Genomic DNA, 116,341 nt, shown 5'->3' with positions numbered 1-116,341 from the left:
ATTTCCAGAGGGCAAGGAGGCAGTGGAATTCCTTTACAATTATTAATGGTTTGATTAGATTTAGTGAAACAGAACTTACAATAATGTGATTTATTTTAGAGGACTTCTGGAATACAGCAGATTCTGGGTTCTCCTTCAAGTGAGTTGTTTAAATGCCAGCAGTAGAATACCACAGGAGGCTGAAGAAAAAATCGACAAGAGAAATGTAGACAAAGATAAAGGTATTTCTTGAGTAATGTTATATTTTGTTTGTTTTTAAAAGTAGCTAAGGATTAGCTTGTAGAGAATACGTTCTTTTAAGGGACAAATACTGTTGTTTTTTTTTTTTCCCACTGATGTAGCCAAAATGGTTGCAATTTGAATTTATTGTCATGGCAGCCTCTTACACAGTTGTACATATTTACTTATAATAGTTACAATATAACTGTAGTGATGGAGGAAGAAGTATTAGAAAAGCATAGTAAGGGTCCCAAATTCCTATTGTAATTCAAATCTCATTTTTAAAACAGAAAAGTTGACTATACCATGAAGATGACTCAAGATATTTTTGAACCCAGGAAGAACAGTTTTGAGTCAAATGGGGCAGATTTTATTCTTGGGCAGGACTTTAAGCCATGGGTGACTGAAGTCAACACCAGTCCAACCAAACGTACTTCAGCCCCAGTCACAGCAAAATTATGTATGCAGGTACAAGAAGATACAAACAAGGTTGTTCTCAATAGTAAAAAAATTGAAAAAAAGCAAGGATGCACAAAAATTTTAATTTCTCTAGAAACAGGTATGGAGGATATAGCATTACATTCTGGTCAAGGAGAGCTCATTCTGGAAATTGCTTTAAAGTCTCAGAAATGTTTTATTGCTATAGTAGCTTCAGTTTAAAATGGAGCACTTAAGTCAATTGTATATGTAAGAGAATATTCCTATGACTTCATGTGAAACTTGACATGTTCCTTCCTCTAGTACTATACAGGTCTCTTGACAATGTCTTCAAGTGAATGAGTTATTTGAGAACTCTGTAGTCTGTAGTTGAGCCCAAAAATCTTTGTTACAATGGAAGAAATAAAACATTTTTTCTGTGCTTTTGAATCTTACTGAGAATGTTACTAATTTTATTACATTGTTGGTATTTGTTCTATGTCTGCATTCATTGAATTTAATTAAAAGAAGAATTTAGTTGTATTCAGTTTGTACAACTGAGTGTACTGTATGTAGACAGGAGTTGTTTTTACTATTTTCATTACAGTTGTGTTTGGGAAGCTAAAGAAAAGGTCTAAGTCACACTGTGCTGGACACACTACCAGACCAATACCAAAGGTAACAACCACTTGCTGAAAACTTACCTACTAGGTGTAAGAAAAGACACAACAGACAGACGGGTATGTCCAGAGGGGTTGGTAGAATTAGTTAGCAATAGTCTACCAAGAAAGCTGATACTTTACAGGGTTTTTTGACTTATTTTGTGTTTATTATATACTTATGTTCTTAAGTTTGTAGGTTTTCCATATTGTCTGATATGCAGTTAGAGTTAGTGTAAGACTGTACAGTACTTAATATTTTGAATCTGTCACTGATCTGTCTCTTTGTCTCCAGACTACTTTCAATCCACCTTGAATTAATGTTACAGATCTCAAGACAAAAGGCTGTTCCCACCACTAATGTTAATGTTACAGAATCAAGGATACCTAAGAGTCTTTGAACCAGTCAATGGTACCTTTAGATTATGACAAACAAAATGTCAATAAGGAAAAATTAAAAATGTTCATTGTAACGTGCAAGAGTTCTCAACTAGGGAAAAATGTAAAGTAAAAGATGTGCAGACAAAATCCTGTGGGCACACCAATTTCCCAAGCTGTCCTGTACAATCTACACAGAGTATTCCAGATCCAAAACTTTTCCTACCTATTAATAAAAGCAAAGAGGAAAAAGATGCAAATTGCTGGAAAATAGATCATGCATGTCTTCCCTTTCAAAGAATGCATTCTTTTAACTAGCCTTTACATCAGTTTTCTAAAATACCAGCTAGTATCCATTTAGCAAATATTTAACTGTAAGTGTCATGAACAGCATTTTTATGAGTATAATGCTAATAACACAGTGTAAGTCTTAAGTTGATTTGTCTAGTTTATTGTACGTCTTTATCATATCCACCCTTCTTTGCTTCCTCACTTTTCTAGCTGGCTCGAGTCTTTCTAGCTTTTTCTTTTAAGGCAGTCTCCTAATACCAGCTGAAATTTAGGTTTCCTCAAGAGTCTAGGAAGAACTAGGTGGTGGTCCACCTAAAAGCCTTGTTCTAGGAGCATGTTTAATGCACTGTTTTTATCAGGTCCCATTTAAAAGGTGGCTGTGACTGCTTTAAATAAAGTGCTGATGCCCGTGTTTTATGTACTAGCCCGGGGATCAGAGCACTCACCTGAGAGGATGAGCACTTTGAGCCAGTGTTGTTCTCAGCTTGGAGGCGTTTTAAACTTGTATCTCCTGTCTCTGAACTATCAGTTCATAGATGAATAGGCTGAAATAGATGAATCATGTAAAAGTGGAAGCCACCATGGATTGTATATGTATCTAGTCTTTGCTTTGATATAATTTGTGCATGATTTGGTTTTAATCCAGTCACTATTAATGCAAAATGCCCTGCTTTTTTTTCTTTCCAATGTTTAAGTGCCTTAAGAGAAGATATAATTGCCTTTTAAGAGAAGAACTGTGGCATTTGAAAAGTGAACAAAGGCATATCTCTGCAGTCATGAACTCTTGAGGGGGCAAAGGGTTTAAGCACAGCTTCTTGTTAGCATTTCCCAATAGTCTAGCACTAGGCAGTTCTGCTCAGGATGCTTACAATTCTGGACCCTCTTCTGAACCTCTGCACACTCTCCAAGCACTATATAGAGAGCCCTACTATCTAAGCTGGCTTCAGATTCCTTTCTGAGGAAAAAGTGCCTAATTTGCAGCTTAAGCAGCTACAGCCATTTAAAGTCTAAGAGCACTTGCTTATACTTGGATGATGACAGCCTATATGTACTGTGCATCTCTATAACAAGTATTTTCAAGCTGAATTTCAAGTAGAATCCAACTGAAATGACGTTTCATGACTTCTTTTTTCCTCTCTGAAGGTATACGGAATAATAAGCAGAATAAATGTATCTGGAAATATTTTCAAGTGGGAGAAAATAAGTAAATGCTGCAGCTCGTTTTGCTCAGCTATGTTGCAAATACAAAGATAAATACAAAAAATATTTATCTATGAATGCCTGCCCCAATCCAGAAAAGATGAACAACAAGGTGATGAGTGATAGAACTGTTTTCTGTCCATACATCTGAAGTCATTCAGAGCACTTCGGTCTTTGAAAAAAATGTGGGGTTTGTTTATTTCTCAGTTGTTTGTTTTGTTTTGTTTTTTTAAATAAATAGAACTGTGCAAGACCTGAATAAAATGATGTTGAAGAAGATGATTTGTCATTAACAACTAACTTGCAATATTTTAAACAGAACCCTTAAATATTTAGCAGCATTATTAGTGCAAAAACTGAGCATTGCTGACTGGCTCAGAAGGTGATAGATCTATGAGTCAGTAATTTGTAGCCAGTTTTCTGTGTATGGAAAGCTCAGAATACAGGCAATTGCACTTTTTTGCAGGCTTAAAGAGTTCAATCATCTTACTGAAGTGTCAGACTAGTGCCACTGGAAGTGAGCAGAGGAATAGCAGCACTGCCCCTTCAGCTGCAAGAGTTGCTCAGCTTGTCTTATCCAGCTTATACCTGAGGCTGGTTCTATAAACAGATCTGGATGGAAAAGAATGGTAACAGTTCACAGATTCTGTGGGGATGAAAAAAACCCATCAACTGACGATCCCTTAGTAAGTCAAAAACTTCATGTAGATAATTGTATACATATCACTTCAAACTACTGATTGTGCTAATTGTCTGTTAAGGGGTGTCTTCTAAGGGGCTGCCCCTCCAGCAGCTCTGGGGATGGGGGTACCTCCTTCCTGGCTGCTGGAGCCCAGCCTGGGCTGTCCTGAGGCCTGGATGTCTCTGTCCCAGGCTGATGGACGCAGCTGCTGCTTTTCTGTTTGCAGGTTCAACCAGCAGCAAGGCTGAGCATGCGTCCCAGAGACACACGCACAGAGGACACTGACTGGCCACACACAGTGCCATGAGGAGGCACTGCCTTCAACAGCACCCACATGTAGTACTGCCAGGACTCATGTAAGTGCAGACAGCCAAGTCCCCTCGTCCTCTTCAGCTCATCAGGATTGAAGCTCAATAGTGAAAGCACACCCACCCACCACTCACTCTATTCACATGGACATTCGCAGATCCCTTGAGCATCAGCATGGCTTCCCTGTCCGCTACCCCTGCTCAAATCCCAAGCCCTCTTACCTGCTCCACAGGTCTCCTACTCACCAGCTGGTTCAGCGTGATGTGTGCTAGCAAACACCCCCCCCCTCATCTCACAGGCACCCTGTCTGTCTGATACCTGTGGTGCGTTAACTTTAGCTGAGGGCCAAACTCCAGCTGCTCACTCCCCTCCTCAGTGGGACAGGGGGATAAAATAGGACAAGAAAGCTCTTGGGTCGCAATAAAGTTCGGGAGGTTGCTTACCAGTTACTGTCACAGGAAAAACAGACTAGACTTGGAGAAAATTAATTTATTGCGAATTAAAATAGATTCTCTGGTGCCTGGAGCAGCTCCTCCCCTCCTTCTCTGAACTTGATGGTCACAGGGCTGCTGTTTCTCACACTTTTGTCCTCATTCCTCATTGCTATGCAGCATTTTGCCCTTTTTTAAATACATTTTCCCAGAGGTGCCAGCACTCACTCATGTTCGTCCCCCCAAGTAGCTGTTTTTTGGGACACATGCCGTTCCCACCCCAGTGGCTGCAGCCAAGACCGCCACCCGCTCCAGCTGCTGCTGCCACCAGCCAGGGGTGCCTGCACCCCGGGGCTGACTCCGGTTCCTGGCACCGAGTGCAGTCCTGCCTGCCCCTCCAAGTGATGGCATCTCATCCTCACAGCACTCCCACAAGTGGTGTAGAGTGAGATGACGGAGAGATGGTGAAGAAAGGGTTCAATAAGAAGATAGGATAGACTGGGCTCATCAAGCTCAGAGCCTGGTCACATGCATACTGACTGGACGCTGTTTAGATGCAACTGGCTCCTTTCTGTCTATTCCCCCTTTGTTCCTCCTTGATCCCCTTCCCCTGCACATTCTTTACTGAGTTTTATATATTCCCACAGGCTCCTCTCAAATGTCCAAAATCCTCATGTTCGTCTTGTTTTCCCCTTCTTACCAGCTACTAAGTCCAGGTTTGCCCTCTCCAAAGCTATGTCTACCTATCAAGCAGATACTCTCACCTTCAGCATACCCTTGCATTATCCTTTCCTCAGAAAGGGAAGATTCATAAAAAATGTAAAGGAAAAGCATAAACTAAGTGCAGTTTTGATATTAAAACAAGTATCCAAAAAGAAGCAGAGCAACTGGGACAGAAGAAACTAAAGTAATCAGACACAGGAAAAAAACCTATGCCAATTAGAGGTCATCATCTTTGAGAATGATCCTGATTGTACTGACTAAAAAACTATTTTCACAGAGTGTATTAGTGAATATAATACTGCTGATACCAGTCCAGAGGAGCAGCAATGAGTCTGCTCAGGTCAGTGCACTCCACTGAGAGTACTCGGCAGGAAAGTGTGTTAATGTGGGTATTTGTATTGGAGGGAGAAGGGGGAGGGCAGGGACAAGCTTCCAGCAGTGCTTCATCCTTTCCTGCCTTTTTCCTGGCACCGTGGGTGGTGAGAGGAGAAGTAGATACAAGGAGGAACTCTTGATTACTCACAGGAGAAACTGGCTTGCTTTGGCAGGGAATCAATATCACTGGACACAATACCATGGCTAGTAGTTCTACTTGGAAGTAAATCACTTCTTAACTAGACATTGCTGCCTGGATACAGTATACATGATTTTAACAGTAGTTGCATACATAGGACTTAATCCCTAGGTGTCTGGTGCACCTGACCTGCCTCTGCTTAAGGCCATATTTTGAAAGTTGCATTTTCCAAAGGGCCCCAAATGCAGGATAATTTCAAAAACTGTAATCTCATCAACATTGGGTCTAGCTATAAGTGCCTGCTTATGATACAGCATGAGCCAGGTGAAATAGCAGCCTTCTCGCATCCCACTGAGCATTTCATTCACCCCTTGTACTGCAGGCTTGTGCATGAATGATGTTTCCAGCCTCTACCTGCAGTTCTGGGTGTGTTTTGACTGCTTCTACAGGTTGTAGGCAATGCTCCTCAGGTGCTACCTATTGTAATGTTTGCCATTGTTGCTGAATACTTGTCACCCTTGTAGGAAAGGCACGGGGTGGGGGAAGAGAGCGAGGGTCCCCTTGGATCATGTAGATGAAATAAGGAGTGATTGTTTTTGGACAATGAGGCAGTAACATGCTGGATACAGGAGCACTTGGGCAGCTCCTGTTTCACCAGGGGCTTTGTGGGACTTACGTGCCCTGCTGGTACCCTCTGCTGAGTACCTGCCCCGGCCACGCAGGCTCACTCTGGACAGGAGGTGTAGGCACACTCCTGGAAAAGTGCAGCTCCCAAGTAGTTCTGAATCATTGTGAATATTTTGTTGTGATGACAGTAGTACCCCACACGGCTCTGCTCCAGAGCTTGCCCAATATAACGAGAAGCTGTTAAGTTATAAACACTCAGCTGTCCTGTGGTTGATGTGAGTGGCCCTGAGGCAAGATGTCTGTTGCCTGGTGCAGGCAGTACGACTGCACACTACGTTAAAAGAGGAGCCATGGGACTGTGCTGGCCATGGCCCTTCATCTCGAGACAGCTGGAATAATAATAGTAAGATATGTGTGCCTGTGTTGGTGAGATGTGAAAGTATGTAGTGGATACTCTTGCAAAATGTAGTGTGAATGTGGCTATTGTGCTCCAAAGAAGGCTGGGATTTCTCCAGTATGGATGTGACAGGGACATGCCTTCCAGCCTAGGCATTGACATGTTCATCTCAACAAAGTCAGTAAATATGTAGCCTAGGTAGAAATCTATGCCTAAACTCCTACACAACAAGTCACAAAATCCATGTCTGGCTGCTTAGGTATGTCTGGTGATACATCTGTCCTAACTTTTATTTCCATGTAATGCTCCTTGAACACACTTGAGCAACGGTGGAGTTATATTAGTGGTCTCTCTTGAAATGGGACAAGTGTGTAGCCAAGCATGCAAAATTTGTGAAGCCAGAGAGCAATTAAGAAGAAGGGACCTGGGATGGTCCAGAGATCAGGCTTGACCCAAGAGAAAATGGAGAATGGGAAATACTGGATTTTGCTCTGTACTCTAGGGTCTACCTCTGCATTTTATTAAGAAAACCTGACCAGCCAGGCTGCCATCCTGAAATGTGCAAGATTTGGACTCAAACCTTCTTGGACTGAGAAATGTTTAGAATTTCTATATCCTTGACCAGTGCTCTAATAAAGCTTTAGGGCACAAAACATCTATATTACCAAAGTGCAAAAGGAGGCACTTCCTATTAAGATTTTTTTTAAGAGTCTTTGTTCTTAAGATGGAGGGAACGTTGGTAGAAGCAGGATAGTATGTAATTTGCTATCGTCTGTTCTTCAGGGATGAAGTAATAAAAATGTCAAACATGAGACGTTGATTAAAATACAGGTAAGGTGTAGTGAGGAACAAGGAATAAAATAAATCTGTTATCAAGAAATTATTCTCAAGAATTATTATCACGAATTAGAGTCCCATTTGAGCAAGGAGCTTAAGAGCTAGTGCCCATATAAATTTCACATGCATAGATGCTTCTACATAAATGATAGTTTTCAAAAAACGTGGCATGGGTCTATTACACTGCCCAGCTTTTAGTGGGAATGTTAGCCTAATGGGGGTGCTGTAACCTGATATAATAAAAACAATGGATGAATGCTGCAACTCCAGGATACAAATTATGTAGGAACGGTAAAGTAGATTGTGCTAGTTTAGACATGATTTTAAAAAAGTTTACTGTCAAATAAAGTAAATAACAATAAGGTTGTTGCCTGCTGAACTTAATAACAGGTATTACAAAAACTGTCTGGACTGAAACACTGTTCCTGCATAGAAAGAGTACACTGTTAGAGCAGTGCTACTGACCACTTTATTCGGAAGGTGACAGAGGTGTGCTAAGAAATACCAGAAACAGTAAGAGAGAAGAAAACTTAATAAGTGAGCGACATCAGTCATTTCTATAGAAACTGGAGGAGTGTTACCTCAGGGCTTGACACAGAAACTAAATTTGTAAACACTACAAATGACTGTTGCTTAGAGCAAGTAATCACAGACCCCATAGGAAGAGAAAGAACTGTTGGTCCCCTTCCAAGCAGCCACTCAAAAAGCCACTCTTCAATAGTGGCACAAGTTCAATGTCCAAAAGAATGTGCTATGCTAATGTATAAGTAAAAAAGGAACTATATAAAATGAATAAGTCTCCAAAAGGAAATTAAAAGGAGCAATTGAAAGGGTAGAAGCTTTCCAGGCACAAGGAGCTTCTTTAAAATCAATGTAGGGAAAACTCAGAACAGTACATATATAAGATATCCCCCAAAATGCCACCTGTAAGAAAACATCTTTTTGCAGCTCCCAACGCAATATTTTTAAGAAAGGCCAGTACCATCCTTTTTTAACCAAAGATGAGAAGGAAGCCTCCTAAAAAGTCTATGGAGCTGACTAGTAATGGAGATATGAAAGGACACCTTTTGCTCAAGGAATCTAATGACAGTAAAAAAATGAAGTGCTTGCTTGCAGTGGGGTTCATTACAGGGGAACCTACTGAAGGGTGAGTTGGAGGAATTGTCTCAGATCTAAGTTTAAAACAAATAATCCAAAAGAATAAGACTCATATCTGAAACAGCATTCAAACAGTATTCTACAGGGTCTCATAAATTGCAGTTGAAATTGAAGTTGCAAAACTAACTGTGGTGTGTGCTGAACTAGCTTGCTTGCAGTAGACATACTGGTAAATGATACACTAAGGAGAGTCAGAATGGCTTTTTGGTAGAGGGACATCATGCTTCTGATGATTCAGTCAACATCACTATGCTATTGTGTAAAAGATCCTTGATCTGCTCACTCCTGAATATTGTGTGCGGGACCCCCTATCTTACAAAAGAGTATAGTAAAAATGAAGAGGTATGTTCTTAATCTTAGAAAAAATAGGGGAGGTATGCTAGAAATCAATAAAATTGTGACTATTTTGGCAAAGGTGAGATGACAATGGATATTCTCTATTTTTTCTAAAGTAAGAACAAGGGGGGAACCCATCTGAACTATTTGGAAGCAGTTTATAAATCAAAACAAAGCAAATAAACATAGTTTAATTGTGTAACTCATTGCCACAAGAAGTTTTGAAAACCAAAAGGATAAATAGATGCAAATAGTTGTTGTACAAATTCATGTAAGAAATGTCCAGAAACAGCTATTAAAGACAGTGATGTGCACATGGCTTTCAGTTCAGGAAATCCATAAGAACCAGGTCATTGGAACTTGGCAGCATATAGGGTAAAATAATCCATGGAAGTAGAATATTTAACTTCTTTCTTATTTTTCCTAAGCATCTGCTACTGATCCTATTAGGCACAGGAGAGTGGACTGGGCAGATCTTTGATCTGGTGTATTTTTATGTATAGATGACAAAATTTAATTGTTATTTTTTAGCCAAAATAATTAAATAACAATTTGTTCAGTACTGTGATTGATACTGCTCTTTATCTTCCAAAAATAGTGTCTTATTGGAAAATTGACAAACTGGACTCACATGAAAGTATCTAAAATACAAGTATAGTAGATACATTGGCAGAGTAGACATTGTCTTTTACCTGTTTATTAAAAAAAATATAGATGCAAAGCCAGATCCTAGCACATGGTGTTAATTGTGTATTCCCTACTTTAACTGATGTAAAAGGTTTTGCAAGACAACTCTATGAGGGAATAACTCCCTGTTCCACCTATGGGCATAACACACCACATAGAGCCTCCATATGAACCAGAGATTGTGGTTTTTGGAATGCTTGTTCCTTGTGATGGGTAGTGGGACTATGCAAGGTAGCACCCAGAAAGGCATTCCTGGGCATTTTGTTATGCTAACAGGTATTGAGGTGTTGTGACTCACTTGTGCACCGCTTTCAGAGCTTTTCAGAGCTGCTGGTGTTGAGCTTCTTTAGCAAAGCATGCATACTTCCGAGTGTGTTGAAAATCCAAAAACTGGAGACAGGCTGTAGAACAAGAGGCTTCTGTTGATACAATTAAATAATAAGTGAAATAAGTTCAAGGCACAGATTTCTAGGGTAAAAGAATCTGTTTTTCCTGCTGATGAAAACCAAGAAACCAGTCTTCCAAGACTACCCACCTCAGCAAAGCTGTTTTTCTTTTTATTCAATGCATTAGAAAACCAGGAAAATAAGTAGACATAAGAATGCATTTGGATTCCAGTGAACCTGCCTGGTACATCACTCTAGAAGCAAAATTCCCATTTATACATAGAATTTACAGAAAAGAAATTTGCTAAAACTGATCTAAAGCTGACATCATGAAATCCAAAAGGAAAAGGCTTTTACTGTGATTGTCAGAAATTCACGTTTCCCATTTTTCACTACGGAACATAAGAAATGAGTTGAACATGCTTTATATTTCCCACAACTAGCAATTTTCTGTCTTTGGAAAGTTTTAGAGGGAGGAGCTCAGAGGTGCTGTGGGAGGGACTAAAATTCATATTAAAGTTTTGGCATGAGAGGGAGAATTGTCAGAGTAGAAGGTTTCTTCTGAGGTTTTGCTTTTTTTTTTTCAATTTAGGATGATAAGTATTCATGTTCAAATTCTTCTAATAATTCTTTTTTGGAATTCTGATTGTCAGATTATTCCCAGGATTGAAGAATGTGGACTTTCATGTTCTCAGGTAATCTCTTACTTGTTCCTATTTGCTGTTTATTAATATAGTAGTTGTATGCTGCCAAAATAATTCTAAGAAAAGAAAGAAAGCAAAAATGGAAAGATATTTCAGCTGTCCTGAACATTCACTTTATATTTCTGTCATTCTGAATTAAGTATCCAAAATGGCAAAGATGACTGTTAGGAAGGGAGTAAGAAAATGCATCTTACACTATTTCCAAGTGCTGTTGTTAGTACCTTTTTTAATCTGTCTTTTGTATTTGAAAAAAATGATTTCGTTCATATTCATTACTTTGGAGAGTCAGTTTTTACAACAGCAGTGGTGCCAAAGAGATGAGGGACAGAGGAACGGGAGGTTTCAGAAATTGCTAATTATGTTAGGAATATACGAAACACTGACTTTCCTGTGAATAAATGAATTACGTTTGAGAAAGAGTAAAACCTGTTTTTCATTCTGTGGGATGAATGTAACTGCAGTATTAAATTTAATGACTTGTGTATGTGCATAAAAGTGGAGTGTGAACCATACCATCTCTATAATAGCTTTGAATTTTTTATATTTCCAAATATCCCCACAAAGGGGCGGTATGGAGATATTCTGCTTCTGTTGGCATTCTGAAACTGTAAGAATAGAGTAAATTGAAAGATAAATAAAAAAAGGATAAAATAATAGGGAATCTGACTTTCAGTCTTGATAGAGGATGATAACTATGTACTTGCTACAGAGAAGTGGAATTGATAGCATGAAAGAATTTGGCTGGTGGTACAGACTCCTGCTTGAAGATGTCAGTGTTTAGGACAGGCAATGAGACATACTAATGATTGTCTAAATGTGGTGGTACTATCCAGATATTAAGTTAGTACATGTTACAGCAATTTATTCTATATTTTATACGTGTATCCTAGAAAATATCAGGACTAAAGATGCTTATAAAATACTAGATTGAGGGGAACCCCCCCCCTATATTTAAAGTTGTTTAATATTCCCGCATTCAAATTCTGTAGTCTCTATCCACTTAGATAATGTTTTTAGAATGATAAAATATAGTCATAAGAGATTAATCTTTAGATGTACCTGAGCACTTTTCAAGAATTTTTATGTATTTATGTTTATGAATGCAAACACACATGTATTTTAAATAATTTATGCTCCTTGGTCTGCTGCAACAAAAGTTTAAAATAGAAATGATTTACCGTTCGAATTTATCCCTCCAAAGACTGTATGACTATCAGACTCAGCATGTAAAAAACACTAGCAGCCTTTTTCGGTGGGATTCAGTCTAGGGGATAGGATTTACCTCTGGGGACCTTAAAGGGCATTTTTCTCTGTCATATCTTAGGTACGTTAAGAAGACTGATTCACTAGATGCCTAAGATACAGACACAACCCTGAGGCTTGGTAGACTGGATCCCTTTCTTTGCCACTGTCGTGGTTTAACCCCAGCCAGCAACTAAGCACCACACAGCTGCTTGCTCACTAGCCCCCGGTGGGATGGGGAAGAGAATCGGAAGAGTAAAAGTGGGAAAACTTGTGGGTTGAGATAAAGACAGTTTAATAGGTAAAGCAAAAGCCGCCACACAAGCAAAGCAAAACAAGGAATTCATTCACTCCTTCCCATCGGCAGGCAGGTGTTCAGCCATCGCCAGGAAAGCAGGGCTCCATCACACGTAACAGTTACTTGGGAAGACAAACGCCATCACTCTGAACGTCCCCCCCTTCCTTCTTCTTCCCCCAGCTTTATATGCTGAGCATGACGTCATATGGTATAGAATATCCCTTTGGTCAGTTGGGGTCAGCTGTCCCGGCTGTGTCCCCTCCCAACTTCTTGTGCACCCCCAGCCTACTGGCTGGTGGGGTGGTGTGAGGAGCAGAAAAGGCCTTGACTGTGTGTAAGCACTGCTCAGCAGTAACTAAAACATCTTTCTATTATCAACACTGTTTTCAGCACAAATCCAAAACATAGCCCCATACTAGCTACTATGAAGAAAACTAACTCTGTCCCAGCCAAAACCAGCACAGCCTTCAAGAGTTTGTCTTACAACTTTTCCAATACTGAAGGTTGGATAACTGAGAAAGGTGTATTTTTTTTAATTTACAGGGGAAATACATTGTTTCCAGTATAATGGACTCAATCAATCATTTGTGATGTTAAAGATAGGACTCAGTTCATGTTCTCTATGTAATGTTTCTGCTAGTTATATTCACTAGAATCTTGAATGCATTAATGACTTTTTAAGACAAAAATGTTTTCTCACTGGGAACAATCATGATCTCAACAGGACAAATTACTGCCAGCGTAGCATTTTCAATCTAGTGCAAAGCATTTTAGCTACATGAACTTTAGAGTCTCATGACTAGCTTATTAGAGAAAACTCCTTCCTCCTTTCCCTTTGGAAGTAACTTCAATTTCCCTACATAACTGACCACAATTTGTGGCCTCAATCCCATTCCTACCTGAGTTACTTTAAAAGGGAGCAGTTTTTCTTCTCCATATTTTAAAACTCAATTGTCTTTATAGGGGCACTAACCAGGGGTTATAATTTGTCTATGTGCAATATATGTGTGCTGCCTTCTGCTACAGCATATCGGATCACAAAGTAGAGAATCAATGCCATTTTTTCTAGCAATTTGCTTAATGTGATAATGAGATACTGTAATTTTAAAATTATCAGAAGTTTTCTGTGGCTGCTATTGCTACAAGTGAGTATTACAGAAAATTGGTTTTTTCTTTATGAAGTTTTCCCATAAGTTTGTATAGCAGATTTCTCTTCTGCAGAGTCAACCCAGAGGTTGTGTGGTTCTTCATAAAGCAGTAGGGGAATGAAAAGCATTAAGTTGCATTTTTCTGCATTTTTCAAACTGTGGGTATTGTCAGAAGGTTTTGAGCAGGTTTAATAACTGAAACTGTTGAGTTTAACCAGCAAACTAGATTTTAAGATGGCTGTGTCCCTTGAATATTTGTAAGCAGTTTTGACCTCCTTAGGTACTCCTTATCAGAGTAAAGCATTGGTTGTACTTAAGAGGGAAATAGTGACATAACTGTTTTGAGGTATGTGACTTAAAACCCCTTCACATTAAACTGTTTAGATTTTGGATCTTATTACAACTTTATGAATCGTTCTTAGTTTACCATGAGAATTCAGCAAGACATCCTTGCATTGCCTTGTATAAGGCAATATCCAGGTTTCATTACTATACCACAAACTGTACTTCTGTTCCATACAGGAAAGGAAAAAAACAAAAGAACATTGGATGTTTATGCAAGTATTACGTGAAAATTTAAACAGCATGAAAATATACAATTGTGAGTTGAGTGATGGCAAAGGAACAACCAAGCTTTTATTATGTATTATGATTTATTTCTCCTTCCTTATTTTAGTGGCTTGGCTTTAGAGCTCGCGTGATATTGTGGTATTCAAAGGTTAAATACAATGGGCTTGGTCTCCATGCCTCACCCAATAGCAAACACAGTTATCAACCAAGTTTCCCTGTAAAAGCATAGGGGAATCCCAGCCTGCAATTGAAATTGGGTTTGTGCCCTACTCATTTTACAATCCACATTGTTTGCAGGCTGTACACAAAGAAACAGGCTTACGCCAAATTTGACTCAACAGCTGGTAAAGATCAAGAGCACTACATTTAAAAAAAGCTCTTCAGAAAACTATGAAATAGTATTTGTATTGTCTGCCATTAAATGTAGTAACACTTCCAAAGTCCATGGATAAAGAAGGAAACCCTAAACTGAATCTGGGATTTCCCTGAAATTATAAAGGTTATTGGCAGCAAATTCTTGATATAGCTGCTGCCTGTTCATGCTATTCATAGTCCAAGTATGTGGTGTTTCTTTACTGGATATTTATGCCATGGATCAGCCCATTCTTGCTGAATACTACACACTGCAAAACCAGTGAAATAATACAGCCCTTAGGCCACTAACTCAGCTGACATAAATTGGCATTCTTTCTTCATTATTAAGGTAAGAAATTCATATTTTAAAAGTGATCCCAAGCCTCTAAAAAATGGACATGATAATCTAGGTGACATAATTCAGTTGTTCTCTAAAATCTGTTTGAAAAACTAGTTTTAGATATGGAAGATGTCTAAAGACTCTGATCAGAGACCTGGCTTCCTCAGAGTGAGTGAGAGAGAGAGAAGTACAGTGTGAAGTCCCAACATAGGAAGATGATTCACCACAGACGTTTTTGTGTATGCATTGATATACCTGATGACTGGAGGAGATGCATAAAAATATAAAACATATCCTCTGCTAATATTTGCTGAGATGCATTACAATCCACGAGAGCATGCCCTAGATAGAAAGCCTGGGTTTTGCATCCCTGTCTGTCATTGATTCACTTGTGTGGCCCTATTCAAGTAATTTCCTTTCTCCAGTTTTCACAAGTACAAAGTAGTGCTGACCTTCCTGTGTGATGTGTCTTAATTATGTGTTTTAATTAAGTGCTTTGAATACTATAATTAAGTGTTAAGTACTCATTAGTCAAAGCAGTCATACTTAAGGGGCTCAATCATGTTGAGTCACTGTATTAGAGTGATATTAACCCATTTGCTTAGATATCCCTGCTTGCCTCCTCTGCTGGTAGTCAGAAGAGCTGCAGTTTAGCAAGTTTAGATGACTTACCTCTTGGACTGTGTTTTAGATTTGCTCTTAGGGTCAAAAATAGCTTCCAATGACATGAGACACTTAGCTTCCACTTTTCCTGCTGTGTCTTATGCCACTGGTTGGGTGCCATCCCGTTTCCTCACCTCCTGAGAAGAAGACAGCCAGTGACACGTACAAGCAGGGACTTACAAAACTCTCCAGTGTTCCTCATTATTAGAGCATCTACCACCACTTCTTTCAGGAGAGATAGAGATGGAGAAAGCTTTGCAATTCAGAACTTACAAAAAATGCAATGGTAGCTCTTGGGTTTTTTTCTTTCTCGCTTCTGCCTTCCTCAAGAACTCTGGAAAAAGGTTACAAGGTCTGGAAAGAGATAAGCCACTGGAGTAGCAAGAGCAGAGGCACTACAGACAGTAATGAAAGATGGGGGCACAAAATTAACAGATGTTGGAACTGGACCTGACGAGGTGTCCTGAAACTGAAACACAAGGCAGTGCTAGAAGCTTCACCACCATGAGACGTCAACATAAGTGTGCAATCAGTACCCGTAGCAAGAAGTAGATATTAAAAAAAAAAAAAGGGATATATAAGCAAGCTCAGCAGGAGATGGGAGCAGCTGACCTTTATTGTCAGCAGTGAACTTTAGCTCACAAATCTCTCTCAGCCCTGATCTTAGGGAGGGAAGATATCCTTCAGCTCCATTTGGACCCAAAGTTCAGTGGTGGATATTGAGATTTGGGAGTAGGTGCTTTCCACAGCTGCAGAATATCGCTGTCTGACTGACTGCTTTGCAGTTGGAAATCTACTTCTAATTTGATCAAATCTAGGCAGGACAAATTTTTTAGGAGCGGTAATAACTTTAACGAGACCATGTGGTGTGGCCTAGCTGGAATTCTTGCAGTAAAGTCTAGGATTAGCTTAATTTGTACCTGTTACTTTGTCATGTTTGCTTATACTGTCCCATTCTTCCTCTCTTGCCAGAATGCCTGTGCATGGGAGAGAACCAGGGATGATAAAAAATGAGAAGGACCGAAAAGAGGTTTTAAAAGACTTCTTTCTAAGGATAGCTTTGGATACTCTACTGGCTTTTTGGCTCAGCATTGAGAAGCTAGACCTCACTCCCAGATAGGTAGGTAATTTGGACCCAAGAAAGGAGTTTCCTCCTATCTCCAACTGAAAATCATTTGATTTCTGGGAGCCATGAATTCCCGTGCACTGTGCTGTGGCTATCAGGCTGCTCAAACCAGGAACCCACATTTGAAGTTCTATGCGTTGCATTACCATCATCCCCACAAGGGATCCTTAGGTTTTATATATCAACTCTGGCACAGATATTTTCATAGTAGTTTTCATACTCTCAGGAGAATATTTTTCCTTATAAAACTTCTTTTCTGATTTTGTTAACATTTATTGGCTGTTTTTTGAAAACCGGGAAATTATTTGCCATCTTAAAAACACAAAACAGAAAATATGCCCCGAACAGCAGTGTGTTGCTGAGGAAGTTCCAGACCACCTCTGAACTACTTGGCTAGGAATGATCGCAGAACCGGTAAATTCATGTATATTCAGATGTGATACGGACACATCACAGTCCTGACCCTGCCTTCACAACTGTAGGAATTCACTGGGCCAGAATTTTCTGAGGTCATGAATAAGCTGGAAAGTCACAGTAACTAACGATGCTAAGCACTGGAATAGATTGCCTGTGGAGCTTACAGAGATCTCCGCACATGCTAAGCAAATCTCTCTCACATATGTCTCAGATAAAGGTCATTCTTCCTAAGGCAGAAATGTAGAGTACATGGCATCTTGAGTTCTTTTCTAACCCTAATATCTTTGCTTTTATTCATAAAGTTCTCTTTTGTGGGATCTAAAGATCATCAAGTCATATTTAACTTATTCCTTTGGAACAGTCAACAGAGCCAAAGACCTGTCTTGCTGTATTGCATATCCTGCCCTTTCAGCATGCAAAATATGGGACTCACCATGAAAACTGTATGGGACATACAATCTCATTCAGGAAGTGTCTGTGCAAAAATGAAGAGAGTTTTAGTTTTACTTTGCAAATTATCTGTGGCTCTTTCTCTTGCAAGAAAATGTTTCAACTTAGGTGCTTTGAATATGTGTGGTAAATTTCAATCATTTCTGGAAAACTGATTGTCTTGGAGTTGCCTCTACTTGCCTGCATATTTTCAGAACATATGAATCATATAAACAACATTGTACAGTACTAGATGTGCATTCATTGTCTTTTCTTGGAAAAACTTTAAGGAAATAGAATTTATTGCAGTTAATACATTTCACTGTCTCCAGTTTTGTTTTTCCCTTTCATCCCTACATATGCAAAATTCCTTGATCTTTTTTCCACTTCCTCATCTCCCTGACCTGCTGTTCTTCCTTCCATGACTGCAATGACAGTTTTCTCCATTACTTTTCAAATTTTGATATCTTTGTATTATAGTTTTTCACCATTTGTGGTTTGGTTTTTTTACATTTATTTTTGCAGTTCTCATTATAGTATCATGCTTCATGCCTAGTTTTGGTCAGTAGTATGTGTTCTTTTAATTTTTCCCCCTCATTTTCAGTACATTATATTTCTATATGATATAATAGAATAATTTTTAGAGCATGGTCACATCTGTGTTACCATTCAGTCTGCCTTTGTAGCTTATTTTCTCTTCCACTTAGGGGGAAAAAACCACATACACTTTTTAGGCGAATGTGTGGCATAGGTGGTTTTCAGTGAGTAAGGGCTATCATTAAAAATGAGACAGAGGGTGAAGCAACATACGAAGGTACTGAATGCTGATGGGTTTATTAAGCTGAGGCCATGCCCAGGAATTATTGCTGCCTTTAGGGACAACAGCATGATCAGGAGCGTCAGGTGAAACAATGCTGCTGTTGTAAAGTTGGTAGAATCCTGCCTCTTTGGAAGCCCTTTTGGATCTCTGCCTCCTTTAATTGGACTGTGCTAACTTTAGCAACTACAGTATGTGGAAGATATACAAGATAGATAAAGCCAAACTATATGATTATTCCATAGTTTGTTTTTTTTTTCCTTCCCCAAGCCCCCACAAAATTACGAGTTAACAATAAAAAGAGAAATAGACTATGTAATGACTTTTCAAGTAATTATTTTTTATTTTGTATTTTATATGATTTATTCTTCCTTAGCATTTCCAAATTGATTCATAACTAGCTTCTATATCAGTTACCTCAAACTGCAAATGTTTCAGCTGGAATGCACAGTATAGATATTTCCAGTAGGGCTTTTCTACGGCAAATTTTGAATGTTTTTTAATTTTTCATGTACTCACACTGCTAGCTCTTTCAAGGAAAGGTGTTTTTGGCTTTTCTTGCTCTTGATAGGGGAGGAAAGGCATGTATGCAGGGATTCTGGTATAAGATTTCTGATATAGGTTTAAGACTTTCAGATGCCATAATAATACAAATATGAATAGTTAGGAAATAATCCTCTCTCAAAAATTTTCAAGTATACAGCTGCAAAAAAAAGTTTTTCACCTACGTGTACTAAGAAGATTTTCGTCAATTTGCTGTGGCTAGAGTGTTTCTGTACCTCAAGCAAGCACAATTAGAGCTAGTCAGGCATCTTTATCATTAAGTCTTTAATGGAAGCAGTTCCTTAACTGATACTGTGGCACCAGGAAGGAATGCAGTGGCCCCTCAGGTTTGCCATCTGAGACTACTCTACCACTGCTTCTAGCATGGCCTGAGGGATCATTTGTATGGCCTTACATCCTTACACAACAACGTAACAAGCTAAGGCTAGAATAAAACCAAAGTCAACCTTTAAAAATATTTCTCAGCAGGAAGAGCTATAATCAGGGGTAGTTCCAAGTTTATTTAGGTTTGAAATTTTTCTCTGTTTAAGAAGAAGAGGGAGAAACACCATTTTTATGGGAGCTACAAAACCCAGAAACGTGCTCCTGTGTTTCTCTCCATGGCTTTGAAGGGTGTCTCAGCCCTGACACGTGGCCTCCAAAGTCTTGAAACTTTTATAAGAAATAATTACCAAGTGTGCTTTGTTGTTCTAAATTTTAGTACGACTTTGTGATCCACACTGGCAGGGTTGGGATTAGCAAGTTCATTTTTGTTTTTAAGCTCCTCTGCCCCCAACATTTCAAGATAGTACCAACATTCACCCATTCTATGACCCTGCTTCTTTCCTATGGTTCCAGGTTATTAAATACAGATTAAATGGAGATCATGAGAAAGCATTAGTGACTTGTCAGGGCAGTATGAGAAACCTGCATGCTCAGCATGGTGCTGCCTCAAGTTAGGCAAAGGGAAAAGTTAAACACCGGGTTAGTCTGAACTCCACTCTCTAGAGCCCAGGCACCTGAGTTATGAGCCAGAGTTTGATGTTCTCTCTTCAGAGTAGCTGCTGAAAGCCATTCTTCCAAAGTTTCAGTTTCTGGATTTTTTTCTGATGACTGCTTAAAATAAAATGTAAGTGGCCTTTGAAGTAGGAAACAGATCTCCCATTTGAATGTTGAAAGCACTCAGCTTTAAAAATTACACTGCATCTTGCCTGTCCTTCTCTCAGATCATCGTTCTTTCATTTCCTCCCTATACAATATCACTACTTTGACAGGAGGCCTGGGAAACCCTCTCATTTACTGGGCAGCATGGCAAACAGACAACTTAGGGTTAGAACTGCTTCAGGTTAAGGAGGATGTTGAACCTGGCTATCCCTTGAGGTAAGGACTTGAAAGCTAGACTATAAAAGCTAGAACATGCCCATATTCTGCTTTCCTCTTCTAACATTTTCAGTTTGAAAGAAGCTAGGCTTGAGCTTTGTTAGTTTGGCCTCTGTTATTATTAAATATCCTCTAGCCACCTGTTACTCTGGGGGACGAGGCTGTCTCACAAGTGAGTGTATGCTATCCCAAAGAGCTTTGGCATGAGCTAGATGTCATTCCAGCTTTGTTCTGGTCATGAACTAAACACCAAACTACATGCATCCAGGGAGCTTTCAGATCAGAAAGGGAGGTGCCTAATAAGCCTCTAGTGTTAGGTGGCAATTAATAGGGTATTATGGATCATGGTGTTCGGCTAAGATTACCACGGTTTGCTTAAATCATGTTTCAGGTACCTAAATCCTCTTTTAGATTTGGCTGACTTAATCTTATTTTGCAAATGACTGCAATCTTTGGCTTCATTTCACTACCAGTAGTAATGCAAAATTCGCACAGAGAAATTGCCTTACTTGGAAATGATGTGATCCTTTTCTCATGGGCAAAGCTGAAGTTTGTATAGGTGTATTGGGTTTGCATGGCAAGGTTTTGGTAGTGGAGGGGCTACAGGGGTGGCTTCTGTCAGAAGCTGCTAGAAGCTTCCTCTATGTCCTATAGAGCCAGTTCCAGCCGACTCCAAGGCCGAGCCAGCCAGCGACGGTGGTAGCACCTCTTGGGATAACATATTTAAGAAGGGGAAAAAACTGTGCAACTGCAGCCGAAGAGAGGAGTGAGAATATGTGAGAGAAACAACTCTGCAGACACCACGGTCAGTGAAGGGAGGAGGTGCTCCAGGTGCCGGAGCCAAGATTCCCCTGCAGCCTGTGGTGAAGACCACGGTGAGGCAGGCTGTCCCCCTGCAGCCCATGGAGGTTAACGGTGGAGCAGATATCCACCTGCAGCCTGTGGAGGACCCCACGCCGGAGCAGATGGATGTCCCTGAAGGAGGCTGTGACCCCGTGGGAAGCCCATGCTGGAGCAGGCTCCTGGCAGGACCTGTGGACCCGTGGAGAGAGGAGCCCACGCTGGAGCAGGTTTGCTGGTGGGACTTGTGACCTCGTGGGGGACCCACGCTGGAGCAGTCTGTTCCTGAAGGACTGCACCCCGTGGAAAGGACCCACGCTGGAGCAGTTCGTGAAGAACTGCAGCCTTTGGGAAGGACTCATGTTGGAGAAGTTTGTGGAGGGCTGTCTCCCGTGGGAGGGACCCCACGCTGGAGCAGGGGAAGAGTGTGAGCAGGAAGGAGCAGCAGAGACAACATGTGGTGAACTGACCACAACCCCCATTCCCTGTCCCCCTGCGCCACCCGGGGGGAGGAGGTAGAGAATCTGGGAGTGACACTGAGCCCGGGAAGAAGGGAGGGATGGGGGGAAGGTGTTTTAAGATTTCATTTTTATTTTCTAATTATCCTACTCTGATTTTGATTGGTAATAAATTGAATTAATTTTCCCCAAGTCGAGTCTGTTTTGCCCATGACAGTAGTTGCTGAGTGATCTCCCTGTCCTTATCTTGACCCACGAGCCTTTCGTTATATTTTCTCTCCCCTGTCCAGCTGAGGAGGGGAGTGATAGAGCGACTTTGGTGGGCACCTGGTGTCCAGCCAGGGTCGACCCACCACAATAGGCAAAAAGTTTTTTTCCCACTTGGATCTGATTCAAAGTTCATTCAAATCAGTGGAAAGAGTTTCACTCTACCATAGTCCTCCACAATCTGTGAATGTGAGCAGGATGGCATTTATCATTTATAAAGTTCACAGTGTACAGCAGAGCGCTGTTCTGCTCCCGGGACTAACTCTAAACATAAGCAAAATGAGTAGTTGCCTAGAGCAAAATGGTGAGGGCTTCACTGTGTATGCCAGAGCACTGGAAAGCCAGGCCTGCAATATATTTCCTCTTTTGCTGAGCAATAGTGTTAGGATGTATGAGAAGACAGTAACTGGAATAGAAAAAGATCTTCAGGCTAAAAGAAAAATAAGTATTTCTAAATGAAATAACCACTGCCTCCAGCAGCAGCAGGAGGAGCAATTCTATCCCAGAGGGTCTCTTCTCATAATCTTCACTTCAATTCTTGCCTTTTTTTTTTTCTTTTTCCTTTTCTGTGGCAATCTCACTGCCCACTGGTTCCAGTCACCTCTGAGGCTGCAAGTCTCAGTGCTGTCAGTGCTGCTGAGGGATCCTGACTAAGTTTTTCTTGTAGCCTCTTCTGAGCTACGGAGATCACTGTACTATCCTAACCTCAAAGCATGGGGTATCCATGGTTGTTTGGAGACCATGTGGAATCTGTGTTCTCCAGTTTTTCAAGAAATGGCCAAAGTAATGGCTGACTTGATCTGGTGTTGGTGACAGTACTGCTTCTAGCAGGAGGCTGGACTTGGCGACCTCCAGAGACCCCTTCCACCCTAAAATTCTTTGATTCCATTTTAGCATCCTCTGTATGAGATCTCTAGTCATTCACTGAAGTATTCCAGTATCCCTGTCTCATTGTTAGACTAGAAGTGCTGATTTGGTAGATTAGTTGTCCTTTCAAGTAGCTGAGTGGTCTGAAATTTTTGACACTGTATGTATGGGATGGTGCTGATTTATACCAGCTGAGGGTATGGCATTCAAAGTGCATTTTAATTTTACTTTGTCTATTGTATGCAATTCTGTTTTGTTGACAACTTGTATTAATATTTTAGGAAACATGACATCGAAATGATTGACAATTTTTTTAAATTTCTTTTTTTTTTTAATTTCTAAAAAAAAAAGAAGCTAGAGCATACTGTTGCTTCAAGCAAATTCTGCTTCTAGTCCTGGAGTTGAAGCATACAATAGAACAGGCAGCTTTTATTTCAGACTGTCATAGCTCCCTTTGGTCCAATAAATTTAAAAGCAAGTGGTTTCTATGTAGGTTCTTTTTGTATCACAGCATTATTTTTACATACAATTCACTTAAAAAAAATACAAGGGGGGAATATTCTTCCAGTTGTGAGACCTCAAAGCAATATTGTTTTGACTGGACATTCACTTATAGGATAAATGCATGTCACTGCAAAGAATTCCCAGAAATAAAATTAGTGTGCTGCCAACTCTTTCACTTGTTCTGCTCTGTAAAAGGGATACAGCCATGCAGCCACAGTAATGGTCAGAAGACGTTATAGGCCACATGCAGTCCAGCTAAAATACGGGACAGTCTGGTTAAAATATGGGAACAGGATTCCTCTGCATCGATGCAGTGCAGGAGGAAATACATACTGACTTGAAGACGGAAATCTCTGTTACACCTGAATAGTAGCAGGTAAACAGAAGGACAAAAATCTAAGGGGCCTGAGGCTCTTGTGTTAGTCATGTGCTCCTGCATTACTGAAGTACTGCTAGACTGTAATGGAAGTGTTGGCCTTGTGGCAAAGAGCAGGTTGTGGAGGACAGGGTCCATACATTTGCATACATGTGAAATGGCAAATGGTGCAGGAAACAAAAATTGGTAAAAGGCTATGCTTTAGACCACTGTGAAGCCTTACTGAAGATTGTCCAATAATTTCAATAAGCCAAATAATCTCTTCCCCGTTTGTTCATTGCCAGTTCACTGTTTAGTTGAGAGCACATCAACATGGTGTTAACACAGGCAGACATTACCTTGCTCTGTTGGACACAAGCCAGCTCTCATCCAGAAAGCGTGTGACCTTGTTAGCACTGTACTGAGCCTGAGCTTAATATCCCACCTCTCAGTAGTACTTATCCTCTCAGGTTCCCCACTGCACTAATGTGATGGGATGGTTTTTGTTCAGCTTAGAACACACACACAGAGACTCAGAGCTGGATAATGCGTAGGCATGACTCAGATGTTTTGTTTTTAACATTCTGTAAAAAAAATCCAGCAACATCCAGGCACACTTGTAGAAGCAGTAGTTCAAAGTAGTCCAAAATAATGCTTTGCCATAAGTTCAGGTGCCTATTTCTTTTCTCATGGATAGCAGTGCAAATGTTTCCTTCTATGATTGCTTAGCTGATCCCATTGCACACTGTTCACATGTATCTGATCACCACATTGTCAGTAAAAGTTGAAGAACAACCTTGTGGTTTGCCAAAAATTAAAAAGGATCATCAGTAAGAGAGTTTTACCTTGGCAATGAAAGTAATTACACATGATGTCAAAACAAATACAGATGCTGCTTTTGAGAAAAGGTCTTTTGGGGACACTGTATTCAGCGGCACTAACTATGAATTTTTGACAGTTCTAAGTGTTCATATTATGTGTATTAATCATTATAATTCCTCTGGTTCTCAGTAAATATAACCACAGTTTTAGTCAATTGCCAAGTGTGTTCTGTAGGCCTATTATTTTTCCTTTTCACCCATTTCCAATAACATGCTTTTTTGTATGAATACTTGACCATGATATATTTAGGACTTTTTTTAGTGGGACAGGAATCATTATGTTATCCCTGTGCTTACTCTTACTGTAAAGAATTCTGTTTCCTTACATTTGGTAAGATAAATACAGTGGTGACCTTTGTAAGAATAGAATGAGAAAAGTCCTGTGAGGTTCCAATCCCCACCCACATCAAGGACATGTAAAGTGCCTTACACATTATCTCCTTCGCCTGTGAAAATAGCTCTGGAAAAAGCTAAAGCATACTCAGTCGTTTCCATTTGTGAAATTCTCCTTAGATAGTTTCTGGGGCTGAATGTCTCTATGAAAGAAATTGCAGTCATTTGTTGATAGTCTGAGGAGCTTATGATACAGCTCTGAATCCTCTCTGTTTCCATCCAAAGTTCATAAATTGTATAGATCCATAACACTTCGACTGTGGCTCTTCACCGCTCAAAGACCTTTTTCTTTGTGGAGGTGATTGAGATCACATTAGCATTGTCAGGTTTTTCACTAGAGGCCATGAAAAATCATTTAGGACTCTTGTGGCCCAGTATCTGTAGGCTCTTCCGTCCGTGAATTGAATGGGGTGAGCAGATGGAGAAAAGAAGGCTGCTGGATTGCTTACATAGAAAGGGGTAAGTAGCTCCCTCTCTGTATTGGAGGATAACTACTGATATGACATGGCTGTGGTGCTCCCAGTTGAGACAAGGAATATTACCACTTTACAAGGCACCAAATAAACCCTAGTGGGAAACTGTCTTCAGAACTGTGTGTGGTTCTGGTCACTCCATTTGGACAGATGCATTAAAGTAGAAATAGCTGCTGAGAAGGGTGACGGTAAGAAGGGAAGCCTGTTTTATTAGGGAGGAATAAAATAGCTTGGCTTTTACAGTCTTGCAAAAAAAGCTGAGAAAAGGTATATTACTGGTTGTAGCTAAATGGAAAGTAAATTCCAGGGTGAAAAGCATCCATTTAAGTGAAAAGATAATGGGCACAATCAGAAGTCAATACAAGCTAACCATTATTGTGTTTATGTTAGAAATTAAAAGATTTGGTGCTGGCAGAGAACAGGGCTTCTGGAATAGTCTTGGCTATTGGAGCAGTGCACATGAAAGCGTGACTGATTTTAAAATGAAGCTTCACCAGTTTTTGAAAGGAATTAGATGATGTGGTACCTGTGGTTATCAGGGGACTAGACCCAGTGATCTGGGAGATCCTCTCAAATTGTGTGCAGAATAAGATGGATTTGTGCAGAGCATCCCCTCTTGACTGAAATCAAAAAGAACATGATTAAATTCATCATCTTTATCAGCCTTTTGGCTACAATTTGAGCATCAGTTATTGCAAGACCATACTTTCCCTCTGTTGTAAGAATACGTACAGTCCCATGCTTACTTTTAATGGTGGTCAAAGAATGGAAATTTCTGGAATAGGGGGAAACATCAGAATATGGTCACGTGCCCTCTCTGACAGTTGAACCTGAAGTAGGTATGTAGGTAATAGCTTTGCCACTGAGGATCTCTCAAAAGGGGGAAAAACTGTTCAACTCTATGTTCACTGATTTTAATGTAGGCACCTTAATGAATGAATGTTAAGTGTCTGACAACCTGGTCCCAATTAAAGAATACATTTTAAGGCATTTTCAGGCATATTAGTATTCCTTATGGAGTTGTGGAAGAGCTGCCACCAACTCCTCTATGAACGAGGTACAACAGAGCTAACAGGTAGACTGTGAAATCAAATTTGCCTCAGACTCTTTCCTGCTTGACAGAACATTCAGGGAAGAATTTCCACAATTCTGTGCTTGATTCAGTGCCTGGAGATACGAGAGGAAATGAGAAGCAGGTCTAATCTTTCTTTTCCTTGGCAATTTTAATTCATGAAAATACTCTCTGTGCCCCCAAATCGAAGTCTTCCTCTGCTGATCTCACTTTCTTCTCTACAGTCTTTAAACAAAACAATGTGATATTGCAATTGGCTTAGATTGAGGAGAAGCTGCTGTGCTAGCTAAAAAGTTGGCACCACACCTTCTATTCAGAATGCTGCACGTTGGTGGTGTATGTTCAGATAACCTCTAGCTACAGTTGAGTAATACCACGAATGGGGAAAACCCTAGAGAAATAGGAAAATCCCTAACTGTTTGTGCATTGTGTAAGTATATTTTACTTAGGCTCTTTGCCAAAGCAGATATGAATCAAAGATGCTCTCCGTATACGAGTAAAATGTACTATCATGTTCAGGATCTTATTTTTGCATAAAAGACACCCACGGCATTTGTGAAAGGGGAAGAAAATTTCCATTCTGGTTTTAGTGTGTTATGTTTTTCTATTGCATTCATCACTGAAAATTCCTGAAAACAAAAGATACAGAAAGTGGGAGAGGAACTTGGTTAATTTATTTGAGTTCTTCTTTGAGACAAATGGTCTCTTTTGACTATTTTGCAAAATGATTGTAAAAGAAAATACTGCCCCCCCCCCCCCCCTTGGTATTGTACAATAAAAAGAAACACGTATTAAAAAAAAAGGAATTGAGCTGTGACCAAATGCTTGCTGTAACTGGCAAGTGTTTGTGCAAATGTTTGATTATTTATGTAAACCTTCCCAACAGCTCCTCACCCAGAACAAAACCAAATGCCCAAGAACGACAAAACATCTCCCTACCAGAACAAAAATCACTGATGGATATGTTTCTTTTTCCTATGGAGAAGATGGGAAAATAAATGCAAGATGGTACTGGAAAGTGCTCAGATGAATCCTACCATCTGAGTGAAAAACAATAATTAATTAGGATAGACTAGAAGGTATAGGAGGATTTCTGCATCATCCCACAGCCCCACAGAAGTGGGTGGGGATTTTTTCATGTTTGTAACTTCATTTATTTACATACGATTTACATTTTTCAGGTGTCATAACAGGGGCTCCAAAGCACTGGCCTTCCTTAAGTAAAGGGCTGAATCCTCTGAATTTTGTGAGATTTTTGTTGTTTACTTCAATGGGATCTTGATTTTTTTCTAATGTATTTTTGCACCATGATTGTAACCAGAAAGGATGGTTAGAGAAGTTAGTTTAAAGATGATGTTCTAAGAAATTTTGACTGGCAGCTGGGAACTCTCTCAGTTTCCCTAACCAAAATATTTTCAATAATCTGGCTGCAAAATGGGAAGTTAAAAATACAGAAGTAAATTGCTAAATTATCAACTTCACGAGAGATTAATTTCTTCCAGTAAGCAGTGGCTCAGCAATTAGATGATCCAACAGTTAGGTTTTCTCACCAAGAAAGCTAGCTCCCTAACTCACTCACTCAATTTTTTGCAGTCATTTTGTATATTTGTCTATTCCACTCCCTAAGGCCATGGAGAACCTCAAGTAAAGAGACTGAATTAAAATTGTCCTTCTGCATATTCTTGCAGGATTTGATTAGAAATAATTCAAAATTAGGGCTTTGAAACAGCAGTTAAAATTCCAGTAGTTTTATGAGCTGGCATGTTCCACTTTTATTGGTTTAGTGTTGCACTGAATTATTCAGAAAGCTATAGTCTTCTTTCTATTGATGAATGTGCATTGGAAGAACCAACGAACTACCAATGAAGCTTTTTTCTGGAGGGCAGAAATAATTCATAAATGACAAATATTTCTATGAACACATTACAGCAGAAATGAGGTCGCATCAGTTACATTTTTCAATCCTTCAGGGGGATTTGAGGAATTTATGAAACCATTGAAGCAGAAGTAGCCCAGTTTTAGAACAGTTATGTAAAGAAGTTTGATTTCCTTTACAGTATCATAGAATCATAGAATGGTTTGGGTTGGAAGGGGCCTTTAAAGGTCATCTAGTCCAACCTCCCTGCAATGAGCAGGGACATCTTCAACTGGATCAGGTTGCTCAGAGCCCTGTCCAACCTGACCTTGAATGTTTTCAGGGATGGGGCATCTACAACCTTTCTGGGCAACCTGTGCCAGTGTTTCACCACCCTCATTGTAAAAAATGTCTTCCTTACGTCCAATCTAAATCTACCCTCTTTTACTTTAAAACCATTACCCCTTGTCCTATTGCCACAGGCCCTACTTCTTTGAGTGTCAGTGTAGTATTGTGTAGAAGCAGCCAAAGTAATATCTTTAACAATGTCACAAGTAATTTTTATAATCTTCAGTCTATGAAAATGTACGACCATCCCTGTCTTATTATAAAAAGTGGTTTAAAATACCACCTTTTATGCATCTGCACTTTTATGAGACATAGTGACAAACTGCCAATTGTTGAAGATGAAACTTACCTCCAGAAGTGATTATTAAAAATAAAAGTGCCGAAAGGACAAAGGAATGAGAACTAATACAGGTTCGATACTGGTCACTGGTTTTCTAAAGGCCTTCTTTAAAAACAAGCTTATCTAGCTAAAAATTGAAAAGCCGTGATGAAGGACAGAAAACACAGTTCTCAGGTACTCTAGGCAGCTGCCACAGGGTAGCTAACATGCTGTCATTTCTCACCTGCAGCAATAATATGATTTTGCTCTACAGCTGTGTTTATGAGGAGGACAGAATTACTTGTGGACGAAAGCCTCATGGAACACCAAGCAATAGTTATTTTATGATGAGCTAATTCTTACCCAGGCTGCAGTCTCTGTCTTTGTCTACAACTTGAAAACTTCCAAATGTCCACTGAGAGACTTTTGCCGGCTCGAAAACTTGCAGATTGTTGGCTTATTGACAAGATCCTAAAATGTTTTAAAAGGACTGAGAGCTGCCAGTCCGTTCGAGAACAGAGGAGACAAGGTGGTGCCTGCTCCTTTTGTGGGTGTGACAAAAATGTCTCTGTGAATGAGACACTGATTTTAAAGGAAAGCAGAGGGGAACATATATGCCGTATACAAAGGAATACTGGTATAAGCGCTATGTCAGAAACTTGAATGCCAGAACAGCAGAAAACAGTATTTGCTGTCTAAGTAATAGCCTTTCTTTAGAATGTCATGCATAGTAGTCAAAATAAGATTTGTTATTTTTATACTCTACAGAATTTTAGTGTGTGGTTAAGTGTTTATTTTACTGGGAAAATGGATGTAGTCTGTCTGAAAGATAGCTGGAAACTTCTTAAAATCTCAGTGTCAGGTTCACTTTGCCTCTTACAAAAACACTTTCCCACTTGAACACGGTAAGTACTGTGCCTGAGTAATTTCATTTGCAGGATTCTGAGCCAGGTAGTTCTCAGAAATAAAAAGGCAAGTCTTATTTCTAAACTTCATTTGCAGTTACTGTAATACTTCCTTCCATTGGCCTAGTGTGATCTTCTAAAAATCATATAATATTCAATAGTGTTCTAGACATCTTCCATTAAAAAATCACTTGGTTTCTTTGCTCTGGTATGAAGCAGTCCATTGTAAAGTTTGACAAAACAATAAATAAGCTCTTGGTCAGCATGAATGGCAGTACCTGATAAAATGATGTCTGTATTTGATGGAACTGTTACACTTGTTATAACAATTACACCATAGTAGAAATACCTGAAAATGAGGATAATGCTGATCGTGTGTCCCCATACGTATCAGGCTGTCATATGCAGTAGTGATGTGCATTTTCACTGTATTTGGAAATCTTTTTTTTATCTTGAAAATGATTTCTGTTGTGAACTGTGAATATGTTTACTTGTTTAAGGTATGCTTATATTTGTGTGTACAATGATTAAGCAATATTAATTTTTATTGTTACCTCAGCTTTTATAATATTTTTGTTTCTGTTTGCAGGGGATTCATTGTAAAAGCAAACCTTCCAGTGAGTATACATAATTCACATTTTTACTACATTTGTTTTTGAAAGATAAAAATAATTTATTGCAGATAATAAAGCCACTTTCCTGGTGACATCAGATCACTGTCATGACAGGGTGTTTACCACCAGTTTCCTCATACTAAACATTGGAAATTGGTAGGGTCTGATAAATAATAGGTTAATAATGACTGTGCATTTTTGCTTTATAATTTTCCTTACCATAGATGGTCATTGGGAGAATTTGCTTAGTCATTTCACATATTTTGATTGCTTCCACTTATTATTATTGCCTACCGTAATAATATAGGCTCTTGAATTACCTGAAATCTGAAGCCTCCATCAATCACTCCTGCAATGCACACAGTCACTTGACAGGGAAGTATGAGGCAGCTGCCTTGCTGGCAGTCCCCTCTGAGAAGACAGTCCTGGCTGGAGGCCCAGGTCTGAGCACTGCTTATCTCCATGGTGCCTTTCCTGGATCTGTGTGGCAGAGAGTCCACAGACAGGGAGAAGCTGCAACGCTGAGCCGCAAGTGTGTGAGATGCTGATGCTATGGTGTGGGGTGTGAGCCGAACGTCAGCTGTCATGAGTCTTACTCTGAAAGCATGGCATTTATGGGACATGTGTTGAGGTGGAGAGGAAGAACACGGCTGTGGAAGGGATGCAGTTAAAAGTCCCACCTGAAAAAGTCTAGTCTTCTGCCAGCGAGCAGAGTGAACCATTGGTGGCTGGTTCAAGGATTGCGAATGAATCTTTTTAGGATTAGGCAGCTGAGCTGCTAGTTACAGAAGAAACAGGGGCGTTGACCTTTGCTCTGCCTAGCTGAAGCATGCCTTCATGCCCTTGGGCAGCACAGGCTGAGGAAACCAAACCCTTCAACCCTGGTCTTAAAGGGAAGGACACCTGCAATGCTGTTGGTTATGAGTTAATATCTGTGCTGGGTATTACACAAATGCAGATGTAGATAGTGGAGACTCACTACAGGTACCACGAGGTGGTGATTCATTCCACCCATCTTAGGACAAGGTGATTTATGCGCTGGGAGGGAGGCGAGAGGGGTTCTCCATATCTGTTGACCACCAGAGGTGCTTAGATGATGCACATAAGCTTAAACTAGATGTTTAGCTCTTAGCTGGATATAGACTTTGGGCATTGAAGAGTTTGTAAACTAAAGATTCTTATCTTTCAAGATGATGTACATGAAGCAGAGCTGCTTGTAGGTTTTCAGTGCCGCCTGAAAATGACTTATCAGCTATCTCTAATACAAGTAACATATAGGATGACTCAGCCTTATAGGGGTGATGAAAAAACATTTTTTTAGTCTTCATCCTAATTCACTTGTGCAACAGTGGGTGTATGCTCATTTCCATACTTCCTTTTCTATAGTCATTCTCTTTATTATTTACTATATGAGGTAAAATTACCTTAAAAGACCTTAACTGTATAATAGAGCACCTTTGCAGTAGTCATTGCTTTTAGCTCTAACAAAGAGATGACTTTATTTCCTAGAATTTGCAGCTCAGTAGTATTTGGCAACGTAGCTTTGACTCTGCCTTCTCCCTCCTGCTCTTCTAGACTATTGGTAGTACATAAGGGCTACTGTAGTATTTGAAATTCACTGTAATATATCCAGACATTGATATCAATATAGCAATGATTTTAAAAAAGCCTTACATTCTCAGAAAATGTATTTGGCACAGTATATCACCATGTTGTCCAATATCCTTGAAAGTTTGAAATATTTTCTGAATGTACAACTGTGAAACCCTCCTAATTTACTGTGCTTTGAAATCTATTGTGAAAGAGAGGCTGTCAGTCTGAAATTTAATCAATTTCATAATTGGTATAAGTATTTTTAAGTAGCAAATTTTGGTCTTTATTAACTGAAGTGCATCGTATGGTTATCTTAGGAGAGCATATCTAGTTTGTTTATGACTTTTGTTGAATCATCCTAATGCATAGATGCAGCAGATACTGTGATAAATCATATGCAAATAGGTTTGAAATGCCACTGTAATTTATATTCATGGAATGATGCTCCAGTGAAGCAATTTTAGTGTGCTTTAGATATGCTCACAGATTTAGTGCTGTCAGTATCCTAAGTAGTACAGATTCTTACAATTCTTGTAAGGAAGAAATATCAGACAAAAAAAGTTAGGATTTTCTATTGGGGGTTGGCCTGGACCTCTTATTAATGGGTTTTCTCGGCAATTTTTTTTGCTGTTCTCCAATTTCATCTTCTTGCCTGAGGCTTCAAATTATCCATCTAATCATTTCTATTGCGTATTCATTGCTCAGCTCTGGCTTCTATTATCTAACTGTACATAAGGTGTGTTTTGCTGTTGTGACAGTTCTGGGTTGATTGCTGCATCATCAGATAAAAAAATAATCTGCTGTGGTTGAGCTGATGGCATAAGTACAAGGAAAGTGTCTACATGCTGAATAATAAGCCTTGGCTTCTTTATGCCTGGGCTTATACGTATCCATAATTAAGGAATCTTTTATTACAGCAACAATCCTTCTCTCATGTAGGGCTAATTACAGTTATAATTCATAAGCATCAAATTTAGGCAAGATTTACTCAGCAGATGGTTTGTGTAGCAAGATGTATCTTTATGTCTTCTGGGGTGTAGATCAAACTACTCATGAGAAAAGGAAAGAGGTGTGTGTTCCAGAGGAAACTATCTGAGGGGGGGATTAAAAGATGGTAAGGTAAGAGTTTACTGAAGAATTAGTCAGAAATAAGTCTCCTACTGTGATGATTTATAGAATGAAAATTATTTTCTGTCAGCTCTTCCTTGTATCATATATTTATTGTGATCCAAAACTAATATCCTCTTGCACGATATGATCCATTTAAATTATTATTAATGAGTTTTGCAGCATCTTTTGCAATTCTCAAAGTGTATCATAAAATTAATGGAAAAAAATCCAAAGTGGAAGAGTAATTTCATTTTATCCAGTGTATTACTTATTTGTTCTCAGTTTGAAGGTAGAAACTGTGATCAAGGAGAACAGTGTACCTGCTTACAGACAGACAGTAGTGCCTAAAACTGTGTTTGTGCATCTGCCTGATACTGATCCAATGTCAGTAATGCATCTAGGTATGACTTAGGAATATCCTGAGATAGTTCCAAGCCTGTGAAATCTGATAATACCATACCTCAGGCAGTAATAACTAAGGACCGAATTAAATTATGACAGTCTCTCCTAAAAATAGGTAGGGTCAAATAATAAGGTCAAATTCACCCAAACAGAACACTTTGTAAAGAACTGTCAGCTTTGACAATGTGTATATATATATATATGTTGCTCTTCCCTTAAATAATTTCTACACAGACATGGAACTGGGCAAGATTATAGGCCTGGATCAAGAAATTTACACCAACAATCAAGGAATTAAGCAGAAACAGTTGCTCCTGGATACCATTTGGTATCCACACCTGCATGTCATATGATGCAGTCAAGAAAATATCTTTTTAAGCAAAGAGACAGAGCTAAAACTAATCATCACTTATCACGTTATTAGTAATAATTATCAGGTAGTTCTGCAATATAATAACCTCCCAATTAACTGTGGGTGGATTGATTTGGTGTTGTACAATAACTCTCCGTCCTGAGATACCTTCAGAATTATTACAACACCCATGCTTGGAACACAGAATGTAGTGTTCACATCTGGCTGCTGTGCACTGTACTTCTTAAGGCTGCCTCATCTCTGTGGAAACATGTTTACAAATTCTTCAAAAGTCAATGTACTCCATTGCTCTTAAAGCCTAGTTTGTATATTTTGAATGATCTGTGTTTTTTCTTTGGTTTGCACAAGTTGTCTTCTCTCGTTGCCAATATTACCTTGGATAATTGAGAGTTGACTCTACTATCAGTTGAGGTAAAGTGTCCTTGTTTTTCCATTCTTTTCCACTTGGTTCATATCAGCATATCCTGTTGCCTCCAAAAGATGCTTAATGGCACAAAACCAGGATAATAGAGTGGAGATTCAGGTGTGAATCTTTTCTGACTTTTGATATGTATCACGCAGGACTTATTTCTCCTGATAGCAAGTGTGAGGGCACCTTAAGGCCTGGCAGATTCAACTGGACACTGTGAAAGTGAGGATCTCATAATATAGAAGGAGGTCCTGTACAGGTTAATACACTTTCAGTCTTTAAATTTAGAGCACTTTCCATCATTGCAGGGGTTGGAGGGGTAAATAAGGATAAGCTTTGCCCTTCCTCCTCCTCCACATCCTACCTTTCCTCTGTGAGAACTGTGGATGTGTCTTCCATGTGAGTCAATGGGCATCCACGCTTGACAACAATTCTTGGCTAGACATTGAGGAATGCGCCCTTTCCTGACAATTTAAGTTAAGACTCTTATCCTGTATTTTATGGCAAGCACAGTATCATGGCACTGCTGTTTCATACTATGCTCTTCGCCATACTAGTTGAACTCCTTCTAGGAGTATGTTAAGCGGTATGACTAGTAAGAGTCAAATGTTTTTTTGTTATTCCAGCCTCTCCCCAGGAGGAGGAGAATGTGCAGTAGAATACTTAGTTTTACTTGGGTGTCTTTTAACTTTCATGCTATGTACCGAAGTGAGAAGGGTAAGAAATATTTCAAAGAAATTGCTATGATGTAGTTACAGCTAAAATGAGGTGTGCTGCATTGTATACCACAAAGCCAAGGACAAAACCCAACTCCCTGGATATTTGTCTGATAGTTTCTTGAACTCTTAGTTTTTGGGACTACAAACAATGTTTGTGAGCTGGAGAAGTCCAAGGAATGCATTGGGGATTACATCCACTGTACCAACATAAATTCATAAATAAATAACTGATTTCTGTGCAGGGCAGTCTGAGAAGTAGAAAGAGATGAAATATGGCTAACTGATGAGATTTGGGGCCTTAAGACTGTTTTTTTCTTTTACGTTAGGCTACAGAAGGAGGCTGTGCAAAGCAAGGTCCTAAGGCTTTGGGATGGCTAAATTTCCATAGGAAAATAAGTTGAGACATAGTAGCTGTGTTCTGTGCCTACTGTTTACACCTTGAAGAAGGCCTGGATAATATTTATTCTGCTCTTGCTGTTCTGGTCTAAAGCAGAAGAAAATCTTGTAGATGTGAGGGATTTTTCCATGACTAGGAATGCAATGGTGCCCTCTTGTGTGAAAGTGATATTTTAACAGCAGTTGAGACCATCAGCCAATCCTAAAATTAAAATACTACCTATGAGAGCGCTCACAATATACAGGTAATGGCTTTGAAAAAAAGTTTAAATAAACTATTAGTCTAGCCACGATCTAGCAGATTGATAATTTAAAAACATTATTAGTCTAGGCATGCTCTGCTAGCCTTAACTGTTAGAAGTGTGTTTCCTTCCTCTTGTGGGTTAACACTTCCCTAAGCCAGGAAATTTATTATCAAACCCCATCTGTAATGTAGTTCTTTCCATGCGCCCCTGCATTGCCTGTGAAGCCAATGAGCTATGTTGGCTGTGTGAAAGTCTTAGGTAAAGTACTGGCTTTGCTGAAGTCAATGGTGACTTTCCTACTGATTTCAGTAGAGCTGGAGCTTCACCTTTGGTGCTTTCTCTCCCCCACATATCCTGTGCACAATGAGGTTTCTCTGTCTTTGTATTTGCATTTGCAGGTAGCATTTTTAACAGCTTCTGCCATGATGCTCCTGCAACTCTATCTTCTATGGTACTGAAAAGCATGAAGATCTCAACAGTGATGAAATGTGTCCAAGGAAGTCCATGCTCTCTTCATTTAAACATTAAAGGAACTCTGAGTCTGGATGGTAGGAAGCAGATTTGCTACTGAATAATTTGTTTACTTTTTGTTTATAGCTACTCAGCCAAATTTTATAGCTACTCAGCCAAATTTTGTTCCATATTGCAATATTTGTGTCCAAGCTGTTTTCATGTAATTATATCATAAAGATAAGTTTGGTGAAACCATTTTACTCCAAACCAAGATAAAGCCGTGGCCCTTCTCAAGGGAATGAGAACCGAGAGAATGAATTCAAGACAACTGAATTTTTACTTCCAACATAATACACTTAACTTGTCCTCTACCAGTGCCCCAAGCATGCTGCTGCCCTTTTCTTTCTTGCTCTGACATGAGTGCACACACACTAATTCTGTCTGCCGTGGTAACTCAGACATGAGTGACTGCCCCAACAGAAGGAGAAACAGTTTATGCGTCTGAAGTTACAATTCTGCACTAAAATAAAATGAAAGCACTCAAAACTTTTTGGGCATAGTCTATTTTTACTAACACCCTGCCATTCATGTGCTTAGTGTGTTACCATTTATATATTTCTTGGTGTGCTTCACTCAGAGTTAATAGGTTTATTTTTTAAATTTGCATAAGAATTTGCATAATTCAAGCTTTAATTTATAGCAATCTGTATTAAATCCTTGCTCCTACCCCTGTGTATTATGTATAATGCCCCTTTTTTAACAGAGTTAAAATACATATGCCTTTCACTTAGAAGGAAAGTTTATGATATGGTATGTTTTAATTTATTTTTTGTTTTTCTTAAAGATGCTGAAATTATATTTTTGAAATCTATTCCTAACTCATTTCAGAAAATATCCGTGGGCTGGAAATATGTTCTCTTTCACTGGACACACAGCAATCTCAGTGCACAAATGTGAGATTTGCTAGGAAAAAAAGCAAGATGCTTAATGGAAAGAAGGTAAGCTCCTTTTTTGGGTTGTTTTTAATTTAAATGTTTATGAGCCTTTGGAAAAAAATGTATTTTGTATCTCTTATTTTCATCTCTTACTGACTTTGTGGAAAACTGCAATGAAATGTATGCTGCAGCATTGTCAAATGAAACTGCATAACAAAATGTCCTTTTATAACCTATAAATTCAATTCTCCACCATTTTCGTACTTCTTCCACTTACCTTTTTGCAAGAGAAGCTGCTTCTGCAAAGCCTAATTTTCATATCAATCTTGCTGGCTTTCTTTTTGTGCCCATATGTGCATACATATGATTTATTTAAGTCCAACCATGTCCATGGAATTTACACATCTAGAAGACAGCCCAGTGCCTAAGCACTTGTGCACATCTGTCCTAAACTCATGGTAATAATTGCAACAGCAGAGTACAATTTTTTACTCAACTAAACCCAGAAGTATTTGTTATTAAAATTTGCAACTGGGAAAAAAAAAAGACTCATCCTCGACCAACTGCTTAAAAGACATGAATTTTTGCTTTCAATTACTGGCGGATAACTGTTATTAATCCCATACAAAATGTGTTACTTCATGTGCTTTGTAAATGTTATATTGATTGCACATGTGAAACAATGTTCTTCTCCCAAACCGCAATTGCAGTTTACGCTCTATATCACTTGATGATCAAACGTCCCTATAGGCAATGCAGGGCCAGCAATGAACAATTGATAGGTTTTAGTGTAAGGTAAGTTTATAGGCAAGACTCAACAAACATATTTAATGAAATTTTCTTAGTTTCAGTTCAGTGACTAGAATGCTGACATAAGACGTCTTTTACCCTCCAAATGCCTTGTACCAAATAGGAGTATAACCAACACGAAAACCTATATAGAATTTAATAGTTACTGCTATCAGTGAGGGAATGACCTGCTATAACTGGCCTTCAACTTTTGTCTCCTAAATTACTTTCTCTCTCACAAACTGTTACTGGAATGAATAAATTTGCTGAAGTTGCCATTAAATGTTTAAACAGACTTTTTTTTCCTATTCTGCAAGTGTTTGTGCTTGTTAAATGCCTACAAACTGGGACTTTTGGTAGTGTGTAAGACCTTTTTGCTTTTGAAGTTCAATAAGCATTGGGTACCTGTATTTCTATGCTTTTAGAATTATTTGATAGCTTGTAGATATTTGGATTTCTGGAAGTGAAGAAGATAGCAACAGCCTGGATTAGAAGTAATGATACTCTCTGAAATTCTTTCATTAAGTGGTATCTGCTTCTTTTACATTCTTAATGCTACAATATCTGAGACTGCTTAATGCTCCTTGTAAATATAAATAAATCTGAACAAAGAATATTGCTTGCTTAACTCTGATAACCAGTGGTTTTCATGTATTCTGGAAGTCACACACAAACTTGATTTTATAAATGTTTTAAACAGGTACAGGTACAATTCAATTGCATTGAAGTCAATGTAGCACAACACATCTATGTGACCATGAAAACAGTACCAAATTACTGTGAAGTCAAGCTGAGTCAGGAATACTATGTTGAAGGTAGGAAAACATCTTAAACCAGATGTTTTTCAAGAAACATCTTTTCAAAGAAAAAAGCCAAACCAAACCAAAAAACCCCAAATGCAAAGCCAAATCACATTCCGGGATACACTGATCTAACTGATGGTAGATCATGTATGCCAGGACCAGTCTTATTCTATGTTTCAATGATTTATTTTGTGCATATAAATGTCTGACTTGCTGTAAAAAACAGAGACCAGAGTTTATATCTAAAAGTACATGGAAAACTGAACTACACTATGCATTTGTCCCAATTGGCCTTCTTGTGATTGGCATGTGCTCTTTCTCTGCCTGCAGGTTCAGTCCTGTGTGCTCTCTGTGCATAAGATGGAGCCTCTGCTTCTCTTCATAGTTAGGCCACAGGTGGTTTGAGAGATTGAGGAAAGCTTAACAAGAAAGTGTAAAGAAATTTCTTTTTACTTTCATTAGCTAGCTGTTCTATCACCTGTTTTCATGTAACTGGATAAGATAAGGTAGTATTTTTCCATGTGTTTGGCATAAAATGCCTACCATATGCATATAAAAATAGATTCAGCACTGTGGTCCAACCAAGATACAGTGTGGCTAGTGAAGACAAGTGCACCAAATGGTGGTGCAAAAAATGAAATGAGACCCCTCGTTCGGTCTGGTGCCTGGGCTTGTCCTGCCTTCCCATCTCCAGGGCCTGTGGGTGGGCAGCTCTTGCCCTTGCCCCTTGGTACAGTATCAACCCTTGCACGCAGTATCAGACACATTATGGCTGTTTCACGCTTTCATAGAAGTAAAACCTTTTTGTACTTAAAAAGCCTTTCATTTTCTTGATAAATGCCGATTCACTATTGAAGTAGATATGTACTTTGTGAATAAAGGGGGGGGGGGAAATAAGGTTTTATAAAGCCCAGTTTTAAAACACTTTACAAGGGTGAGTAAACAAATGAAAGTAGGAAATATTACTCTGGGGAAAAGAACTGTGTGGGGAAATGAGAGCAAAGTGCTGCTCTAATAGTGAGTTAAGCAAGGAGAGGTGAAAACAGTAGGCAGCACATTATGAGCTGATTTAGTGTTCTTAAATCAAGATTTAAGTTTTGGAGATACGAATATTAGATATTAGTTCTGAAAGTGTCGCCTGGCCTCTAATTCTGGTAAGCTCCCTGGGAGCTAAATAGGGTGTTTCTTTGTAAACCTAGAGTAGAGTCAGAATAGCAAAAATACACAGTTGTTTATAACAGAGGAATAAGCCTGGTAAACAACAGGAGTAGCTTTCAAGGAAAGAATAACTGAAATAATAATAATAATTAATACTACTACTAATAATAATTTTGTTAGGTACTAGGTAAAGAAGTGCAGTGTTATATCGTAGATTGCCACCTTAAACTGCTGATGAGGTTTTCCAGTAAAAACCCCACGCTGGTGAGATAGCTCCTTAAGGCAAGTTGTGATATAATCTCTGTGTGTGGAAAGGGTACTTTTCTTTTTTGCTGTTTATCTAGAAGTGGATGTAAATCTGCCTTTAAAAAGGGGTATAAGAGATAGGTTTCCTGTTGGGAAGCTATTGGATAATTTGGCAGTTTGTTTACACAGTTATACAAATAAAGCAGCACTGAAGAAAACTCTGGCTTCTATTTTGCAGATTGCAGAAACAGTGATGTGGGAAAATATATTTCAGCTTGTTCGGGTGAGCTGATCTTCTATACAACTTAAAGCTGTGAGATACTTCTGGTGACCTATACAATGATATGTTTTCATAGCTAAATAAGCAGGGAAAAAAATGATGATTTACAACTACCACTACTTATAATTACCACGTAGTTGATGATAGATAATGTCCTGAAAATGTGTTTCTTTATATTGACTTGGAAATGCTAGATAGCAGATAAAGATATTGACAACCTATTTAATACTTAAACTTTTGGAAATAGGTTTGCGTCCTTTTCACGCACTTCATTGCTGGTTTTATATTTTGTCTATAGACAGACCTCATAAATAGATTGAAATTAATTTACCAAACTGCTATCCTGATTTTGGCATAGCCATGAATATAAAAATAATAAAACGTCCCCCCACATATTGTATTTGTCTAACATAGTCGCACATATTCTCTATGTAATGAAATTGGAACCTTGGGATAATCAGCTTTTGTAGTAGTATTAGTATGTATATTTCAAGTATTTGTACATGAACTACATAACATTTCAAGTACTAAGGTTGAGATACAATCGGTAGGTGTCCTGGCCTCTCAGTATTGCCAGTGCTAATTTAAAACTGAATAATATTGAAATTTATTCTCATGAAAGTTATTATATCTCATAAAATAAGAATACTTTTAGGAATATCAAGATATAAAAAGAATTAATTCAAACATCCTAGGTAAGAATCTATAGATACTGAATTTCATCTCCATCAAGTTATGAAATATATTCTGTACTTTTTATAAAGAAATAACAAAATCAGAAATAACAAAGTAATAAAGAAACAGATGTGATAATTTCATGCTTCAATTTTCTTTTTCAGCTGGAAAGTTTGATTATAATGTAGACAGGGCAAGGAAAATTATATCAGTGAATGTATCCAACTTTCTTCGAGATCAAGATTATTATGTTCGCCTGTGCCACAAATGGTTTACCTGTGAAGATGCAGGGGCATTTGCTGTGGTGAGTTAAAGCTCAAAGCAGTTTGTTGAACTGGTGGGAGGTGACTTCTAGGTGGAAATGTTCATTGAGGTCACAGTTACAGGAAATGCCCTTCTATATCTTTATTTAGCTTTATTAAAAGTCATTTACTGTCCTGGATTAATGACCATCTTTTTCATTTCAGATAAAAGGGAAGGAACCTTTAAAATCAGTTTCTCTGAAATATTCTCAGCTACTCCCTTGTCTTTGCATTGAGGTAATACAGTCTGGAATTTGGTATACGCTTGTGTTTCTGATTAAAGAAATTTTATCTGGGATCTGTGCTAAGAAAGGAGGAAAAATCTGTAGAAAAAGGCTCTAGACCTAAGTTTTTTACTAAGGCTTTTCTGGCCTTATGATTATGTAAATGTAGAAGAGATTTTTTAGGAAACACTAATTAAAACATGAAGATAAGAAGAAAATGGGATACAATTTACATTAATTTATGGAAAGTACTGTGTAAGATTAATTTGACTGATTTTTTATAAGCAATGAAAAGACAGAAAATTTAATCTGACTGAATTTCAGCGTAGCATTTGATATAGTATTGCATGAGAAACTAAAAGAGGAATTGAGGAAGCTGGGAGTGAGAACAAGATTTGTATGGTAGATAATACCTAGCTGGAGGGCTAACTCGACTACTCGGTGTTAAATGGGGCTGTGCTAGTAGGAAGGTTATTTAAGGACCACACTTCCAGCAGTTCTTATCTAAGTGTTTTCATCAATGACATGGGCACAAAAGGTGGGAACGTGTTAATGAGATTTGCTGATAATACAGTTGAGAGGTGTAATAAAAATGGAAGAGGGACAGGGTAATTGGAAGAGACTAGAGATCTTCACACATGAAATAACTAAAGGCAGATGAAGTGCAAGTTCATGCACTTGCTCTAATAAAAAGAATTCTTGCTGTAAGATGCGAGCCCTCATTTAGAAATAACAGTGGAGAAAAAAAGATCTGGGTGTAATAGTTCATCGCAGGATGATTAAACTAACATGCTTACATGATATAAACATGAACAAAGGTCTAGTGGGTTAGATTATTCCAAGCTAACAGGAAAGTATGGGCAAGGCCTTCTTTGAAATACCGTAGGCAATTCTTGTATCCGTATTCAAGAAAGATTAATTCAAATGGAAGGTGTGCATAAAAAATCTAGAATGGTTGGGGAATGGAGAGACTGCCTTATAAAGGAGATTCAGAGAACATGTTTTATTTAGCCTGGTAAAACACATGCAAAGAGAAAATATGTTTGTTGTCTAAATACACATCAGAAGGGTCACTTATAAGGAAAAAAAGCCATTCTTGCTGTAAGAATGAAGGGGGATAAACTTCATTCCATGAATATATTCAGGATAGTTACAGATTTTTTTCTGATAATCTGAGAAGTGAGATTTTGGAATATCTTTTGTAAAAAGGAATAAAAAGTCACTAAACCAATTTAAAATTATCTTGGTAAGATATAAAGATACTATGTGACCTAGTTTCTCAATGAATTTTGGGGTAGGATTTACCTTGCAGAGTAAGATACCTAAATGTAGATGTCCAGATGTAGATATCTACATTTGAATTAGATGTCCAAACTCTTATAGTTAATGGAGATCTAGTTAATGCAGTCAGTTACTCAACTGGCCAAATGTAGATGGCTATTTTGGGATGTGCTGGGTAGCACTGTAGACTCCACTGGCTTCATTGGCTAGATCTTCATATGGCTACTGTAATAGTTATTTGGGCACTTTAGTCACACTCAGAGGTATACATTGTAGGCACCTAAAATCACATACCTTAATATGCAAGTTAAACCACAAGGTCTCTTCCAAGCCTAGGGATTTTTTTTTTATTGCACTCTGAAAGGTATGAGGTCACTGGAAAAATATTATTCCTCTCAGCATATACACAGAGAATTCCACAATACAATTACTGAGCAAACAGATGGGAACTGTGAGTAATAGAAACATTTGCACATGAATCTAAATAATTAGGGTATAGTAACAGCCATGCACATATACTTGCAGATTGGGTTAAGCGTTAGTCCTCAGATTTTAAGGATACATCCTTTACCATAACAAAGGCCAGGAGATCTGATATTATGATTATTGAATGCCTTTTGATATCCCTAGAAAGTAATGACACTGTAAGAAACTTAATGAAAACCAAACTGGAAGAATTTCTAAATGAAATTGGGCTAAATATGTGACTCAGAAATAGTAGGAATATAGTGCTAGAAGGGATCACCTTAGTTCATCAGCTCCAATCCCCCTAATGATGAACAATAAAATAGATATCTCGTGCAAAACATCCTTTAAAAAAACTACTTCCAAAACTTTCTAATAAACATAGCATCTTTATCTTTAGTGGAAAGGTTGTCTGTCACATTCTGTCTGAAATGTTAAAAACTGGTGTATCTGAGAATCTCTAGCTAATGGCCACTTTTTGGGTTGTAGGGTTGGCTGGCAATTCCAGATGCAAGGAGGATACAACTTTGCCCCTTTGAAAATGGCAAGTATTGTGTGATTACTCTTTATATGAGTGATTTTCAGCAGCTCCTGTAGTATGTCACAATTTGAAATTCATCTAAGGTGAAAACCATACATTGCAAGACTTCAAGGACATCATCATATTGGTTTGTTATACTGTGGGTAAATGAAATAACTTACTTTCAGACCAAATTGTTCACCAAGTTTATGCCAATATAAACACTAAGTAACTTTCTAGTAATTTCCCACATTTTCTTAAGTCACACACAAACTGGCCAGAAGGATGAAAAGCCACTGAGGTCAGCTTTGAAATGCTGATGTGAGCAGAGGGCTTCAAGGAGAGATTTGAAGAAGGTGTCCATTCATGTCCGACACCCAACTTAAAGGAGGGAACAGGGAGTTGATAAAGAAGACAGTTAACTGCATATGGGAGTTCCCATACTTAATGGGAAATTTTTCACACAAAGCGTTCCAGCAAAGTCAGAGTTTGGTCTGAGATGACAGCTGAAAAAGAAATTGTCATATTATATAGGTCTTTAGTGAAAGCTTTACCAGGCAGATAGAAAAAAGCGTAGCCTGAAAAAGTTTTTTATTGTGTTCAGTCCAACATAAGTACAACAATATTTTTTCTCCAGACTATGCTAAGAAGCCCATTAAGGGATTTTAGTATTTGATTTAAAAAAAAAAAAGAGAAAGAATAAAAACACCAACCCATAACAGTGCATCCAAACTCCATTAAACTGCATAGACATTCACTGCAATCCCTTCACATTCTTTCAGGGCTGATATGTTTGTGTTAAAATGGAAGCAATTTCTTCTTTAGTTAGCCCAGCCTTCATTTCTGATTTATTTTATTGTGGCAGAATATAGTGTTTGTGACACTACCATTCCTTCGTAGCAATGGAGTGCAGTTTGACTAAATAAAAAGGGTATTTTTTTTTCTCTATTTATGCAATAGAGAGCACTTACAGGAATAGTCACGCTCTGTCTGTAGCTATGTCTATGTCATGTAGTCAGATCTGGCTTTAAGGTCACCAAAGCAAAGCCTGTTTGCCATCTGCAGTATGAAATCCTAGCCTCTATTCTTACTAGCTGTTCAGCCTGAGGCTGGGTCTCATGGGGCACAGGTTGTTTTCTTCCAAATGTTCTCCTATCTCTACCTGTTTCCTGTGCTTGGAATGGTTATGCTTTGCAAGTGCATGAAATTGGGCTCATGAATCCCATGATTCCTTCCTTCCTTCTGTATTCTGCTTCTTTTCCTTCCCCTCCTACTGCAGTCATTCTCCTCTCTGATGCCATTGAATCAGGACTATGGGGATAGCTGAAGCATAGGTTACAAAGCTTTACGTAGTCAGAGGAAAGGCAGTATATGCTTTGGCACATTGAAGGTCTTGAAGCTTATTTCTGTCCATTTAGGAAGTTCCAATGGACAATTACAATTGAAAACTTAACTTATAGCTTTTATAAGGAAGTGAATATGCAAAATACTGTTTTGCAGCTATACTTTTCCTTTACTCAACTATCCTCCTTGCAGGAATCTCAAGCAATTTTTCAGACTCTAGCACCCAGCTATTTAAGTATATAAGGAGTTCCAGCTTTTGAGCCACATTGTTTTCTTTTTAAATCCTTCTTTTTCATAACTGACAGGTCTGTTTGCTGGAATATCTAAAGTAGATGGGTTCTTTTTTTTGCTCATTTATCATTGATGTAATAAAGTTGGGATTATAGATTTAGTTCTGTGGTAGGAGGTAATTAATAGTTGTGTATCAGAAAAAAGCTCCTCTATGTAATAACTCTTTTGGGTTAATGTAACTAAGAGAAGAAAAAAAGGAAAAAAGAATGTCTATTGGTTACTAAACAGTGTTATTATATGAGACTGAAGATGAATGAGCATCTTTATTATGACGTAAATAAGTAGATGCCACAAAGGAATAAAACAGAAGAAAACTCAGGTAATAAGTCAATGAGCAGGCCTGGAAACAAACCTGAGAAGTCTTAATTGTGGTGCTATTCTCTTAATTATTAGGATTACACTTACATTATATCTACATTATTACAGACTCCTATGACATTCAAAACGTAGCTGTGAAAACTGTCAGAACTGTTGGGACTCAGGGCTTTGCAGTCAGGTTAAATATTCTCTAAACATTAGCTTTATAGTCCATGTCCATTTATTAAAACCAGCACTTTTTAAAAAGAATAAAGATGTCCAGCATTTTTTTAAAACAGAATAAAAATTTCCACTTCATAGAAAGTTTCAGTTTTTTGATGTACGCACATTGGGACACAAAGTTAAGACAGGAAGAGGCTTGGCAGAATTAAAGGATCTGGAAGGTTTCTATTAGAAAATATCAAAAGGTTTGATTTCAGGACATTTCTGAGAGAAGCAATGCCAATAGGAATTGTTGTTATGCTTGATGGGAGTTGAATTTGGACACCTGCTGTTTCCACTGTTTTATGTAGACTGTGCTTCTTCACTTTGCTACATTTTCTAGTGATGGGTATTGTTTGTTCACTCCTCTTCAACATCCATCTGGCCACGTTTTCAAGTTTTTGCTTCACAAATAGTTGCAGAAATGTAATTTTTTCCTACTTCTGACTATTAGGCAAATGTAAAACTTTTCAAATTACTTCTTGAAGTATGAACTGAAATATCAGTTTGAATTTCTTGCTGGAAATTCTTTCATCCACATGCAGCTAAATGGAAAAGAAAGTCAGTACGAAGTCACTAATTTGACCAATCAAATAAATAAGAGAGCTTTTATTTTATAATAGTGCCTATTTAAGATATCCCCAAATATATGTTGACTAGCTCTGAAATTATGGTGTGCCCAGTATACATAGAAAGAAGATTTATATAAATGCTGTAGAAAAATTATTTATTGTGAATTACTTGCACAGCTTTGTTTGGGATTGGAGTTCTTGATACTCGGCTAAAGGCTTGAATTTATCTTCTTACATATACATTGTGTGCATGTAAGTCCTACACAAGACACACACAGTCTGAGTCTCCAATACCACGACCTCTAGTCACTAATGTATGGATTCATTCCAATTTATCATACACAGTTAACTGAAGGTCCTTGGTTAGCAATTTACTTGTGTTACACTCCCCTTGTGATTGATGGGCAGAGAATGCTCTTCCAGTGCAGCCTACTTAAGAACCGAGGCGTCATTCCCTGGTGATGCCTATCTATCACCCTAAGTGGGAGACTGGTAAGACTAAGCTCTCAGGTTAGGTACCTCTGGTAAACGCCAACACTTTGGTGGGATGAATTCAAGTTTTACACTGTTACAATGTGAAACACTGCAGTTCTGATTGGTGAAAATGACAAGGAAATGGAAAAGCAATGCTTTTGGTTTTAAGCACAGATTTATGAACAATTTTGATTCATTTTTAGACATCTTGAATAATGTTTCCACTCTTTGTGCACAGATACGAAGGTGCTATGGGATAATATTGTTTACAACCCAGTGACACAAACCCTAGCTTGGGAACCAGCCTGTCCTGTGCTTGTCATGGTTAACCTGTGCAGGTTAATGAAGTCTAACGACCACTGTGAAGATATACAAAACTCTTCCAAAAATTCTCCTGAGAAAGTAAGAGCTATGCAGATTTATTCAAACTGTGAGATTGAAGGCCATGACCAAAGGCATAATGTGAAAAGCTAGGTTTGGGAATAAGAGCACTTGCAAATTCCTCTCTTCTCTGATACTTAAAACTATTCATAATCACAGTCTGTTCTTGTACACTAACCGCATGACTTATTCAAAGAGCTCATGTTGACTGACTCACTATTAAGAAATAAAAAGTGGAGATGACTGTGAAGCTAGTAATGTTTGCTAAATTATTTGGTGTAAATAGGGTCTGCTTTTCATTTATAGTAAAGGCATGATTCATCTGCCCTGACTTTGCTGTCTAAAAGATAGGTGTTTAAGCCTACGCTATTAATCTCAGATGGCCTTTAAAGTAAGTAAATGAAACAGAGATATTGAGAGGACAACTTTTCTCATCTGAAGGTAGGCATGTAAGAAAGGTCGGAAGGATTTCTCCTGAAGGTACCTCTTTCTCTTCACTGACTATGACAAGAGTCTATTGTGATTAGATCACATTTGGATATTTAACATTTAAACACCTAAAATGTAAGTGAGGTGAAGGTAAATCTCTTTCAATCTTACTGGAGACATAACGGTACCTTGGTAGGGTATGATTGTTTTGTACTCTATTCAGATCTCTTTGAAGTGCCTTCCTCAAACTGGTCCAATGTCTTGAAATTGTGGGTGTTGAAATATTGGGTTCCTCAGTTCTTCTAGCCCTTATGTTCTAAAGTTGAAAAGAGTTTTCATTGCATGTATCTTGAACTGCTTAATGCTTCAATCTGAAGTCTTATGGTGCTGAATGCACTGGATTTATGAGGTTGGTTAGAATTCTGGCTTTCATCTTGAAAAGTAGGTTTCAGGCTTTCCTGATTGTGGAGAGAAGCCAGTAAACTTGAGGTAACAACTGAAAAGGCAAATAAAATCAAAAACAAATTCTTAATTTTTGAAACTTTATGAGTATTATTCTGATGACATGACTGGGGGGGACTGACTCAAGACTGTTGAATGCTCTTTTGATTAGGAACTCCTGGCCAAGTGTTTAGTGATTGTTCAGATTCACCATTTCATGGGTTTCAACAAAGCCTTGATCTTGCAAAAACAAATATATTTAATTTTATATATCTGAGTGGTCCCTGCAGGATTCATCATCTGCTGACAACAAGCACAACTCATTGCTTGCAGGAAAGAAAAAGAAAAGAAAAAAAAATAGGAAAGAAAAAAAAAGAAAGAAGCCTAAAATGAGGTTTGGCTGTTAATGGTCATATCTATTACCCAGAACACAATCCAAGATTCGTTTATTACAGATGATGAATGTTTTTCTGTATTTATTAATATTCATGGACAGGATGAATTTTCCCTTTTTTTCTAATTCATCCTAAAAGGTTTGATATTGAATTTGGTTCATTTCTTGTACTGTAAACCTGAAGAACATCTCTATAGTGTGCTGGAGACTGCTGCAGAGATTCCTCGCATAGTGCCAACTCCCCCAGTAAATTCTCACAATGCTGCACACTCTAATACCATGCACATGTACTGACTTAGGCCCAAGAGCTACATAACTCTTCTCTCTAATTAGGGTGGGGCTTTCTCTGTCAGTGGCAATGCTGTCTCTGTATCTGAGTGGACTCTTACAGAACTATCTTCTGTGATCCTATTGTAGACATACCTGAGCGCATCCATTATGTTCTTCTCAAAAAAGTTACAGGAAAGAGGTGTTACTTTGGTCATGATGCCATGTGTTGTGTGTAGGATCCATTGTGCTCAGTCACTTGAGCAATGGTGTTTATTTAAGTAAGATCACTTACATGGGTAGTAATTGATTACATGAAACAAGGCTTTTTATGCTGAAGCCCTTGGGTAAACAGCTGTTAATCAAGAAAGCAACATTTTGTAGGTCACTTAAGTGGATGTCTAAAATTCAGTCTACCTTTAAGTCTTTTCTGGAATAGGGATATGGAAAATTGAAAAAATTCTGAACTGAAGGTGGAATAACACTTTTGGGTATATGTTTAAATGTTCTGCTGAGTTGTTGATGAGTGGTAAATAACGGTCTGAAACCAGAAGACTGTGTAATCAGAATTTTGCACACGAGCCACCATAGAATCAATTAATTTAGCTCTAATGGGTCAGACTGACTGTAAAAAATGCTACATGTTACAGATAAAAAGAAGCAAATTATTCAGTAATCCAAAGTAGTGGTTGTTTCTATTCTTAATATTTTATGTGATTAACTTCCTAGAATGCATATAAAGTAAACAAACCAGTTCCTTTCTCAGTAATCAAACTATGAAAATTTTGGGTAATTGATTTTGTGCAATTAGTTAATGAAACTAGCTAATTCTGAGTGATCTCTTTTCAAGCAGGTTAAATATTCTCGTGTGGACACTCACCCAAGACTTTGCATGAAGGTAAAGGGATTTCTTTGTAAAACACCTATTAACTGCCCTCTTTCTGTCAGCTCTAAAAAAATGAGTTGCTAATGTTCTTTAGGATCAATGTTTTGTTTCATAGCTCTGATGAATGGGAAGTAAGAATGAAAGAAATCTGAGAGGTTAGATTAAAAGGAGGTTCTTTGGAAGTGCAGCAGCAATGATAGGACACAGGTCAAATTGTGTCCTCTGTTTTCTCTGCTTAAGAAAAGCAGGGAAAAAATGTTTTAGGTCAATGCAAACTCTGAAGAATGCACTAAACTTAACGTATAAAGTTTTCCATATTAAATATTTGGTAATAAAAATGATCAATACCCTACATTTACTGGAGTACCTTTTTTTTATTCTAATTGAGAAAAGAATGCCACATAAGGTTAATATAGGCATATTATTGTTTTCTTTTAGATTACTTTTAAGTCAGCGGAACTACATGTTTCTGTAAAATAAGCATGTGCATAAATATCTGAAGAATTGGGGGACCTAATTTAAGTCAAGGGTTGGAAGATACCATAGACCAGGAAAGCTGTGAATTTCACCTTCTGCAACTTTCTGGAATACACTGATCATCTCTAGTTCAATCTGTAGCCACAGATTGAAATTGAAAAATCAGTTTTCCTAACAGATTTCTCTGCTTTCAGTTTACAACAAAGCAAGGCTCTTGGGTTAAATGTCCATTTGCTCGTGGAGACTTTCCAGGTAAATATATTTTTTTAATTACATAATATTAAATTGTGAAAAATATTTAAATCAGTCACTAGATATGAGCCTTCTCCAGTAAGCAAGTGAGATGTGTTCACATCACTGTAGCTTGTAAATTATGGCAAAGAGATTTGTCAGCTTGCTACTTCTATGTATCCCCAATAGATCAAGTGTTTATCAGTATAAAAAGTAACTTGTGGGAATCAAAATAATTACTTGCATATCATTTGACGGCACTTAAGTAATTAAAAAGACATTTATTTTAAATATAACAATTTAGAATATAATATATGGTCCTTGCACATCTAAAAGTAAGTCTTTTCCTCTAATATCAGCTTGGAAAATGAGAACTGCTGCAGTTGCAGAACAAATACAAGTTTTCTTCACATCCCAAACCAAGGCACAGTTCTCAGTGCTTGTGTGTAACAGGACGCAGCTGGCCTCATGTGAATCTGTTGGGATGCACCATTCAGTCTCTGTGGTTTGTATATATTATTTCTTAAACATTGTAAGACTTTTAAACATATCTAACTGCATTCATTTATTATTCCATTTATCGCTCTGCAGCTTGAAAGCATTAATAAACCTATGCATGTACATATTGGAACAATTACTGGAACATTTTTAAAGCATGTAGTTCTAATTCTGATCTCACACTGAAGCAAGAAATAAATAAGGATCCTGAAGTCAAATGAGTCACATCAAAGAAAGTGACTATTGAGTGGAACCTTAATATTCTTTTAACATCATTTTTGTGGTGTAGTATTTCTATTATGTATATAGCAAATGTTAGTGTTAGTATTTCATATATGGGTCACTGATACAGCTGGCCTAGCAAATCTCACATCATGAAATGTAAGACTTGAGGCATAAATCCATGGTAATCTTGAGCCACTCTAAATCTCACAGCTGCCAAAACAAACTCAACACACGAAAAAGGTACGTTTTCAGCCAAATTAGCTTTTTGAGCTGGCTGACTGTGTGAATACACAACTGCTTCTTCCAGCAAAGTGGGGGAGAGAGGGAAAAGATTATGGGAGGGTGAGATTTCTGTCTCAGGCAGCAGCTAGTCATGAAATGGGAGCCTCATTCCTCTCTTGCAATTAAGCCTGTATCTCATACATTTTCAGTGCAGCACTGTGGCTTGCCCTTGCCCTTCAACCCTGCCTACCAGAGTTACCTTGTTGGCCTGACCTGTGATCTACTGAGAGGTACATCTGGAAAGTGGGGTCAAAGAGCAGAAGAGTGGCCATAGCATTATTTTTCAAATAGGAGAATATTAGCAGGATAGGTCCTAGGAGCTACTAGGACCACCATGCTGAAAGGCATTCTGCTGGTTCAGCAGCTAGCTCCTCAGTAGTCTTATGTTCACCCCTAAATGTGTGCTCCTGCTGTCTGCTCTACTGACCAGGTATATGAGATGTCATATGATGGATTTTGAGAAAGCTGAGAAATCCAGATGTTGTAATTTCTACTGTTATTCCTGACTGTGCCCATTGACTTCACTCCACTGTAGGGGGATGTGCTTTAGAAGACACAAGCATGCTGTAGCTCCTACACCTGTCCTCTTTTTTAGGATATGTTTCATCTATACTTCTTTCTTTGCCACTGTATGCAGGTACATGCTGCAACTGTGACTTTTTCAAGTACCTCTGATGCTTTCAGTGTGCAGGGTGCACATACCAGGGGGTAGCTGACAAGCGGGTAGCTATGAATGAGAACTTCTTAAACTCAAAGGGGTGGACACTGAAAGCTGAATTTACTTTCTAATGAATCAGCTTAGGTCTTTATTACATCTCTGGTGCTGAATGCAACTCAGCTTTGCTGCTCAAGCTGAGGACATGCTTAAATGGAACAAGATAACTGCTCCTGCAGGAGATCCCAGAGCTGAATAATCATGGGGAAAGGCCTGGGAAAAAACAGCTATCCTAATCAACACAGACCACAGAGGGCATTGGTGGTGCTATCAAAGGTCTGTCCTAATGGGGCAAGGTATCTGGGGAAATGCTGTATTACCAGCAGAGAGGGACATCAGTACAGTAGAAGAGTTGTCAAACACGATGTTCAGTGAACACTTACAGTAGCACTTCCCTTCAACCAGCTTATTTCACATGAAATCTGTGTAGTTTAGACTTTCTGGTTTTAAAGGTGCCCTGTGTGAATTGCTAAGTGAGAAGGGTAATGGTGGAGCACCAATAAATCACAGCTAGGTATTGAAGTGTGTGTTTCATGAAGGGCACTGATGCATTTAAAAATGCTGTTTTCTTCCCTCTGGTACAAAGCTGTCATGTCCTCTGCTACTGTGACAGAATGGGAGCCCACATAAATTACGTACAGTTCCTGTCTCAACACCATGAACAATATACACAAAGTTTTCATCATGACTTTGCTCTGTGTTCCCAGAAACCAATGCTCATTCCCTACCTAGTAATCCCTGTTCAGTTGTGCTCGAAAAAGAACATATTCACCTAATTTGCCCCAAATTACTTTAGGAGTTTGCCACACTAAAGAGAGTGGTGTAGGTTTCATAGCTATTAGTGGAGTAACTAAAATTATTTTGAGGACAAACCATAAACAACCAAGCATTAAGCATCGGAACAGTAATTTAGGACAATTTTACCCTAAGGCTGAACTTGTTCTTAGCATACAATGTGATGGGAAATCCAGAAGAACTGTGAAGAAAGGGTCATTCCTTCAACTCATGTACACCAGGGAAAAGAAGTGAAGATGCTCATTGGCTAACATGGTGTGAGCAGCCACAGTGGGGAGGGTGTCCTGCCTTATGATGCTTCATAAAATTCAGGAACGTTAGCCCTCTTCCTGTGCTGCCCAAACTGTGCTTGGCAAAACTACACCAGCAGCTTATGGTCACTGAGATCCGGGGATATCTCTGAAAATAAATAACCTTCCATAATGAATACATACTTTATTAATTTTCTGACACAGTAGAACGTGTAGCATTACTGGCAAACAAACCCAAGAGCTGGAGAGATAGAATACATTTTCATTGTTCCAGGGTATGGAAAATAATAGTTTTCAATTTTTTTCTTTTCATTAGGGAGATTCTGTATTAATCACTATGTCACAGGAAATGTGTGGGTCAACAATTTGCATTCAGGTATGTGTCTTGATTTTGCCAGGTACTATATACAAAATCAACAAATCATAAAACCCCCCCCAAAACTAAACCAGCAGGCACTCCCGCTGCTTTCTCTTCCCAGCCAAATCTGATTACTATGCGAATGGAGTTGGCAAAGAGCATTATTTATAGCTTGATGTGCTGCCACTACCTCTTGTTGAGATGACATTAATTAACAGAGAAGTTGCTCTCCATGATCTTGCTCCTTTTTCAGTGGCAGATAAAGGGATATCATCAGGAAATTGCTAATCCTGTCTTTATATGTTCCTTTGTAATAAAAAGTTCCAGGGTATCAAAGGACCCAAGTAAATCATAGATGAATTTTTCAAAAATTGACATTAGCTGGAAAAGGTTAGGCATATAGCAAACAGCACAGTTAAGTGCATAGTATGCTAGAATTAGCACTCCTGAAAGCAGATCTGAGCAAATTATTTCTGACATTTTTGCACACTATTTCCGTAGCTGAACTTTATTAAGACAACATTAATAGAAAATGAGCATGAAGCTGATAGGTTTATTCCTCTCTGGAGTTAATGTTCTCAGCAGGCACCGGGACAAGAGAGACTGACAGCTGGAGCCGCGAGGTTCCAGCAGGTGCCCTGGAAGGTCCTTGTCAGCTTCACTTTCTGCTGCTAGGAAGAAAGGGGCAAGATGAAAGTGAGATTGGCAAGAGCCTTCTGGGTAATGAGAGTTGTTCTTCCTTCCCTAGTGAAAAATCAGATTTGGTGGTAAAATTGATGTTTTCCTGCATAAATCATTTATTTTGTAAATAAGACATTATCTGTCAGAATACAGTTCTCCCCCTCCCCCCAAAAAAATCTGATTAGCTTTATCATTTAGAAACCTAAAAATGATTGCAACTCACTAAATATACACTAGATCAGCAGTCTCCATATGCATTTATTTAAAAACAGATTAAAAAATGCAGTCACTTGAGTAAACTAATAAAGCAATCTCATTTTGTCAACACAAGTGTTTAGTAACAGTTCTGCTGAAAGGGGAATAAGCCTCAATTCTTTCTTTTAAAAGGGCTGGAGGACAGATGTAGATTATTCAGTTCCACTGCAGATCTGTGATATCCACTGTGGTAAGTATGAATGATAACAAAAGAAGAATTAGGTCTTGACTGTATAGAACACAGCATCTCAGGTGAAGTGTGTTTTCATTGGGAAACTGAGGTGGGATTCACCTGACTGAATGTAGATGTCTGCATGTGAGATAGATATGCTCAGCTTCCTTTATAGACAATGGACTCATATACCTCAACTAGCTTTTAATTAGCTACTGCAAGGGCAACTTGTGTGGCTCTCTGTTTTCTCTGCTTCCTGGGTGAATTTTCCATCCTGTGCCAAGTTCTGCATGCCACACCTATATTTACCTTGCTGTCAGTACATGAGGTAACTAGTTAAAAACAATCCTTGGCAAGTAGGCACACAGTGCTGTCATTGTAGTGACTGCAGCATAGCCCTACTGTTAATTCCGCCCCTCTGCAAATGGGACAGTAGTACTTCCCTCCACTGCGGAAGTACGGCGAGGATATTATTATGGTTTGAGGTGTACTCAGATACGCTCATGCAGTCAGAATATTCCGAAATCTCCAAGCCCTGAAAGTAAGGTCTTGTAGAAGTTAGTGAGTTCAGAGTGAACTAAGGCTGTGGGGTTTACGGTGAAGAGCACAGGAGTGGATTGACTAGTTTAGAACTAAAAAGTCTAAAAAGAGTCAAGCTGAGAGAAGGCTCAATCTGAGCATTGCCAAAAACACCTCCCTAAACCCACCCAAACAAACAACCTCCCCTCCCAGTTCATTGTAAACATAGTGATTCCTATGACCGATTTTCTCTGTTGTCTAAAAATACCTGTCAGTTAACTATAGCTTCAGATTTGGAAGCCTGATACTAAAAAGGAGGGGGCTTGAATTTGTAGTCAAAATGTAGTTCTCTGTGCAAGCACTTGCATAAATGCTAGTTCAGGTTTCTTCTCCACTTAAAAACTCATAACAAGCCCACTCAAGGTGAATCAATTAAATCGACTGTTGCGATTCACGTAGTCTGGATGCATTTTCCTTATTCATATTTTCCTTCTAACAAATGTGAAAGTTATGATGAAAGCATGTAAAATAATGAAAGGCTCCAGAGATGGCAGTCTGGGAATTTCCCTCTGCCTTATGGTAGGAGAGAATGGGTCTGTGTATTAAATGAAAGTGGTGGAACACCGAAAACTGAGTAAACAACATTTTGGGCACAGTATCTGATTTAAATGTGGAACTTCTTGTCACAAGTTTTTCTTCTGATCAAGAATTTGTGGAGATTCAGAAAAAAATCTGAGAAACCGTGCGCATATCAAGAATATCAGAACTGTAATACGTGATCACTATGTTTGTTGTATAGAGGATATTAACCTCATGCTTCATGGATTCTGCCATACTTTATATTTTTGGGATAATGTGGTCCACTTTAGCGGATGCGTAAGTCCATCTCTGCCAACTGACCAGGAGGGGGTTCCCAAAACCTCCCTCTGAGACAGATGGTACAGGTCAGTGTCAGAGATGGGACACTGAACTAGGTGGGTTCAACTCATTGCTGTAATTCCTGTGTTCTTAATGACTCATCAGGAGCCATTAACTGCTTGTCAAGTGTAAGATTTTTAATGTAACAATAATAGGATTGCTACTAAGGACTTTCATATTCTTAAATGCTTATTTTCTAGAAGAAAGATATTTTCTCAAGCACTAGCTTTTCAAAATCAGGAGATGATGAAAGTTTCTTAAAGACAATGTCACCGAGGGTGATAATTCTTACACTGGGATGCTATTGTGATCGAACCTAAGATGTTAAGAAAAACAATCCACATAAAGGTGAAAGGAATATTAAACCTCAGATTTGTCCATAATTTGTGACAATATGGATTATACAGAATGTCAAACTAAATGAGAAATAATCTTACAATGGCATAGTGAAAGTAGTGAAAATATTGACTGCATACATCTTTGTAAAATAGAAATTTACATTGTTAACTATCACTGTTAAAGGTACCAAGCAGCGTCAGTGTGTCCAAAAGAGCCATGATGTTATTAACATGCATTTTGTTACTCAAAACCAAGATTCCAGTGGTGACAGTATCTACTATAAAAAAATCAATGTAGCTAACCATCATGAAGGCTACTCTTTTTCCAGCTGCAAGAAGAGTTTTCTGGCATGTGGAATGCATTGCATTGCATTTTTCTATCAGTAGCTATGCTTTGGAATTAGAATGGCTTAGCCTTATTTGCTCTACAGAGGATGGAAATGGGAAAATCCTTTTTTTTTTTTTTTGCATTTAATAGCATTGACTTAGAGACAAAACTTTGTGTTCTTTTTAAATTTTATTTTTTTCTTTGGCCGCTTTTCTGGATTCCATTTAATGAAGCCAAACATTTTGAGACATTATTTCACCTATTAAAAAAGAAACTTATCTATTCTGAATGAAACAATAACCCAAATCAGTTAATTTGAGAATAAATACGTGAACCATAATGAAAACAAAATGGCAACCTACATTTGAATTTGTTTCTTCAGATTTTCGTGGTCAGACATACGGTGATGGAAACCCAGCAAAGGCCATGACACACAGGTATCCATCCAATGTATAGTTTAAAACATCTTTGAGAGTTGATAGAGTTGTTAATCCTGAAAACATATCTTTGGCCTCTCTAAAGAACAGAAGCAATGTCTGAGTGAATTCTGTACTAGCCAGCAGGAATATCAGGTTCCTCTCTCCCCTTTCCTTGTCCCCACCGAAGACATCGCTTGCTCCTGTGCTCTCTCTCCTCTTGCTCTCTCTCTGTTGCACCACAGTGCAGTTTGGCATCAGAGGTAGCTGCCTTGCTGCCAAAGAGAGAGGACGAAGGGAGACAAATAACCACTGGAAGTGAGAAGTTTGTAAAGTAACAAGACAGCCTTCAAGAGCTCTGGAACAATCTCAGATTTGCTGAGCGTGACATTCACATTATTAGCACCTGCCCCCTGCTTTCTCCCTGACATTGGCAGGCAGATCAGTCCCCTCTGTGCTCTCAGTCACCAGATGTGTCTGCTCAGCTGTTCCAGTGCTTCTTTTCATTCCCACAGCCCTTTGCAAAACACCTATTCCTAGGTTGTAAACAAATCAGTAATTAATGCAGCCCGTGAATGTATGATTTGATAGATGCTGAGCTCTTAAAAAGCTCTTCCTTTAAGGATACGCTTTCAGAGGCAACCTAGGATAGTGGGAGCAACCTAGAACTCCAGAGAGAGTAGAGACGCTCTGAAAAGCCCTTGTTCAAAGATGAGAAAAATATGCAGCCTTGCAGAAGTTATGCAAGTCATGTGGTTGAGAAGGGGCTGCCATCTTTGCTTTGAGGCAGTCTTTGGCTTTTCCCTTGTCAGAAGATACCATTCAGAATAAAGTATCTTGGTTTTGTTCATTTGTTCATATGAGTGCTGTTTGGACTGTGACAGTCAAGTCCATAAGCTGTAGACAAATGGTTAGGTTTCTTATTTAACTCCAACTATATATTAATGCAATGAACTCTCTCACACTTCAGAGAAAAAAAGCCAATATTCTTTCCTCTTCTGTTTTTCCCCTAGAATGAAGAGTGTGCATTCCTTGCATTGAATTTAACAACACATTTTCAAGGTCCTTAGTATCTTCTCAACATCAAGTTGTATTTTGGTGTAACTTGCAAATCTTGTCTAACTGGTCATCTCTCATGTTAGTAGTTTCTGCTAATTACTGTGAGATTATTCTCATGAGTGAAGAATTTAGCAAGTTAAGCCTATTCTAACATGTCCAAAAGAAGCTGGATTATGATTCCTCATTTCTCAGTATTTCAAAACAAAAAATGCCTTAGGTCACTTAGTTAGAGGATCAGGTTCATATTTTCCTTCTAAATTAATATTTTATATACAATATGCTATAAATGAGTACTCTCATAGTACCTTGTGTACCTATAGAACAAGTATTTCAGATTTTCTTATTTGTAACCTTTGTTTTTAAACCATAAGCAAAAGTTTTTGGGAAATGAAGAATGGAGGAAGTTTTCTCAGCTTTGTTATGTTATCTTTCTTTGTAATTTCCTTTGTTTTCTGATGCCATTCTGATGATCTCACCATGACAGACCATATTCCTTAAATATATCTAACAACTGCTTTCTGTGTTTGCATTTGTATTTGACTTGGAGATAACTTTCTTATTTGTCTGAGGAGGTACATGTCTTTGGTTTGATAGCTATTTAAAACTGTCATGTGGAAATCTAGCCTAGAAGGAAACAGTTTAGTGGAAAGAATTGAAGTATTTTTTTTCCATTATATCAGTATTTATACTCAATTGTTGAAAATAATATTACACACTGTACTGATTATCAAACATTTGGCCTTTATTTCACTGAATACTCCTGTCAAACATCCATACTTCCTGTTGTGTAACAAGGAAATAAAGTCAACTAAAAGGTGATTAATAGCAAATCCTGAAACCATGTGGAATTGCTCATGTGGGATCAGGAATATGGGTGGGGAGTGAGGGTCTTGAACAAGAAGTTGATCAATAAAAAAATATTTTCCATCTGAATGGTTTTTTTGTTTCAAGACTTTCAAAGAGCAATTTACAGGAGACGAATATGGTGTAAGAGACATCTGCTGTGTTGAAACACAAGGTTTTTGAGGTGCCCTGAAGAGGACAAATTCTGCTTAGCTCCTTTGATATCAAAGCTTCATTGTGTAAACTGCACATCTATTAGATATTTTCTTAGAATCATAGAATCATAGAATCATTGAGGTTGGAAAAGACCTCTAAGATCATCGAGTCCAACTATCTTATTCCAAGCAGTGCTACAGCTCCAAAAGCAGAGGCGGCAAGGCAGCTTTCCTAAAGCATTTAGTTACTTGCTTTGGCTGTGAAATAGAAGCACTGATCTATTCAGACATCTGCTTTTCCTTTAATACCCTTCAGACTGCAGCCAGAAACAAGACATTTGGACATTCAACTGAGAGCGCTTCATAACATTACTCTCTTCACTTTCCTCCAATGGAAAAGTCTTTTCTGTAGGAAAGGTTGATTTGTACAGTGTGCTTTTTATTGCAGCAAAGTCTTAAGATCAGCTTTTTGAATACGTCCTCAGACTGAAAATGAATTAAAATTATACAGGTGTGGCAGGATCTGAAAACCTAAGTGTAGCTAAGACACCACCTCCAATGACAAGTTCATATGAGGTCCTGAAGCAACAATAGCTGTACTGAAGCTGGATGCTTTCAATGATAAGATCCTGTTTTGGCTGCACAGACACTAAATCTCTTGCAGTATATCTTCTCCTGTTGGCTGCAGCGATGGAAATCCAAAGAGAATGTGACCAGCCATGGTCCTGATCACTTTGGGGCTGTTTTACAGGAAAGCTTGAATGGTGAACATAGCAGACATGTCACTTAAATCAACTGTCTGAAAGTAAAGTGTACATTCAAAGGTAGTAGTCTATGATGGCCACAGCAGAGAGACAGGTACTTTCCAAGCATGTTGCATTCTGCTTGGATACTTGTTTTAGAGGGAGCCTACTCAACTTAGCCTAAATGCTTACCATTAAGACATTCCTGCTTATGGCAATGTTTGCAAATAATCCCTAATAGTATTTCCATACTCTGGCTCAGGTCTACCTGTTTGCATTTGTGTAGTGAGAAAATTGCTGGTAGCTTTTCTGATTGACTCCCAAGCTGATCTTTAAGAGTCCTGTTCCTAATACACTACTTCAGGTAAACATTGTCTCTTCTGATTACAAAATTTGTGCTCCACCTGAGACCAGCTCTTCCCGTTCTCTCAAATAGTGACTGGACCACCCTATACGTGTAACGCACTGGAAGGAGTTCCACTCGGGTGGTGCCTTTTTTAGAGAGTTCTGCATTACTAAGCTACCAGACAATACTGTCCTTGTGACATTACAGCTGCAAAAATAAAGTTGTTTTTTTTTTTCTTTTTCACAAGGCATTTTAAACATTGGTAGGTCAATCCTGAAAGAAGAAGGTATGAGAATCTTTCCCAACTGAAAGATTCAGTTCCATTCATATCCCAATGAATTCCCAAGTATTCATTTCACTCTGCTGACCATTGAAATATTTTCTTTTTCTCTCCAAACTATGCAATAGTTTTGCAATATTGACCAACGCACAACTAAACATGCTGTAATAACAGCCAAATGCAAAAATCCCCTATGTGATTGCCTATAGACTTGGCTAATTCTGTAAAGCCTCCATTCTTTTGTTGAAGGAAATTCCCTTCTTGCTTATCATGGGACCAGTCCAATCACCCTATTTTGAGACAACCTGCAGTTATTTGGTTTTCATTTCATATGTACATTCAAAGAGCATCAATGTCCCACTTCTTCCAAGATATTAGCATATATCAGGATATTATTGAAGTATAGCAAAAGCACTGATAGATGCTTTGTAGTAATGTCTTCAAAGGACTTTCAGTTGTGTCTAGTGCATTGCACAAACCTGAAACTAACATTTAAAGTTACCACATAAATTAAAGCCGTTTTCCTCCACTTATTTAGGGACTTATTTTCACTTGCCACACCCACACTGAGTCTGGTGTGGAAAACCAGACTGATGCTGCTGCAGTATTTTGGATGTCTTTGTTTGCAGTAGTGGATACATTTCCTTAATTGCAAGTTATAGCTGAGTGGCACGCTTGAATTGCAACATCCTAATGAGTAGCTGTGTATTCACTAAGCCATAATAACAGCCACAGCAGATCTAGTCCAGTGCTCCGCAGGCTGTGTTCCTGACCCATCTCTTTCCTGGACTGCTGATAAACTACTTCAGAGAAATAAATGGGAAGAGCAATAATGACTACTTTTGTAGGGTTAGTTTACTGCTGATTTCACTCCCTGAACTACAAAGTCAGGCATATGTGAGCCAGCAGAAGGGAAGCAGCCCAGCTATAGGGGAGTGGAAACAGTGCTGCTCCTGTTAGTTCCTTAGATAGCAGATTGACTGAACTGTAATGTAACACTGCAACCTGATCACTTACCTGTGCTTAGCAAACAGAAGAAAATGTATTTGCTTCAATTTACTGTGAAAAGTTGCAATAAGCAAATTCCCCTTCCTCATATCCTGTAACAGCTGGCCTTAAAAAATGGTGACACTGTCTTATATCTCGTATCCCCTGTAAGTTTTTTATTGTACACAGAAATATCTTTCCTGGATTAAGAAAACAATTTCTCTCTCTTATCCAGAAAGCCCTTTAGTGCAAACATGTAATGCTGCTGTGTTTAGTGCAGTACTGGAACAAGTCCAGTAGCAACGGTGGGAGCTATTACTCCCATCCCTCTTCCGGTTTTCTACCGCTCCAAGCCATTGTTGGTATCACTGGCTCACATTTTGTGGGAATAGGCCCCTCTATGTGGCACTAAGTGCCATTTTAAAAAAAAATTAACTAAATGAGCAAGGGTCAGTTCCTGTATTGGATTCACAAGAACTCTAGAAATTATGATTTCCTAGGAACCATCAGTGTCAAGACAGATCTCATCTACACTCCATCTTACATTGGACTAAATGACTTCTTAATATATAGCTGATACAATAAAAACAGGACAGCTTATCTACTGAAAAGGAGACGATAATTTCTCTAGATCGCATCTTTCAACAGGTGGAATTTGTAAGATATATTTCCTGCCATTGACTACATGCTGACTAATGAAACCTAAACCATCCTCTTTTAAAGCTCTGTAAGTTCCTATCTAACTTCTAAAGGTCCAATTTTCAAAATCAGCTTGGGATGGGATCCTGTTCCACATTGCTGTCTCCACATGAGTGCTGTAGGGTTTTGGACCTTTTCATATCATAACCAATATAATCAAAAACCTCTTGCCTTGGAGCCAATAGCCACTATTCTCATATATTTCACAGCTTCTAGTACATGCTCAGTGGCTGAACACCCACTGCAGAGGTTTCCAAGCTTTGCTTTCATAGTTTACATGCATTCTGAAGCTGGATTTGTGCTTGGCCAACAGTTTTTGCATGAGAGGTTCTCTGATGGGATGTGTCTGGAAGAAGAAAGGATGAAAGGCAAAAGAACGCCCAGAGATAGGGTGACTAGATAAAATATGGGGAGAATGTACTTTGAGTCATCTATGGGCACAGGTAGGGAGAAGCACTCAGCAGGAAGCAGTGTATATGAAGCCTGCAGAAGGAAGCCCATAAAGGGTGAAGGATGAAGTGGACATGCGGAGGTGGAGGCAGGGATGACAGGAGGTGGGGTAGGGAAGATGGACTGGAGGGGACAAAGAGTGTGAGGCAGGAGAGGGAATGGGGAGGTGAAGCCAGCCAGCCCAGGTATGATTCACATTGTTGGCTCAGATCTACTCCTCGCTCAGAACCTCCAGGTAAAATGGGAACGCGAGTTGAGAGGAACCAGGTATGTACTGCTCTGCATCCAGTGCATGCATTTGCCCGACCTGGTTGCTTCTCACTTTCATCCCTGCCCTGTGCTATCTTGTGCTCCTTCATGGAGCTCAATGTCATGGTGAGTGGGAGGCAAACAGACCCAGAACCTCCTTCTCTGACAGGCAGTCCTCTTCAGTGTGCCTATGGGCTTCTTACCCATAGGACTTCCCAGTTTGTCGGGTCCTCAGCAAGTCATCTTACGCCTCAGCTTCTAAATGCAGAGCATGAGTTAGAAGGGGCATGGAAACAGCCTGTAATTTTTTTTTCTTTTTCAATAATAACAGTCCTAACAGTGGGGAGAGAAAGCAAAGGTGTGATTCAAATGAGCAGAGAAACACTGAGTTACACAACAGCCATATATGTTTAATAGTCCCTTCATGACCATTTTCCACCTTAAAAGTACTGGCACTTGACAGGGTTGTTTCTTTCATTTTTTTGCATTACTGTCAGTTTCCCTTTATTTTTAGAAGTAGAACTTTCACTTTCTCTAGTTACTTAATATTATCATGAAACTCTTCCTGTCTTGCAGTGTTGGACTTCCGTGGCAGTCAGCTTCCACTCCGGTGGCTCTTCCTCTTCTGCTCTCGATTCACATTCTTTGTGAAATCCAGAATCTCTTCCTACATCTGTAGTTTCTACTCATTGATTTTTTATCTGCAAGACCCTGGCCAGCTGAGTGCCTTCAGACTGGGCTGTGGCCAGCTCACCCTGGAAGACATGGTTCTCTGTATGCCTGCAGATACCAATATCATAATAACCCTTAAATGTTCTGCTTGTTCCCCTGATGTGTCCTTTTATCTACCCAGTTTCTTATCTGTGCCCTACCCAGGTTACACTGATGAACCTTACAACCACGGGCGTCTGAATATCTCAGCTTTTTCTGCCTGTGCTCTAAGATGGCTGTGTATCTGAGTCCTGGAAGTCAACTGCAGTTGTGTGGGAATATGCCTAAACTAATCAGATTTACTGAAAGGCAGGATAGATCATTTGACCACAGCACTAATGTGGTTTCCAGATTGAGGATAACTTGCTCTGGCCAAGTCAGAGCACAGACAGCAGTCTGGTATCTGTCCTCACCTTGCTATATAAACAAAACTTCAGCCTTTTTTCCTGGATATATGTTCTGTAGTGTTATTTGAGCTGTGTTTCCCAAATTTGCTCTTTCTGTCTTGGCTTATTTAAGGTATGAGACTGAGCTGAGCCAAATGAGCTACCTCGTTTGGGGCCCCTTTCTTCAGAGACGGTGTGTGTGTGTGTGTGTGGTGTTATGATTCAAGCTGAGGCATCCTTCCTATGTTCCTTTAAGTTCCTGTGAGTTAATGAGGAGCAGAAAACTGTCATCAATATCTAGCCTGACTCAACTCCTTTGGCCTGTTTTCAGGCAGCTGACTTCTGTGGTGTTTTGTGACCCTCAAGTTACTTTCTAGAGGCACATTTGTAGCTCTTTAAGGGTGTGTTACAGATGACCTTTATTTCTAAGCTCCAAGGTGATCAGACTTCATCTGCTTCTACTGCCAGGAGAATATTCACCAAATCACTAGTTGTTGCTGGCCAGCTCACCAGACATCATCCCCACTTCCAAAAAGAAGTGGTGCAACAGGGCTTCCCAGTCTGTCAGTAAAAACTGCAGTCAAATCCAACCAACATGTTTCTTCTGCTTGACTTTATGTCCTTCAACTGTTGCTGCAATACCTTCAGATGCTGTCTTATCGCACTGTTTTTCAATTTTGTTTGCTAATTTTCATTCCTGGGAGCTGCTCCACTGCAGCTCCATCTGGGCTCCACATGAAAATCAGCTCACAAGTTCTTGAACGGGATACCTTGGGGGGGATTTAGGCCTTTGTGGTGTGCCCAAAGTCCAACAAAGGCCAGGGGCAAATCAAGAACCTATGTCTTCACAGCTGAAGCATGTGTTAGTTCCTCGCTGACAAGCAATCTTCTGACTTCTGTGAGCAGAGCTCTTGGAGTTCACAGTGAGAGCTCTGTTCCTCTTCCATTTTGTAGTCCAGAAATGGCTTTGGAGATCTGTTCTTGCATGAATGAAATTATTAATAAGTTTATCTCTTTCTCTTTTGTCCTTCTATTTTTCCTTGTGTCCCATGAGGTGGAATGCCTCTGAAGAGGCAGCACTTTCAATCATAGCCAGCTGGAACTAACTTAAAGGAATACTTTGGAGAGACAAACACCAATAGGATGCTGAGGTAAATGTGTTCCAGTTGCTACAAAGGTCTTAGCAGACACTTAAAAGTGATACAGAGCCAACTTTCAGGAAACGGGGTCTGAAGGGGCATTTGAAATGACTCTTGGTCTTTGGGGAATACAAAACTCTTTGATATTTTGTTATTTTCTTTGTCTAAGAAATATTTTGTAGTCCCTAGGGTGAAACTTTATTGTTCCAGTTTACTTCAGGGTTCTGATCATCCACGTTACATACATATTAGTTCACTCCAGGGCTTTCATTTGGAGCAAACCAACTTTTCCCATCTCAGACAAAGCATGGGCACAGTTTAGGCTCCAGGGTATTTTCCCTCTCTTTGGGCGGTGTGGCCATAGCCAGTCTGCTCTTGAAAGAGTCCTGGAACAGTATGTATACAACCTAGTCTGCACAAGTTGATATTGCAGACTAAGATTTACTCCATGGAAAAGATCACAAAGATAATGTAAATGTACTTGTGAGGGCTGTTTATCACTTGTCATTATCTGCTTGGTGCAGAGACATTAGGTATCATGGGAAATAGCTGTACAAAAATTGCTGCCGTTGTGTCACTGCCTCAGATGAAAGAGGACTCTGTGATTTCTGAATGGATGCTCTACTCTACTCCAGCTTAGCAATCCTCTGTCATCATTACAAGAGAAAAGTAGTGACTGTGTTTGAAGAACGTAAGCCACCATCTATGCTTCTGGTATTTTATAAGACTCAGACACTACAGGCTAATTTGGTTTAGATTCTCACAAGGTTTCATTCTCTTTCTCCATTAAATACTCCGATATTTTGGTTCCAGCTCACAGAAATGAAGAACCATTGCATCAAGTCTTTCCTGGAGATAGGTTTGTGTAAGGCTCAGCATACAGGGTAGCAGCATTCCCTTATCTGTATCTTAAGGTCTGTAAAGAAACTGCTTTTAAATGTAATAGGAAATTTTATGTGATTCTGAAAAACTCCAGCAAAGTGGGAAGGGCACTTAAAGAATGTTCATTCTAATATAGTTCACAACCACAATTCCCATCCCATGTCTAATCTGACGGTTGTGAATTTTTGTGAAGGGTGTGTGTGTGTTCATGAGTGTGAAGTGTGAGATGCGAGAAACTTTCTCTTGCGTGTGATCTGCCCTGTGAACCACTGCTTGACTGCAACAATCGCTGTGCCTGCCAGAAACAACATCGTTCACTGCTCACTTAGCATTGCCACGAAGAAAACAGACTTTGTCCCGCCCAAGGAAAGTACGCCTCTGATCTGTAAGTCATCTGTAGTAATTAGTGGTAAATCCCAGTCAAATATGGATTCTATTTGTCTTTTGTGCTATTTTTTTGCTTGGCAATATACGCACACTACTGAGTTTCCCAGAAGCACAAAAGCTCTTAATTCTCCTGTGAAGTCCAGTGATTCATTTCCAGGTAAGTGGAAAGCAAGTTTTTAGACTATGAGACATACAGAAGAGCTTTTGAAATGTGGATAATTACAGGTTTTGTCCAGAAAGTACAAATGATATATATGGTATAGAAGCATGAGAAGTCAAAGTCTTTTCCTCACTAGGCAAATTTTGATGGGCTCTGGATCAGGACATTATGAGCTTCCATGCTTTTGCTGTCATCCTTGCTAGTTCCCCTAAAGGCTTGACCTTAGGTCCCCATCTATATAAGTCAGGGCAGGATGCAGTCCTGATATTTTGTGGGGGTGGCTACTTTTTCACAGTTGCCAGGACTGTGTCCTGTGACAAAGATGCTCCTCCTTCAACCGTGTGGTATCACATGATGAGACAAGCCCCTTCCCTTTATGCCATCTCCAAATCAAGTCCATCCTGGGGGAGGATTGTGGGGCTGGAGCTAGAGGCACACATTCCCTTTTTGACATACAACACTGCATTTTCTCCCCTGTTCTTGGAGCCCAGCTGGTTGGCATCTGGGAAACTGGGGCCGAGGAGCCGGAAGAAGCAAAAAGTACTGTCTGGAGAATGTAGGGAATCACAGACAGAGGTAGGAAAAGTTAAATCTTTTCTCCTGTAAATCCCATCCTTCCTTACCTGTTGCAGAGCACTCCAAAAACAATCTGGATGAGTTAGCCAGGATTTCAATGCACACTATTGGCAGAGCTTCTCTGCGCACTACATTTTTCACATTTCTATCCAGTCACCTCAGGCTTCCCTGACTTTGCATAAGGACATACGAGAGTTTGTACTGAGTCAAATCAAAGGTTCATCTAGCTTGTACTTGGTCTTCAACAGGCACATCTGCAGATAGACAGGACAAGCATAGGGTGATATTGCCCAACCTCAATGCCCATGTCTTAAGAACTTGATGAATGATTTTTTTTGTTTTTGTTTAATATTTCTGGAAAGGTTTTTCTTATAGGAATTTGCCTAAGTCTTTTTGAACTCACATAAACTTCTCAAATTTTCTATTTCTTGTGGCAAGGGAGTCCACAGTTTAAGCAGGTGATGTGTGAAGTACCTGTCTTTCTTTGCTTTAAACCTGTCACCAGCCACTATGCCATTGACCTAGCTCTAGCTGTCCTCTAGCTCTTGCGTCATAAGGGAATGAACAGTTTCTCTGTACTTATTTTCTCACACTCCTTATGCTTTATCAACCTCTATGTTACCGGCTCCTGATCTTTTTGTCAGTCTAAAGAATTCAGGTCTATTTAATCGTTCTTTATATAGAAATCACTTGAACTGTATACAGTATTCAAAATATGAATGCTTCATGAATTTATACAGTGGTGTAGTGATGTTCTGTCCTGTTCTCTGTTCCCTACGTAATAATGCTGACAACTACATGCCTGTTTTTAACCAATACTACTAAGTACTGAACTGTTGACAACATGGAACTGTTAGAAATCTGAGATCTCATTCCTCAGTGCTTATGGCTAAATCAGAGTTTAGCACTATATTACAAAAAAAAAAAAAAACGCAGCTTTATTCTCTGTGCAGGCCCTGCTTCTTGCAGACTGGAAAAAAGAGAGAGAGGCTTTGTTACTACTTCTTTAATTAAGCAAAATCAGAAGGGAAAAAAAGATAACTGCTGGCACTTCCTTTGCATTAGACAGTTTTTGGTAACACTTCCATGCATGTTAATATGCCTCTGTGCCAATCTGCAGGGAAGACCCAGCCAGAGGATGTTCAGTCCATACCTGGATCTTTGTATGGTAAGTAGGCTGTCGTATATGGTGGCACCCATGCACTGTTACAACGCCGTGCTCTTTATATAGTCAGGTTTTAAGGGAAAATGGTCCTGATCCTCCAGTCCAAATCACTTCTATCTAGAGCAGGCTGTATGCAACTATATCATATAAGGACTATAATATTTTTCTGCAAGACAGGTGGCTTTATAAAAGTTTTGCAACCTACTCATTCATCAGTCTACCAAGTTATTGTGAGCCAGCACAGGATACATTCTGCATGTAGTTAAGGTTTCATGGAAGGAGTGGTGACGGTGGTTGTTGGGTCAATGGTGTTTTCTGTAGTTGTGAATTTAGGATTGTTTTTTCCCACACACATCACTTTATTTATCAGCATTGAATATCACCTACCATTTTACCACTAGCTGCTCACTGTTGGGAAACACATTTGTAGTTTGTCACATTCAGCTTGAATACCTTAGGATCATCAGCAAATGGTTTATATCAGTACCTAGATAATTTACGAGCATGTTGAACAGTTGAGAAACCAACACGTGCTCCCTCTACAGCAGTAAAAATTTACATCAATACTTCTTCTTAAATTGCTGGATACCTTTTCCATGCCCTCTATCTCATCGTCAGTTTTTTGTCACTAGAAGACACCACTGTCTTCAGATAGATTGCTTAATAGCACAGCTGGGGCCAAAAATGAAAACTGCAGAATGGAATTGCACTGACTTGCAATTAGCCACGGAGTGCTGCAAAGGGAAGTGCTCTGCAGTGAATAATCTATCTCCCTGTATTTATTTCTTAATTTATGCAAAGTACTGTTTGCTTTAGATTAGTCATTCTCTTTCACCTTCTCAGCTGTGATTTTTATCAAGCATTTCTTAACAGCTGCGCAGGTTTAGCATTTATTTGATTAATTGTGAAAAACTGAACATAGCATTCAAGCTGTAATGACTGGTAAGGAAAGAATAGACTACCTGTTGGGCCTAGGCTCAAGTCTTGCTGCATTTGGGAGTCTGATAGGGGGAATTTCAACCTGTGTTGAAATGTGCTTCCACAATTGCATGGTTCCCCTGAAACGGCATAGCAAAATTCTCCATGCAATATCCAGGACATTTAGTTATCTGCTTGTTTGTTTGCTTATTTGTTTGTTTATTCATTCCTTGACATCTGTCAGTCTCTTTGATTTTCAAGACAGACCATTTGGAAAACTCTCTGGACACCATTGCTCTATGGGTTTTCAAGGCCCAGTGGGACTCCTCAGCAGCAACTCAGCCTCTTTCCTCTTAAAAGTGACACAGAGAAATAGAAACAGAGGCCTTCCCTCTCTTGGTGCACTTGAGTACTGAAGGTTACAGTATGATGGTTTGGAAGTTAGCTTATCCAGTAGGTTATTCAGTAGGGTGTGAAGCCAGGTGATTGCTAACCCCATGTGTGTCCGAGCTCTAGTATTGACTTTTTGTACTGCTCCATGACCAGAATTTGGGAGTTGCACAAGGCACCTTTTGTGTCTGACAGAAAATAGGAGGGGGAAGAGAGACTCCCATCCACTTATGCAATAATAAATGCAAAGCAGGGGCTTGAGGTACAGTGAGGAAAACAAAGAAGGCTGGAAATTCCCTCTGGGGATTGATGAGACTGAACCTCAGCGCAGACTTCTTATGACCAACACCCCAACACTGATGTGTCTCTGAGCTGCCTTTGCCTGGCATGTCAGCAGCTTATGGGAAGGAACGGGAGTCTCTCGGTCAGAGCCCAAGAGCTGGCCCTGGTATATATGGCTGTGCTGTGGGGCCTGTAAAGGCAGGACTGCAGCTTTGGTGGGAGTGACTCTCGAGCAGGTGGGGAGTGCAATGTTTTTGCTGAGCATGCTGAAAATAGACTGCAAAACCTGGGGCCTGGGCCAGCTTGCAGACCGGGAGAACTTACTGTGTGCCAGAAAAACATCTCCAAAGCATTTATTTGGAAAAGAGGATAGATAATAGGTACATGAAATACTCTACCTTCCTGTTCTAACATGCATTTCATAAAGCAAACACAAACGTATGCAATGTCGATTAACACATGACGTACAGGGAACAGGCCCAGGTGAGGCTCTTCATTTGGGCTGTTGCTCATTCCAGAAGAGAGCTGTTCGTCCTGAGGTGGAGGGATTACTCTGGAGGTGACTTCCCTACTGCTCCACTGGAAAAGAAATATGGGTTCATAAAAGCAAAGGAAAGCCAATTACAGATTAATCAGTTATATTGTGGTGCTTCATGACATTTTTTACTGGGAATTATTTTCCTCATGAAAAGCAGCAGTGGCTTTGCCATGATGGCTGTGGGGCTTGGTTGCACTCTCCATAGATGTGGCTCCTCTGGTTTCCCTAGATTTACTCCACATACAGCTTTCAGAGGAAAAATGGGCATATGATGGTGAATCATCATGAAACTTTTTGCAAAGCTTGAAATCCACAGTTCCCTAATATTTTTCTGTCAAGGCAGCTAAGTAAATTTTTCAGATCCCTTTTGTTTCTCATCTCTCTTCAGACACCCATTTCCTACCCACTACTAGTAGATCTATTGTACATCACCCTCAGCAGTTTCCTTTTTATGATGCTTCTGTTTCGGCTCCAGGGTTCCCAAAACATTCTTCCAATCTGAACATGAAACCACAGTCAGAACAGCAAGTACTGCCATTTTTACCTCACAGCTTTTTAACTCTGAATTTTTGACTAACTTTACTTTACTTATTAATATAGCAACATCAGACCCCGCGGGGGAGGTCCTTCCACTTTGCAAAGACAAGAATGGGGAAGTGAGTGCAAGTTTGCAAATGCTTTTTTTCCCTATAAAAATCTCAATTCCACTTAGATGCAAGGGGAACAAAAGGAGAAGAATGCTAAAATGATATCTAAAAGGGAGGAATGTGCATGAGAGGAATGTGCAACCTATGACTAATGCGGTACCTTTTGAAACAAAATACAAAGGATCTATCTGCTGTCAAATTATCCCTTCCTATGAGGTAATGACTGAGGTATGAATTGCAAAGCCAAGTCTTCAGAGACCACACATGCACACCCTAAGAGGTAATTTCTAAGGAGGGGGAATTGCTTGATTGTGAACCCTGACTTTGAAAGTGACTTGGCTTTACTGCCTTGGTTTTCCTTATTACAGAGGTATTATTTTGTATTAATACTTCTCCCACTATTGCACAAAGAATTATCTCCTGGTCTGTTCACAGTGTCCTTGGATCCAGCCATGCAGACCAAAGATTGGCTTCCACCTCTGCACCCTCACTAGCCCTTCTCATCTCTTAGCTTCCATTGAGGAAAAAAAAAGCCCATAGACATAATATCGTTTTATTGCATTGTGATGACACACTCTTTTTCCTACTTTATTTTGCCAGAGATATTCAAATGTTTATTTTGCTCTACACATTCCTTGTGGTGAGAAGCTGGCTTCAGAAGTAGTTTCTGCGTTTTCTTCTTATCAGTTATCTATTTTACTTTAGTAATTTGTTATCTGTTTTACTTCAGTCATTTGCATCCTCCAACTGTTTATGTGGAAAGACATAATTTGTCATTGGGTAGGAAGAGGGACATAGTGTCAGTGTTTGTCTTTCAGGTGAATTTTAATTTATTCTAAGTTGTCTTTCAGAATTGCTTCACTATCAGGCAGGAATCTAAAAGCTGAAAACAGTGATCTTTTCTTATCTTTTTCATTATCTCCTTCCTCATTTATTTTTTTGTAGGCCTCCCTGAAAATTGTTCCAGTCCTTAAACTGTGTTAACTTCAGGCTGAATTCATGGACTGATTTTTAACTGGAGCTTCACCACCAATAACAAACATTTCAATGTAAACTCTCATTCCAGAATTGGATTTTTAGCTTCAGCCGCTTGCATAAGAGGATGCTTTGGGGTGATTCCAGGTGCTCTTTCAAGCAGACAATATGAGCAAGAAAATTACGCCAGAGATTTCGTATGAGAATTCATATGATCAATGCCTGTACCATGGTGGCTGTGCCACTGCAGGAAACAGCTTATTGCTGCGTCCAGGTAATGATGTTATTTCCTTGGCTCCAATGGCTGCATGATATGTCAGGGAAATGAGCCTCGACATGGAAATGACAATAGCCAAGGTTATGATCTGACACACAACCCATTACAAAACTGTTTATCCTTGGCCGCTTTCCAGTTACAACACAGCTTCTTTTCATTTTCAGAGGACGGTAACTGAGGGAAAGTAAACCAGCTAATTCTAAAAGCACAACCTGTCCCCAGTTTTCTGCAAGGAAACTAGGTAAATATAATATAGACTGTAATATGTGTAAGTTTATTCAAAGTTGGGAATTTCCACTTGACAAGCACTTCTGAAAACTGGTGCAATGAATGATGAATCCTTTGAAGAATAACAACAGGAACAACAGTTTCCAGTAAGGCTGTCATGATAAGTCCAAGTCAGCCAGTGCTGGGAATCCCTGACAGAACTAGAGAGCAACACGGTGTGACAAAAGGAGAAACTACTGCAATACAGCAAATGCCATTAATGTCAATCATCTTTCATGTGGGTGCGTGAGGAAGTGTGACTTCCTCTTCTCTGCTGGTTATGGGTTATTTTGAATGAGAAAACCCCTTGGAATTTGCGTAGATAACATCGAACAGACTCTGGCCTTTGCGGGTTGGGATCTTTCTGTGCTCCTGGAGGGACTGCTGCTGCTCAGGCTGCGCTCATCTGAATGGTCTTAACTGGTTTGTCGTAGAACTGAAAAAAAATCACTGCACCTGAGGAGGGCACAGGTCAGTCGGGAAGGTCTAAGTCACTGGTTTTTTGCCATGCTAACCAATCCTGTTCTCAGCCAGTTAGAAGCTACTCAAATTGCAAGGTTAATGAAATGAAATTGAAAAACATTAAAACCCTCTACAGATTTTATTTTTCTTAATACTATCCCATGAAGGGAGCAAGATAAGGAACCTCCAGAGGAGGTCAAGGATATAGTATCCCGACTCTCTGGACATTTGGGACATCTGGAAGAAGAGGAGGAGGTAGCAGTACCTTAAGTGTAGCAGTACCTAGCCCATACCTTGCTGTTGGAAACTACCCCTTCCAGTAGGCTGCTTTCTGCAGGAGGTAGGTAGAAGGCTTTGCAGTGGCTGGGCTGATGGTTACCCACTCGCACTTTACACTGCTGGGATTCTGAATTGGAAATTTGGGGTTTGCCAGTGGATCAGTAACACGTGGAGTTGCTGCTCTTAAGCTGCAGTTGGGAGACACTGTAATAGTTTCATTTTCCATAGAACTCCAGGGGTCTCAGAGATCCGGGCTGCTGAGGACAGTCATGCTGAACGCACTCCAAGCTGTGTGGTTTATCAGCGCTCCTCTCCACATGGGTGTTGAGGGAATGAACCAGCATTTTCACTTTTAATGAGGTATATTAAGTGTGAAAGTTGAGAAAGAGATCGATCACAGCCTGGATATGCTCTGTTTGCTGTAGAAGTTTGCTCTTTTGCAGGGTAGCTCATGCCAGATTGTTGGATGATGACACACCGATCTGAATTATGGAGATACTTAACAGGAATTTATTGCTGATACGTAGTAAGCCACAGGAGTGTAAGCAAATCAAAGGTGATAAGAAACAGCTACTTCCTCTTTTGGGTGAACTTCTCAGCTTTCATGTGCATGCTGAATTAATTATGCAGTCCTAGGCATTAAAACGTTATTCCTTGGCTAATGTACTGTCTAATGACTTTTTGGGAAAATAATTACCTATGACTACATCAGTCTGATTAGACCTATCTGAAACATCAGTGACAAATTTATGCTAAACAGAAAAGGGTTGCAATTTTTTTCCGGCTTTTGAATCATGACAGAGTTGATCACAGTTATAATATAAATTTCAGATTTGGTGTAGAAAGGGAAAATAGGATTTTTTTCCCAACTGAAAACTCGTTTGGGGTGTACTTTCTGATCAGTTGTTCCGGTCAGGAGTCCCCTCTGAGCCAAAAAGATTTATAGTAGGTCTTTTCATAAAGGACAGTGCCCTTTAATGTAATTTGTTATATAGGGTTAAATAGGAAGGAGTAAGTGTCTTGTGAGCTTCTTTTTCAAGCAGTGGCAGACCCAGCTCAACAGCAGAAGGAACTTTACAATTTCTGTGCAGATACAAGCAGTGAAAAGTCCTCTGGGGACCGGGAAATAAAAATAGAGGATAAGGCCATATTCATATCATTTACCAGGCTCTTTAAGTTCTAAGTACAACATGCGGCGTTGTGGTATAGTTAGAAGTGCCCGTGAAGCGAGGAAACACATGCCCCTCTGAAAAAGCTTCTGTAGAGCAGACGTGGATTTATAGAGCAGGGATAGACAGGCACAGGCTTGGGGACCGGAGTGTGTGTATCACCGCGCTGTCACCCCGGGGAACATTCCCTTCCGGCAACACCAGCCATGTGCTGTCCAAAGGGTTTTTAAGGGATGGCTTCAGGCAGCGAGTCATTTGGTGCATTATGTCTGTGCTCTGTGTTCGTCTCTCTCCCTGCAGCTAATTCCAGTAAGGAGCTGCCTCCTGCAGCTGGCATTTTCTCACCAAATTTACAGAAATTCTTTCTTCTGCTCTTGTTTACTTTTACTCCCTTCCCTTCCATGGAGTTAAAGGAAAGATGATCAATTTTTGCCTCCTGCCCAGAAAACAGTCTTTTTTTTTTTTTTTTCAAATGGGAAGCCTAGCTTTAAAAAAAAAAAAAAAAGATAACTATTTTCATTCTGAAAACTGAATTGCAGGAAAACCTGAGACATTTCAAGCCATTCTAGCTAGTAACTGTGATTTAGTTTAAATAATAAGAGTGGAAGATATGTAGACTCGGGTGATAAAACTGAATTACAGAGACACAGTCTTGTGGGATTGATAAAAAAAAAGTTTGCATATATGGGGATTATGGGGATGAGGACGCAGTGAAGACAAGTTATTTGACAGCATGCTTGTTACCTATACAATATAATTAACAAATCTTACAGCCTGTATTTAGCCATATGCCTCTCATGTTTGGTCTCATGTAGCTCATGGTTGTTCCCATGCCAGCAGAGCTACATCCTAGTCAGCCACTTTCCTATCTTAGTAGCTTTTTATAAACACCTAGATTCAATTCCTTTCCAGTAGCGCAGAGATGATCTAACCTATGAGCTCATGTGGGTCACTCCTAGTTTTATCTTACTCCCAATATTTTTGCAGTATCACTTCTTCCTAGAAACCAAAGTACTTCTGTGTTACCTAATTCCTAGCATAAGCTTTCCCAAGCTTGTTTTCAGTTATATCATCAAGTCAGTGCACCTCTTGAAACTTTTTCCTGTGTATTTCTTTCTGATTGCCCTCTTTGCCATGCCACGCTGACCAAAAAGTGGACCTTGAGGTCAAAACACACAGAGCGTAGCAACAGTGGCCAATGCGTGGTGGGTGTCCTGGGGCGGCCTTGCTGCACAGCTCCTCGGCTCCACAGCCCTGTGGCTCTGTAGCTAGTAATCATACAACTTTGCGGATGACTGTCGCATATCTGGCAGCAGATAAAGGATTTACAATGGGGGATTATGCATGGGACTAGGCATTCAGACAGTTGATGATAGGTGGGAGGCAGTGTCTGTGGTGCTGAGTGGAGATGGCATTAGGAGGGCCCAGGATTAACAGGCATTTTGGGTGATGCTTAAGAGAGGGTGATGCACTGGTACACCGGGGATTTTGGAGGTAGGCTGCAGGTGCAGCTGTTTGGTATTGAAGCAGTCTGGGGAAATAGAGGCTTGTTGCTGGATGTGAACGTCTACGTGTGCCTGGCCTGGCAGGTAGAGTCCCTGCCCCACCACCTCCCAGCCCAGGACTCTGGGCTAGGTCCTGCTGTGCATAAAAAAAAGAAGAACTCTTCTTCATTTAATTGACAGAAGATGCTATCATCACACAGATCTGAAATGATTTCACATTTATTACATTGTTTATTGCTATTGCTCTGGACCATAGTTCTCTGTGAGGAGTCACCAGGCAGTCAGGCTAAGCTTTAAACATAAAAGTGTGTAAAAAACCAAGTGATTCCTCAGGGTGTTTCCAAGTAGATTACAAATCTGTATTAGCAAGATTTTGTGCAGAGTCTTGGTTATAGTTATTGGTGTTTCTACAAAGGCAATGAAAATAACATGCTTGTACAGAGCTGGAATTTGGCTGGGAAACACCAGTCCATCTCACAGATTTATTGGTCCATAAAAATTACAGGCATAAAACCAGCCTTCTTTGGGGTTTTTATGAAATCTGTTAAAAAAAATCTAACACTATAAAAATGTGATATACTTTGTGACATCCCTTAAGTTACCAAAAAAAGACTGAACCAGGGCAAACCAACTCAAATTTAAACATACTGTCTACTCTGCTGCCAAAAATATAAAATCATGCTTGAGTGCAACAGCCTTATTTTATAGCACATGCCTGAAGATAAATTTTATGGTTTAGATAAGGCCTTTTGAAAATAGACATTTATGAATCTTTTATTATAGGGGACTCTTCACTGGGCACCACTGTAATAAAATCTCTGCAAAACAGAGCATAGTGTCACTTTGACTGTTACCATGCAACAGAGTGTTGTTTCAAAGCCTGGCCACAAACCATATGCAAAAATGCTCCAGTTTGGAGCAGCAAAGGTTTAAGTTATCCTTTGTGCAGAAATTGTACATTCCCTTCAAGTCCAGTTGTTCTAAAATTGAAAATGAAATTGTGACATTGGAAAGCTTTGGCTTTAGAGAACCTGTGAGCTAAGCATAGTTTGACTCCAGAGTTCAGTTCTCCAGTCCATGGGGAGTTTCCAAAGGTCACGATGGGCCATTGTTAAGCATTTTATTAGAACCTAATGTGCTACTGCTGCTAAATGCACAAGGGCAAAGGAGGGAGACTTTGATCATCCACTCTGTTCAGTTGTAGTTTCACTCCATGGCTCTGATTTGGCCCTCTCCGATCTGCTTTAGCTAGGACAAAGCCCACTAGGGACAGTTCACTCCAGGCTCTTTTCTCAAAAGGTAGTATGTATGAGACTACCCTGGCTTTGGCTCTCTTCCCCTGGACAGTCTTTCCACAATGTATCAGCATCTTTTGCCCTCTCATACACCTCCACACACTCCTATAGCATATCCCTGGACATGGAATACACACCCTACATTGCTTGCTATGAAAACATCCTGATGGACTGCAAAACACCTCTTGACGTTATTTTGAACATTTTGAACTGAAAGCAGCAGACAGAATAGTAGCAGTATCTTAGAGCCACTGGTGTACCACATGAGGCACGAGGAGATCTGCTGTGTGGTGTGGGCACGAACCAGCCCATGCTACTTAGAGTCTTTACTTAGCAGTAGAAAACTAAAAGCAAACTGCAAGCAAGCTAACAGGGTCAAGGCATTGGCTTGAGAAGTAGCACCTATCATTTGTACTATTTGGTGTTTACTACCTCTCTCCCTGGCCCAGTTTTGGCCTGACCATTAACTAGCACTCCCCCAGATGATGGCCAGGAGTGGCTTGAGGGATAACATGAGGCCAGGGACTGGTTGTAATACATGGTATGGAGAAGGCCACGCTGTTCTGGAGAGAAGAGGATCTAGCTATGCTGAAGCAAGCAAGCCAGGCTGTCCCATTCATTTGCATGGTCAGAAAACATACTCCAGTTGTCCAGCTTACTAATATAGATGTGGCCAGTATTTCATAGCAATCAGCGTTATGGTTTGCTACAGCAAATGTAAAAGGAAAACACTACAAAGCTGTTTAAATATGGTAGGTTCTTCTTTGCTGTAACGTCCTTTTGGAACTTCATGACCTCATGGCTGAACTCAGTATGTTTTAGTGCAGTTAAACAGAACCCAGTTTCAATCCCAAGCAAAATTCCAGCATTTCAACATTTGTTTATGTTACACATGAAGAAAAAACGTGAGCAGGTAGTTCTTCACAGATGTTCCCACAAAAAGTTAATTAAAAATCTAGAAGTTTTTCTGATGTTTTTAAAATCTAAATGAAATGTTATCATAGTCCACAATCAAAAGAATCCACTTTGGTTTACTGAAGTGAGCCCAAATGATTCATTTTTAGGTCTTCACCTCCCATCATACACCCAGCATAATGAAGTAATATGACTATGCAGGGTGATCAAAAGAAAACATGTATTCACAATGAAAAATGTAGGGATTGAGAAGCCTCTAATCTAGTAGCTGGGGCAATGATTTGGCCGACGATGGGATTCATCTGATCAGATGTAGACATCTACCACTGAGCTGGTTGTCTGCTCTCTTATTATAGTCACTGGAAAGAAATAGGTACTGTCTGGAAAATGAACAAGGTTCAGTTTCTGAATGTAACTTAACCACACAGACTGAGCTAATGATCTAATTCTAGGTAATTTTAATGAGTAGAAACAGGCCTTTTGGGGTGAAATCCTTTGCCAATATTTACTTCAGAGAGAGACAGAAAAGAATCCAGAGGCAGGCACAAAATGTGTTCAGCTTGCATTTTGTATTTTATCATACTCGGGTAAATTTCTGCCAGGTATTTTACCGCCTGTATTCTCTACTAATCTTTATTACCTTAGTTGTCATCAGCAAAACCTCGATAGGCAGAATCACCAGGCTTTATGATGAACTTTCCTGTGTGAGAGAGACTGTCTAACACTGTGTGACATATTGCAACTCTACACCCCAAAGTACTGTCTGGAGATGTAAGAAGCACTGAAGCAGCCTATTCCTAAATTTGATCATGCTACGTTAGCAGATCCTGACTACATCGTTTCTACCTGGACAAGGTATTTTTTAAAAATCCACTCTGCTGAGAGTGATTGGAGAATCTTTGCTAAACTAACAAAGTTCAGTTGTATCCTTCCCCACAGCTCACAAATCCCATCTAGGAATAGTGGCCTAAAATCTAGGTGCCAGACAATATCCTATTCTTTGTCTTTTGGATCATGTATTTTGGCTGTCTCCTTGTGTGTTGCTATGGCCATAATGGAAGCAGAGGATATGTCAATCTCCAACCATTTAGGAACTCTCCAAAAGGATGGCAGGTTGCATAAAGTGCTCTTACAAGATGGTCAAGATGGACTTAGCTGTGAATGTAAGAGTATTTGTAGCATTTTTAATGGACCATTTGCTGTTGATATTATGCTATTTGCATTTTTTTTTTCATATGCAGTGAAACAGATTAATTTACGGAAGCCTCTGGTTTTAACAGCTGGCAAAGCATTCCTGTAATCACTGTTCTACTTCACTTCCGCACGTTACGAGTTTGGTGTTGCCCACAGCAGAAAATCCCTCAAAGGGCTTCCCTTTTGAGGGATTTGCTCAAGGTAACATGTTACAGTAACTGGAGTTTTTCAGACTGTGCTGCCCACTCTGATCTGTCTTCTTTTCCTCAGCAAGGGAACTGCTATGTTTATAGGCACAGGCTGTCCTTTGTGCCCCCATCGTGAACCGTGAACCGCCACAGAGTGCATGCCCGCTACATATCTATATAGACAGGTATAGATATATAAATATTCACACTGTTGTCTCTCGAATATACACAGCAAAGAGACTGCAAGGCCAGGTACAAGTGCCATGCATATGCCAAGAGCTCTTACACAGTTTCACACACTTGCAGCTAAAATGACTTCTCACTTCTGAAACTGGTTTTCCTTCATAATCTCATTGCTGTCTTGCAGCCCAGGGTGACGGTAGCTCTGGTATCTTCATGCATGTAAGTTTTCTGCCATGGATTAACTGGCAGAAAGGAAGGCACGATTCAGCCTCTTGGCCAAGCACAGCCCCTGGGGATCCCTAATAAATAAGCACCGGCACACACTGTTTTGCACTCCCATGCACAACTGTGAGGAAATTAAACTAAACTGAGGGAATTTAACCAAGCTCTCTAGGCTTTGAAGAAAAGGTGTTTCCTCAGTCATAAGCAATGCACTGTACAAATGGGTGTAAACAAAGGGAACACGGGGGCAGAGAAACAAAATACATGTCATGAAAGGCAAACTACAACCCCCAGAATATACTAGTGCCATGCTAAATCCAAGTTTTTCCCCTGTGAGGGTGGAAGCAGGATGTAGTGGCTCACCTCAGACAACCAGAACAGCCATCACCTTGTGTGCTCATTGATCTGGAAGATTGTGACCTCTGCTCCTGAAGCTTATTTTTCAGGTCATGGCTGAAAATGAAGGTCTGGATTTTCTTGGAAGAACTGCCTGAAATTCTTTTTCTCTAATCCAGTTGCCAGTGGGTAAGGAAAGCCATCTTCATCTGTAGCTGTGCTGTGTGACACGACACCTGAATGGAGGGCAAGTCACTTGAGCAAATTATTAATATTTTATAGGACAAAGAGGATGAAAGAAAATAATGCAACAAGAAGAGCAAAAAGATACATTTGATGTATGAATCAGCTTGCCAATCCAACTTTTCCCACTGCAAATGACAAAAGATAACTCCCTTTGTATGAGCTATTAACCAGTAACTTTTCCATGGTAAAGGTTTTGTAACGTTGCTGTGTTGTCTGTCCAATATAGAAGTAATGGGGCATCTTTGCTGGGTTCCCAGGAATGGGGAATTAATTTAAACTGTGGCTGTCTTAGCTCATGTACAGGAATTATAGTGGTAGGGGGACCCTCTTTCAGAGTTTTCATTTTACATGGTGACTAGAAATTACCTGGCCAACTTCATAACCAACCCAGAAAGGATTTAAACTTGGGAGTTCCTTTTTTGCATTTCGGCGGCGGCAGCAGCAGTTTTCTCTGTACCTTCCTGCATAGATGTTTTGAAACGTCTTGTGCGCCACGAGTTACTCATATGGTTTGGGAATCCCTGACCAGAGTCCCGTCTGAGCTGCCTCCCCCACTTCTCCCAGCCTCTCACACATATTCCAAGGCTCTGCTCAGAACAGATATTTTTGGCAATTTCAGAAAACTGTGTTGTTTATTCCAAGAACCCGTCTGAAGAATTTACACATCAAAGCCCATGCTGCCAAGAACATGGAAATTATAACTTCAATACAAAGGATGTTTAATAAAACCAAGACATGATCCTAATGAAATAAATGCTTATTGCATCCACTATAGCAAGCAGGGGATCTTAATGTGTGTGAAGGTATAGGACAGAAAATTCTCGCTGCTCAAAACAGTGGTATAATTATTTTAATAGGCTAACAACTAGGTGAAGACACATTCAGGTCATGTCAATGAGATCTATCTTTTACAAGCAGAAGTGCTGAAATTGCACCTGGGAATGAGAAGACAGTGTTCCTGTGACTCGTTCATAAACTGTGGACACGGTCCCACAGCACCTGAAGGGCAGGGACCTGCACTTTCCTCTCTGCTGGTATCATCTGTTGCTCATCTGAGCTGAGATGTGCCTGAACTTGCTGCCTTCACTCTTCAGCCTGCATTGCCGATATTCCCACTGTTTCTGCAGATCCCCTCTGACTGGTTGATATTGCCTTTTTAAGTATATGTCAGGTCTTGATGAACAGTCAGTGTCTTGACAAATGATAGTCCCATGTGCAGTCATACAGCAATGCAGAAGCAAAGTGTCCTCCTCCTCCTGGTACCTGATTGGCACTGCCATTGAAGCAAATGGAAATATCATCCAGGCAGGTGTCCGTGTGTGTGGAGAACGTGTCACTGAGCAAGACTGTTGCTCTTCTGGAGGTCATGGTCACCACCATGAGAATCCACAGCATTGCCAAGCGTACTACTGTCCTCCAGTGAGGCATGAGGAAGTATTGGTAGAAACCCAAAGGATTTCTCAAGAATGGTTAAGAAAAAAGTAAAGTCAAAAGCAGGAGTAGTACATGCTGCCCTTCCTGTGCAAGTACACTTCTGAAGAACTGGGAAAAAAGCAAAAATAGGAAGTTACATTGCAACATGGGCCTACTTCATCCAGCAGCAGTGAGTGCTTCCATTTTTTTGAGAAGATGGTTCAATCAGCACTGTTTTGCTGTCAAGTTAGGGGGGAGAATATGTGCTTAAAGTCAGGACAATTTCATGCACTTGGGACACAGGGAGGTTTTATTTGCACATGAACTTTGTCTTTTAATAGAACTTGTCAAGAAAAGCCCCCATGAAAGGACTGAAAGCTGTATTCTGTCTTTTTTTTTCTGGCAACATCATGCATACTTTTAAGCTTAGGTCACCTACAGAAGGAAAGGAGTCCAGATGTGACAAGCTCCAATGCTAATCTTCACTCAGGGAGGAGGGGTTGGTGTATACAGTTTTTCAGCTACTGGTGGTGAAGCTGATGGCTTAAGATGGCTTGGGCCAGTCATCACAGCTGAAGGGGTGAGGTCCTTCATCCTACATTTGTCTCCCCTTGCACTCAGTTCCATGATTTCCCCAAACATCTTGCACCATTTTGCACTTGTCAGACCCTGAGCTGATTAACTGCCTTACTTGGCAGAAAACTGACCCAGGAAAAAAAAGGTCTTCTGCTTGATTAGAGATAGGTTAGGGCTTAATGGAGAGAGAGGTAGAGATAGCAGGAAGAACACCTCTTCTAGAGACCTTTTCTCTTTAGCCATTCTGTTTAAATTTAACCCTGGCTTCAGGGGGCGTTTGATCCCTGCACTGAGAAAAGGATCTAGTCCCAGCGGTAATGAACTAAATGTTTTAATGCTCTTAGTGTTTCACACAGAGAATGAATTCCTGCTCCCTCTGAAGTGGCAGGAATTGGCTTTAATGGAACCATGGTACTACCTCTATTTGTGGAAATTTGTTGAGATTGCAAATGAGAATTAGTACCCCAAGCCGATAACGGTTCTTTTCTACCTCTGCAAGACATGTTTTCAGGGTTGATATCTTGCCAAAGTTGCTATGAAATTAAAGCTGTGCAAGAGTAGTACAACGAAAAGCATCAAACTATATGATGTAGAAGGGTGTGAATCGCTGCAGAAGTAGGGTACTAGAGTTTTGTGTTGGATAGGGAGGTGGACTGGAATTCGGAGAATCTGAATTCCAACCTTTGCTTTGCCTGTGACTTAGTTTATGACCTAAAATGAGGCACTCAACCCTTCCGTGATTTTGTTACCTCACGTACAAATGACACCAAGTTGATATTCACTTCTTGCTTTGACATCAAGGAATTAAAAAAACCCCTTATGTAAATTATAAGTAGTAAAGTTTCACAACACAGGACACTCCTGGCGATTGTGTCTTATGTGGAAATGTACCCCTTCGTAAGTTAGCTGCTTTACCAAACCCACCCCCACTTTTTTCAAACCACAGACATTCTGTTTGCAGAAACGTACAAACTCTTGCAGAGTTTTGTCCGGGAGACAATCCTCTACTGTTGCAACCCATTACCACATTTTGATTTGCTCAGTATCATTTGGCAACAATCTGAAATGGCATTTCTGGGATTTCATCTGCTCTTGACCAGGAAAATAAACAGAAAGCCTCGGCAGCCCGAGGAGGCTCACTGCCTTTCCCTCCTCCCCTCTCCAGCTACTGCTTTTTACTCGACAGAACAGGACCCTGACTGTCACCGCAGCTCAGCGAAGCTGCCTGCGCTCCCTTCCCCAGTGACACCGGTCCCGTTGCGGGGAGGGAACCACCCAGCAGCAACCGGCCCTTCCGCGCCACCCGCGAACCCGCCCGGCAGAGGGGGCCGGGCCGGGCCGGGCCCGCGCCGCGGCCCTCGGGCGCCCCCTGGCGGCGGCGGGGGCGCCCCGCGGCGCCGCCCGCCGGCGCGTCCCGCTCCCGGGTGGCGGTGGAGGGAGCGGGGGAGGCGACGGCCGCCCCCTGGGGTGCCCGGGCACCCGGTCCGCAGCAAGAGCCCGGGGCACAAAGGCACCGGGTTAGCACCCAAGCAAAAATCCCCTTCAGTCCGCCGTGTGGATAGCCGTCCTGCAGGAGAGCTGCGGCAGGCCGGCGTGGAGGGCGATCAGTCTTGCGCCTGCTGCTGGCAACTGCTCTCCGGTCTGGCATCCCGGGGGGAGCTCCTGCCCACGTGGATGTCACCGCCTTCGCTCCGCAGCCTGAGGGAGGCATGCGGTAAACAACTGCAGAGAATGAAGATGGGTCGCTGAAATGTATTCCATCTCTTGCAGATTTACCATGAATTAAACAAGAAGATTGAACAGAAAGTACTCTGAAGTCTCACAGTGCTCAGCAGAGAATTATATTTTTTATGAATGGTTATATAAAGTGGAGTTGTATACAGCAGCTTTCCTACGTATTCTCACATTGCACGTATCTGACATTGCATGTATCTTTCATGGTGCAGCACAGGCTGGTGGCTCCCATGGGCTGGGGGGCCGGGAGTGGCGAACAGGACCATGGGGTCTGCCAGGGCAGGGCCTGACTCCTAAGAAAGTAGAGAAAGTTTCCACGCTGGGCTTTCAAATGATTACTAGCTACATTGGTCTGTCTTAGTGGTGATAAGGAAGGGCAATGTGAAAGCATTTGTGAGGCCCTAGACAGACAGTGGGAGAAAACTCTGGTGGCAGAATTTTTGCCTGCCACGTGGGACAGCCAGGTGCCCCTGCACCTGCGCAGCCCGGGGGCTGACTGGCTGGGTGGCAGCGCTGCCAAAAAGGACCTGGGATTCAACAAAAATTATTAGCCAGAAATGTGCCCTTGTGCAAAGGTGGCCAGCAACATCCTGGGCTGCATTTGGCAGTGGCACCAGCAGGCTGAGGGAGGTGATCCTTCTCCCCGGCGACTCAGCCCTAGTGACACCACAGCTGGAGTGCTCTGTCCAGGCCTGGGCTCCCCAGGGCAAGAAGGACATGGACGTACTGGAGTGAGTCCTGCAAAGGATCGCTAAAATGATTAAGGGATTAGAGCCAATCCTGACGTACAAGGAGAAGCTGAGAGAGATGGGATTGTTTAGACTGCAGAAGAGAAAGCTCAGGGGGATGTTATCAATGTGTGCAAATATCTGATGGGGGACAGTAAAGAAGACAGAGCCAGACTCTGCTAAGTGGTATCCAGTGAAAGAACAAGAGGGAACTGACACAAACTGAAGTATGGTAATTCCCATTCGAACATAAGGAAAACTTTTTTACTGTGAGGGTGATCAAACACAGGCACAGGTTGCCCAGAGAGTCTGTGGAGTCTTTGTCCTTGCAGATATTCAAAACCTGGCTGGACATGGTCCACAGGAACCTGCTGTAGGTGACCCTGCTTTGAGCAGGGATGTTGGACTAGATGATCTCCAGAGGTCCCTGCCAACCTCAGCCATTGTGATCCTGTGATTCCAGGAAAAGCGTTTTTAAAGCAAGAGGCGTCCTCTTTTTAAAAGAAATGTGAAGAAGAAAAAGGTAGTAGGAGAGGAGATTTCCCTTGCTCTCTGGATCCTAAAGACTGAAACAAATGAGTGTGTTTTTTTTTTCTTTTTCTCCTTTGTTGTTGAATTGAGCTGGGTGGAAATATGAATAAGGATGGGAACGGCACTGGTAAACATAATACTTCTATTATTACTCAGTCGAAAGGATTGCAAGCCTGAGATGGGGATTTTTTTGCTGGCCTGCAAATCTGTTGGGAATAACCTTGTGTTTTGGCTGGCTGCCTTTTTCAGCAATGTGATTTATTATAGGTTTATTTGTCATCTTCAGGCTGGTATAAGCCACCTTCACCATTTGAATAGTTTGCGTGGGCTTTTTCACTGCAACCTTTTAGAAATTCATTTTAACTATGTATTTTGAATGCCACAGAAATGAAAATTGACTTTTAAACTGTAGGTCTGGACTTGGATTTAGAACATCTAGCAATACAGAGTGCAGCGATTTGCTCCTGCAGTCTAGATGTCCAAATGGATGCTCCCTGAAATTAACTGGGACATAGCAATCAGCCCCTCTCTTAAACTGCACATTGCAAGATCCTTATCCAAGGAAAACCTCAGCTTCAGTTTTTGGGTAACTATTAATCCTCTTCATAACTTTTCCATAAATACCACATAGTTAGTAAATGCACAGAGCTGACTTTTGATCCTGTCTAGCTTTCGGGACATGTCCTTTATATGATCTAATTAGAAAATCCATTGGCCAAATGCTGGTGTTATTCCTCATTCCTATGTCTATCCATGAAAACACTGTGAGATGGGAACAAATCTAACACTAGCATAGTGGAAAGAAGGATTGTCAGATATTTTTTCTGTATTCGTGACAGACATTATTAGTCCATTTAGGGCAAAATGTGAAAAAAAATTATAGGAATGGAAATCTGGCCAGTTTTCTCTGTTTTTTTTTTAATGCAATTGTTTTCAGTTTTATGTGCATATTTCAGAACCTTTGCTTTCATGTTTAGATTCAAGCAAATCTAGGAACCTAAAAGAGAATTTAGTCAAAATGTCGATGAAAGCAAGTGTCTTGCTCAATAATCTGCATTATTTTGTATTTGCATCTTGGAGCTTGCTGTAGACAAATGCTGTCTACTTATGAAACCATACTTTCTACACTCTTGTAGTCTATAAAATGTTGGCCCATATTAGGCAACATGGCAGTAGAAGTTGCAGTGTTCCCATGTCAGTGCAACAGGAAGCATATGTTTCTTTTACGGGTTGTGCAGATTTCTGTTTCAGAAAGCCAGTCTTCTGAAGATTTTGCTTTCTTCTTCTACAGTTTACACACTGTAGATGAACTTTGCCTAGGGATGCATGATGAGACAGCTGAGAGCTTATGGGTTAGGGTTAGTGGATGACCAGCATGGGCATTGTGGCGGGTGTCTGCTACAGACAGGAAGAAGTGGATGAGGTCTCCTGACTAAAAAACATAATAAATCATAGAATCATTAAGGTTGGAAAAGACCTCTAAGATCATCAAGTCCAACTGTCAACCCAACACCACCATGCCCACTAAACCAGGTCCCTAAGTGCCGCATCTACACGTCTTTTAAATACTTCCAGGGACGGTGACTCAACCACTTCCCTGGGCAGCCTGTTCCAATGTTTCACCACTCTTTCAGTAAAGACATTTTTCCTCATGTCCAATCTAAACCTCCCCTGGTGCAACTTGAGGCCATTTCCTCTTGTCCTATCGCTAGTTACTTGGGAGAAGAGACCGACACCCACCTCGCTACAACCTCCTTTCAGGGAGTTGTAGAGAGCGATGAGGTCTCCCCTCAGCCTCCTTTTCTCCAGGCTAAACAACCCCAGTTCCCTCAGCCGCTCCTCATAAGACTTGTTCTCCAGACCCCTCACCAGCTTCGTTGCCCTTCTCTGGACACGCTCCAGCACCTCAACGTCCTTCTTGTAGTGAGGGGCCCAAAACCGAACACAGCATTCGAGGTGCAGCCTCACCAGTGCTGAGTACAGGGGCACGATCACTTCCCTACTCCTGCTGGCCACACTGTTTCTGATACAGGCCAGGATGCCATTGGCCTTCTTGGCCGCCTGGGCACACTGCTGGCTCATGTTCAGCCGGCTGTCAACCAGCACCCCCAGGTCCTTTTCTGCTGGGCAGCCTTCCAGCCACTCTTCCCCAAGCCTGTAGCACTGCATGGGGTTGTTGTGGCCCAAGTGCAGGAGCCGGCACTTGGCCTTGTTGAACCTCATACAGTTGGCCTGGGCCCATCGATCCAGCCTGTCCAGGCCCCTCTGCAGAGCCTTCCTACCCTCGAGCAGATCAACACTCCCGCCCAACTTGGTGTCGTCTGCAAACTTACTGAGGGTGCACTCAATCCCCTCATCCAGATCATTGATAAAGATATTAAACAGAACTGGCCCCAAAACTGAGCCCTGGGGAACACCGCTTGTGACTGGCCACCAACTGGATTGAACATAAAGGAACATAGAAGAGGTAGAAGCAGGGTCAAGTCATTCCTCCAAACCTTGGAGGAACAGAGACACTGTGCAGGGATTCTATTAGGAAAGTGAAAGCCCACCTGGAGTTGAATCTATTGGGGGATGTGAAGGGCATTAGGTGCATTAGGATGTGTAGCAACATGTACTTTGATTACAAATGTCCATGTTATAAATTTATGGCAAAATAACCTGAAAAGAGCATTTTTCATAAGGAACATATTCAAACAGAAAGAGTGTACCTTCTTGAAGGAGGGTATCTTCTTTGACATGTGAATTCACAATTACTTAAGATTAAATTTCTCCCAGCTTCCTATTTGTGTATAATGCATTCAGTATTTGTACTCCTATAGCACATCAATGCTGTGGTACCAAATATTTATTCTGTATGAAACAAACAACAATGTGGTAAAATTTCCAAGTGTGATTTTCCTGTTTGCATGTCTACCTTCTGTCACATTGATTCTATTCACTGATCACTTCGTAGCCAAAATGCATGATTCTAGAAAAGGAGAAAATTCCCCTTGCAAGATCAGAAACTTCTGAGAGAAATCCTAGTGAATATTTTGCAAAGCCAACACCAAGAACTCTGGGCCACAGGGTGGAGCGTGGAGTGAAAAGTGCAGGTGTTTGAAAAACTAATTGTTTTCTAAAAGTAGCATTTTTCATTGTATTTTCACTAATGTGATGAAAAATTACCATTATTAAGATAAAGATCTTCTGATCTTTCTTGCGGCATGTGCTGCTATGACAGGACGGACTGTCCCTTTAGAAACTGATCAGAGTCTGGTCAGTCTCTGTCCCAAGGTCTGGCCCTTCAATCACAGCATTTTAGGTCTCCTAGCTTTATGTCCCAGCACAGAGTTGGGACAGCTAGCTGGAATTTAGCCTATGTGACGTGAATTTTATGCTTAGGCTAGAACAACACTAATATCTTTGATCACTGGGTGGAGGCAGCCCTCCCTCTTCCGGGCAGCATCATGAACACCTGGGAGACACCAGCACTAAGCCTGTGAGAACTGGAGGAAAAGAAAGATTCCCACCAGGGACTGTAGCTTAAGCAGGCACTTGTAGAGCTTTTTGTTATTCAATGTAGGTTGCTGTGCTTCTGTCTCATCTTCCAGACTGAAATATGGGTGTGGATAGTGAACAAGCCACTCGCAACAGATCCAAGGCACACAGATTGGCATGAACTGCCTAAACAAAATAGGATCTACTGAATCCCATCTGTGTCAGGATGACTATATTTCAGCTGTTGAGTTGCAACTGAATGACCACCAGCTTGACTCAGATTCCTGAAGTCCTCACAGGCTGCCTAGGCAAAACTTGCAGGTGGAAACAGACAACAGATCTGAGAACTCAAATGGATGGTAGCTTGGTTTCCAGGCAGTTCCAGGTTGTACCTGTAGGCCCTTCATTGTCAGGGACTGAAGATCCATCTGCCAAGTTCCAGAAAAATCACGAGACAGACACGAGGGTGGTTTTTTTTAAATTTTAAATAAAGATTTCTTCTCCCTCCCTCCCTGTTTTATTCCTAGTCTTTGTTTCCATTGCCCTGAGACTTTCATGGTTTTCAAGAGCTGTGGTTTTATTATAACTCTGCATATTGGGAAGGCTCAGTAAATGAAGAAGTTTATATCTGAGAGAAGTTGGCCTTTTCCTTTCAGCTATTAGCTTCTTCAACAGAACTGATTTCTGTTCTAATTTTTTAAATTGGCCTAGTTTGATATTGGCTCATTTCACATTAATCAAAACAGACCATAGAATGAAGTAACTTTTAAATTTGAAAAGCTGAAGATGTTACTGAAATTCACTGTTTGGAAGACTTTTCTGTTTCTGTGGTTTCAACTATAGAGAACTATAGAGGGAAAACTAGAGAGAGAAAAGCTGAGACTCAGCTTTTCACTCGGGTGGAGAGAAGAGGGAAATGGCTTTTGCCTGATTCTCCTTCAGTTGCTTCTTAAACTAGAATACTTTAAGAGTTCAGTTAAACAGAAAATTGATTGCCCATGTCTGGAACAAAGTTGAACACATTTGCAGGTCAAGAAGCTCACGTTAAAATTTGTGGGAATTACCAGATTACCTAAAGATATTCTTAAAGATACAGATGTTAATCTGATGAACTGTTTTGGAATACATCTGTTGGACTCAGGCACCAAAAATATTTCGACTCTCAAATATAGCATCTCTTGGATTTTTCAAAGGTACTTGAAATTAGTAGGATTACTCCCCAGGATCAGAGCATTCCCCAACTCTGCTCTGTCCACTTCCCTAAATGTGTAAGTACACTTATAACTCCATTCTTAAGAAGCTTGGAAATGATCAGGTATATTATTGAGCAAGGCCAGTGGAAGTAAATATTCATAGCTTGGATAAGAATAAAGTTTCTATAAAATACCTGTTGCTGAATGTCTCATTCTGCTTTCCAAAATGCATTACTCCTCTTGAAGCCAATGGGATTAGGGTAAAGTTGAAAGATAGTTCTCTTACTCTTAAAGAAGATATTTAAAATAGAATTTTAATGTTTATGGTGTTAAACCATAAACACCTTTTGGAAGGCTAGCATAATGTGCACTATACATATTAATAGTTAAAATGCCTCAGGTCTGTATTTTAAACATGTAGTTCTGATCTAATAGTGTCAGTAAGCTGTAGATTGGCTTTAAATTGTATCTCGGTTTGGATATGAGAATCGGACTCGATCTATCTACAGATCTAGAATTGATGACAGTATGTTTTATAGCTGGCTGCCTGTTTTGCATGGCATGGATATTAGTACTGTTCTGGAATTTCATATGCTCGTTTAGTGGAAGGACCAACATTAACACCTCTGATGTGGAGTCATGCAGTAAAATAATAGCACAAAGGCCTTCCTACTTGTAAACAAGTCCACTAGATGTCCCTCCAGCTCTTTGTGATGATAATACATGGCTGATTTACTCAGACTAAATGGATCTAAGATGAAGAGCACTGCATTTTATGTCCCATATCTTGCATACGTAGCATTTCCTGGGTTCCTACAGAAGTTATGAGTCCAACATAAATCCAGTTGCATAAGGTGAAAGGTAGGCATCTTCTTTCCATATGCATAGACGTGGTTTTGATCTTTCAAATTATTTTTGTCCTTCTAATTTTCCTTTTTAGCAGAATTTTTGCAGTAATTCGAATGGAAGGAAAATGCAATCTCTCACTGTATGGATAGTAGGCAGATATAACACTGGGGTGGAAAAGTGAATGCATTTGTAGGTTTTGGCTGGCTTTTTACAGGAAAAAGACAATTTAGCTTAGTCTCATCATTTCTACTCTGCAGGTGAAGACTAGTCTAGGAGTTAATCTAACATGGAAGTCTAGTTAGGCAGCCTGATCAGCCATTCAGTCTTACTATGAAAGTGGCCAGCTCAGACACCTCAGAAAAGTTAAGACACTTTTTCACTAGACCCCAAAACATGAAGATTAATCTCCTCTGAAATGCTGTTAGCTCTGTTCCATGTTTTCTTCTGCTGCCTCTGAACATGTAATCTCCTTTTCCATCTTGTTACTGTCCTGATGATTGTGACATCTGGAAATGTAGTTCCAGAGTTTGAGTAAATATCATGTGAGACTATATTCTATTTTGATTGAATATCCTCCTACTTTTGTGCTTTGACACAGAGAAAATGAATCTCTCAGTCTTGTTCTTTGTATTTTAAAATCCCATAATCCACCTGCTTTCTAATGAAAATAATCCTCATATTTTTATGATTTCTGCTGATATCCCTACTCTTTCTCATCACATTTTCCTTGAATTTTCTCCCTTAATTTCTCTGTTATGTTTTTCTTGGTGACTAGTGTGGTATAAATTTCTTTAGATGACAAAACCACAGGAGGTGGGGCTAATATATTGCTAACTTCTTAACAAGGTCGCTAACTCATACATAGCTGTATGGAATAGTATGTCCATATTTCTGTTGGCAAGATAATATACTAGGAATATTAGATGTAGGCAAAATAAATTAGTTAAGATACAGAAAAAATAGTCCTTTGGGTAGCTTCATCTGCAGCTCTACTCATACAATGATTACACAGGCTGATAGTTATTTTTAATAGGGATAAAACTGTGTCGAAAATAAGGGATATTGCTTTATAATTAGGAGGTGCTTCTGTTGTTAAATTTAATGTGACCATTCCATTATCTTCTGCTTGCTGTGCATCCCGTCTCTCGAAGCACATCTCCTGCACAGTGACGTAGCAGGTGTATCTAGATACAGAGTTAATAGAGAGTGAGTAAGTGCTCTGTAGAAACCTTTGCTAGATGTCAAGGGTGTAAATAGTGTAGGATAGACTCTTGCATTTTAATATTCTGCTGTAGGTTTATACTATAATCTCAGACAAGAGATGCTTGGTTATGTGATGTGGTAACTAAAAGCAAGCAGACCTCAGACAAAAAACCTGGTGATTCAGAGAGACAAGAACAGTGCTATTTAGAACCAGAGCAATAGTTCCTCAAATCCTCTAGGTTCCTTCCACTCCAGCTGTGATCGGCATAGCCCAGTTATGAAATTTAATATTATTGAGCTGAAGATGTGGGTAAGACATGGTGGAAAGAATTATTTTCTCTGCATGGTGATGCCAAATGCCTTGAACATATCTAGCAATGACAGTGGCTTGGATTGAGGACGGGGGAAGGAGAGTATACAGAGAGGCAGCAATGTTGCTGTGCTGATTTACATTAGTAAATCAGACCACCGGACTCTGAACCAGCTCGGGCACAGAAGTGCACTACTTCAAGCCCTTATCAATAAAACAGGCTGACCTATATCCAAAACAGAAGGCGGTAACACTACATCTCTATTAAAAGCAAAGGTCAAATTCTGTTTTTGTCTGTTGAGAAATTGACACAAATCATGTAAGACATTTTTCTCTGACCACAGGCACACAGAAAGTTTAGAAAACTGCAAGTTAGTTCACTGTGGGAAAAATATTCTGTTATGTATACACACACACAAAAAAGGAGGGAAAATTAGAATGGCCAGTCAAAGAAGTTATCCCTATGTTTGTAGGATTTCCTGGAGTAAGCAGAAGCGGGGGGGCTAGTGATATCGTCCTGTACTGGGAATTTGGAAGCCAGGACTCAAATGTGGAAGGATCTGTATAAAATTGTTACAAAGAAATAGGATAGGTTTTACCTTGAATATTTAGCAGTCAGAGACACATCCAAACATTTTGACGATGGTAAAGTCTATGTTCATATGCAGACTGAGTTGCTAAGGAGTTTCTCAGGGCCTAGCAGTAATAAGGGATCTGGTGATCCCCTATATCCCCGTGACACCTCCCTCTTGGTCCTTCTAGCCTGCTTTGATCCTTTGTACCTGCTGTTGTTTTTTTACTGTTCCTGTGGTATTGCCTGTCACAGATAGGAAGAAGCAGGGGAAGAAATTAGCAACATGTTTTCCCCTTTCTCTTCTGCTTACCTTTTCTTCTAACCTCCTGTCCTCCTCTCTCCTTAGATCATGGGAAACCAGACAAAGGAAGGAAGATTAGGGAGGTTGATGGGAAATTCCTTTCCTATCTCTGTTCCCCTTCTGAATGAAAAACAGGTGCCTGTACTAGTCCTCTAACTCCTTCTAGTCCTAAAGTTGTCACTTTATGTCTATCTCTTACCCAACCACCTGACTCTGTTTTCCTATCCAGTTCCCCTGTTTGCCAGCTGCTGTTTTTAGGGATTATTAAATAGAAAGGATCATTATTTGTTGGTTAGTTAGTCATATCCATGATAGAAGTCTTCAGAAGGGCAATACTCCTTAAATTCTTTGCTGCAGAAGTTAATAGTTCATATTTTTACAAGTATCTCATTGGCAATGTTGAGAGTCTACCTGAAGATAGATTTCAGGATCAAGTAACTGTTACAGAAATTGGCTCATGTTGTTCAAGTAGTAAATAGCATCATCTGCACCAAATTTTTTGCTTTGGGTCAGTGATGCAAACTGATGCACTTGTAATACATTGAGGGTGCTATTTGCCATCTCAGACACATAAAGAAGGATGCACAAACTTCTGACCTTGCTTTACTTTGTAAGAGAAGCCGTACTACTGATCCTTGCCTAGACAGATGGTCATCATTTATCATGTAAAAAGAAGCATCAAACTATGTAGGATTCTTTGTGTAATATTCTTCAGGGTGGTTGACACAGGGAAATAATTCACTTTTATTTATTTAGAAAATGGCTTTTACTAAATCCCTGCCTGTTACACCTCAAGTCTCCCTTGCAAAATATAAGACAGAGAACAAATCAACCAAGCTAATAACATATACATGATAAGTTTTCATGTTGGACAAAAATGTCCTATTTTGGGTTGACTGACAAGAATAATATTTTCTTTTCCTTATTTATTAGTATTTTAGAAATTAGTTAATGTTAATGTGATAATGGAAAATCAAGAGATAAACATTACTTGTTAAACACAAATCTCTTTTGTAGTTCAGACAATCATAACAGGTGGAGAACTCATGACAATAAAGCCAAGCAAGAACACTATTAATAGATTTAGGTGGAAATATTTCCATGATAAAAATTTCAGTAAGGTTTTTCTGTATGTGTCTGTTTGTTTATCTTTTAGAAAGTCTGTTATTTGAGAAGTCAACGCTATACAGTAACTCACAGCAACTGCAATCTTAGTACTTTGAAAGACGTAGGTTCATAATTGCCAAAATCCTCCTCAAATATGTCTATTTGGAGTAGTTTTTTACAGGCCAAAAGATAGTCATGAATAGGCTGTTAATGGTTTCAGACTCCAGACCTGCAATCTAGTAAATATTAGTCTGATACAGGGCTATCACAAAGCGCTACTTCCCTCTGATGACACTATTTTAAATAACACAACAGAAAAAAGCTCACTTGTGAAGGATGATAAGACTTAGTCCCATCCTGGAGAACATGGAGAAATCAGATTGCATCTAGGTTGTGTCTTTGGGATTGTCTGTCCATGGAAATTTAATTTGTGCTTATGAAGTTCACACAGTGGCTATGCTCATGATTACATGGTGTCATTTTTTAGGGATACAGCTTGGTGAGATCATTTGTATGCACTCAGCTTTCACCAGAAAGGACAGGTTCATGTTTTAACAAGGGTAAGTTCTCAAACCATAACCTTGTCATGAGGATGTGAGAGACCATTTGAAGATCTGGATTTACTTTCCTTCTTCACTCTCCCATCCCTTTTTGATTGTTAATTCTCAGGAGAAGAAATAAGTGACTGGAGTGAGCCTAAACCTCTCCTCGCTGCTCTTGGAGAACTTGTCAACTTGAGTTTTTAATGATACCATTTCTTGCCTTTAATAAACTATCAGGAAAAAGAATCTACAGTTTGACTTCTCACAGCTTGCATGGAATGTAAAGGTTTGTAGTATAGTTGGTGACACCATTAATAAGTTACTTGATTTAGGAACAATCTTAGATATTGTAATAAAACATGCCAGTTTCTTAAAAATAACTGCAAGCAAAATTTCACCACTGTTTTCTGACCTGATTTATCTTCTCTTCACAGTAGAATCTGTGCACATTAATGGATAATTGCTACAGGCAGTCCTGGGCACCAAGTGCATGTCTTGACTGTGTCTAACTCTACGTTGGAGTAAGATGTGGGTGGCCCCCTTCTCCCATCCTCCGTAGGCAGCAAACCCAGTCAGGGAGGGCAGGCAGGGAAGGAGGGAGGTGTGACATGTTCCCATAGCTCCCCCAGGGCAGAAGATTGGGACAGCAGGGTTAATGATGACTCCGACACTCTCTTATCAAATTTAGGAGAAAAATGTGCCAATAAGATGGGTTTGTTTGTAATAAAATGCATAATGACCTTTGCTCTTCTGCACCCTACTCTACCACCTATATATTACACTAAGAAGAGTTTAAATTGAAAGTGTGGGGCATCTCCCGAGATGAACTGGTACTTGTGCCCCTTGTGAAGTGATGAAAATGACAGTGCCAATTATGTAGGAAGAGATCACCTTTACCCTAATTTAATCAGATCACAAACCATCTCTTCACAATTTTATGTATGAGCGTGGTGTTAGCAAAAGCTGTATTACTTTGGTTATTAATGGGCATAAAGGATGTTTATTGAAAGATGTAGTTCATTGAACACTCTCTGAACTGAGTTTCTCAGAAGTCAAAGATTTGTCTTTTGTGCTGAATGTCATGGAAAACACTTTCTTTTTCCATTTTAGTCATCCTATTTACTATGTGCTGCTTCTCAAATCTGTCATCATGCTGTTGTTCTTGCCTCATGTTTTCATCCTTTTCATTCTGTACATTAAGTTATTTTGATCCAGGCTTTTATTTTCTTTCAGTTGGGTAATTAATAGAGCTGGCTTCACTCCTTTTATGCCTATGCTGAATTTGCCTCATTTCTATTTTGCTTTTCAATTCATACGTCAGCAGAGATCTCTAGTTACAATAGCTTCATGTTTCTTGGAAGTTCTGCGTCATGGGGCCAAATTTATCCCTGGTGTATTTTCCATTGACACAGAAATTACACCAAGAATGAATCATCCTCTGGTGTTTATGTTAATCCGGTCTTATTTTTTTCCTCAGACATTGTTTGTTTATATTAATCAGGTAATACTGGTAGTCATTCGAATGATACGAAATCAAATTATGTTGTTTTGGGGACTTGGCAAAGATAAGAACAATGAAATAAAACTATGGAAGTCACAGATCCAGGCTAGACCTGTTTCTTTCACATAATGTACGTAGTACTCACGGTAAGTACTAAATCTTATTGCAGTCTGTTTTTCACTGTTCTGAACAAAAGAAATGTAAGATGGGAAAATAGATTTTAGAGATAGTCTTGCATTTGGGAGTACAAAAGCTGCAGATACCTCTGACCCCTATACAGAACGAAAGGATGGTTAGCAGTCAACTAGCTTTAAAGTGATGCACACTTAAAAACATGTAGAGCAATCCTTCTGAGGTCTGATGTGGGTGCTTAATATGGAGTTAAACAATGGAGATTTTCATTATGTTTGTTAATAATCCTAGAAAACTACGCATACAAAAAGGTAAAAATACAACCAAAGTTGCAAAATATTTAAATCTAGTGGTTTCCTCCTGAACACTGTCTGGTTGCCAGCAGTCGGGAGAGACAAGCATAAGAAAAATGAGATTTTTTTTTATTCTCAGTTCAGTGCCTGTCTTCACTCTGGTCCTAAATAGCTGATAAAGAAATAGGCTACATCCCTGCATCTCTTGGCTGCAGTACATTCAGTGAGTCTGTGGGGATGGTCCCTGCACCGCTGACATAGCAGGAGAAGCTAGCTGTAAGAGGGCAGAAGAATTTTGGAAGCCATTTCATTGATTTTCCCCTGAGCTGAGAGGCAGCAGTACCTAGCCAGCTATTATATACGCCTTGCCAGCTGGCCAATATATCAACACATGTTGGTGGGATCTGGGTGTGAGACCCTTCCCTGCCCAGCCCATCCCTAGCCAGGGAGGGCAAAGGAATTCTGGAAGGTAATCTGGATTTTACCTGGATCATCATGATGACAAACACTGTTGTCTCCCACCATACTAAGGTTGAATTTCAACCCACCATGAGGAGCCGTGCAGGGAGCACTCTGCAAAGGAAAAACAAGTTGTCAAATGTAATAGTTTGATTGATGAAAGAGGAAATCTTCACACATTAATAAAATATATTCTGGAAGTCTTCCTTCCCGCATCTGCTCTTCAGTGATGCATATTGCACAGCACCCAGTCGTTTCTTGTGAAATCTACTTAGATTGGGGGTAATAGGTGGGGCAGGCTCTATTTACAGAGGGTGAAATTATGGGATCTCTGGAGCCTGCTTGCTGCATTTTAAACTCACTCAGGCTGCTTCCACCTCAGTCCTGTAGCAGAACTGTGAGCTGGGGAGCAGGAATGAGCCCTAACTTCTGTATCTTCTGCACTCCAGTGCTGTGATGGCTGGAAAATTACTCTTTTAGCTCTGGCATCAAAGTGAAGCAGATTTGGGCCAGGATAAATACACATGTGGGTGCTGGAGTGTGTCAGTAGGTCTTTCTGGCAAAGATGGCTGGTGAAATGAGTCCCAAACTGTGAGGCAGCAAAGTGAGAGAGACGCAAGGAGAACTGGGGAGGGAGTCAAGGCCAGAGTCTTTTGTAATGCACGTGTACAGTGTCCTTGCCTTCATACATATTTTTGTAGAAGTAAAATCTGAGATATCTAATCCTTGTGTTCTCTCTTTTTTTACAGTATAAATGAAACCAGGAAAAATATTTTGGGGTTTTATTTCAGTTGTCAAAACTATCAGCAAATTTAATCCTAAACTCACCAAAACATTGTGTCCCAAAGAAAAAGACAAGCTTTGACAACTGTATTTTTGCAAATTTGTGGTAAAAGAATGAAGATGTGACGTGCATTATTCACTAAACAGCCAGACAGAAAAATTACTCTTTTCTTACTTCTCCCCACCCAGCCATTCTGGACTGGAATTTTTGAACGTGTGAGAAACCCAGATTCAATTCTCTTGCAATTCAAGGGGATTTGAACCTCTTTCTCGCAACAGAGTTCCCTAACCACTATTGTATGTGTTACCCCAGAGTGGATTTCTCTCAAGTACTCTTCTTAATGATGTTCAACATTGCACAGAATACTAAACTTTTTGGTGGAGAAGGGATAGGAACTCAGTTGTCTTGCTTGTTTTTTCTCTCTTTACCCTGATGGATATTTCACATAAAGTGGACCTACTCTAATAGGAGAGATTAAGAACAACACTAAAGTATACCTTGGAGTGGTTCAGACTTTCCCTGGTTGGTGGGAGACAAGAGTTTAACTGCCCCTAGGAAGTGGAGGGGTCCTGTATCCTCCAAATAACCTTAACTCCAAATATCCCATCTCTTTCAAATACTCTAGCAGTGCACTGTTAGTGTGTGTGATAAGGGGAGAAGGTGCTTATTATTTATTTCCTCGAATCTGCCTCCTCTTGTATTGCAAGTACCAAAGCCCAAATACTTTCCTTGATGGTTCATTCAAGGATGTTCACCTGTGAGAGAACTAGAGTGAAAGACGTTAAACCTCATTGTGAAAGATGTAAGACCGCACTTACGAAAGACCTTAGGGAACAGACACAAGTGCCCATCACAACCTTCTGGTGGCAACCAAACAGGAGTGAACAAGCTGTTTTAAAGTAATCTCACTCAGCATATCCTGCAGGCATATCAGCAGCAACTCCACATCAGAGACTGATGAGAGATCAAGTAAAATTGGCAGGAATACTTATTGGTTTGAACGATAGGTAATTATAATGGAGAAAAGTAAAAGAAAGCGGGAGTAATGCTCAAAACTACAAAGACTAATGTGGGCATTTGCACATGAATGTGCCTTGCAGTTCTTTATCTCCCAGTATGTGATCTTGAGCAAATTCAGACCAAGTACTATCTTTGTTCACTGCTTTAATAGCTACAAACCTCCTTAAAGGAAAGACTCTCTTACTTTTATCATCTTATCAACTTCATGTGAAATAGAACCAGGCTGTCTAAAATAGCCTTGTGTCTCAAGGTGCTCTACAAAGTGGGAGCTTTGTAGAGACTGATTGTGCACCGACATATAAGCAAATGGAATGGACAGGTGTGTTTGACAATAACTTTTACACAGTGTTTTGTTTGAAAGCCTGGAAGAGCTGTCCAGCTGTGCTGCATAATCTTGTTACATTTTTTTCATGTCATAAAGTCAGTCTGACGGAACTAGGATGTGATGAAAAGAAGCAGCTCTTACACACATTTAAGTGGACCTCTAGCTTATCAGGCTGTTGCTAAACAATGGTAACTTGGATTATGCGCAGGTGGTTTCCATGTGGTGGAAGGCCTGTCTTTGTGTGGTTCTGACATGGGAATGCCATTTTCAATATGAATTAATGTATAACAAACTGTTCACAGGTTGATTAAAGATTTATGTCTTGCAAGACAAGTTCTCCAGTGTTTTAAACTATTATTGACACAATGATGGCAGTTCCCAAATGCACATATGCCTCCACAGCAGCTCATATCAATGTTATTTAGCTGTTGTTTAAATATTTAAGACTCAATTTTAGTTTAAAAATACAGACATCATAAAAGATAATACTGACTTGTTTTTAAACAATTGAAAAGGCAGGAGAGGGCTGAAAGTACAGTTATTCTTAGACTTAATTTGAAGTGGCTTGCTGATTAGGGTAGTGCATTTAATTTCAAAGTAATATCTTTGTTCTCCTTGCAGGTTTTGGAACAACATGTCCATATTATGAATTCGTTCTGATAAATATTTCTTACCTCTCTCTTTCAAACAGAGATCCAATGCACAGCATGAGCAAATGTGAATTTCATATTTGGAGAACCATGATAAGCATTTCAAAATTCAGCCCAAATATCATCAAATATATTCCTCATTGGAAAGAGAGACTATAATTAACCTACTAAAGCTTTTCACCGTTGATGATCACAGTTGTTTTCATTTCTTTCAGGAACACATCCTTGGAACTATGTGGTATTTTAAACTATGGATAAAACCTCATGGTTTGTTTTTTACTTTGAGAAGACAGGTTTATTGGCAGATTCAAGAGTGTGCCTTCTCAGAGACACCTCTTTGTAGGGAACTCAGATTCTTTTATGAAAAACTAGGGACCTACATTCTTCCAAATTTGCACTCCAATGACAACACCTAGCTGCATATGTAGAACAACATGAATCCTGGCTTTCTTGGCTCTCTGACTAGGTCATGACTAGGTCTCTGACTAGGCACTCAGAGTTTTCTCAGAAGTTTTGAAACTTCTGTCTGTGCTACTGGGGTTCTTAAATCTCCATGGATTCTCTTTAAATAAGGCACAGCTTTCACTGCATCTAGAGATCAATAGTCACCTGGTAGCAGAGTATAACATTCCCTGGCACTGGCTTTTTGTGATTGGCCTAACCCAGACTAACTCTAACTGCAACTTTGAGGCTTTTGTCAAGTGACCTGGAGCCTCCCAGCAGAGAGGGGATGATGATATAGCTTATTGATTTTCTCAGTCTTTTATTCCACTGAGAGATCTGTGTTACTGGTCTAGGAAACATGCCTTGCTTAGCATGTCTGCTATCAGCCATGACTTCACAGCATCTTATTTTCCATTTCTAGTGCTGCAGTTGTTCTCTGGGCTTAGTGGCTTTATCAGGACGGTTTCTCATGGCTTGTGATTAGGTTGCATTCCCACTGATGCTGAAAGGTGATTAAGCTATTCCTTTCCGAAGAGCACGGCCAATAGATGATAGCCCCTGCTGCTGATACTACAGTTTTACCCAGTAATCGTTCCACGCAAAAGCAGCTATGCTGGGAAGGAATGGTAGAACCTCAAGTTCTTTTAGAGCAGGTGAACAATGGGTCTGTACTGTTAGGGTCCTCCTTGATCTCTTCTTCTGGACTTACAAATCATGAATTCCGTTCTTTGTGGAACAACTCTTTCAACAGCAGGGTTGGGGTGTGCTACTCGCTTCATTGTAGTCTCAAGCTCGGTTTTGAGGACAATCTTTAGAGAAAGCAAAACATCTGAGAAATGCCTTGGATCCAGTTTTCCTACCTGGGGTACGGTAAGATCACAGCTCACCCTACAACATTTGTCAAACCATGAGGGTTAAAGTGGATTTCTGAGGCACAGCTGGCAGCATGTGCCATCTCATTAGAAACTCTTTGAGATGCGGGGCTTCAGGTGAACATTGCTTCTTCTTCAATATAGACAGGATGGAATTTTAACCCTTAGGCTGTTGCAATGTCATGCCCCATTTGTATGTGTAACTGACTTGCTCTTTTCTGTTTGCTTATGGGAATGATGCAGATTCCAGGAAAGTTGGATTGTCCATGCAGTTTCACACACCATACATGTTGTGCTGGTGGAAGATCCGTCTAATTTTGGGAGAGGTGGGATCCCATTTATTAGCATTTTCTACTCTCTAATGTAGATGTTTTCCTCATTATTTCTCTTCCATATTTTTCTGTAGTGCTGCAAAATATATACGGTCTGAGATTTGCCCTTACCAGTAGTCAACTATTTCCCTGCCCTGGGGAATGAAGGTGTCCCCGCCTGTGTTTTATCAGAGTAAATGGGTGCTCTATTTATGCCCTAAATATTCCACTTGTAGTAATGTGTAATGCTTCTTTTCCACAGAGAAATGTAATCCAAGTCACAATCCCGCTCAAAGTAAATGTTGCTCTACAGCCTGGCGTCTTAATCTATGCGTACAAACTCTAATCACATGAACTATTACCTCTCATGTAATAGTATATCATAAGGCCAGAATGAGTGTTTCTGGATATTCAGTTTTGCTTTAGCTCACAGGTTGTGACTTCTTGCAAAACATGAACCGGGTTCAGGTTCCTTGGAGCTGATGCTGTTGTGGATCTGGGTTCATGGGTGCTCTGATTCCACTGAAGATAGCAGGGGACATATCATATTCCACGTCATGTTGTAGTTTCAGGGGAGTTTTTGTTACAGGCATTCCAATGATATTCAGAGTACATATCTAATTTCAGGCAGGCTCTGCTAGTCTAGTGCCATTAGACATATTGTTTGCACAGTTGGTAGAATTTTGAGGAGTGTTGAAACTAACAAGTGGATTCACTTGTATCTTTAAGTTGGCAGGGAAACACAACCGTGCAATCAATTTTTCCTGTGACATTGCCATCATCAGCCAGCTTTGTTGAAAGTATGTAGCTTCAACATGTGAAGTATTGATGACTTTAGTTATTCTCTATCACATTTAGAGTGAATAAGAGCTAACCATTTGTGTTTTACAGCAACTTAAACAATTCAGTGTACAGTGAATTGCAATCATTGAAGTCAAAGGGAGTTTTCTGTCTACCTGAGCAGTAACAGCACCTTCAGCAAGGCAGAAGGATTGGCTGTGGGACTTGGAATATGCCAGGAGGAAAGGAAGATGAAACAGTGAGATGGTCATGGGAAAGGAGCAGCAGCATTCAGTGAGCATTTGAAAAGTGCATGCCCCATCTTTCTAAACAGAGGAGTCTGACTGTTGTTCCTAATCTGGCTAGAAGAATTTACTACTGGCAAGTAGCTCTATGCAGCGATTTGGGAATGCTCCATCAAGGCAACTGAGCATACATGTTCAGGAGGGAGTTTAATTTCTGAATCGTCAATGGGCGATTCAGAAAAAAACAGTAAGTCATCTTACTGGCAGTAAGAGTAAGCCTGATTTCTGTCTTCTTTTTAATTGTATTTGTTTAATTTTTTAATCTTGTTGCCAGTAGCCAAATTCTCTGCAATATGCTGAATGTATAGCAGTTTTTTTTTAATTTCAGCAGCTCTCAGGATTTGAGTAAATGGTCCAAGGACTGATCTCACTGATACTGTCCCCAGAAAAATAGTCTGTTTCTGCTGCTATATTTCCCTGATCTGTTACAGAGGAGATTGTGAAGAAATTTTGAACCAACTATATCTTTTCTTTGTATTTAGCTTTTGTCTAATTTTATAATTTCTTGTCCTAGAAATTGCATTAGCCCATCTGTGTTACAGCTCTCAGGAGGAAGGATCAAAAATCTCCCATCTTCCAGTGTAAGGAGAGCACTGGGGGACAGTGGAAATACTGAATGTTCTGTTCACAATTTTGTTTCTGCGCTTGCCCTGTCATTGCTGTTTCTCAGTACCTCAGTCAGTAACTTGTTGCTCCTTACATTTAATATAAGAGCACAGCCCATTTTTTAACATTTGTCAAACTATGAAGGATAAAATGGAGCTTTTAACCATAGCTCATGACATGTATGTCTCATTCATAACTTCTGGAGGTGCTGGAATCCACGCAATCATATTTTCTTTTTCAGTATGGGGAGAATTGAATGCTGTGATGCTTATTTTCCTTCATTCTTTTCTCTATTCCCTTTTCCCACACATTGTAGTTTGTGTTTAGAAAGGTTTCCCAATCCTCACTAGGCGATTTTAGTTTCCAGACCTGTGCTCAATGACTGCTAGGAGCCTAACAGCTATACTAGAAACTGAAAAGACATGTAAAAGGCTTGGAAACCTGAAGCAGTTGTTCAGAACATGGCACAATCTGTCTTTCAATGAGTTACAGTTTTCAGAGGCTTTAATCCAACCAGCTGAGAATTTCATTGGCATGGTTACACAAAGGAATTGAGATCTGGTCATCTGCAAAGCAACCTTAATATCTGTATGTTTTTAACCAAGTTAGCTCATCTCTGTAAATACCAAAAATTACATGATTTTTGCAGTGCCCTGGGAAACTCAGCTGCTTTTCCAGCTTACTGTTATTTCGTATCTTTTCTTTTGCCACCAAAAAGGCTGAGAAATCATACTGCCTCCTTTAGAAAAGCTTTGTTTAGGGGATAAAAATGCAAAACCAGCCTGCAGGAGCCTCTTCTTTTTCAGCATCCTTTGAGGCTGACTCACGGTTTAGCTTTTTGTTTTTCCTCAACGGGTGACCTCCACACACAGCAATCCCTCTAAGCAAGCTTATTCCACTTGCTCTGAATTATCTGACCAGCACAACTCTGTTATACAAAGCTTCATATAGAGCAAGAATTTTCTGTTCTGAAAACCTCTCATCAGTCAAGAAGCCTGAATGAATGTATACATCTTCGTCTGTTCTGAAATTTCAAGGGAATAGGTTTGGGTAAGAATATGCTTTTAAATGCACAGTCTCACTCCAGCTGCCTTACGTTACAGCTTGCTGTCCACAGCCTTTGTGCTCCATAACAATATTAGAATATGCTGGGGCTCCTGCGGCCTAACTTCCTATTGTAAATCTCACACTGAAAACCTCAGTCATCTGAACTGCTGTATACACAAGGTATTTATAGAGAGAGAAGGATACAGTGGCATCCCTCTTATCGCAGCAGAGAAGTCTGCTTCATTGCACAGAGGAATTAGTGTTACTGTAGAAGCTTTTAAGGATAAATCAGATGCAAGTTCAATGTTGAAACCACAATCCAGTGGGTCACTAATAAATAGCTGCCATCTGCTTGAATGTATAGGTGCCGCATACATTTCCTTTTAGTTCCACAAACCTTCTCTTATTTCCCTGCAAAAGGCTAATTTTCAGCTATTACGTATTTCCCTTTGCCTGTATATCTTCTCAATTATTAGCGTTGTGCCTATTTCAAACTGAGGCTTTTGCCTATATATCAGCTTTTAGTAAAAGGAAGGTGTAATTGCCAAAAGGGGTCTTTTGGCATAGTGGCTACTTAATATATTTAACGAGGAAGTAATCATTAAAACTAAGTCAAACCTTTGATCGCAGTCAAAATCTCCTTATGTGGACACCTGTATAAATCACCTGGGTGTTTGTAGGTATTGTATTTAAAGGGTCTGGATCACCTGCTGCTCCAGCTGTGCATCTAATGTTGTCAAAACCAGAGCTGATTCCTAAAAAAAATTCTGAAACAAGTAGTAGGTAGCAAAACTGTTTTCCTTTAGAAAGGTTTAACTTCCCACCTGCAATAGCTGAGTATATTATACAACAGCAGGTCACATTTAAGCAGACAGTATTTGCATAATTGAAAGAGATGGTACTGATTAATGAAGTCCACCTGATATATAAATTACCTTTAGGTTTTTTTAGGCTTTGGTGGTGGTTTTTTTTAATATATTTTATTTGTATCAGCTATGGGCCTTGCAAATCACCTGCAAGGAAAATTTAAAGCATGAACACAAAGGTATGCCCACTTCCAAGTTTCCAAGACCAGTTGGTTTGCATGAGTGCATCAAATATTTTCAGAATAAGAGTATTTACAACTGTGATTATGTATTAAATTAAGGAACAGCCAAAAATCAAACCCAACGCTGATTCAACTAAAATTAGTATTACACTTTTATATCTGATTTTGGGATTTTAATGGTCTGCTTGCCTGGCTTTTTTTTTTTTAAAGTTGATGTGTCCCTGCAGAAAGACAGTCATAGCCAGTGAACATAGAGTTTTTGATGATAATAATGATGAATCAGTCCATTTTTGAAGGAAAAAACAGAGTCTATAAAAGAGTAAATCCAGTTATTTATAGGCTAAATGGCTGATAGGCCAGAATGTTAAAGCAGAAATGTTTGAAATTGCGCTTTTCCCTTCTCCTCTAATACAGCATTGATATATGTTTAGTCTTTTATTCCATATGCTTTATATTGGTGACATTTTATGAAGTCATTCCAGTGGTCACTAGGAATGTAAGATTATGGGTTATTTCACATGTATTGAGCTTAGAAGGATGAATTAAAATAAATGAGATGATTGTGTGGAATATCTTAGCAATAGTTTGTCCAAATACTTTAAGATGAACTGTAGGTTTAATCTGCACAGATTCTGTTCTGGTGTAAATAAATGTTGCTAAAAGAGAATCTGTGCACCTGTTTCTCAGAAATATTTGTATTTGTTGGAATTTTTTAGACTAGAGATGTTGTATTGACTAAAGAGGGTGACTTATGTTGTTGAGTAAAGAGAAAATTATTTGATAAAATCAAATAGATGCGTGTCTAACTGCTTATATTTATAATGGAACTTTTTCTTTTTACATTTAAGCAGTAGAAATAATTCTAAAGCAAAAATATCTGCATTTTGTTCATATTACTGCTGTGAATATACATGTTGTTGGGATGTACAGTCCTGGTTAACTGAAAACACTTGGAGTTGTATTTGGCCAAAGATTTGCTGCAGTTATGAATGGTAGGATTTGTGGATGGCAATGTGACATTGTCACTGTTTTGAAACGTGTTTTCTGCAGAGATGGCAGAACTTTGGAGAATAAATGTTAAATGGGGATACCCCTTGCTATCTTAAAATACCTGATTAAGCCTGTGAAAGGTCTGCATAATTGACATAGAGATTGTTCTTGGCTAAGAAATTCTGCAGTAAAAAGTGGAGTAAACAAATCTGTTTGTTTCAAAGACGTTGCTAGAGAAGAAGGAATTTCAGAATCTTTTCTTCCCCTTCACATGTATTGGCTTTGGATAGTTGTAATCTGTGGTAAAATAGGATCAAGTTTTCAGGTTTTACTAAAGGAGAAAGAGAGAAATGTGGATCCTAAATGTGAATATTATGCCCCACTTTTCCAACTGGGTGAACAGAAATCAGAACTTTTTTTTTTTTTCCTCCTAGCTCTGCGTCCATTTCTGCGAATCATGTACTGTATCCAACTTAACAGTGAGTAGTCTCTGCTTCCTATTGTTTGTGCATTTTTTATCTGTTTCTTAGTTTACAGTTAATGGTTTATATGTTATATAGATGTTAATGTCTTCCTCTCTCCTACCATTCTATTTTAGGGAAAGACAATAAAAGAACATATTATATTTTATGTCACATCGTTCACTAGGTTTTAGGAGAAGGAAAAGTATTTTAATTTTAAATTGACTCTTCCTGAAACAAACCACTCCATTTTTCTTAAAATGAGTGTCATGATTTTTATGTAGATAAACTTTCAAGCTCTAAATGTCTGGATTGATGTTTATGTTTTCCCTTTGAGTGTAAGTAATTATTTTTAAGATTTTCTTCATATTAATAATATTTACCAGGGCATATGCTCATCTATTCTGAATGTTAATTGATGGCAGGGTTCAATTTTCCTGCCACTGCATGGGGTTTGTCAAGGTCAGACAATAAGAACTCAGAGCTGGGAGACAGCAAAACGTGTCTTAGCTGAGGAAACATTGTCTTCCATCACAGCAGGCTTTCTAGTGTATTAGGAAAAAGTTCATATTAGGAAACTCCCTTCAATATTTTTAGTAATTCGAAACAGTGATACTCTTGCTACAAATGTGTATGGTACAACGTTGCGGATGTACTGTCATTCAAGTCCCCAACCCTTTTTTTTTTAATCCTGAGCGTTCCAAGTCTGTACTCCTACAAGACTCGGGAAATGCTTCTGAAAGTTCATGGAACATTTCATAGATGTGTAATGCTCTTGAGAATGAAGCTTTGATGGGCTGGGTACTACTGTTATTCAAGAAGACTGAAAAGTCCCAAGAACTAGCTGCTTTCTGCACTTCCCTGCCACCAGAAGGAAAACAGCTGAGTCAGGAGGGAGCTTCTGCTGTCTCCAACCCCTTAAAAAGAGGGATCTTTTGAACAAGAAACAAACACAGGAATTTGCTTGTTTCTCTGAGGAGAACTTTGAAGTGAACACAAAGGGTCCAGAACCTGGGGAAAATCGGCTCCCATATTCTCATGCAAAAAATAAGTTGAAATTAAGCTGTTGTTAATTCCTTCTTTCTTGTTTCCCTTTTCTTACAGTTGCAGATCTGAAAAGTGAGCATGCAGAACTCTCCTGGACCTACAGATCTCCCCGGGCAGAAGCAGCAGGAAGGCCTGGGGAACAGTGGTTCCTGGGAACAGCACACCTGCCCCAGGGCTAGCGGAGGTGCATGGGGTAGCCCCATCCTTGACCAGCACGACCACTGCTATAGGAAGAAGAGGGAGCATGCTAGGGGACCCAAAAGCAGATGTGGGGCTTGGGAAGAAACTAGTGCTGGGGAGCAGAAGACAACCTCTTGTTTCCTGTTTTAAGCTGTGTGAGATAGTAACTGCACTGGAGGTGGGAAGGGAGAAGTCAAAATCTCAGTGAAACAAGTAAAGCTTACATTCACTCACAAATATAACCTGTAAGTTGAAAGGTTTCTGATGGATGTCTTTGGATTAGGCAACAATGAAATACTATTTCAGGCTATGAAATACTTGCTCTGAAGTACTTACTATCTGGTTTAAAAGCAGGAAAAAAGAAAAAGCTCAGTTCTCCATCAGCATGTCAATTTTTTCCTTTTTTTGGGGGGTGGGGGGAGCTGCATGGTTTCTGAGGCACTCTGGGAGAGCAAATGTCAACACTGTGTGGAAGATTTATGTCCATTTAAAAACAAGGTCTGTTGAATCAATTATGTGTGCACATATAATATCACTCCAAATCTGGGTATGTTGCTATTCCATGCAAAATTCAGATTTCTGCACTGTGCTTCCAATTTCAATGTATTATGTGTTGCAGTTCTGTATTCCAAAAGTCCATACTTGCTGTTATCTGATATTTATACGACGAAGACTCTGGGCAGGCAGATATGTGGGACTGGCAGCAATTTTTGGGTAAACTTTCTTAAAGGAGTTTGAGTTGCTGTGTAGTCTTGAAGGGCCAATTCTTCCTTTTTCCCCTCCTGTGAGCAGTTATATACACACATCGCCCTGACCACAGCCCAGGGCTCCATTTTAGCTGCCTGGGGCTCCCCTCCAACCCTGGCCATGGCCCAGGGCCCCATTCCAGCCCCCCCCGGGGCCGTCAGCCCCTGCCGCAGTGCCGCTGCAGCAGGGCCAGTCTCCAGCTCCCCACAGCCCTGCCCTGCCCGGACACGGGCCCCGCCAAGCTGGGCCCCCCCACCGGCCCATGTTCTGGCTCAGCCTCAGCCCATCCCCATCCCCAGGGAGGTGCCCGATGCCCTGGGCTGCGGCTACCCCTGGCTTCCCTGCTCCTGGCTGGGGTGGGACAGGCCCTGGCTGCCAGGCACTGCTTGGCTGGGTCTCCTGGGGAGCCCTCACCGCTCCCAGTGCCTGACCCCAAGGGACCCACCAGCCTTCATGGCGCCTTGACAATGGGAACGTTTATTAACAACATATCCATAAAAAAAAAATCCAAGTAGCCTTTTTCCTAACTTAAACATTTCCCAGAAGGAAACCTTTTCTTCCAATTCAAAGCTCACATTCGCAAGACTTTTGTCCTCTCTGGCAATTTGCATTGAATTCAATAGCGCAAAGCGAGTTGTGAGTCAGCCGCCACACTCTGAATCATCAAAATACTTCTGTATTATTAGGAGACATTAAAACCGACATCTTGTTTGAGTGGGAAGAGTAATACATTAAAGCATCCTCGTAACTCAGTGGTGTGTGTAGGAAGCACTGTGGCGCTGTGTAACGGGAAGAGCAGCCTGGAATCGATCCTGATAGTTTTTCCCAGGGAAAACCACCAGAGACTTGAGCTGTTAAGTCAATGTTGCATTTTAATGAAATTCCTGGCACATCTAATGCTAAAAGTCCCCTGAAGGGAAAATATTGTAAATCCGGCTGGTAGTGATAGAAGTGAGGCTCGTAGGTTGGGAAGGAGGTTGTTGCTTCTAGCGTTTGTTGGGAGCTGGGGAGAGGTGCCGTTTCCCATCCCGCAGGGTTAGCCCCAGGGAAGCGCGGCCGGGAGCTGCCACCCGGTCGCTCACTCCGAGGGGGTGTTTGCTGTGACTGCTGGTGCTGGCACTGAGCCCTGGATGTGAGCAGGGACGCAAGGGTGCCCGATGGAACCACGGCATGGAAACTTGTGTCAACAGATAGTGTAATACATGAAATAAACCATGAGTAGATAAGGGGAATATACAGGCCAGGTGGCTTGTGAGACTCGTGTGTTTCAACACAGGGCAATACGTGATGAACTTCATGACTGTGTGCGTAAGTGAGAAAGGAAGCAGTTGACAAAATGTTTATACTGAAAAATAAAATCTTACTTCAAAGACTGCTCCTAGGCATCAGTCAGTTAGGGAAAACGCTCTTTTTACTTTCCTTACGAATTTCAGAAGTTGGGTTTCAAAGATGATGTCAGGGTACTTGCACTTGGGAAAGGTAGGCAAATACACTAGTGCAATATCTATTGCGTATATGTAATAATAATATAGTTATCACTCGAGACTGATGCATGCTATAACATTAAGTACATAACATCATGTGTGCATGTGCGGGCTGGGTTTTTGGCTTGATAAAGTCTTGGCTCCTCACTTGGGCAGTCCAGGGAACTGAGCTGGATCTGCCACAGTCTGTTTTGGTGTATCTCCCTGTCATCATTCCTGATGATTCTGTGCAATTCTTCTGCTTTGAAGAAATAAAATGTTTAGTTAAAATTGTTTTTTTCAGAGAATGAGATGCAGTTAATTAGGAGTAGGCTTTCTCTGTAGTCATACTTATTTCATCACTGCCTACTGTGCAGCTTGGGCTGAAGCAACAAGATGATCATTTATCTGATATGGATAACTTGATGAAGGGCACCAGTGGTCTTATGATGAGCAGCATGTTCGACATTTCTACTTTTCATAATGTATGAAGCTGATTCAGCTAAGAAGAATTTGTTTTGGTCTAATCGATAAACACATATTTAAGAAATTCAGAAGAAAATTGTGAATGCATGTAGTAGGCCATAATAGTTGCTTAGTATCTTTTCTGTCCCTAAAATGCAATGTCTTTTTGAAGCCGTCATTGTTAGCATATATTTAGGGTCCTCATTGTGAAATGATTATCAGAGTTTTTGAAAGTCTTTTCTGTGGAGTAGTTGAACTTCAGATTATTGGGAATTCCTAGTATGCACTAGTATTACATGCAATTGCATAACTTAAGACAGTGCAGTAAAGTGCAACTTTAGAAAAGTTTGGAAGTGAGTTTTCCGTTAAAGCTGAATGAATATTGCAAAAGAACTTCCACAAATATTTCAATCTTTTGGTAATTTCACCATATCACTTTTTGTAATCACTGTCTGTAAATATTTCCTTTGCATCCTCAAAAAACATGAGGAAGATCAGTTTGTTTGTAGGCACTTACAAAACAGTCAAGCTATCTCAATCGAATTCTGAATTAATCATTCTACTGTAAGTACCATTCTCTTAAAACTGTGTGCAGTCTGTGGCTGATGCTGTTGCAACCAAAGAGTTCAAACCCTTTTTTTAATTAAAAGTGTTTTTCCTCAAGAGACTGTGTACAGTCTGTCTTTTAGAAAAAGAAAGGAGAAATAAAATGGCATTCCTAAAAGCCTTCAGTCTCCTCATTTTTGGGATGATCCTAACTTTCAAAACAACTGTCGGTTCTATAAAACTTCATAGGAGTGACTTACCTGACAAGCCAGCGGAGGAATGATTACTTTAGATAGTACATAAAACAGACCCCTTGTCTTCGGAATCCTCAGTATCTATGAGGTTGGGAAAGGCACAGTGGTGGATATTTACATCAGCAAATTCCTCAGTATTTAAGGTAGCTGGCTGTTCTCTGCAGAGAACCTTCTATTATCAGCTCAGGAAGTGAGCAAGAGGCAGTCAGCTCCAGGGGCAGTTTAGATCAAGGAATCTCTTTTTTTCCTTTTGGAAAAAGCCACTTTTCTCTTCCTGTTGGCTGTAAGTGAGAGTAAGTGGTTAAATCAGGTGCCTAAAATTGGAGAGTGTTAATAATCTCCATGATATGCATGTATATCTTTGTGCACTGCACAGGTTGTAGCCTATGTAGTATTATCACTGCTCTGTTGGGTTCTCTCTCTGCTATTTAACTTTCCTGCAGGATTCCACTGCAAGGAAACAAAAGCACTTCTGTCCCTCCCAGATTGGGACCCAGATACGATCCCGCTTCTGTTAACTCCTTATTATGGAACTGGGCCAGCTCAGCTACATTTCTCTCCTTCCAGAGTATGCAACCAAATAGTTTTACTAAAAGTAGGGGGTTAGTTAGCCAGCAGAACAAAAGATCACTTTAGAGAGATGATTTTGTAACCTTAAGCGTATATTTTTCTCCCATAATGTTATACTTCATCAAAAGCTAATTTGAATGCGATTCTTCTTGTGGGGTAAAGGAAAGGAGCAGACCCAGTCTGCAGCCCTCTGGCAAGCCCAGAATTCCTTGAGGCTTGGTGTGGGCTTTGTCTTCCAAAGAACATGCCCTAACCCTGTTTTTCTTAGTTTTTTATTGTTTTAATTTTATGGGGGGTTTTTTGGGTTTTTGTTTTGTTTTGTTTTGTGTGGTTTTTTTTTTTAATCATCCACACTCCAAAATAAGAGTTGATTCTCAAATTGTACCTTCTTTATGTGGAAGTGGAGTTCAGACACTCCGAGACTGCTCTGTACTGTGAATCAAAAGGGATTTGATTTGTAAATGGGGATGATTAGGAAATTCCCTTTGAAAGCTCTGTTCTGGTCAAACTTAAAACAGTTACGTAGACGTATGCTTTAAAGTTCCAGCTGCTGAGCCTAAATCTGCAGCCTTTTGAACACTCCTGACTTAACGAAGTCAACAAAAACTGCTGACATTTTTCACACACAATAGGTGCTTGAGTCTGCAGCTTTGACTCATTAGTGAACTGTTGTACCTTTTTGACACTTGCAAGAACATTTGAGACGATGGCATCTTAATTGCAATCCAAAGTCTCTACATTGTGCTGTGGGAGGCAATCACTTAAAGAACTGTAACATAAAACAGTATATAAACCTGGAAGCAGGACACAGGTTGATCATCAAGGCTGCTGTTTTTGATGGTCTTCTACAGAGAAGGAGAAATGAAATTCTAAATCTTGTTAAACTGATGAGTGATCTCTCTCTCTCTCTCCACTTATTGAAACAATTTTGCAATACTTATGCTGAAGGCACAGTTTAACAAAATTCAAAGATGCCTTCTGAAGATCCTACAGGGCAGAACCTGTACACATTTAAATGTGATTTCTAAGTTTGCCAAGACAAAACTGCGATGTATGTGAAAGAAGAACTGAAGCCCACGCATGTCCTAACTTCTTTGCAGGAGAAACATGGTGAAAATAGACCTTATAGACCATCTCTATTGGAAAGTAAGAGTGTTTGCAGGAGCTTCAAGAGACCTGGCTGTGATGTTGTTCCGTGATGCTGACTACATTAAAAGTATATATTTTTTTAATGTATTCTGGCTGCATTTGTTTAACAGACTACAGGACAATCTCTCCAATTTATCTGCTTTAAGTTACCATACTTATATTTGGAAAGAAATCACTATCCTGAAGCCTATAGAACAGAATCTCAGTTTGTGGCTATAGTGCTAAATTATGAAGTACTCATTCAACTTCAATACCTCTACTAGACTCTTCCTCTATGTGGTTTGCTTATGCAAACAAAAATTATGGATGTGAACCCCCTGTTCAAGATATTTGTATGGAAGTGAGAGGGGGAAAGAAAGATGGACTAATTAAAGATGCATCAAAATATTAGGTATTAGAAAACATAATCTTAGTATTTTTTATAAAATGGTCAGCCACTTCTGAATTTTGTCTCTTAAAGGCAACCAAAGAATTTGGCTTCCATTGCCAGTCACCCGGGACACTTTGTAGTGCTTTTAGGGACATGACAATTAAAGACAAAACCATAATCTCAAAGGTTCAATAATTTTTTCTCCTTTTGCATGAAAAAGGGACTGAAGTACTTTTATTCTCTAAATTAGGAGCAATTCCAATATAATAATGAATTCAGTAAAGATCTCTTTCAAGAGTTGGTTTGATATATTCCAGGTGAGATTTTCAGTGAGACTCCCAAATAAGACCTAACTCACTTAAAATAAACAACAAATTCAGATTTTATTAGAATAGAAAATGAATATTTAACTTTTTAATAGAGAAAACTCAAATTGGCAAGGCAAGTTAGTTCACAAGCCCTGTTTAGTCTAGTTGTCTCCTGCCCATTGTAAACCTGCTTGATTGGTTTCAATCAGCTCAGTAGCCTTCTTGGTTGCAGCAAACTTTGCACAAGCTTTTTCCAAAGTGGAGGGGTTTTTTTGTTTGGGTTTTTTTGTGTTTTTGTTTGTTTGTTTGTTTTTATTTTTTATTGTTGTTCAATATTCTTATAATCAATTTCCTTGCTTGCTTCTAGAAGTGATTGGATTCAGACATGTTAATGCTATGGTATTAAGGATGCGTTTGCTTCCTATATTCAAGGAACTTTCTGTAACCTCCTGTTTTCAGAGATAGATGGCATGGAGTAAAGCAGCTCTTTAGTGCTTTGAATTCAAAATTCTACTGCAGTCCTTTCACTAGCTTAGCATCATGTTCAGGAAAACTTGCCTGTGTTGTCAGCTATTCAAGTAGGTACACAAGAACTTGTTTTTAATATGTAAATATTTTCTTGTTTTCTAAATGGTCTTTCCCCCCCTCTTTTTGCCTCTTTTTATGTTCTTTGAATGTAAATGTGTATTTTCTAGAATACAGGATGAAGGAAAACAGACAAGGAAATTGCATCTCAGAATTGCATTTCACGGTCCTTGGATATTTTGTTGCTAGTGTTGTTGTCTATTTTAAAACTGAAGTTTGTCTTTACTTACAAGTCTCCTGAAATTTCTTCAGTTACCTTCATATTTCAGTTAATAAATTAAGCATCCCTACTCTCTCCACCTATCCCTTACGATAGCATCTCATATAGCATATAGCTATAGAGCATCTCATAATATTTAATAGCTGTGCAAGCAATTTTGCTGTCTTCTACTGTTTGCTAAATGTATTCAGTGTTTGAATCAATATTGAGATTTGCTATGTACAGTTGTGGTCAAATCTATGATAAATTATTTTTTCATCAGTGTTATTAAATGTAGCACTCAGACTATTTATCTATTAACATGCTGTGATCCTGGAGGAATTTGTATGAAGCTGGATAACACTTGCATAAAGAATTCCTGTAGTTTCTTCAGATTCTAGCAAATAACATTTAGGATTAATCTTCTTTCCTCTCCACTTCTTCCCCCTCCCCCCAACAACTTTTTTCCTTTCCCCTCCTTCTCTGTTGATATACTCATTATTTTCTGAATGAATGCCAACACCGTAGCAGATTTTTCAAAGACTCTCATCGTAGCAGACATTTTGAGCTGTGGCTTTGACAGATTGCACATTTTGAAAGTGTGATACTGTAGCAAGCTTTTTAGTAAATTTGGCAGACTACATACTGTCTTGAAATCCACTGATGAAAAGTGAAAAATCTATTAGATGTAGGTTGGCAGGATACATGTGACCTGCTGACAGGCTGTGCACATATTTTATTCAATTCCAGGAGCAAGGAATCCGATTCTCAGGGGTTTATGAAGAATTGCAGTAAATGTCACAGAATGAAACAAAGACAGTCTTGGAAGAATTAGATTGTAGGAGATGACTAAAAAAAGAGTTGTAAAAGTCTTTGTCTTACATATAGGCATTTTACTGAAATTATGATTGGTAGTGTATAGATAGGAAGCATGATAGTAGTGTATGTTATACTGCTAAAGAGCTGCTTTGATTATCCCCCCTTCTTGGAGAAAGAATTTGCAAATAGAAGAAACCCTTTCATTTTCCAGTGCTCAAAATGCAGGCTTACGCTTGTGATTTTGACTCTCCATTTTCAACGCTGGGGCTGGGACACTCAGCATCCCGTGATTTTTCT

The 116,341-nt window shown here is 39.8% G+C and overlaps 1 protein-coding gene across 1 annotated transcript; it reads left to right on the top strand.

Annotated features, from left to right (window-relative positions):
* Positions 1 to 10,844: 10,844 nt before the first annotated feature.
* On the top strand, positions 10,845 to 59,254 carry IL17REL (interleukin 17 receptor E like). The gene is made up of 17 exons (XM_076328627.1): positions 10,845 to 10,946; positions 30,409 to 30,436; positions 36,079 to 36,228; positions 37,022 to 37,131; positions 38,558 to 38,672; positions 40,303 to 40,347; positions 41,184 to 41,323; positions 41,487 to 41,558; positions 43,781 to 43,835; positions 47,250 to 47,413; positions 49,774 to 49,821; positions 50,481 to 50,538; positions 50,877 to 51,022; positions 53,600 to 53,659; positions 54,710 to 54,767; positions 57,235 to 57,289; positions 58,282 to 59,254. The coding sequence occupies exons 1-17, from the start codon at positions 10,845 to 10,847 to the stop codon at positions 58,307 to 58,309; spliced, it is 1,434 nt and encodes a 477-aa protein (XP_076184742.1). The 3' UTR covers positions 58,310 to 59,254.
* Positions 59,255 to 116,341: the final 57,087 nt, after the last annotated feature.

The sequence above is a fragment of the Aptenodytes patagonicus genome, chromosome 1 (assembly GCF_965638725.1).
Source record: "Aptenodytes patagonicus chromosome 1, bAptPat1.pri.cur, whole genome shotgun sequence".
In the NCBI taxonomy this organism is placed as follows: Eukaryota; Metazoa; Chordata; class Aves; order Sphenisciformes; family Spheniscidae; genus Aptenodytes; species Aptenodytes patagonicus.
The sequence above is the reverse complement of the archived record's forward strand: the minus strand, read 5'-3'. Positions and strand labels throughout refer to the sequence as shown.

What these genes read in the sequence shown, in the direction of transcription:
- IL17REL (XM_076328627.1), top strand. Translation starts at nt 10,845, where the DNA reads ATGATAAGTATTCATGTTCAAATTCTTCTAATAATTCTTTTTTGGAAT. An exon ending in TGCACCATTCAGTCTCTGTG is followed by an intron (nt 51,023 to 53,599) that starts GTTTGTATATAT and finishes TCTTTTCATTAG; the next exon opens with GGAGATTCTGTATTAATCAC. An exon ending in GGTCAACAATTTGCATTCAG is followed by an intron (nt 53,660 to 54,709) that starts GTATGTGTCTTG and finishes TTCTTTTAAAAG; the next exon opens with GGCTGGAGGACAGATGTAGA.